Source organism: Limanda limanda, chromosome 5 (assembly GCF_963576545.1).
Source record: "Limanda limanda chromosome 5, fLimLim1.1, whole genome shotgun sequence".
Lineage (NCBI taxonomy): Eukaryota > Metazoa > Chordata > Actinopteri > Pleuronectiformes > Pleuronectidae > Limanda > Limanda limanda.
Window position 1 is genome coordinate 6984171 of NC_083640.1, and position 140598 is coordinate 7124768.

The window sequence follows — 140598 nt, forward strand, 5'->3', positions numbered from 1 at the left end:
TAGCTAGCTTCCAGAGTTACATGCGCGCGTTGTCCGATATAAAGCCAAATCCGATCGCTTATCTGGGGGTGGTTATCCGACTTCAGTCAGACACAAGAAATCTAGATTTGTGGAGTTACATGAAATGGATCTTCGATTAAAACCCGACAACGCCAGAAATCGTGTTTCAATCGGACACATGTAACCGCAGTGATTGGTGGGATTCAAAGAAGGCAATTGCAGCACGGAAGCCATCAAACATCACTGAGCTAGAGGCTTTTTCACGTGAAAAATGGGAAAGATTCCAATCGAGAGGTGTAAGAAGCTTGTCTGTACTTACCGAAAACGTTTTTAGAAGTTATAAAAGCTAGAGGATGCGCCACAAAGTACTGAAGCTGGGGGTTGAATAATACTGAACATGCACATGTGTTGAAAGAGTTACATTTTTCATTTTAACTTCAAAGTTAAGTAAACTTCTGTTGTCAAAATAACTTAAATACGCATCAGTAAATATCTTTGGTTGTTTGATGAGGTTTTTTGTCATTTATTTGTCATTATCTGTCATCCACATATAATGTCTATTAAGGTGAGGGGGTTGAATATTTCTGATGAACTGTATGCAGGCAGCATCTACACAGTAGACGGGCTTTACAAAAATGTAAAAAATTGACATACCATATAACATATAACGTATAACATATTAAAATGAAGCAGCAGTTTACAGGGTGAAGAGTGGGGGATATTAAATTAAATAATATGTGAGGTAAGTACCTATTAAGTGTGACCTGTGCTCTTGTGACCTGGCAGGCAACATCTACTTAGTACAAAAGCAGCAGTTTACCGGGTGAAGGAGTGGGGAATATTAAATTAAAAAAAATACTGAATATATATGTAGTAAGTACATAGTAAGTGGGACCTGTGATCTTGTGACCTGGCAGGCAAGGGCTTTACAAAATAAAAATAAAATAACATACCATATAACATATAACCTCTAACATATAACCTCTAACATATAACATATAACATATAACATAGCAAAATGAAGCAGCAGTTTACCAACAGTTTGAAGCGTGGGGGAATATTAAATTAAATATAATATGAATATATGTGTAGAAAGTGTATTTGTATGGGTGGTGGAGCAGAACATACATGGTAACTGTTCAGAGGGTCAGTGTTGCTGATTCAGAAGCCCTACGGCCTGGGGGAAGAAGCCGTTTTTAAGTCTGGTATCCGTGCTCGGATGCTCCGGTAACGTCTCCCAGACGGCAGTAGGGTGAGATTCCACAGCATGGTTATTTTCTGACCCTAACCACATCGTATCACCCAGTTTCATGGTGATGTTCAGGAGTTTGAGCATATTTTTGCTGACTAACAGATCTGCTGCAAATTCATTTAGAGATTTGAAATAATGAAATTCTCAGACTGGAGTTGCTTTTGAGTCTTTATAATAATAAGCTCTGCAGAGTTTATACAACAAGGTACTCAAAATTGAACAATTGGCCGCAAGTTCACAAAAGCCAGAACTTATACAAAGAGGAGTTTCATAAGACATGACATGAGAAAGAAGAAGACATGAGATCATCCTCTGTGTGTTATCTGCTGTGTCCGTCCGTCCGCGGTACCAGTTGGAAGAAAAACATCACCAAATAAGGGTTCCATCCTGTTTATCAAGGTCATAGCAGTGAGACACCTAGTCAGGGGAATTTTTCTCCACACAGACAAACACAGATTCAACGTGTGACAGACACAAAATACACTCATCATAATTCAAGAAACTTTGATGAACTGCAAATGCACTGAAGTATTGAATACACGTAGTACACAAGAATAACCATTTACAGAGACAGTCATTTAGGCCTGTGTACACATTAACAACATATTTTCTTCTTTGTAAAATAAAGAGAAAAGAAAAAGGGAAGTCATCTGATAATCTGCACCACATACTGTGTTATTATGAATCTCTGTACCACAAATATGTCAGATTTTTACATTTTGATCCACAGTCTTTCCTGACACATTGATAACATCACATTGACAACATCTCTCAACATTCAGTGATAATAACATATCCTGGATCTGTCACTTTAACCCAATACATTGCTCTCACCCCCGTCCCCCTCCTGCACCATTTGGTATAAATTGCTGACAAATGAAAAAAAAAAGAGACATGGTTGAAAACATCACTTCCTTTGCAGATGTAAATATCAATCACAGTCACATGAAGAACAGAAACGTGGGTAATTCAGCAATTGTGTTGACCATCAAAGATATTGATGGGATAATTTCCACATTCAGTTGCAGAAATGCAGCTAATGCAAATGTACACAATCTCTCTTGTGTAGCTGTAGGTGAGGAACCTGGCTGTAGTTCAATGCTTTGTGAAGTTATTGAAGTCTGCTACTCATCAGTGGTGATGGAACTTCATAAAGCATTGAACTACAACAAGGTTCATCACTTTTTTGGTCCCCTGGAACCATTTCCAGTGTTGTTTGCGCCAACTGTTGTATCACTAATTAATGAATCATTAACTGAGTAACAACTTCTTTGACAACGCTTAAGCAAATCTTATCACTCTCGTGTTGCCATGGTGTGGCTTCTCAACTTGATGATTTATCCTGTGGGCTTTGTATAAACTGGCAAGTCAGAGATCTTCCCTCAATTTTACAATAATACCTGTTTCACTATGTGTGGGTACTCAAATGTTTTGTTCGAAGGGTTTTGATAACAAATCTTTCCCCACAAGTTGTACATGGATACGACTTCTCACCTGTATGGCTTCTCATGTGGACTTTCAAGCTATTTCCCCATTTAAAACTTTTCTCACAAGTTTTGCAAGTAAAAGGTTTCTCGCCCGTGTGTATTCTCTCGTGTCTCTTCAGGTGATTTCTCTGAATAAAACTTCTCCCACAAGTTTTGCAAATAAAAGGTTTCTCGCCCGTGTGTATTCTCTTGTGAACCTGCAGATTCACTCTAGTTGTAAAACTTCTCCCACAAGTTTTGCAGTTAAAAGGCTTCTCCCCTGTGTGCGTTCTTTCGTGGGCCTGCAGGTAATATTCACGCGTAAAGCTTTTCCCACAAGTTTTGCAAGAAAAAGGTTTCTGGCCCGTGTGCGTTCTCTCGTGTCTCGTCAAATTTGTGCTAGTTGTGAAACTTTTTCCACACATTTCACAAGAATGCTTTTCCTCTCCTGTGTGCACCTTCAGATGTCCATTTAATCCTGACTTACACTTAAAGACTTTTCCACAAGTGTCACACTGAAAAACCTTTTTACTCTTGCAGATATTCGGCACAATATTTGACATGGTAGTGCTACATGCAAGGTTACTGGGACTTGTGCTTTCTTTTGCTCTTGTGATGACATGATGTTCCTTTTCTGATGCCTGCTCTGCATTTTTAACTGATTTTGAGTTTCCATGCTTGCGTTCGTTGAGATCTTGGCTCTGAGCTGAGCGGTGGGAGAGGAGCTGATTGTCACTTGTCTCTGGTTCACTGTGGTCACTTTCCTTGAGAGTAGGATTCAACAAAACGTTATCTTGATCCTCCTGCTTCAGTTCAAGCTGCTCTACTTCCAGACCGATGCAGTGCTCCTCCTCCTCTTTAATCTGTGGAGGTTCTGGCTCGTCTTGGTCCAGACTGGGATTCCTCTCAAGGTTCCAGAGCCGCTGTTCAGATGGAAACTCGTCCTCAATAATAAAATGTTGCTCTGGGAGCTCTAGAGGAGACAATAGACAGAAGTAGGTAGATGAGAGATTAATGATTGTTATGAGTGTGTGTAATTTGGTGCAGATCCAAGCAAAAACCAAGTTAATTTAAATGTGTTTTCAAAAAGGAGACAGACCGATGCAGTGCTCCTCCTGCTGCTCCTTAATCTGTGGAGGTTCTGGCTCCTCTTGGTCCAGACTGGGATTCCTCTCAAGGTTCCAGAGCTGCTGGTCAGATGGAAACTCATCCTCAATAATAAAATGTTGCTCTGGGAGCTCTAGAGAAGACAAAATACAGAAGTAGGTTAATGATAGACTGGTAGTTTTGAGTGTGTACAATTTGGTGCAGATCCAAGCAAAAACCGAGTTAGTTTAAATGTGGTTTCAAAAGGAGACAGACCGATGCAGTGCTCCTCCTGCTGCTCCTTAATCTGTGGAGGTTCTGGCTCCTCTTGGTCCAGACTGGGGTTCCTCTCCAGCAGGTCAGCAGGAAACTCTTCCTTGATACAGACATGTTGCTGTGGGAGCTCTGGAGGAGACAATGGACAGAAGTCATGATAAAAGAGCCCATGTGTTTAGACTAGTAGGGATTATAAGTGTGGTGTATAGTTCGCTAACTCAGGTGATACAGACCTATTCTCTGCAGCTTTACTACAGGTTTCAAAGTTACATCAAGCAGTCTGCGCTGACGAGCGATCTCATCCTCGTACTTTGCGACAGTCGCTTCAAAACATCCAAATATGTCTTCAGCAGCAGTGTGTAACCTCTCGTTGATAAACTGTCTTAAACTCTGGCTTGTTAACATTTCCATTTGAACGCTTTAGCCAACTAACTTCTCCGAGAACGAAGCGGAGACCGAATACGGAAGATGGCGACTTGCTTTTCTTCTGCTGACAATTGTTATAAACGCAACAAAACCACTTGTGTAGTAGAAGAGTTGATCCAAAAGCATTTAGCCGAGTAGCATCAAGTTCTGTTGGATGTTAGCATGGCAGGCTAACAACAGTACTTCTTCTTCTCCTAATGACGGTTGAAAAACAGCTTCTGGTCGCATTACTGCCACCTTCTGGCTGAAGTGTGTCTCAAAACTGATTCAGGACTAAAACATTAAATTCTCCTTGTAACTCCGGCATCTATTAAAGATATAAAAACAGTTTTGTACTAAAAAAAAGTGGAAGAATTCCTGTATCTGCACCAAAGTGTAATCAGTTATTTTCTGATCCTTACCACATCGTATCACCCAGTTTCATGGTGATGTCCAGGAGGTTGAGCATATTTTTGCTGACTAACAGATCTGCTGCAAATTCATTTAGAGATTTGAAATAATGAAATTCTCACACTGGAGTTGCTTTTGAGTCTTTATAATAATAAGCTCTGCAGAGTTTATACAACAAGCAGGTGTACTCAAAATGGAACAACTGGTCGCAAGTTCACAAAAGCCAGAACTTATACAAAGAGGAGTTTCATAAGACATGATATGAGAAAGAAGAACACATGAGATCCTCCTCTGTGTGTTATCTGCTGTGTCCGTCCGTCCGCCGTACCATTTGGGAGAAAACATCACCAAATAAGGGTTCCATCCTGTTTATCAAGGTCATAGCAGTGAGACACCTAGTCAGGGGAATTTTTCTCCACACAGACAAACACAGATTCAACGTGTGACAGATATAAAACACATCATCATAATTCAAGAAACTTTAATGAACTGCAAATGCACTAAAGTATTGAATACACTTAGTACACAAGAATAACCATTTACAGTGACAGTCATTTAGGACTGTGTACACATTAACAACATATTTTCTTCTTTGTAAAAGAAAGAAAAAAGAAACAGGGAAGTCATCTGATAATCTGCACCACATACTGTGTTATTATAAATCTCTGTACAACAAATGTCAGATTTTTACATTTTGATCCAGTCTTTCCTGACACATTGACAACATCTCTCAACATTCAGCGATAATAACATATCCTGGATCTGTCACTTTAACCCAATACATTGCTCTCACCCCCGTCCCCCTCCTGCACCATTTGGTATAAATTGCTGACAAATGAAAAAACAAAGAGACATGGGTGAAAACATCACTTCCTTTGCAGATGTAGATATCAATCACAGTCACATGAAGAACAGAAACGTGGGTACTTCAGCAAATGTGTTGACCATCAAAGATATTGTGATGTCTCCTCAATGGGATAATTCCCGCATTCAGTTGCAGAGATGCAGCTAATGCAAATGTACACAATCTCTCTTGCGTAGATGTAAGTGAGGAACCTGGCAGTAGTTCAATGCTTTGTGAAGTACAACAAGGTTCATCACTTTTTTGGTCCCCTGGAAAAATTTCCAGTGTTGTTTGCGCCAACTGTTGTATCACTAATTAATGAATCATTAACTGAGTAACAACTTCTTTGACAACGCTTGAGCAAATCTTATCACTCTCGTGTTGCCATGGTGTGGCTTCTCAACTGGAGGATTTCTCCTGTGGACTTTGTATAAACTGGCAAGTCAGAGATCTTTCCAACACTTTACAAAAATATCTGTTTCGCTATGTGTGGGTACACAAATGTTTTGTTAGAAGGGATTTGATAACAAATCTTTCCCCACAAGTTGTACATGGATACGACTTCTCACCTGTATGGCTTCTCATGTGGACTTTCAAGCTATTTCCCCATTTAAAACTTTTCTCACAAGTTTTGCAAGTAAAAGGTTTCTCGCCCGTGTGTATTCTCTCGTGTCTCTTCAGGTGATTTCTCTGAATAAAACTTCTCCCACAAGTTTTGCAAATAAAAGGTTTCTCGCCCGTGTGTATTCTCTTGTGAACCTGCAGATTCACTCTAGTTGTAAAACTTCTCCCACAAGTTTTGCAGTTAAAAGGCTTCTCCCCTGTGTGCGTTCTTTCGTGGGCCTGCAGGTAATATTCACGCGTAAAGCTTTTCCCACAAGTTTTGCAAGAAAAAGGTTTCTGGCCCGTGTGCGTTCTCTCGTGTCTCGTCAAATTTGTGCTAGTTGTGAAACTTTTTCCACACATTTCACAAGAATGCTTTTCCTCTCCTGTGTGCACCTTCAGATGTCCATTTAATCCTGACTTACACTTAAAGACTTTTCCACAAGTGTCACACTGAAAAACCTTTTTACTCTTGCAGATATTCGGCACAATATTTGACATGGTAGTGCTACATGCAAGGTTACTGGGACTTGTGCTTTCTTTTGCTCTTGTGATGACATGATGTTCCTTTTCTGATGCCTGCTCTGCATTTTTAACTGATTTTGAGTTTCCATGCTTGCGTTCGTTGAGATCTTGGCTCTGAGCTGAGCGGTGGGAGAGGAGCTGATTGTCACTTGTCTCTGGTTCACTGTGGTCACTTTCCTTGAGAGTAGGATTCAACAAAACGTTATCTTGATCCTCCTGCTTCAGTTCAAGCTGCTCTACTTCCAGACCGATGCAGTGCTCCTCCTCCTCTTTAATCTGTGGAGGTTCTGGCTCGTCTTGGTCCAGACTGGGATTCCTCTCAAGGTTCCAGAGCCGCTGTTCAGATGGAAACTCGTCCTCAATAATAAAATGTTGCTCTGGGAGCTCTAGAGGAGACAATAGACAGAAGTAGGTAGATGAGAGATTAATGATTGTTATGAGTGTGTGTAATTTGGTGCAGATCCAAGCAAAAACCAAGTTAATTTAAATGTGTTTTCAAAAAGGAGACAGACCGATGCAGTGCTCCTCCTGCTGCTCCTTAATCTGTGGAGGTTCTGGCTCCTCTTGGTCCAGACTGGGATTCCTCTCAAGGTTCCAGAGCTGCTGGTCAGATGGAAACTCATCCTCAATAATAAAATGTTGCTCTGGGAGCTCTAGAGAAGACAAAATACAGAAGTAGGTTAATGATAGACTGGTAGTTTTGAGTGTGTACAATTTGGTGCAGATCCAAGCAAAAACCGAGTTAGTTTAAATGTGGTTTCAAAAGGAGACAGACCGATGCAGTGCTCCTCCTGCTGCTCCTTAATCTGTGGAGGTTCTGGCTCCTCTTGGTCCAGACTGGGGTTCCTCTCCAGCAGGTCAGCAGGAAACTCTTCCTTGATACAGACATGTTGCTGTGGGAGCTCTGGAGGAGACAATGGACAGAAGTCATGATAAAAGAGCCCATGTGTTTAGACTAGTAGGGATTATAAGTGTGGTGTATAGTTCGCTAACTCAGGTGATACAGACCTATTCTCTGCAGCTTTACTACAGGTTTCAAAGTTACATCAAGCAGTCTGCGCTGACGAGCGATCTCATCCTCGTACTTTGCGACAGTCGCTTCAAAACATCCAAATATGTCTTCAGCAGCAGTGTGTAACCTCTCGTTGATAAACTGTCTTAAACTCTGGCTTGTTAACATTTCCATTTGAACGCTTTAGCCAACTAACTTCTCCGAGAACGAAGCGGAGACCGAATACGGAAGATGGCGACTTGCTTTTCTTCTGCTGACAATTGTTATAAACGCAACAAAACCACTTGTGTAGTAGAAGAGTTGATCCAAAAGCATTTAGCCGAGTAGCATCAAGTTCTGTTGGATGTTAGCATGGCAGGCTAACAACAGTACTTCTTCTTCTCCTAATGACGGTTGAAAAACAGCTTCTGGTCGCATTACTGCCACCTTCTGGCTGAAGTGTGTCTCAAAACTGATTCAGGACTAAAACATTAAATTCTCCTTGTAACTCCGGCATCTATTAAAGATATAAAAACAGTTTTGTACTAAAAAAAAGTGGAAGAATTCCTGTATCTGCACCAAAGTGTAATCAGTTATTTTCTGATCCTTACCACATCGTATCACCCAGTTTCATGGTGATGTCCAGGAGGTTGAGCATATTTTTGCTGACTAACAGATCTGCTGCAAATTCATTTAGAGATTTGAAATAATGAAATTCTCACACTGGAGTTGCTTTTGAGTCTTTATAATAATAAGCTCTGCAGAGTTTATACAACAAGCAGGTGTACTCAAAATGGAACAACTGGTCGCAAGTTCACAAAAGCCAGAACTTATACAAAGAGGAGTTTCATAAGACATGATATGAGAAAGAAGAACACATGAGATCCTCCTCTGTGTGTTATCTGCTGTGTCCGTCCGTCCGCCGTACCATTTGGGAGAAAACATCACCAAATAAGGGTTCCATCCTGTTTATCAAGGTCATAGCAGTGAGACACCTAGTCAGGGGAATTTTTCTCCACACAGACAAACACAGATTCAACGTGTGACAGATATAAAACACATCATCATAATTCAAGAAACTTTAATGAACTGCAAATGCACTAAAGTATTGAATACACTTAGTACACAAGAATAACCATTTACAGTGACAGTCATTTAGGACTGTGTACACATTAACAACATATTTTCTTCTTTGTAAAAGAAAGAAAAAAGAAACAGGGAAGTCATCTGATAATCTGCACCACATACTGTGTTATTATAAATCTCTGTACAACAAATGTCAGATTTTTACATTTTGATCCAGTCTTTCCTGACACATTGACAACATCTCTCAACATTCAGTGATAATAACATATCCTGGATCTGTCACTTTAACCCAATACATTGCTCTCACCCCCGTCCCCCTCCTGCACCATTTGGTATAAATTGCTGACAAATGAAAAAACAAAGAGACATGGGTGAAAACATCACTTCCTTTGCAGATGTAGATATCAATCACAGTCACATGAAGAACAGAAACGTGGGTACTTCAGCAAATGTGTTGACCATCAAAGATATTGTGATGTCTCCTCAATGGGATAATTCCCGCATTCAGTTGCAGAGATGCAGCTAATGCAAATGTACACAATCTCTCTTGCGTAGATGTAAGTGAGGAACCTGGCAGTAGTTCAATGCTTTGTGAAGTACAACAAGGTTCATCACTTTTTTGGTCCCCTGGAAAAATTTCCAGTGTTGTTTGCGCCAACTGTTGTATCACTAATTAATGAATCATTAACTGAGTAACAACTTCTTTGACAACGCTTGAGCAAATCTTATCACTCTCGTGTTGCCATGGTGTGGCTTCTCAACTGGAGGATTTCTCCTGTGGACTTTGTATAAACTGGCAAGTCAGAGATCTTTCCAACACTTTACAAAAATATCTGTTTCGCTATGTGTGGGTACACAAATGTTTTGTTAGAAGGGATTTGATAACAAATCTTTCCCCACAAGTTGTACATGGATACGACTTCTCACCTGTATGGCTTCTCATGTGGACTTTCAAGCTATTTCCCCATTTAAAACTTTTCTCACAAGTTTTGCAAGTAAAAGGTTTCTCGCCCGTGTGTATTCTCTCGTGTCTCTTCAGGTGATTTCTCTGAATAAAACTTCTCCCACAAGTTTTGCAAATAAAAGGTTTCTCGCCCGTGTGTATTCTCTTGTGAACCTGCAGATTCACTCTAGTTGTAAAACTTCTCCCACAAGTTTTGCAGTTAAAAGGCTTCTCCCCTGTGTGCGTTCTTTCGTGGGCCTGCAGGTAATATTCACGCGTAAAGCTTTTCCCACAAGTTTTGCAAGAAAAAGGTTTCTGGCCCGTGTGCGTTCTCTCGTGTCTCGTCAAATTTGTGCTAGTTGTGAAACTTTTTCCACACATTTCACAAGAATGCTTTTCCTCTCCTGTGTGCACCTTCAGATGTCCATTTAATCCTGACTTACACTTAAAGACTTTTCCACAAGTGTCACACTGAAAAACCTTTTTACTCTTGCAGATATTCGGCACAATATTTGACATGGTAGTGCTACATGCAAGGTTACTGGGACTTGTGCTTTCTTTTGCTCTTGTGATGACATGATGTCCCTTTTCTGATGCCTGCTCTGCATTTTTAACTGATTTTGAGTTTCCATGCTTGCGTTCGTTGAGATCTTGGCTCTGAGCTGAGCGGTGGGAGAGGAGCTGATTGTCACTTGTCTCTGGTTCACTGTGGTCACTTTCCTTGAGAGTAGGATTCAACAAAACGTTATCTTGATCCTCCTGCTTCAGTTCAAGCTGCTCTACTTCCAGACCGATGCAGTGCTCCTCCTCCTCTTTAATCTGTGGAGGTTCTGGCTCGTCTTGGTCCAGACTGGGATTCCTCTCAAGGTTCCAGAGCCGCTGTTCAGATGGAAACTCGTCCTCAATAATAAAATGTTGCTCTGGGAGCTCTAGAGGAGACAATAGACAGAAGTAGGTAGATGAGAGATTAATGATTGTTATGAGTGTGTGTAATTTGGTGCAGATCCAAGCAAAAACCAAGTTAATTTAAATGTGTTTTCAAAAAGGAGACAGACCGATGCAGTGCTCCTCCTGCTGCTCCTTAATCTGTGGAGGTTCTGGCTCCTCTTGGTCCAGACTGGGATTCCTCTCAAGGTTCCAGAGCTGCTGGTCAGATGGAAACTCATCCTCAATAATAAAATGTTGCTCTGGGAGCTCTAGAGAAGACAAAATACAGAAGTAGGTTAATGATAGACTGGTAGTTTTGAGTGTGTACAATTTGGTGCAGATCCAAGCAAAAACCGAGTTAGTTTAAATGTGGTTTCAAAAGGAGACAGACCGATGCAGTGCTCCTCCTGCTGCTCCTTAATCTGTGGAGGTTCTGGCTCCTCTTGGTCCAGACTGGGGTTCCTCTCCAGCAGGTCAGCAGGAAACTCTTCCTTGATACAGACATGTTGCTGTGGGAGCTCTGGAGGAGACAATGGACAGAAGTCATGATAAAAGAGCCCATGTGTTTAGACTAGTAGGGATTATAAGTGTGGTGTATAGTTCGCTAACTCAGGTGATACAGACCTATTCTCTGCAGCTTTACTACAGGTTTCAAAGTTACATCAAGCAGTCTGCGCTGACGAGCGATCTCATCCTCGTACTTTGCGACAGTCGCTTCAAAACATCCAAATATGTCTTCAGCAGCAGTGTGTAACCTCTCGTTGATAAACTGTCTTAAACTCTGGCTTGTTAACATTTCCATTTGAACGCTTTAGCCAACTAACTTCTCCGAGAACGAAGCGGAGACCGAATACGGAAGATGGCGACTTGCTTTTCTTCTGCTGACAATTGTTATAAACGCAACAAAACCACTTGTGTAGTAGAAGAGTTGATCCAAAAGCATTTAGCCGAGTAGCATCAAGTTCTGTTGGATGTTAGCATGGCAGGCTAACAACAGTACTTCTTCTTCTCCTAATGACGGTTGAAAAACAGCTTCTGGTCGCATTACTGCCACCTTCTGGCTGAAGTGTGTCTCAAAACTGATTCAGGACTAAAACATTAAATTCTCCTTGTAACTCCGGCATCTATTAAAGATATAAAAACAGTTTTGTACTAAAAAAAAGTGGAAGAATTCCTGTATCTGCACCAAAGTGTAATCAGTTATTTTCTGATCCTTACCACATCGTATCACCCAGTTTCATGGTGATGTCCAGGAGGTTGAGCATATTTTTGCTGACTAACAGATCTGCTGCAAATTCATTTAGAGATTTGAAATAATGAAATTCTCACACTGGAGTTGCTTTTGAGTCTTTATAATAATAAGCTCTGCAGAGTTTATACAACAAGCAGGTGTACTCAAAATGGAACAACTGGTCGCAAGTTCACAAAAGCCAGAACTTATACAAAGAGGAGTTTCATAAGACATGATATGAGAAAGAAGAACACATGAGATCCTCCTCTGTGTGTTATCTGCTGTGTCCGTCCGTCCGCCGTACCATTTGGGAGAAAACATCACCAAATAAGGGTTCCATCCTGTTTATCAAGGTCATAGCAGTGAGACACCTAGTCAGGGGAATTTTTCTCCACACAGACAAACACAGATTCAACGTGTGACAGATATAAAACACATCATCATAATTCAAGAAACTTTAATGAACTGCAAATGCACTAAAGTATTGAATACACTTAGTACACAAGAATAACCATTTACAGTGACAGTCATTTAGGACTGTGTACACATTAACAACATATTTTCTTCTTTGTAAAAGAAAGAAAAAAGAAACAGGGAAGTCATCTGATAATCTGCACCACATACTGTGTTATTATAAATCTCTGTACAACAAATGTCAGATTTTTACATTTTGATCCAGTCTTTCCTGACACATTGACAACATCTCTCAACATTCAGCGATAATAACATATCCTGGATCTGTCACTTTAACCCAATACATTGCTCTCACCCCCGTCCCCCTCCTGCACCATTTGGTATAAATTGCTGACAAATGAAAAAACAAAGAGACATGGGTGAAAACATCACTTCCTTTGCAGATGTAGATATCAATCACAGTCACATGAAGAACAGAAACGTGGGTACTTCAGCAAATGTGTTGACCATCAAAGATATTGTGATGTCTCCTCAATGGGATAATTCCCGCATTCAGTTGCAGAGATGCAGCTAATGCAAATGTACACAATCTCTCTTGCGTAGATGTAAGTGAGGAACCTGGCAGTAGTTCAATGCTTTGTGAAGTACAACAAGGTTCATCACTTTTTTGGTCCCCTGGAAAAATTTCCAGTGTTGTTTGCGCCAACTGTTGTATCACTAATTAATGAATCATTAACTGAGTAACAACTTCTTTGACAACGCTTGAGCAAATCTTATCACTCTCGTGTTGCCATGGTGTGGCTTCTCAACTGGAGGATTTCTCCTGTGGACTTTGTATAAACTGGCAAGTCAGAGATCTTTCCAACACTTTACAAAAATATCTGTTTCGCTATGTGTGGGTACACAAATGTTTTGTTAGAAGGGATTTGATAACAAATCTTTCCCCACAAGTTGTACATGGATACGACTCCTCACCTGTGTGGCTTCTCATGTGGACTTTCAAGCTACTTCCCCATTTAAAACTTTTCTCACAAGTTTTGCAAGAAAAAGGTTTCTCGCCCGTGTGTGTTCTCTCGTGACTCTTCAGGGTATGTTTCATGCTAAAACTTCTGCCACAAGTTTTGCAAGAAAAAGGTTTCTCGCCCGTGTGTGTTCTCTCGTGACTCTTCAGGGTATTTCTCTCGCTAAAACATCTCCCACAAGTTTTGCAAGTAAAAGGTTTCTCGCCCGTGTGTGTTCTCTCGTGACTCTTCAGGATATTTCTCTCGCTAAAACTTCTTCCACAAGTTTTGCAAGAAAAAGGTTTCTCGCCCGTGTGTGTTCTCTCGTGACTCTTCAGAGTATGTCTCATGCTAAAACTTATTCCACAAGTTTTGCAAGTAAAAGGTTTCTCGCCCGTGTGTGTTCTCTCGTGGACCTGCAGAGAAGCTCTCTGGCTAAAACTTCTCCCACAAGTTTTACAAGTAAAAGGTTTCTCGCCCGTGTGCGTTCTCTCGTGACTCTTCAGGATATTTCTCCGGCTAAAACTTCTCCCACAAGTTTTGCAAGTAAAAGGTTTCTCGCCTGTGTGCGTTCTCTCGTGGACCTGAAGGGTAATCCTCTGAATAAAACTTCTCCCACATGTTTTACAAGTAAAAGGTTTCTCGCCTGTGTGCGTTCTCTCGTGGAGCTTCAACTTTGTGCTAGTTGTGAAACTTTTTTCACACAATTTGCAAGAATGCAGTTTCTCCCCTGTGTGGATTCTCATATGTGATTTTAGTACTGACTTGTAACCAAATCTTTTTCCACAGGTTCTGCAAAGATATGGTTTCTCACCTGTGTGCACCTTCAGATGTCCATTTAATCCTGACTTACACTTAAAGACTTTTCCACAAGTGTCACACTGGAAAACCTTTTTACTCTTGCAGATATTCGGCACAATCTTTGACATGGTAGTGCTACATGCAAGGTTACTGGGACTTGTCCTCCCTTTTGCTCTTGTGATGACATGATGTCCCTTTTCTGATGCCTGCTCTGCATTTCTAACTGATTTTGAGTTTCCATGCTTGAGTCCATTGAGATATTGGCTCTGAGCTGAACTGTGGGAGAGGAGCTGGGGGTCACTTGTCTCTGGTTCACTGTGGTCACTTTCCTTGAGAGTAGGATTCAACAAAACGTTATCTGGATCCTCCTGCTTCAGTACGAGCTGCTCTACTTCCAGACCGATGCAGTGCTCCTCCTCCTCTTTAATCGGTGGAGGTTCTGGCTCCTCTTGGTCCAGAATGGGGTTCCTCTCAAGGTTCCAGAGCTGCTGGTCAGATGGAAACTCATCCTCAATAATAAAATGTTGCTCTGGGAGCTCTAGAGGAGACAAAATACATAAATAGGTTAATGACAGACTGGTAGTTTTGAGTGTGTGCAATTTGGTGCAGATCCAAGCAAAAACCGAGTTAGTTTAAATATGGTTTCAAAAGGAGACAGACCGATGCAGTGCTCCTCCTGCTGCTCCTTAATCTGTGGAGGTTCTGGCTCCTCTTGGTCTGGACTGGGGTTCCTCTCCAGCAGGTCAGCAGGAAACTCTTCCTTGATACAGACATGTCGCTGTGGGAGCTCTGGAAGAGACAATGGACAGAAGTCATGATAAAAGAGCCCATGTGTTTAGACTAGCAGGGATTATAAGTGTGGTGTATAGTTCGCTAACTCAGGTGATACAGACCTATTCTCTGCAGCTTTACTACAGGTTTCAAAGTTACATCAAGAAGTCTGCGCTGACGACCGATCTCATCCTCGTACTTTGCGACAGTCGCTTCAAAACATCCAAATATGTCTTCAGCAGCAGTGTGTAACCTCTCGTTGATAAACTGTCTTAAACTCTGGCTTGTTGACATTTCCATTCGAACGCTTTAGCCAACTAACTTCTCTGAGAACGAAGCGGAGACCGAATACGGAAGATGGCGACTTGCTTTTCATCTGCTGACAATTGTTATAAACGCAACAAAACCACGTGTATAGTAGAAGAGTTGATCCGAAAGCATTTAGCCGAGTAGCATCAAGTTCTGTTGGATGTTAGCATGGCAGGCTAACAACAGTACTTCTTCTTCTCCTAATAATGGTTGACAAACTGCTTCCGGGTGCATTACTGCCACCTTCTGGTTGGAGTGTGTCTCAAAACTGATTCAGGACTAAAACATTAAATTCTCCTTGTAACTCCGGCATATATTAGATATATAAAAACAGTTATATACTAAAAAAAGTGGAAGAATTCCTGTATCTGCACCAAAGTGTAATCAGTTATGTTCTGACCCTTACCACATCCTATCACCCAGTTTCATGGTGATGTTCAGGAGTTTGAGCATATTTTTGCTGACTAACCGATCTGCTGCAAATTCATTTAGCGATTTGAAATAATGAAATTCTCAGACTGGAGTTGCTTTTGAGTCTTTATAATAATAAGCTCTGCAGGGTTTATACAACAAGCAGGTGTACTCATAATGGAACAACTGGCCGCAAGTTCACAAAAGCCAGAACTTATACAAAGAGGAGTTTCATAAGACATGATATTAGAAAGAAGAAGACATGAGATCCTCCTCTGTGTGTTATCTGCTGTGTCCGTCCGTCAGCGGTACCAGTTGGAAGAAAAACATCACCAAATAAGGGTTCCATCCTGTTTATCAAGGTCATAGCAGTGAGACACCTAGTCAGGGGAATTTTTCTCCACACAGACTAACGCAGATTCAACGTGTGACAGACACAAAATACATCATCATAATTCAAGAAACTTTGATGAACTGCAAATGCACTGAAGTATTGAATACACGTAGTACACAAGAATAACCATTTACAGTGACAGTCATTTAGGACTGTGTACACATTAACAACATATTTTCTTCTTTGTAAAAGAAAGAGAAAAGAAACAGGGAAGTAATCTGATAATCTGCACCACATACTGTGTTATTATAAATCTCTGTACAACAAATGTCAGATTTTTACATTTTGATCCAGTCTTTCCTGAAACATTAACAACATCTCTCAACATTCAGTGATAATAACATATCCTGGATCTGTCACTTTAACCCAATACATTGCTCTCACCCCCGTCCCCTTCCTGCACCATTTGGTATAAATTGCTGACAAATGAAAAAAAAAAGAGACATGGTTGAAAACATCACTTCCTTTGCAGATGTAGATATCAATGACAGTCACATGAAGAACAGAAACGTGGGTACTTCAGCAAATGTGGTTGACCATCAAAGATATTGTGATGTCTCCTCAATGGGATATTTCCCACATTCATTTGCAGAGATGCAGCTAATGCAAATGTACACAATCTCTCTTGTGTAGATGTAAGTGATGAACCTGGCTGTAGTTCAATGCTTTGTGAAGTTATTGAAGTCTGCTACTCATCAGTGGTGATGGAACTTCATAAAGCAATGAACTACAACAAGGTGCATCACTTTTTTGGTCCTCTGGAAACATTTCCAGTGTTGTTTTCGCCAACTGTTGTACCACTAATTAATGAATCATTAACTGAGTAACAACTTCTTTGACAACGCTTAAGCAAATCTTATCCCTCTCGTGTTGCCATGGTGTGGCTTCTCAACTTGATGATTTATCCTGTGGACTTTGTATAAACTGGCAAGTCAGAGATCTTCCCTAAATTTAAAAAAATATCTGTTTCACTATGTGTGGGTACTCAAATGTTTTGTTAGAAGGGTTTTGATAACAAATCTTTCCCCACAAGTTGTACATGGATATGACTCCTCACCTGTATGGCTTCTCATGTGGAATTTCAAGCTACTTCCCCATTTAAAACTTTTCTCACAAGTTTTGCAAGTAAAAGGTTTCTCGCCCGTGTGCGTTCTCTCGTGACTCTTCAGGTGATTTCTCTCGCTAAAACTTCTTCCACAAGTTTTGCAAATAAAAGGTTTCTCCCCCGTGTGCAAACTCTCGTGTCTCTTCAGGTTATTTCTCTCGCTAAAACTTCTTCCACAAGTTTTGCAAGAAAAAGGTTTCTCGCCCGTGTGTGTTCTCTCGTGAATCTTCAGGGTATTTCTCCGGCTAAAACTTCTCCCACAAGTTTTGCAAGTAAAAGGTTTCTCGCCCGTGTGTGTTCTCTCATGTTTCTTCAGGGTATTTCTCTCGCTAAAACATCTCCCACAAGTTTTGCAAGTAAAAGGTTTCTCGCCCGTGTGTGTTCTCTCGTGACTCTTCAGGATATTTCTCTCGCTAAAACTTCTTCCACAAGTTTTGCAAATAAAAGGTTTCTCACCTGTGTGTGTTCTCTCGTGGACCTGCAGGGTACTTCTCTCGCTAAAACTTCTTCCACAAGTTTTGCAAATAAAAGGTTTCTCACCTGTGTGTGTTCTCTCGTGACTCTTCAGGGTACGTCTCTGGCTAAAACTTCTCCCACAAGTTTTGCAAGTAAAAGGTTTCTCGCCCGTGTGCGTTCTCTCGTGACTCTTCAGGATATTTCTATCGCTAAAACTTCTCCCACAAGTTTTGCAAGTAAAAGGTTTCTCGCCTGTGTGCGTTCTCTCGTGGACCTGAAGGGTAATCCTCTGAATAAAACTTCTCCCACATGTTTTACAAGTAAAAGGTTTCTCGCCTGTGTGCGTTCTCTCGTGGAGCTTCAACTTTGTGCTAGTTGTGAAACTTTTTTCACACAATTTGCAAGAATGCAGTTTCTCCCCTGTGTGGACTCTCATATGTGATTTTAGTACTGACTTGTAACCAAATCTTTTTCCACAGGTTCTGCAAAGATATGGTTTCTCACCTGTGTGTGTTCTTTCGTGGACCTGCAGATAAGCTCTCTGGCTAAAACTTCTCCCACAAGTTTTACAAGTAAAAGGTCTCTTGCCCGTGTGCGTTCTCTCGTGTCTCTTCAAATTTGTGCGAGTTGTGAAACTTTTATCACACACTTCGCAAGAATGCTGTTTCTGATCTGTGTGCACCTTCAGATGTCCATTTAATCCTGACTTACACTTAAAGACTTTTCCACAAGTGTCACACAGGAAAACCTTTTTACTCTTGCAGATATTCGGCACAATCTTTGACATGGTAGTGCTACATGCAAGGTTACTGGGACTTGTGCTTTCTTTTGCTCTTGTGATGACATGATGTCCCTTTTCTGATGCCTGCTCTGCATTTTTAACTGATTTTGAGTTTCCATGCTTGTATTCGTTGAGATCTTGGCTCTGAGCTGAGCTGTGGAAGAGGAGCTGGTGGTCACTTGGTTCTGGTTCACTGTGGTCACTTTCCATGAAAGTAGGATTAAACAAAACGTTATCTTGATCCTCCTGCTTCAGTACGAGCTGCTCTACTTCCAGACCAATGCAGTGCTCCTCCTCCTCTTTAATCTGTGGAGGTTCTGGCTCCTCTTGGTCCAGACTGGGGTTCCTCTCAAGGTTCCAGAGCTGCTGGTCAGATGGAAACTCATTCTCAATAAGAAAATGTTGCTCTGGGAGCTCTAGAAGAGACAATAGACAGAAGTAGGTTAATGATAGACTGGAAGTTTTGAGTGTGTGCAATTTGGTGCAGATCCAAGCAAAAATCCAGGTCACTTAATTTAAATGTGGTTTTAAAAAGGAGACAGACCGATGCAGTGCTCCTTCTGCTGCTCCTTAATCTGTGGAGGTTCTGGCTCCTCTTGGTCCAGACTGGGGTTCCTCTCAAGGTTCCAGAGCTGCTGGTCAGATGGAAACTCGTCCTCAATAATAAAATGTTGCTCTGGGAACTCTGTAGGAGACAATAGACAGAAGTAGGTAGATGAGAGATTAATGATTGTTATGAGTGTGTGTAATTTGGTGCAGATCCAAGCAAAAACCGAGTTAATTTAAATGTGGTTTCAAAAAGAGACAGACCGATGCAGTGCTCCTCCTGCTGCTCCTTAATCTGTGGAGGTTCTGGCTCCTCTTGGTCCAGACTGGGGTTCCTCTCCAGCAGGTCAGCAGGAAACTCTTCCTTGATACAGACATGTCGCTGTGGGAGCTCTGGAGGAGACAATGGACAGAAGTCATGATAAAAGAGCCCATGTGTTTAGACTAGCAGGGATTATAAGTGTGGTGTATAGTTCGCTAACTCAGGTGATACAGACCTATTCTCTGCAGCTTTACTACAGGTTTCAAAGTTACATCCAGCAGTCTGCGCTGACGAGCGATCTCATCCTCGTACTTTGCGACAGTCGCTTCAAAACATCCAAATATGTCTTCAGCAGCAGTGTGTAACCTCTCGTTGATAAACTGTCTTAAACTCTGGCTTGTTGACATTTCCATTCGAACGCTTTAGCCAACTAACTTCTCCGAGAACGAAGCGGAGACCGAATACGGAAGATGGCGACTTGCTTTACTTCTGCTGACAATTGTTATAAACGCGACAAAACCACGTGTGTAGTAGAAGAGTTGATCCGAAAGCATTTAGCCGAGTAGCATCAAGTTCTGTTGGATGTTAGCATGGCAGGCTAACAACAGTACTTCTTCTTCTCTTAATAATGGTTGACAAACTGCTTCCGGGTGCACTACTGCCACCTTCTGGTTGGAGTGTGTCTCAAAACTGATTCAGGACTAAAACATTAAATTCTCCTTGTAACTCCGGCATATATTAGATATATAAAAAAAGTTATGTACTAAAAAAAGTGGAAGAATTCCTGTATCTGCACCAAAGTGTAATCAGTTATGTTCTGACCCTTACCACATCCTATCACCCAGTTTCATGGTGATGTTCAAGAGTTTGAGCATATTTTTGCTGACTAACCGATCTGCTGCAAATTCATTTAGAGATTTGAAATAATGAAATTCTCACACTGGAGTTGCTTTTGAGTCTTTATAATAATAAGCTCTGCAGGGTTTATACAACAAGCAGGTGTACTCAAAATGGAACAACTGGCCGCAAGTTCACAAAAGCCAGAACTTATACAAAGAGGAGTTTCATAAGACATGATATGAGAAAGAAAAAGACATGAGATCCTCCTCTGTGTGTTATCTGCTGTGTCCGTCCGTCTGCGGTACCAGTTGGAAGAAAAACATCACCAAATAAGGGTTCCATCCTGTTTATCAAGGTCATAGCAGTGAGACACCTAGTCAGGGGAATTTTTCTCCACACAGACAAACACAGATTCAACGTGTGACAGACGTAAAATACATCATCATAATTCAAGAAACTTTAATGAACCGCAAATGCACTGAAGTATTGAATACACGTAGTACACAAGAATAACCATTTACAGTGACAGTCATTAAGGACTGTGTACACATTAACAAAATATTTTCTTCTTTGTAAAAGAAAGAGAAAAGAAAAAGGGAAGTCATCTGATAATCTGCACCACATACTGTGTTATTATAAATCTCTGTACCACAAATGTCAGATTTTTACATTTTGATCCACAGCCTTTCCTGACACATTGACAACATCTCTCAACATTCAGTAATAACATATCCTGGATCTGTCACTTTAACGCAATACATTGCTCTCACCCCCGTCCCCCTCCTGCACCATTTGGTATAAATTGCTGACAAATGAATAAACAAAGAGACATGGTTGAAAACATCACTTCCTTTGCAGATGCAGATATCAATGACAGTCACATGAAGATCAGAAACGTGGGTACTTCAGCAAATGTGGTTGACCATCAAAGATATTGTGATGTCTCCTCAATGGGATATTTCCCACATTCAGTTGCAGAGATGCAGCTAATGCAAATGTACACAATCTGTATTGTGTAGATGTAACTGATGAACCTGGCTGTAGTTCAATGCTTTGAGAAGTTATTGAAGTCTGCTACTCATCATTGGTGATGGAACTTCATAAAGCAATGAACTACAACAAGGTTCATCACTTTTTTGGTCCCATGGAAACATTTCCAGTGTCGTTTTCGCTAACTGTTGTATCACTAATTAATGAATCATTAACTGAGTAACAACTTCTTTGACAACGCTTGAACAAATCTTATACCTTTCGTGTTGCCATGGGGTGGCTTCTCAACTAGATGTAGTCTCCTGTGGAGTTTGTAAAAACTGGCAAGACAGAGATCTTTCCAACATTTTACAAAAATATCAGTTTTGCAATGTGTGGGTGATCAAATGTTTTGTTAGAAGGGATTTGATAACAAATCTTTCCTCACAAGTTGTACATGGATATGACTCCTCACCTGTATGGCTTCACATGTGGACTTTAAAGCTACATACACGTTTAAAACTCTTCCCTTAAGTTTTGCGAGTAAAAGGTTTCTCGCCCGTGTGTGTTCTCTCATGGACCTGCAGATTCATTTTAGTTGTAAAACTTCTCCCACAAGTTTTGCAAGTAAAAGGTTTCTCGCCCGTGTGCGTTCTCTCGTGTCTCTTCAAGGTAGTTCTATCGCTAAAACTTCTCCCACAAGTTTTGCAAATAAAAGGTCTCTCGCCCGTGTGTGTTCTCTCGTGACTCTTCAGGGTATTTCTCATGCTAAAACTTCTCCCACAAGCTTTGCAAGTAAAAGGTTTCTCGCCCGTGTGCGTTCTCTCGTGGACCTGCAGGTTATTTCTCTGAATAAAACTTTTCCCACAAGTTTTGCAAGAAAAAGGTTTCTCGCCCGTGTGTGTTCTCTCGTGGACCTGCAGGTGATTTCTCTGAATAAAACTTTTCCCACAAGTTTTGCAAGAAAAAGGTTTCTCGCCCGTGTGTGTTCTCTCGTGGACCTGCAGGTGATTTCTCTGAATAAAACTTTTCCCACAAGATTTGCAAGTAAAAGGTTTCTCGCCCGTGTGTGTTCTCTCGTGACTCTTCAGGGTATTTCTCCGGCTAAAACTTCTCCCACAAGTTTTGCAAGTAAAAGGTTTCTCGCCTGTGTGCGTTCTCTCGTGTTTCTTCAGGGCATTTCTCTCGCTAAAACATCTCCCACAAGTTTTGCAAATAAAAGGTTTCTCGCCTGTGTGTGTTCTCTCGTGGATCTGCAAGGAAGGTCTCTGGCTAAAACTTCTCCCACAAGTTTTACAAATAAAAGGTTTCTCGCCCGTGTGTGTTCTCTCGTGGATCTGCAAGGAAGGTCTCTGGCTAAAACTTCTCCCACAAGTTTTGCAAGTAAAAGGTTTCTCGCCCGTGTGTGTTCTCTCGTGTTTCTTCAGGGTATTTCTCCCGCTAAAACTTCTTCCACAAGTTTTGCAAGTAAAAGGTTTCTCGCCTGTGTGTGTTCTCTCGTGGACCTGCAGAGAAGCTCTATGGCTAAAACTTCTCCCACAAGTTTTACAAGTAAAAGGTCTCTTGCCCGTGTGTGTTCTCTCGTGTCTCGTCAAAATTGTGCGAGTTGTGAAACTTTTATCACACACTTCGCAACAATGCTGTTTCTGATCTGTGTGCACCTTCAGATGTCCATTTAATCCTGACTTACACTTAAAGACTTTTCCACAAGTGTCACACTGGAAAACCTTTTTACTCTTGCAGATATTCTGCACAATCTTGGACATGGTAGTGCTACATGCAAGGTTACTGGGACTTGTCCTCTCTTTTACTCTTGTGATGACATGATGTTCCTTTTCTGATGCCTGCTCTGCATTTTTAACTGATTTTGAGTTTCCATGCTTGCGTTCGTTGAGATCTTGGCTCTGAGCTGAGCTGTGGGACAGGAGCTGGTGGTCACTTGGTTCTGGTTCACTGTGGTCACTTTCCTTGAGAGTAGGATTTAACAAAACGTTAACTTGATCCTCCTGCTTCAGTACGAGCTGCTGTACTTCCAAACCGATGCAGTGCTCCTCCTCCTCTTTAACCTGTGGAGGTTCTGGCTCCTCTTGGTCCAGACTGGGGTTCCTCTCAAGGTTCCAGAGCTGCTGGTCAGATGGAAACTCGTCCTCAATAATAAAATGTTGCTCTGGGAACTCTAGAGGAGACAATAGACATAAGTAGGTAGATGAGAGATTAATGATTGTTATGAGTTTGTGTAATTTGGTGCAGATCCAAGCAAAAACCAAGTGAATTTAAATTTGGTTTCAAAAGGAGACAGACCGATGCAGTGCTCCTCCTGCTGCTCCTTAATCTGTGGAGGTTCTGGCTCCTCTTGGTCTGGACTGGGGTTCCTCTCCAGCAGGTCAGCAGGAAACTCTTCCTTGATACAGACATGTCGCTGTGGGAGCTCTGGAGGAGACAATGGACAGAAGTCATGATAAAAGAGCCCATGTGTTTAGACTAGCAGGGATTATAAGTGTGGTGTATAGTTCGCTAACTCAGGTGATACAGACCTATTCTCTGCAGCTTTACTACAGGTTTCAAAGTTACATCCAGCAGTCTGCGCTGACGACCGATCTCATCCTCGTACTTTGCGACAGTCGCTTCAAAACATCCAAATATGTCTTCAGCAGCAGTGTGTAACCTCTCGTTGATAAACTGTCTTAAACTCTGGCTTGTTGACATTTCCATTCGAACGCTTTAGCCAACTAACTTCTCCGAGAACGAAGCGGAGACCGAATACGGAAGATGGCGACTTGCTTTTCTTCTGCTGACAATTGTTATAAACGCAACAAAACCACGTGTGTAGTAGAAGAGTTGATCTGAAAGCATTTAGCCGAGTAGCATCAAGTTCTGTTGGATGTTAGCATGGCAGGCTAACAACATTACTTCCTCTTCTCCTAATGACGGTTGATAAACTGCTTCCGGGTGCATTACTGCCACCTTCTGGTTGGAGTGTGTCTCAAAACTGATTCAGGACTAAAACATTAAATTCTCCTTGTAACTCCGGCATATATTAGAGATATAAAAACAGTTATGTACTAAAAAAAGTGGAAGAATCAGTTATGTTCTGATCCTTACCACATCCTATCACCCAGTTTCATGGTGATGTTCAGGAGTTTGAGTATATTCTTGTTGACTAACAGATCTCCTGGAAATTAATTTTGAGATTTGAAATAATGAAATTCTCAGACTGGAGTTGCTTTTGAGTCTTTATAATAATAAGCTCTGCAGGGTTTATACAACAAGCAGGTGTACTCATAATGGAACAACTGGCCGCAAGTTCACAAAAGCCAGAACTTATACAAAGAGGAGTTTCATAAGACATGATATTAGAAAGAAGAAGACATGAGATCCTCCTCTGTGTGTTATCTGCTGTGTCCGTCCGTCAGCGGTACCAGTTGGAAGAAAACCATCACCAAATAAGGGTTACATCCTGTTTATCAAGGTCATAGCAGTGAGACACCTAGTCAGGGGAATTTTTCTCCACACAGACTAACACAGATTTAACGTGTGACAGACACAAAATACATCATCATAATTCAAGAAACTTTGATGAACTGCAAATGCACTGAAGTATTGAATACACGTAGTACACAAGAATAACCATTTACAGTGACAGTCATTAAGGACTGTGTACACATGAACAACATATTTTCTTCATTGTAATAGAAAGAGTAAAGAAAAAGGGAAGTCATCTGATAATCTGCACCACATACTGTGTTATTATAAATCTCTGTACAGCAAATGTCAGATTTTTACATTTTGATCCAGTCTTTCCTGACACATTAACAACATCTCTCAACATTCAGTGATAATAACATATCCTGGATCTGTCACTTTAACCCAATACATTGCTCTCACCCCCGTCCCCTTCCTGCACCATTTGGTATAAATTGCTGACAAATGAAAAAAAAAGAGACATGGTTGAAAACATCACTTCCTTTGCAGATGTAGATATCAATGACAGTCACATGAAGAACAGAAACGTGGGTACTTCAGCAAATGTGGTTGACCATCAAAGATATTGTGATGTCTCCTCAATGGGATATTTCCCACATTCAGTTTCAGAGATGCAGCTAATGCAAATGTACACAATCTCTCTTGTGTAGATGTAAGTGATGAACCTGGCTGTAGTTCAATGCTTTGTGAAGTTATTGAAGTCTGCTACTCATCAGTGGTGATGGAACTTCATAAAGCAATGAACTACAACAAGGTTCATCACTTTTTTGGTCCTCTGGAAACATTTCCAGTGTTGTTTTCGCCAACTGTTGTATCACTAATTAATGAATCATTAACTGAGTAACAACTTCTTTGACAACGCTTAAGCAAATCTTATCCCTCTCGTGTTGCCATGGTGTGGCTTCTCAACTTGATGATTTATCCTGTGGACTTTTTATAAACTGGCAAGTCAGAGATCTTCCCTAAATTTAAAAAAAATATCTGTTTCACTATGTGTGGGTACTCAAATGTTTTGTTAGAAGGGTTTTGATAACAAATCTTTCCCCACAAGTTGTACATGGATACAACTCCTCACCTGTATGGCTTCTCATGTGGAATTTCAAGCTACTTCCCCATTTAAAACTTTTCTCACAAGTTTTGCAAGTAAAAGGTTTCTCGCCAGTGTGCGTTCTCTCGTGACTCTTCAGGTGATTTCTCTCGCTAAAACTTCTTCCACAAGTTTTGCAAATAAAAGGTTTCTCCCCCGTGTGCGTTCTCTCGTGTCTCTTCAGGTTATTTCTCTCGCTAAAACTTCTTCCACAAGTTTTGCAAGAAAAAGGTTTCTCGCCCGTGTGTGTTCTCTCGTGAATCTTCAGGGTATTTCTCCGGCTAAAACTTCTCCCACAAGTTTTGCAAGTAAAAGGTTTCTCGCCCGTGTGTGTTCTCTCATGTTTCTTCAGGGTATTTCTCTCGCTAAAACATCTCCCACAAGTTTTGCAAGTAAAAGGTTTCTCGCCCGTGTGCATTCTCTCGTGACTCTTCAGGATATTTCTCTCGCTAAAACTTCTTCCACAAGTTTTGCAAATAAAAGGTTTCTCGCCTGTGTGTGTTCTCTCGTGGACCTGCAGGGTACTTCTCTGGCTAAAACTTCTCCCACAAGTTTTGCAAGTAAAAGGTTTCTCGCCCGTGTGCGTTCTCTCGTGACTCTTCAGGATATTTCTCTCGCTAAAACTTCTCCCACAAGTTTTGCAAGTAAAAGGTTTCTCGCCTGTGTGCGTTCTCTCGTGGACCTGAAGGGTAATCCTCTGAATAAAACTTCTCCCACATGTTTTACAAGTAAAAGGTTTCTCGCCTGTGTGCGTTCTCTCGTGGAGCTTCAACTTTGTGCTAGTTGTGAAACTTTTTTCACACAATTTGCAAGAATGCAGTTTCTCCCCTGTGTGGACTCTCATATGTGATTTTAGTACTGACTTGTAACCAAATCTTTTTCCACAGGTTCTGCAAAGATATGGTTTCTCACCTGTGTGTGTTCTCTCGTGGACCTGCAGAGAAACTCTCTGGCTAAAACTTCTCCCACAAGTTTTACAAGTAAAAGGTCTCTTGCCCGTGTGCGTTCTCTCGTGTCTCGTCAAATTTGTGCGAGTTGTGAAACTTTTATCACACACTTCGCAAGAATGCTGTTTCTGATCTGTGTGCACCTTCAGATGTCCATTTAATCCTGACTTCCACTTAAAGACTTTTCCACAAGTGTCACACAGGAAAACCTTTTTACTCTTGCAGATATTTGGCACAATCTTTGACATGGTAGTGCTACATGCAAGGTTACTGGGACTTGTGCTTTCTTTTGCTCTTGTGATGACATGATGTCCCTTTTCTGATGCCTGTTCTGCATTTTTAACTGATTTTGAGTTTCCATGCTTGTATTCGTTGAGATCTTGGCTCTGAGCTGAGCTGTGGAAGAGGAGCTGGTGGTCACTTGGTTCTGGTTCACTGTGGTCACTTTCCATGAAAGTAGGATTAAACAAAACGTTATCTTGATCCTCCTGCTTCAGTTCAAGCTGCTCTACTTCCAGACCAATGCAGTGTTCCTCCTCCTCTTTAATCTGTGGAGGTTCTGGCTCCTCTTGGTCCAGACTGGGGTTCCTCTCAAGGTTCCAGAGCTGCTGGTCAGATGGAAACTCATTCTCAATAAGAAAATGTTGCTCTGGGAGCTCTAGAAGAGACAATAGACAGAGGTAGGTTAATGATAGACTGGAAGTTTTGAGTGTGTGCAATTTGGTGCAGATCCAAGCAAAAATCCAGGTCACTTAATTTAAATGTTGTTTTAAAAAGGAGACAGACCGATGCAGTGCTCCTCCTGCTGCTCCTTAATCTGTGGAGGTTCTGGCTCCTCTTGGTCCAGACTGGGGTTCCTCTCAAGGTTCCAGAGCTGCTGGTCAGATGGAAACTCGTCCTCAATAATAAAATGTTGCTCTGGGAACTCTAGAGGAGACAATAGACAGAAGTAGGTAGATGAGAGATTAATGATTGTTATGAGTGTGTGTAATTTGGTGCAGATCCAAGCAAAAACCAAGTTAATTTAAATGTGGTTTCAAAAAGAGACAGACCGATGCAGTGCTCCTCCTGCTGCTCCTTAATCTGTGGAGGTTCTGGCTCCTCTTGGTCCAGACTGGGGTTCCTCTCCAGCAGGTCAGCAGGAAACTCTTCCTTGATACAGACATGTCGCTGTGGGAGCTCTGGAGGAGACAATGGACAGAAGTCATGATAAAAGAGCCCATGTGTTTAGACTAGCAGGGATTATAAGTGTGGTGTATAGTTCGCTAACTCAGGTGATACAGACCTATTCTCTGCAGCTTTACTACAGGTTTCAAAGTTACATCCAGCAGTCTGCGCTGACGAGCGATCTCATCCTCGTACTTTGCGACAGTCGCTTCAAAACATCCAAATATGTCTTCAGCAGCAGTGTGTAACCTCTCGTTGAGAAACTGTCTTAAACTCTGGCTTGTTGACATTTCCATTCGAACGCTTTAGCCAACTAACTTCTACGAGAACGAAGCGGAGACCGAAAACAGAAGATGGCGACTTACTTTACTTCTGCTGACAATTGTTATAAACGCAACAAAACCACTTGTGTAGTAGAAGAGTTGATCCGAAAGCATTTAGCCGAGTAGCATCAAGTTCTGTTGGACGTTAGCATGGCAGGCTAACAACAGTACTTCTTCTTCTGCTAATGACAGTTGAAAAACAGATTCCGGGTGCATTACTGCCACCTTCTGGATGGAGTGTCTCTCAAAACTGATTCAGGACTAAAACATTAAATTCTCCTTGTAACTCCGGCATCTATTAAAGATATACAAACAGTTATGTACTAAAAAAAGTGGAAGAATTCCTGTATCTGCACCAAAGTGTAATCAGTTATTTTCTGATCCTTACCACATCGTATCACCCAGTTTCATGGTGATGTTCAGGAGTTTGAGCATATTTTTGCTGACAAACCGATCTGCTGCAAATTCATTTAGAGATTTGAAATAATGAAATTCTCAGACTGGAGTTGCTTTTGAGTCTTTATAATAATAAGCTCTGCAAAGTTTATACAACAAGCAGGTGTACTCAAAATGGAAAAACTGGCCGCAAGTTCACAAAAGCCAGAACTTATACAAAGAGGAGTTTCATAAGACATGATATGAGAAAGAAGAAGACATGAGATCATCCTCTGTGTGTTATCTGCTGTGTCCGTCCGTCAGCGGTACCAGTTGGAAGAAAACCATCACCAAATAAGGGTTCCATCCTGTTTATCAAGGTCATAGCAGTGAGACACCTAGTCAGGGGAATTTTTCTCCACACAGACAAACACAGATTCAACGTGTGACAGATATAAAACACATCATCATAATTCAAGAAACTTTAATGAACTGCAAATGCACTGAAGTATTGAATACTTCAGTGCATTAACAACATATTTTCTTCTTTGTAAAAGAAAGAGAAAAGAAAAAGGGAAGTCATCTGATAATCTGCACCACATACTGCGTTATTATAAATCTCTGTACAGCAAATGTCAGATTTTTACATTTTGATCCAGTCTTTCCTGACACATTAACAACATCTCTCAACATTCAGTGATAATAACATATCCTGGATCTGTCACTTTAACCCAATACATTGCTCTCACCCCCGTCCCCTTCCTGCACCATTTGGTATAAATTGCTGACAAATGAAAAAAAAAGAGACATGGTTGAAAACATCACTTCCTTTGCAGATGTAGATATCAATGACAGTCACATGAAGAACAGAAACGTGGGTACTTCAGCAAATGTGGTTGACCATCAAAGATATTGTGATGTCTCCTCAATGGGATATTTCCCACATTCAGTTTCAGAGATGCAGCTAATGCAAATGTACACAATCTCTCTTGTGTAGATGTAAGTGATGAACCTGGCTGTAGTTCAATGCTTTGTGAAGTTATTGAAGTCTGCTACTCATCAGTGGTGATGGAACTTCATAAAGCAATGAACTACAACAAGGTTCATCACTTTTTTGGTCCTCTGGAAACATTTCCAGTGTTGTTTTCGCCAACTGTTGTATCACTAATTAATGAATCATTAACTGAGTAACAACTTCTTTGACAACGCTTAAGCAAATCTTATCCCTCTCGTGTTGCCATGGTGTGGCTTCTCAACTTGATGATTTATCCTGTGGACTTTTTATAAACTGGCAAGTCAGAGATCTTCCCTAAATTTAAAAAAAATATCTGTTTCACTATGTGTGGGTACTCAAATGTTTTGTTAGAAGGGTTTTGATAACAAATCTTTCCCCACAAGTTGTACATGGATACAACTCCTCACCTGTATGGCTTCTCATGTGGAATTTCAAGCTACTTCCCCATTTAAAACTTTTCTCACAAGTTTTGCAAGTAAAAGGTTTCTCGCCAGTGTGCGTTCTCTCGTGACTCTTCAGGTGATTTCTCTCGCTAAAACTTCTTCCACAAGTTTTGCAAATAAAAGGTTTCTCCCCCGTGTGCGTTCTCTCGTGTCTCTTCAGGTTATTTCTCTCGCTAAAACTTCTTCCACAAGTTTTGCAAGAAAAAGGTTTCTCGCCCGTGTGTGTTCTCTCGTGAATCTTCAGGGTATTTCTCCGGCTAAAACTTCTCCCACAAGTTTTGCAAGTAAAAGGTTTCTCGCCCGTGTGTGTTCTCTCATGTTTCTTCAGGGTATTTCTCTCGCTAAAACATCTCCCACAAGTTTTGCAAGTAAAAGGTTTCTCGCCCGTGTGCATTCTCTCGTGACTCTTCAGGATATTTCTCTCGCTAAAACTTCTTCCACAAGTTTTGCAAATAAAAGGTTTCTCGCCTGTGTGTGTTCTCTCGTGGACCTGCAGGGTACTTCTCTGGCTAAAACTTCTCCCACAAGTTTTGCAAGTAAAAGGTTTCTCGCCCGTGTGCGTTCTCTCGTGACTCTTCAGGATATTTCTCTCGCTAAAACTTCTCCCACAAGTTTTGCAAGTAAAAGGTTTCTCGCCTGTGTGCGTTCTCTCGTGGACCTGAAGGGTAATCCTCTGAATAAAACTTCTCCCACATGTTTTACAAGTAAAAGGTTTCTCGCCTGTGTGCGTTCTCTCGTGGAGCTTCAACTTTGTGCTAGTTGTGAAACTTTTTTCACACAATTTGCAAGAATGCAGTTTCTCCCCTGTGTGGACTCTCATATGTGATTTTAGTACTGACTTGTAACCAAATCTTTTTCCACAGGTTCTGCAAAGATATGGTTTCTCACCTGTGTGTGTTCTCTCGTGGACCTGCAGAGAAACTCTCTGGCTAAAACTTCTCCCACAAGTTTTACAAGTAAAAGGTCTCTTGCCCGTGTGCGTTCTCTCGTGTCTCGTCAAATTTGTGCGAGTTGTGAAACTTTTATCACACACTTCGCAAGAATGCTGTTTCTGATCTGTGTGCACCTTCAGATGTCCATTTAATCCTGACTTCCACTTAAAGACTTTTCCACAAGTGTCACACAGGAAAACCTTTTTACTCTTGCAGATATTTGGCACAATCTTTGACATGGTAGTGCTACATGCAAGGTTACTGGGACTTGTGCTTTCTTTTGCTCTTGTGATGACATGATGTCCCTTTTCTGATGCCTGTTCTGCATTTTTAACTGATTTTGAGTTTCCATGCTTGTATTCGTTGAGATCTTGGCTCTGAGCTGAGCTGTGGAAGAGGAGCTGGTGGTCACTTGGTTCTGGTTCACTGTGGTCACTTTCCATGAAAGTAGGATTAAACAAAACGTTATCTTGATCCTCCTGCTTCAGTTCAAGCTGCTCTACTTCCAGACCAATGCAGTGTTCCTCCTCCTCTTTAATCTGTGGAGGTTCTGGCTCCTCTTGGTCCAGACTGGGGTTCCTCTCAAGGTTCCAGAGCTGCTGGTCAGATGGAAACTCATTCTCAATAAGAAAATGTTGCTCTGGGAGCTCTAGAAGAGACAATAGACAGAGGTAGGTTAATGATAGACTGGAAGTTTTGAGTGTGTGCAATTTGGTGCAGATCCAAGCAAAAATCCAGGTCACTTAATTTAAATGTTGTTTTAAAAAGGAGACAGACCGATGCAGTGCTCCTCCTGCTGCTCCTTAATCTGTGGAGGTTCTGGCTCCTCTTGGTCCAGACTGGGGTTCCTCTCAAGGTTCCAGAGCTGCTGGTCAGATGGAAACTCGTCCTCAATAATAAAATGTTGCTCTGGGAACTCTAGAGGAGACAATAGACAGAAGTAGGTAGATGAGAGATTAATGATTGTTATGAGTGTGTGTAATTTGGTGCAGATCCAAGCAAAAACCAAGTTAATTTAAATGTGGTTTCAAAAAGAGACAGACCGATGCAGTGCTCCTCCTGCTGCTCCTTAATCTGTGGAGGTTCTGGCTCCTCTTGGTCCAGACTGGGGTTCCTCTCCAGCAGGTCAGCAGGAAACTCTTCCTTGATACAGACATGTCGCTGTGGGAGCTCTGGAGGAGACAATGGACAGAAGTCATGATAAAAGAGCCCATGTGTTTAGACTAGCAGGGATTATAAGTGTGGTGTATAGTTCGCTAACTCAGGTGATACAGACCTATTCTCTGCAGCTTTACTACAGGTTTCAAAGTTACATCCAGCAGTCTGCGCTGACGAGCGATCTCATCCTCGTACTTTGCGACAGTCGCTTCAAAACATCCAAATATGTCTTCAGCAGCAGTGTGTAACCTCTCGTTGAGAAACTGTCTTAAACTCTGGCTTGTTGACATTTCCATTCGAACGCTTTAGCCAACTAACTTCTACGAGAACGAAGCGGAGACCGAAAACAGAAGATGGCGACTTACTTTACTTCTGCTGACAATTGTTATAAACGCAACAAAACCACTTGTGTAGTAGAAGAGTTGATCCGAAAGCATTTAGCCGAGTAGCATCAAGTTCTGTTGGATGTTAGCATGGCAGGCTAACAACAGTACTTCTTCTTCTGCTAATGACAGTTGAAAAACAGATTCCGGGTGCATTACTGCCACCTTCTGGATGGAGTGTCTCTCAAAACTGATTCAGGACTAAAACATTAAATTCTCCTTGTAACTCCGGCATCTATTAAAGATATACAAACAGTTATGTACTAAAAAAAGTGGAAGAATTCCTGTATCTGCACCAAAGTGTAATCAGTTATTTTCTGATCCTTACCACATCGTATCACCCAGTTTCATGGTGATGTTCAGGAGTTTGAGCATATTTTTGCTGACAAACCGATCTGCTGCAAATTCATTTAGAGATTTGAAATAATGAAATTCTCAGACTGGAGTTGCTTTTGAGTCTTTATAATAATAAGCTCTGCAAAGTTTATACAACAAGCAGGTGTACTCAAAATGGAAAAACTGGCCGCAAGTTCACAAAAGCCAGAACTTATACAAAGAGGAGTTTCATAAGACATGATATGAGAAAGAAGAAGACATGAGATCATCCTCTGTGTGTTATCTGCTGTGTCCGTCCGTGGTACCATTTGGGAGAAAACATCACCAAATAAGGGTTCCATCCTGTTTATCAAGGTCATAGCAGTGAGACACCTAGTCAGGGGAATTTTTCTCCACACAGACAAACACAGATTCAACGTGTGACAGATATAAAACACATCATCATAATTCAAGAAACTTTAATGAACTGCAAATGCACTGAAGTATTGAATACACGTAGTACACAAGAATAACCATTTACAGTGAGTCATTAAGGACTGTGTACACATTAACAACATATTTTCTTCTTTGTAAAAGAAAGAGAAAAGAAAAAGGGAAGTCATCTGATAATCTGCACCACATACTGTGTTATTATAAATCTCTGTACCACAAATATGTAAGATTTGTACATTTTGATCCACAGTCTTTCTTGACACATTGACAACATCTCTCAACATTCAGTGATAATAAAATATCCTGGATCTGTCACTTTACATTGCTCTCACCCCCGTCCCCTTCCTGCACCATTTGGTATAAATTGCTGACAAATGAAAAAACAAAGAGACATGGGTGAAAACATCACTTCCTTTGCAGATGTAGATATCAATGACAGTCACATGAAGAACAGAAACGTGGGTACTTCAGCAAATGTGGTTGACCATCAAAGATATTGTGATGTCTCCTCAATGGGATAATTCCCACATTCAGTTGCAGAGATGCAGCTAATGCAAATGTACACAATCTCTCTTGCGTAGATGTAAGTGAGGAACCTGGCAGTAGTTCAATGCTTTGTGAAGTACAAGGTTCATCACTTTTTTGGTCCCCTGGAAAAATTTCCAGTGTTGTTTGCGCCAACTGTTGTATCACTAATTAATGAATCATTAACTGAGTAACAACTTCTTTGACAACGCTTGAGCAAATCTTATCACTCTCGTGTTGCCATGGTGTGGCTTCTCAACTGGAGGATTTCTCCTGTGGACTTTGTATAAACAGGCAAGTCAGAGATCTTTCCAACATTTTACAAAAATATCTGTTTCGCTATGTGTGGGTACACAAATGTTTTGTTAGAAGGGATTTGATAACAAATCTTTCCCCACAAGTTGTACATGGATACGACTCCTCACCTGTATGGCTTCTCATGTGGACTTTCAAGCTACTTCCCCATTTAAAACTTTTCTCACAAGTTTTGCAAGTAAAAGGTTTCTCGCCCGTGTGTGTTCTCTCGTGACTCTTCAGGGTATGTCTCATGCTAAAACTTCTCCCACAAGTTTTGCAAGAAAAAGGTTTCTCGCCTGTGTGTGTTCTCTCGTGACTCTTCAGGGTATTTCTCTCGCTAAAACATCTCCCACAAGTTTTGCAAGTAAAAGGTTTCTCGCCCGTGTGTGTTCTCTCGTGACTCTTCAGGGTATGTCTCATGCTAAAACTTCTTCCACAAGTTTTGCAAGAAAAAGGTTTCTCGCCCGTGTGTGTTCTCTCGTGACTCTTCAGGGTATGTCTCATGCTAAAACTTATTCCACAAGTTTTGCAAGTAAAAGGTTTCTCGCCTGTGTGCGTTCTCTCGTGACTCTTCAGGATATTTCTCTCGCTAAAACTTCTTCCACAAGTTTTGCAAATAAAAGGTTTCTCGCCTGTGTGTGTTCTCTCGTGGACCTGCAGAGAAGCTCTCCGGCTAAAACTTCTCCCACAAGTTTTGCAAGTAAAAGGTTTCTCGCCCGTGTGCGTTCTCTCGTGACTCTTCAGGTGATTTCTCTCGCTAAAACTTCTCCCACAAGTTTTGCAAGTAAAAGGTTTCTCGCCTGTGTGCGTTCTCTCGTGGACCTGAAGGGTAATCCTCTGAATAAAACTTCTCCCACATGTTTTACAAGTAAAAGGTTTCTCGCCTGTGTGCGTTCTCTCGTGGAGCTTCAACTTTGTGCTAGTTGTGAAACTTTTTTCACACAATTTGCAAGAATGCAGTTTCTCCCCTGTGTGGACTCTCATATGTGATTTTAGTACTGACTTGTAACCAAATCTTTTTCCACAGGTTCTGCAAAGATATGGTTTCTCACCTGTGTGTGTTCTCTCGTGGACCTGCAGATAAGCTCTCTGGCTAAAACTTCTCCCACAAGTTTTACAAGTAAAAGGTCTCTTGCCCGTGTGCGTTCTCTCGTGTCTCGTCAAATTTGTGCGAGTTGTGAAACTTTTATCACACACTTCGCAAGAATGCTGTTTCTGATCTGTGTGCACCTTCAGATGTCCATTTAATCCTGACTTCCACTTAAAGACTTTTCCACAAGTGTCACACAGGAAAACCTTTTTACTCTTGCAGATATTCGGCACAATCTTTGACATGGTAGTGCTACATGCAAGGTTACTGGGACTTGTGCTTTCTTTTGCTCTTGTGATGACATGATGTCCCTTTTCTGATGCCTGCTCTGCATTTTTAACTGATTTTGAGTTTCCATGCTTGTATTCGTTGAGATCTTGGCTCTGAGCTGAGCTGTGGAAGAGGAGCTGGTGGTCACTTGGTTCTGGTTCACTGTGGTCACTTTCCATGAAAGTAGGATTAAACAAAACGTTATCTTGATCCTCCTGCTTCAGTTCAAGCTGCTCTACTTCCAGACCAATGCAGTGCTCCTCCTCCTCTTTAATCTGTGGAGGTTCTGGCTCCTCTTGGTCCAGACTGGGGTTCCTCTCAAGGTTCCAGAGCTGCTGGTCAGATGGAAACTCATCCTCAATAATAAAATGTTGCTCTGGGAGCTCTAGAGGAGACAAAATACAGAAGTAGGTTAATGATAGACTGATTGTTTTGAGTGTGTGCAATTTGGTGCAGATCCAAGCAAAAATCCAGATCGAGTGAATTTAAATGTGGTTTCAAAAGGAGACAGACCGATGCAGTGCTCCTCCTGCTGCTCCTTAATCTGTGGAGGTTCTGGCTCCTCTTGGTCTGGACTGGGGTTCCTCTCCAGCAGGTCAGCAGGAAACTCTTCCTTGATACAGACATGTTGCTGTGGGAGCTCTGGAGGAGACAATGGACAGAAGTCATGATAAAAGAGCCCATGTGTTTAGACTAGCAGGGATTATAAGTGTGGTGTATAGTTCGCTAACTCAGGTGATACAGACCTATTCTCTGCAGCTTTACTACAGGTTTCAAAGTTACATCCAGCAGTCTGCGCTGACGAGCGATCTCATCCTCGTACTTTGCGACAGTCGCTTCAAAACATCCAAATATGTCTTCAGCAGCAGTGTGTAACCTCTCGTTGATAAACTGTCTTAAACTCTGGCTTGTTGACATTTCCATTCGAACGCTTTAGCCAACTAACTTCTCTGAGAACGAAGCGGAGACAGAATACGGAAGATGGCGACTTGCTTTACTTCTGCTGACAATTGTTATAAACGCAACAAAACCACGTGTGTAGTAGAAGAGTTGATCTGAAAGCATTTAGCCGAGTAGCATCAAGTTCTTTTGGATGTTAACATGGCAGGCTAACAACATTACTTCTTCTTCTCCTAATAATGGTTGGCAACCACTTCCGGTCGCATTACTGCCACCTTCTGGATTGGAGTTTGTCTCAAAACAGATTCAGGACTAAAACATTAAATTCTCCTTGTAACTCCGGCATATATTAGAGATATAAAAACAGTTATGTACTAAAAAAAGTGGAAGAATCAGTTATGTTCTGATCCTTACCACATCCTATCACCCAGTTTCATGGTGATGTTCAGGAGTTTGAGTATATTCTTGTTGACTAACAGATCTCCTGGAAATTAATTTTGAGATTTGAAATAATGAAATTCTCAGACTGGAGTTGCTTTTGAGTCTTTATAATAATAAGCTCTGCAGGGTTTATACAACAAGCAGGTGTACTCAAAATGGAACAACTGGCCGCAAGTTCACAAAAGCCAGAACTTATACAAAGAGGAGTTTCATAAGACATGATATGAGAAAGAAGAAGACATGAGATCCTCCTCTGTGTGTTATCTGCTGTGTCCGTCCGTCCGCGGTACCAGTTGGAAGAAAAACATCACCAAATAAGGGTTCCATCCTGTTTATCAAGGTCATAGCAGTGAGACACCTAGTCAGGGGAATTTTTCTCCACACAGACAAACACAGATTCAACGTGTGACAGATATAAAATACATCATCATAATTCAAGAAACTTTAATGAACTGCAAATGCACTGAAGTATTGAATACACGTAAACAAGAATAACCATTTACAGTGACAGTCATTTAGGACTGTGTACACATTAACAACATATTTTCTTCTTTGTAAAATAAAGAGAAAAGAAAAAGGGAAGTCATCTGATAATCTGCACCACATACTGTGTTATTATAAATCTCTGTACCACAAATGTGTCAGATTTTTACATTTTGATCCAGTCTTTCCTGACATATTGACAACATCTCTCAACATTCAGTGATAATAACATATCCTGGATCTGTCACTTTAACCCAATCAATGTCTCTCACCCCTGTCCCCTTCCTGCACCATTTGGTATAAATTGCTGACAAATGAATAAACAAAGAGACATGGGTGAAAACATCACTTCCTTTGCAGATGTAGATATCAATGACAGTCACATGAAGAACAGAAACGTGGGTACTTCAGCATATGTGGTTGACCATCAAAGATATTGTGATGTCTCCTCAATGGGATAATTCCCACATTCAGTTGCAGAGATGCAGCTAATGCAAATGTACACAATCTCTCTTGTGTAGCTGCAAGTGATGAACCTGGCTGTAGTTCAATGCTTTGTGAAGTTATTGAAGTCTGCTACTCATCAGTGGTGATGGAACTTCATAAAGCATTGAACTACAACAAGGTTCATCACTTTTTTGGTCCCATGGAAACATTTCCAGTGTCGTTTTCGCCAACTGTTGTATCCCTAATCAATGAATCATTAACTGAGTAACAACTTCTTTGACAACCCTTGAGCAAATCTTATCCCTCTCGTGTTGCCATGGTGTGGCTTCTCAACTGGAGGATTTCTCCTGTGGACTTTGTATAAACTGGCAAGTCAGAGATCTTCCCTCAATTTTACAAAAATATCTGTTTCACTATGTGTGGGTACTCAAATGTTTTGTTAGAAGGGTTTTGATAACAAATCTTTCCCCACAAGTTGTACATGGATACGACTCCTCACCTGTATGGCTTCTCATGTGGAATTTCAAGCTACTTCCCCATTTAAAACTTTTCTCACAAGTTTTGCAAGTAAAAGGTTTCTCGCCCGTGTGCGTTCTCTTGTGACTCTTCAGGTGATTTCTCTCGCTAAAACTTCTTCCACAAGTTTTGCAAATAAAAGGTTTCTCCCCCGTGTGCATTGTCTCGTGAATCTTCAGGGTATTTCTCCAGCTAAAACTTCTCCCACAAGTTTTGCAAGAAAAAGGTTTCTCGCCCGTGTGTGTTCTCTCGTGAATCTTCAGGGTATTTCTCCGGCTAACACTTCTCCCACAAGTTTTGCAAGTAAAAGGTTTCTCGCCCGTGTGTGTTCTCTCGTGTTTCTTCAGGGTATTTCTCTCGCTAAAACATCTCCCACAAGTTTTGCAAGTAAAAGGTTTCTCGCCCGTGTGTGTTCTCTCGTGTTTCTTCAGGGCAGTTCTCTCGTTAAAACTACTCCCACAAGTTTTGCAAGAAAAAGGTTTCTCGCCCGTGTGCGTTCTCTTGTGGATCTCCAGGTGATCTACACGCGTAAAACTTTTCCCACAAGTATTGCAAGAAAAAGGTTTCTCACCCATGTGAGTTCTCTTGTGGATCTGCAGGTCATTTAAACTCGTACAAATTTTCCCACAAGTTATGCAAGGAAAAAGTTTCTGACCCATGTGTGCTCTCTTGTGCGTCTTCAAACTTGTGCTAGTTGTGAAACTTTTTCCACACATTTCGCAAGAATGCAGTTTCTCCCCTGTGTGGAGTCTCATATGTCTATTTAATCCTGACTTACACTTAAAGACTTTTCCACAAGTGTCACACAGGAAAACCTTTTTACTCTTGCAGATATTCAGCACAATCTTTGACATGGTAGTGCTACATGCAAGGTTACTGGGACTTGTCCTCCCTTTTGCTCTTGTGATGACATGATGTCCCTTTTCTGATGCCTGCTCTGCATTTCTAACTGATTTTGAGTTTCCATGCTTGAGTCCATTGAGATCTTGGCTCTGAGCTGAGCTGTGGGAGAGGAGCTGGTGGTCACTTGGTTCTGGTTCACTGTGGTCACTTTCCTTGAGAGTAGGATTCAACAAAACGTTATATTGATCCTCCTGCTTCAGTACGAGCTGCTCTACTTCCAGACCGATGCAGTGCTCCTCCTCCTCTTTAATCTGTGGAGGTTCTTGCTCCTCTTGGTCCAGACTTGGGTTCCTCTCAAGGTTCATGAGCTGCTGATCAGGTGGAAACTCATCCTCAATAAGAAAATGTTGCTCTGGGAGCTCTAGAGGAGACAAAATACAGAAGTATGTAAATGATAGACTGATTGTTATGAGTGTGTGTAATTTGGTGCAGATCCAAGCAAAAATCCAGATCGAGAGAATTTAAATGTGGTTTCAAAAGGAGACAGACCGATGCAGTGCTCCTCCTGCTGCTCCTTAATCTGTGGAGGTTCTGGCTCCTCTTGGTCCAGACTGGGGTTCCTCTCCAGCAGGTCAGCAGGAAACTCTTCCTTGATACAGACATGTCGCTGTGGGAGCTCTGGAAGAGACAATGGACAGAAGTCATGATAAAAGAGCCCATGTGTTTAGACTAGCAGGGATTATAAGTGTGGTGTATAGTTCGCTAACTCAGGTGATACAGACCTATTCTCTGCAGCTTTAATACAGGTTTCAAAGTTACATCCAGCAGTCTGCGCTGACGACCGATCTCATCCTCGTACTTTGCGACAGTCGCTTCAAAACATCCAAATATGTCTTCAGCAGCAGTGTGTAACCTCTCATTGATAAACTGTCTTAAACTCTGGCTTGTTGACATTTCCATTCGAACGCTTTAGCCAACTAACTTCTCCGAGAACGAAGCGGAGACCGAAAACAGAAGATGGCGACTTACTTTACTTCTGCTGACAATTGTTATAAACGCGACAAAACCACGTGTGTAGTAGAAGAGTTGATCCGAAAGCATTTAGCCGAGTAGCATCAAGTTCTGTTGGATGTTAGCATGGCAGGCTAACAACAGTACTTCTTCTTCTCTTAATAATGGTTGACAAACTGCTTCCGGGTGCATTACTGCCACCTTCTGGTTGGAGTGTGTCTCAAAACTTATTCAGGACTAAAACATTAAATTCTCCTTGTAACTCCGGCATATATTAGAGATATAAACACAGTTATGTACTAAAAAAAGTGGAAGAATTCCTGTATCTGCACCAAAGTGTAATCAGTTATATTCTGACCCTTACCACATCCTATCACCCAGTTTCATGGTGATGTCCAGGAGTTTGAGCATATTTTTGCTGACTAACAGATCTGCTGGAAATTAATTTAGAGATTTGAAATAATGAAATTCTCAGACTGTAGTTGCTTTTGAGTCTTTATAATAATAAGCTCTGCAGGGTTTATATAACAAGGTACTCAAAATGGAACAACTGGCCGCAAGTTCACAAAAGCCAGAACTTATTCAAAGAGAAGTTTCATAAGACATGATATGAGAAAGAAGAAGACATGAGATCCTCCTCTGTGTGTTATCTGCTGTGTCCGTCCGTCCGCGGTACCAGTTGGAAGAAAAACATCACCAAATAATGGTTCCATCCTGTTTATCAAGGTCATAGCAGTGAGACACCTAGTCAGGGGAATTTTTCTCCACACAGACAAACACAGATTCAACGTGTGACAGACACAAAATACACTCATCATAATTCAAGAAACTTTGATGAACTGCAAATGCACTGAAGTATTGAATACACGTAGTACACAAGAATAACCATTTACAGAGACAGTCATTTAGGACTGTGTACACATTAACAACATATTTTCTTCTTCTTGTAAAACAAAGAGAAAAGAAAAAGGGAAGACATCTGATAATCTGCACCACATACTGTGTTATTATAAATCTCTGTACCACAAATATGTCAGATTTTTACATTTTGATCCAGTCTTTCTTAACATATTAACATCTCTCAACATTCAGTGATAATAACATATCCTGGATCTGTCACTTTAACCCAAGCCCCCTGCATCACACTGACTCTGCACCGCACTGACTCTACCCCACCACACCCCACCCCCTATACATAATTTATAATTCATAACTTATATACTACTGGCACTATCACCAATCTCTGCACCTTCGCACAGCACGTGCCCATAACTCTGTTACTCTGTTACTGTATATATGTATATATACTTTATTTTATTTTATTCTATTTGATTTTATTCTATTTCTTATATATTGTTGTTTTTTATATTGTTGTTTTATGTTCAAAAGTAATTCACCAATGACACCAAGGCAATTTCCTGTATGTGCAAACATACCTGGCATATAAAATAATTCTGATTCTGATTCTGATCAATGTCTCTCACCCCCGTCCCCTTCCTGCTCCATTTGGTATAAATTGCTGACAAATGAATAAACAAAGAGACATGGTTGAAAACATCACTTCCTTTGCAGATGTAGATATCAATCACAGTCACATGAAGAAAAGAAACTTGGGTACTTCAGCAAATGTGGTTGACCATCAAAGATATTGTGATGTCTCCTCAATTGGATATTTCCCACATTCAGTTGCAGAGATGCAGCTAATGCAAATGTACACAATCTCTCTTGTGTAGATGTAAGTGATGAACCTGGCTGTAGTTCAATGCTTTGTGAAGTTATTGAAGTCTGCTACTCATCAGTGGTGATGGAACTTCATAAAGCATTGAACTACAACAAGGTTCATCACTTTTTTGGTCCCCTGGAAACATTTCCAGTGTTGTTTGCGCCAACTGTTGTATCACTAATTAATGAATCATTAACTGAGTAACAACTTCTTTGACAACGCTTGAGCAAATCTTATCCCTCTCGTGTTGCCATGGTGTGGCTTCTCAACTGGAGGATTTCTCCTGTGGACTTTGTATAAACTGGCAAGACAGAGATCTTTCCAACATATTACAAAAAAATCAGTTTTGCAATGTGTGGGTGATCAAATGTTTTGTTAGAAGGGATTTGATAACAAATCTTTCCTCACAAGTTGTACATGGATATGACTCCTCACCTTTATGGCTTCTCATGTGGACTTTAAAGCTGCAGCCACGTTTAAAACTCTTCCCTTAAGGGTTAAAGAGTAAAAGGTTTCTCCCCAGTGTGTGTTCTCTCGTGGACCTGCAGGGTATTTCTCCGGCTAAAACTTTTCCCACAAGTTTTGCAAGTAAAAGGTTTTTCGCCCGTGTGCCTTCTCTCGTGTTTCTTTAGGGTATTTCTCTCGCTAAAACTTCTTCCACAAGTTTTGCAAGTAAAAGGTTTCTCGCCTGTGTGTGTTCTCTCGTGGCCCTGCAGAGAAGCTCTCTGGCAAAAACTTCTCCCACAAGTTTTACAAGTAAAAGGTTTCTCGCCCGTGTGCGTTCTCTCGTGGATCTGCAGGAGATTTCTCTGAATAAAACTTTTCCCACAAGTTTTGCAAGAAAAAGGTTTCTCGCCAGTGTGTGTTCTCTCGTGACCCTTCAGGGTATTTCTCCGGCTAAAACTTCTCCCACAAGTTTTGCAAGTAAAAGGTTTCTCGTTTTGCTGACTAACAGATCTGCTGGAAATTAATTTAGAGATTTGAAATAATGAAATTCTCAGACTGGAGTTGCTTTTGAGTCTTTATAATAATAAGCTCTGCAGAGTTTGTACAACAAGCCGGTGTGCTCAAAATGGAACAACTGGCCGCAAGTTCACAAAAGCCAGAACTTATACAAAGAGGAGTTTCATAAGACATGATATTAGAAAGAAGAAGACATGAGATCCTTCTCTGTGTGTTATCTGCTGTGTCCGTCCGTCCGGGGTACCAGTTGGAAGAATACATCACCAAATAAGGGTTCCATCCTGTTTATCAAGGTCATAGCAGCTAGACACCTAGTCAGGGGAATTTTCCTCCACACAGACAAACACAGATTCAACGTGTAACAGACACAAAATACACTCATCATAATTCAAGAAACTTTGATGAACTGCAAATGTACTGAAGTATTGAATACACGTAGTACACAAGAATAACCATTTACAGTGACAGTCATTTAGGACTGTGTACACATTAACAACATGTTTTCTTCTTCTTGTAAAAGAAAGAGAAAATAAAAAGGGAAGACATCTGATAATCTGCACCACATACTGTGTTATTATACATCTCTGTACCACAAATATGTCAGATTTTTACATTTTGATCCAGTCTTTCTTAACATATTAACATCTCTCAACATTCAGTGATAATAAAATATCCTGCATCTGTCACCTTAACCCAATCAATGTCTCTCACCCCCGTCCCCTTCCTGCACCATTTGGTATAAATTGCTGACAAAAAAAAAAAAAAGAGACATGGTTGAAAACATCACTTCCTTTGCAGATGTAGATATCAATGACAGTCACATGAAGAACAGAAACGTGGGTACTTCAGCAAATGTGGTTGACAATCAAAGATATTGTGATGTCTCCTCAATGGGATATTTCCCACATTCAGTTGCAGAAATGCAGCTAATGCAAATGTACACAATCTCTCTTGTGTAGATGTAACTGATGAACCTGGCTGTAGTTCAATGCTTTGTGAAGTTATTGAAGTCTGCTACTCATCAGTGGTGATGGAACTTCATAAAGCATTGAACTACAACAAGGTTCATCTCTTTTTTGGTCCCATGGAAACATTTCCAGTGTCGTTTTCGCCAACTGTTGTATCCCTAATTAATTAATCATTAACTGAGTAACCACTTCTTTGACAACGCTTGAGCAAATCTTATCACCCTCGTGTTGCCATGGTGTGGCTTCTCAACTTGATGATTTATCCTGTGGACTTTATATAAACTGGCAAGTCAGAGCTCTTCCCTCAATTTTACAAAAATATCTGTTTCACTATGTGTGGGTACTCAAATGTTTTGTTAGAAGGGTTTTGATAACAAATCTTTCCCCACATGTTGTACATGGATACGACTCCTCATCTGTATGGTTTCTCATGTGGACTTTCAAGCTACTTCCCCATTTAAAACTTTTCTCACAAGTTTTGCAAGTAAAAGGTTTCTCGCCCGTGTGCGTTCTCTCGTGACTTTTCAGGTGATTTCTCTCGCTAAAACTTCTTCCACAAGTTTTGCAAATAAAAGGTTTCTCGCCAGTGTGTGTTCTCTCGTGGACCTGCAGGTGATTTCTCTGAATAAAACTTTTCCAACAAGTTTTGCAAGAAAAAGGTTTCTCGCCCGTGTGTGTTCTCTCGTGGACCTGCAGGGTACTTCTCTGGCTAAAACTTCTCCCACAAGTTTTGCAAGTAAAAGGTTTCTCGCCCGTGTGCGTTCTCTCGTGTTTCTTCAGGGTAGTTCTATCGCTAAAACTTCTCCCACAAGTTTTGCAAATAAAAGGTCTCTCGCCCGTGTGTGTTCTCTCGTGGCCCTGCAGGGAATTTCTCATGCTAAAACTTCTCCCACAAGTTTTGCAAGTAAAAGGTTTCTCACCCGTGTGAGTTCTCACGTGTCTCTTCAGGGCAGTTCTCTCGTTAAAACTACTCCCACAAGTTTTGCAAGAAAAAGGTTTCTCGCCCGTGTGCGTTCTCTTGTGGATCTCCAGGTGATCTACACGCGTAAAACTTTTCCCACAAGTATTGCAAGAAAAAGGTTTCTCACCCATGTGAGTTCTCTTGTGGATCTGCAGGTCATTTAAACTCGTACAAATTTTCCCACAAGTTATGCAAGGAAAAAGTTTCTGACCCATGTGTGCTCTCTTGTGCGTCTTCAAACTTGTGCTAGTTGTGAAACTTTTTCCACACATTTCGCAAGAATGCAGTTTCTCCCCTGTGTGGAGTCTCATATGTCTATTTAATCGTGACTTCCACTTAAAGACTTTTCCACAAGTGTCACACAGGAAAACCTTTTTACTCTTGCAGATATTCGGCAAAATCTTTGACATGGTAGTGCTACATGCAAGGTTACTGGGACTTGTGCTTTCTTTTGCTCTTGTGATGACATGATGTCCCTTTTCTGATGCCTGCTCTGCATTTCTAACTGATTTTGAGTTTCCATGCTTGAGTCCGTTGAGATCTTGGCTCTGAGCTGAGCTGTGGGAGAGGAGCTGGTGGTCACTTGTCTCTGGTTCACTGTGGTCACTTTCCTTGAAAGTAGGATTCAACAAAACGTTATCTGGATCCTCCTGCTTCAGTACGAGCTGCTCTACTTCCAGACCGATGCAGTGCTCCTCCTCCTCTTTAATTGGTGGAGGTTCTGGCTCCTCTTGGTCCAGACTGGGGTTCCTCTCAAGGTTCCAGAGCTGCTGGTCAGATGGAAACTCATCCTCAATAATAAAATGTTGCTCTGGGAGCTCTAGAAGAGACAATAGACAGAAGTAGGTTAATGATAGACTGGAAGTTTTGAGTGTGTGCAATTTGGTGCAGATCCAAGCAAAAATCCAGGTCACTTAATTTAAATGTGGTTTTAAAAAGGAGACAGACCGATGCAGTGCTCCTTCTGCTGCTCCTTAATCTGTGGAGGTTCTGGCTCCTCTTGGTCCAGACTGGGGTTCCTCTCAAGGTTCCAGAGCTGCTGGTCAGATGGAAACTCGTCCTCAATAATAAAATGTTGCTCTGGGAACTCTAGAGGAGACAATAGACAGAAGTAGGTAGATGAGAGATTAATGATTGTTATGAGTGTGTGTAATTTGGTGCAGATCCAAGCAAAAACCGAGTTAATTTAAATGTGGTTTCAAAAGGAGACAGACCGATGCAGTGCTCCTCCTGCTGCTCCTTAATCTGTGGAGGTTCTGGCTCCTCTTGGTCTGGACTGGGGTTCCTCTCCAGCAGGTCAGCAGGAAACTCTTCCTTGATACAGACATGTCGCTGTGGGAGCTCTGAAGGAAACAATGGACAGAAGTCATGATAAAAGAGCCCATGTGTTTAGACTAGCAGGGATTATAAGTGTGGTGTATAGTTCGCTAACTCAGGTGATACAGACCTATTCTCTGCAGCTTTACTACAGGTTTCAAAGTTACATCCAGCAGTCTGCGCTGACGAGCGATCTCATCCTCGTACTTTGCGACAGTCGCTTCAAAACATCCAAATATGTCTTCAGCAGCAGTGTGTAACCTCTCGTTGAGAAACTGTCTTAAACTCTGGCTTGTTGACATTTCCATTTGAACGCTTTAGCCAACTAACTTCTCTGAGAACGAAGCGGAGACCGAATACGGAAGATGGCGACTTGCTTTACTTCTGCTGACAATTGTTATAAACGCAACAAAACCACGTGTGTAGTAGAAGAGTTGATCTGAAAGCATTTAGCCGAGTAGCATCAAGTTCTTTTGGATGTTAACATGGCAGGCTAACAACATTACTTCTTCTTCTCCTAATAATGGTTGAAAAACCGCTTCCGGTCGCATTACTGCCACCTTCTGGATTGGAGTTTGTCTCAAAACAGATTCAGGACTAAAACATTAAATTCTCCTTGTAACTCCGGCATATATTAGAGATATAAAAACAGTTATGTACTAAAAAAAGTGGAAGAATCAGTTATGTTCTGATCCTTACCACATCCTATCACCCAGTTTCATGGTGATGTTCAGGAGTTTGAGTATATTCTTGTTGACTAACAGATCTCCTGGAAATTAATTTTGAGATTTGAAATAATGAAATTCTCAGACTGGAGTTGCTTTTGAGTCTTTATAATAATAAGCTCTGCAGGGTTTATACAACAAGCAGGTGTACTCAAAATGGAACAACTGGCCGCAAGTTCACAAAAGCCAGAACTTATACAAAGAGGAGTTTCATAAGACATGATATGAGAAAGAAGAAGACATGAGATCCTCCTCTGTGTGTTATCTGCTGTGTCCGTCCGTCAGCGGTACCAGTTGGAAGAAAAACATCACCAAATAAGGGTTCCATCCTGTTTATCAAGGTCATAGCAGTGAGACACCTAGTCAGGGGAATTTTTCTCCACACAGACTAACACAGATTTAACGTGTGACAAACACAAAATACATCATCATAATTCAAGAAACTTTGATGAACTGCAAATGCACTGAAGTATTGAATACACATAGTACACAAGAATAACCATTTACAGTGACAGTCATTAAGGACTGTGTACACATTAACAACATATTTTCTTCTTTGTAAAAGAAAGAGAAAAGAAACAGGGAAGTAATCTGATAATCTGCACCACATACTGTGTTATTATAAATCTCTGTACAACAAATGTCAGATTTTTACATTTTGATCCAGTCTTTCCTGACACATTGACAACATCTCTCAACATTCAGTGATAATAACATATCCTGGATCTGTCACTTTAACCCAATACATTGCTCTCACCCCCGTCCCCTTCCTGCACCATTTGGTATAAATTGCTGACAAATGAAAAAACAAAGAGACATGGGTGAAAACATCACTTCCTTTGCAGATGTAGATATCAATCATAGTCTCATGAAGAACAGAAACGTGGGTACTTCAGCAAATGTGTTGACCATCAAAGATATTGTGATGTCTCCTCAATGGGATAATTCCCACATTCAGTTGCAGAGATGCAGCTAATGCAAATGTACACAATCTCTCTTGCGTAGATGTAAGTGAGGAACCTGGCAGTAGTTCAATGCTTTGTGAAGTACAACAAGGTTCATCACTTTTTTGGTCCCCTGGAAACATTTCCAGTGTTGTTTGCGCCAACTGTTGTATCACTAATTAATGAATCATTAACTGAGTAACAACTTCTTTGACAACGCTTGAGCAAATCTTATCACTCTCGTGTTGCCATGGTGTGGCTTCACAACTGGAGGATTTCTCCTGTGGACTTTGTATAAACTGGCAAGTCAGAGATCTTTCCAACATTTTACAAAAATATCTGTTTCGCTATGTGTGGGTACACAAATGTTTTGTTAGAAGGGATTTGATAACAAATCTTTCCCCACAAGTTGTACATGGATACGACTCCTCACCTGTATGGCTTCTCATGTGGACTTTCAAGCTACTTCCCCATTTAAAACTTTTCTCACAAGTTTTGCAAGTAAAAGGTTTCTCGCCCGTGTGTGTTCTCTCGTGACTCTTCAGGGTATTTCTCTCGCTAAAACATCTCCCACAAGTTTTGCAAGTAAAAGGTTTCTCGCCCGTGTGTGTTCTCTCGTGACTCTTCAGGGTATTTCTCTCGCTAAAACATCTCCCACAAGTTTTGCAAGTAAAAGGTTTCTCGCCTGTGTGCGTTCTCTCGTGTTTCTTCAGGGTATTTCTCTCGCTAAAACATCTCCCACAAGTTTTGCAAATAAAAGGTTTCTCGCCTGTGTGTGTTCTCTCGTGTTTCTTCAGGGTAGATCTATCGCTAAAACTTCTTCCACAAGTTTTGCAAGTAAAAGGTTTCTCGCCTGTGTGTGTTCTCTCGTGGCCCTGCAGGTGATTTCTCTGAATAAAACTTTTCCCACAAGTTTTGCAAGAAAAAGGTCTCTCGCCCGTGTGTGTTCTCTCGTGGCCCTGCAGGTGATTTCTCTGAATAAAACTTTTCCCACAAGTTTTGCAAGAAAAAGGTTTCTCACCCGTGTGTGTTCTCTCGTGGACCTGCAGATTCATTCTAATTGCAAAATTTCTCACGCAAGTTTTGCAAGTAAAAGGTTTCTCGCCCGTGTGCGTTCTCTCGTGTTTCTTCAGGGTATTTCTCTCGCTAAAACATCTCACACAAGTTTTCCAAATAAAAGGTTTCTCGCCTGTGTGTGTTCTCTCGTGGATCTGCAAGGAAGGTCTCTGGCTAAAACTTCTCCCACAAGTTTTGCAAGTAAAAGGTTTCTCCTTAGTGTGTGTTCTCTCGTGGACCTGCAGGTGATTTCTCTGAATAAAACTTTTCCCACAAGTTTTGCAAGTAAAAGGTTTCTCGCTAGTGTGTGTTCTCTCGTGGACCTGCAGGTGATTTCTCTGAATAAAACTTTTCCCACAAGTTTTGCAAGAAAAAGGTTTCTCGCCCGTGTGTGTTCTCTCGTGGCCCTGCAGGTGATTTCTCTGAATAAAACTTTTCCCACAAGTTTTGCAAGTAAAAGGTTTCTCGCCTGTGTGCGTTCTCTCGTGTTTCTTCAGGGAATTTCTCTCGCTAAAACATCTCCCACAAGTTTTGCAAATAAAAGGTTTCTCCCCTGTGTGTGTTCTCTCGTGGATCTGCAAGGAAGGTCTCTGGCTAAAACTTCTCCCACAAGTTTTGCAAGTAAAAGGTTTCTCGCCTGTGTGCGTTCTCTCGTGTTTCTTCAGGGAATTTCTCTCGCTAAAACATCTCCCACAAGTTTTGCAAATAAAAGGTTTCTCGCCTGTGTGTGTTCTCTCGTGGATCTGCAAGGAAGGTCTCTGGCTAAAACTTCTTCCACAAGTTTTGCAAGTAAAAGGTCTCTGTCCCGTGTGCGTTCTCTCGTGTCTCGTCAAATTTGTGCGAGTTGTGAAACTTTTATCACACACTTCGCAAGAATGCTGTTTCTGATCTGTGTGCACCTTCAGATGTCCATATAATCCTGACTTCCACTTAAAGACTTTTCCACAAGTGTCACACTGGAAAACCTTTTTACTCTTGCAGATATTCAGCACAATCTTTGACATGGTAGTGCTACATGCAAGGTTACTAGGACTTATGCTTTCTTTTGCTCTTGTGATGACATGATGTCCCTTTTCTGATGCCTGCTCTGCATTTCTAACTGATTTTGAGTTTCCATGCTTGAGTCCATTGAGATCTTGGCTCTGAGCTGAGCTGTGGGAGAGGAGCTGGTGGTCACTTGTCTCTGGTTCACTGTGGTCACTTTCCTTGAGAGTAGGATTCAACAAAACGTTATCTGGATCCTCCTGCTTCAGTACGAGCTGCTCTACTTCCAGACCGATGCAGTGCTCCTCCTCCTCTTTAATCTGTGGAGGTTCTGGCTCCTCTTGGTCCAGACTTGGGTTCCTCTCAAGGTTCATGAGCTGCTGATCAGGTGGAAACTCATCCTCAATAAGAAAATGTTGCTCTGGGAGCTCTAGAGGAGACAAAATACAGAAGTATGTAAATGATAGACTGATTGTTATGAGTGTGTGTAATTTGGTGCAGATCCAAGCAAAAATCCAGATCGAGTGAATTTAAATGTGGTTTCAAAAGGAGACAGACCGATGCAGTGCTCCTCCTGCTGCTCCTTAATCTGTGGAGGTTCTGGCTCCTCTTGGTCTGGACTGGGGTTCCTCTCAAGGTTCCAGAGCTGCTGGTCAGATGGAAACTCGTCCTCAATAATAAAATGTTGCTCTAGGAACTCTAGAGGAGACAATAGACAGAAGTAGGTAGATGAGAGATTAATGATTGTTATGAGTTTGTGTAATTTGGTGCAGATCCAAGCAAAAACCGAGTTACTTTAAATGTGGTTTCAAAAGGAGACAGACCGATGCAGTGCTCCTCCTGCTGCTCCTTAATCTGTGGAGGTTCTGGCTCCTCTTGGTCTGGACTGGGGTTCCTCTCCAGCAGGTCAGCAGGAAACTCTTCCTTGATACAGACATGTTGCTGTGGGAGCTCTGGAGGAGACAATGGACAGAAGTCATGATAAAAGAGCCCATGTGTTTAGACTAGCAGGGATTATAAGTGTGGTGTATAGTTCGCTAACTCAGGTGATACAGACCTATTCTCTGCAGCTTTACTACAGGTTTCAAAGTTACATCTAGCAGTCTGCGCTGACGACCGATCTCATCCTCGTACTTGGCGACAGTCGCTTCAAAACATCCAAATATGTCTTCAGCAGCAGTGTGTAACCTCTCGTTGATAAACTGTCTTAAACTCTGGCTTGTTGACATTTTCATTCGAACGCTTTAGCCAACTAACTTCTCTGAGAACGAAGCGGAGACCGAATACGGAAGATGGCAACTTGCTTTACTTCTGCTGACAATTGTTATAAACGAAACAAAACCACGTGTGTAGTAGAAGAGTTGATATGAAAGCATTTAGCCGAGTAGCATCAAGTTCTGTTGGATGTTAGCATGGCAGGCTAACAACATTACTTCTTCTTCTCCTAATAATGGTTGAAAAACAGCTTCCGGGTGCATTACTGCCACCTTCTGGTTGGAGTGTGTCTCAAAACTGATTCAGGACTTAAACATTAAATTCTCCTTGTAACTCCGGCATCTATTAAAGATATAAAAACAGTTATGTACTAAAAAAAGTGGAAGAATTTCTGTATCTGCACTTAAGTGTAATCAGTAATTTTCTGACCCTTACCACATCCTATCACCCAGTTTCATGGTGATTTGAGCATATTTTTGCTGACTGACAGATCTGCTTGAAATTAATTTAGAGATTTGAAATAATGAAATTCTCAGACTGGAGTTGCTTTTGAGTCTTTATAATAATAAGCTCTGCAGAGTTTATACAACAAGCAGGTGTACTCAAAATGGAACAACTGGCCGCAAGTTCACAAAAGCCAGAACTTATACAAAGAGGAGTTTCATAAGACATGATATGAGAAAGAAGAAGACATGAGATCCTCCTCTGTGTGTTATCTGCTGTGTCCGAACGTCCGCGGTACCAGTTGGAAGAAAAACATCACCAAATAAGGGTTCCATCCTGTTTATCAAGGTCATAGCAGTGAGACACCTAGTCAGGGGAATTTTTCTCCACACAGACAAACACAGATTCAACGTGTGACAGACACAAAATACACTCATCATAATTCAAGAAACTTTAATGAACTGCAAATGCACTGAAGTATTGAATACACGTAGTACACAAGAATAACCATTTACAGTGACAGTCATTAAGGACTGTGTACACATTAACAACATATTTTCTTCTTTGTAAAAGAAAGAGAAAAGAAAAAGGGAAGTCATCTGATAATCTGCACCACATACTGTGTTATTATAAATCTCTGTACCACAAATGTCAGATTTTTACATTTTGATCCAGTCTTTCCTGACACATTGACAACATCTCTCAACATTCAGTGATAATAAAATAAAATGGATCTGTCACCTTAACCCAATACATTGCTCTCACCCCGTCCCCCTCCTGCACCATTTGGTATAAATTGCTGACAAATGAATAAACAAAGAGACATGGATGAAAACATCACTTCCTTTGCAGATGTAGATATCAATCACAGTCACATGAAGAACGGAAACGTGGGTACTTCAGCAAATGTGGTTGACCATCAAAGATATTGTGATATCTCCTCAATGGGATATTTCCCACATTCAGTTGCAGAGATGCAGCTAATGCAAATGTACACAATCTCTCTTGTGTAGCTGTAGGTGATGAACCTGGCTGTAGTTCAATGCTTTGTGAAGTTATTGAAGTCTGCTACTCATCAGTGGTGATGGAACTTCATAAAGCATTGAACTACAACAAGGTTCATCACTTTTTGGACCCCTGGAAACATTTCCGGTGTCGTTTTCGCCAACTGTTGTATCACTACTTAATGAATCATTAACTGAGTAACAACTTCTTTGACAACGCTTGAGCAAATCTTATACCTTTCGTGTTGCCATGGTGTGGCTTCTCAACTGGAGGATTTCTCCTGTGGACTCTGTATAAACTGGCAAGTCAGAGATCTTTCCAACATTTTACAAAAATATCAGTTTTGCAATGTGTGGGTGATCAAATGTTTTGTTAGAAGGGATTTGATAACTAATCTTTCCCCACAAGTTGTACATGGATACGACTCCTCATCTTTATGGCTTCTCATGTGGACTTTCAAGCTACTTCCACATTTAAAACTCTTCCCTTAAGTTTTGCTAGTAAAAGGTTTCTCCCCAGTGTGCGTTCTCTCGTGTCTCTGCAGGTGATTTCTCTGAATAAAACTTTTCCCACAAGTTTTGCAAGAAAAAGGTTTCTCGCCCGTGTGTGTTCTCTCGTGACTCTTCAGGGTATTTCTCCGGCTAAAACTTCTCCCACAAGTTTTGCAAGTAAAAGGTTTCTCGCCTGTGTGCGTTCTCTCGTGTTTCTTCAGGGTATTTCTCTCGCTAAAACATCTCCCACAAGTTTTGCAAATAAAAGGTTTCTCGCCTGTGTGTGTTCTCTCGTGTTTCTTCAGGGTAGATCTATCGCTAAAACTTCTTCCACAAGTTTTGCAAGTAAAAGGTTTCTCGCCTGTGTGTGTTCTCTCGTGGACCTGCAGAGAAGCTCTCTGGCTAAAACTTCTCCCACAAGTTTTGCAAGTAAAAGGTTTCTCCTTAGTGTGTGTTCTCTCGTGGACCTGCAGGTGATTTCTCTGAATAAAACTTTTCCCACAAGTTTTGCAAGAAAAAGGTTTCTCGCCCGTGTGTGTTCTCTCGTGATTCTTCAGGGTATTTCTCTCGCTAAAACATCTCCCACAGGTTTTGCAAATAAAAGGTTTCTCGCCTGTGTGTGTTCTCTGGTGGACCTGCAGAGAAGCTCTCTGGCTAAAACTTCTCCCACAAGTTTTACAAATAAAAGGTTTCTCGCCCGTGTGTGTTCTCTCGTGGACCTGCAAGGAAGGTCTCTGTCTAAAACGTCTCCCACAAGTTTTGCAAGTAAAAGGTTTCTCGCCTGTGTGTGTTCTCTCGTGGACCTGCAGAGAAACTCTCTGGCTAAAACTTCTCCCACAAGTTTTACAAGTAAAAGGTCTCTTGCCCGTGTGCGTTCTCTCGTGTCTCGTCAAATTTGTGCGAGTTGTGAAACTTTTATCACACACTTTGCAAGAATGCTGTTTCTGATCTGTGTGCAACCTCAGATGTCCATTTAATCCTGACTTACACTTAAAGACTTTTCCACAAGTGTCACACTGGAAAACCTTTTTACTCTTGCAGATATTCGGCACAATATTTGACATGGTAGTGCTACATGCAAGGTTACTGGGACTTGTGCTTTCTTTTGCTCTTGTGATGACATGATGTCCCTTTTCTGATGCCTGCTCTGCATTTTTAACTGATTTTGAGTTTCCATGCTTGCGTTCGTTGAGATCTTGGCTGTGAGCTGAGCTGTGGAAGAGGAGCTGGTGGTCACTTGGTTCTGGTTCACTGTGGTCACTTTCCTTGAAAGTAGGATTCAACAAAACGTTATCTTGATCCTCCTGCTTCAGTTCAAGCTGCTCTACTTCCAGACCGATGCAGTGCTCCTCCTCCTCTTTAATCTTTGGAGGTTCTGGCTCCTCTTGGTCCAGACTGGGGTTCCTCTCAAGGTTCCAGAGCTGCTGGTCAGATGGAAACTCGTCCTCAATAATAAAATGTTGCTCTGGGAACTCTAGAGGAGACAATAGACAGAAGTAGGTAGATGAGAGATTAATTATTGTTATGAGTGTGTGTAATTTGGTGCAGATCTGATCCAAGCAAAAATCCTGATCGAGTGAATTTAAATGTGGTTTCAAAAGGAGACAGACCGATGCAGTGCTCCTCCTCCTGCTCCTTAATCTGTGGAGGTTCTGGCTCCTCTTGGTCTGGACTGGGGTTCCTCTCCAGCAGCTCAGCAGGAAACTCTTCCTTGATACAGACACTTCGCTGTGGGAGCTCTGGAGGAGACAATGGACAGAAGTCATGATAAAAGAGCCCATGTGTTTAGACTAGCAGGGATTATAAGTGTGGTGTATAGTTCGCTAACTCAGGTGATACAGACCTATTCTCTGCAGCTTTACTACAGGTTTCAAAGTTACATCCAGCAGTCTGCGCTGACGACCGATCTCATCCTCGTACTTTGCGACAGTCGCTTCAAAACATCCAAATATGTCTTCAGCAGCAGTGTGTAACCTCTCGTTGATAAACTGTCTTAAACTCTGGCTTGTTGACATTTCCATTCGAACGCTTTAGCCAACTAACTTCTCTGAGAACGAAGCGGAGACCGAATCCGGAAGATGGCGACTCGCTTTTCTTCTGCTGACAATTGTTATAAACGCAACAAAACCACTTGTGTAGTAGAAGAGTTGATCCGAAAGCATTTAGCCGAGTAGCATCAAGTTCTGTTGGATGTTAGCATGGCAGGCTAACAACATTACTTCTTGTTCTCCTAATAATGGTTGAAAAACAGCTTCCGGGTGCATTACTGCCACCTTCTGGCTGAAGTGTGTCTCAAAACTGATTCAGGACTAAAACATTAAATTCTCCTTGTAACTCCGGAATCTATTGGAGATATAAAAACAGTTATGTACTAAAAAAAGTGGAAGAATTCCTGTATCTGCATCAAAGTGTAATCAGTTATTTTCTGACCCTTACCACATCCTATCACCCAGTTTCATGGTGATTTGAGCATATTTTTGCTGACTAACCGATCTGCTGGAAATTCATTTAGAGATTTGAAATAATGAAATTCTCAGACTGGAGTTGATTTTGAGTCTTTATAATAATAAGCTCTGCAGAGTTTATACAACAAGCAGGTGTACTCAAAATGGAACAACTGGCCGCAAGTTCACAAAAGCCAGAACTTATACAAAGAGGAGTTTCATAAGACATGATATGAGAAAGAAGAAGACATGAGATCCTCCTCTGTGTGTTATCTGCTGTATCCGTCCGTCCGCAGTACCAGTTGGAAGAAAAACATCACCAAATAAGGGTTCCATCCTGTTTATCAAGGTCATAGCAGTGAGACACCTAGTCAGGGGAATTTTCCTCCACACAGACAAACACAGATTCAACGTGTGACAGACGTAAAATACACTCATAATAATTCAAGAAACTTTAATGAACTGCAAATGCACTGAAGTATTGAATACACGTAGTACACAAGAATAACCATTTACAGTGACAGTCATTAAGGACTGTGTACACATTAACAACATATTTTCTTCTTTGGAAAAGACAGAGAAAAGAAAAAGGGAAGTCATCTGATAATCTGCACCACATACTGTGTTATTATAAATCTCTGTACCACAAATGTCAGATTTTTACATTTTGATCCAGTCTTTCCTGACACATTGACAACATCTCTCAACATTCAGTGATAATAAAATATAATGGATCTGTCACTTTAACCCAATACATTGCTCTCACCCCCGTCCCCCTCCTGCTCCATTTGGTATAAATTGCTGACAAATGAATAAACAAAGAGACATGGTTGAAAACATCACTTCCTTTGCAGATGTAGATATCAATGACAGTCACATGAAGAACAGAAACTTGGGTACTTCAGCAAATGTGGTTGACCATCAAAGATATTGTGATGTCTCCTCAATGGGATATTTCCCACATTCAGTTGCAGAGATGCAGCTAATGCAAATGTACACAATCTCTCTTGTGTAGCTGTAGGTGATGAACCTGGCTGTAGTTCAATGCTTTGTGAAGTTATTGAAGTCTGCTACTCATCAGTGGTGATGGAACTTCATAAAGCATTGAACTACAACAAGGTTCATCACTTTTTTTGTCCCCTGGAAACATTTCCAGTGTCGTTTTCGCTAACTGTTGTATCACTAATTAATGAATCATTAACTGAGTAACAACTTCTTTGACAACGCTTGAACAAATCTTATCACCCTCGTGTTGCCATGGTGTGGCTTCTCAACTAGATGTAGTCTCGTGTGGAGTTTGTAAAAACTGGCAAGACAGAGATCTTTCCAACATTTTACAAAAATATCAGTTTTGCAATGTGTGGGTGATCAAATGTTTTGTTAGAAGGGATTTGATAACAAATCTTTCCTCACAAGTTGTACATGGATATGACTCCTCACCTTTATGGCTTCTCATGTGGACTTTAAAGCTGCAGCCACGTTTAAAACTCTTCCCTTAAGTTTTGCGAGTAAAAGGCTTCTCGCCCGTGTGTGTTCTCTCGTGGACCTGCAGATTCATTCTAGTTGTAAAATTTCTCCCGCAAGTTTTGCAAGTAAAAGGTTTCTCGCCCGTGTGCGTTCTCTCGTGTCTCTTCAAGGTATTTCTATCGCTAAAACTTCTCCCACAAGTTTTGCAAATAAAAGGTCTCTCGCCCGTGTGTGTTCTCTCGTGGCCCTGCAGGTGATTTCTCTGAATAAAACTTTTCCCACAAGTTTTGCAAGAAAAAGGTCTCTCGCCCGTGTGTGTTCTCTCGTGGCCCTGCAGGTGATTTCTCTGAATAAAACTTTTCCCACAAGTTTTGCAAGAAAAAGGTTTCTCACCCGTGTGTGTTCTCTCGTGGACCTGCAGATTCATTCTAATTGCAAAATTTCTCCCGCAAGTTTTGCAAGTAAAAGGTTTCTCGCCCGTGTGCGTTCTCTCGTGTTTCTTCAGGGTATTTCTCTCGCTAAAACATCTCCCACAAGTTTTGCAAATAAAAGGTTTCTCGCCTGTGTGTGTTCTCTCGTGGATCTGCAAGGAAGGTCTCTGGCTAAAACTTCTCCCACAAGTTTTATAAATAAAAGGTTTCTCGCCCGTGTGTGTTCTCTCGTGTTTCTTCAGGGTTTTTCTCTCGCTAAAACTTCTTCCACAAGTTTTGCAAGTAAAAGGTTTCTCGCCTGTGTGTGTTCTCTCGTGGACCTGCAGAGAAGCTCTATGGCTAAAACTTCTACCACAAGTTTTACAAGTAAAAGGTTTCTCGCCCGTGTGCGTTCTCTCGTGTCTCGTCAAATTTGTGCGAGTTGTGAAACTTTTATCACACACTTCGCAAGAATGCTGTGTCTGACCTGTGTGCACCTTCAGATGTCCATTTAATCCTGACTTACACTTAAAGACTTTTCCACAAGTGTCACACTGGAAAACCTTTTTACTCTTGCAGATATTCTGCACAATATTTGACATGGTAGTGCTACATGCAAGGTAACTGGGACTTGTCCTCCCTTTTGCTCTTGTGATGACATGATGTTCCTTTTCTGATGCCTGCTCAGCATTTTTAACTGATTTTGAGTTTCCATGCTTGCGTTCGTTGAGATCTTGGCTCTGAGCTGAGCTGTGGGACAGGAGCTGGTGGTCACTTGGTTCTGGTTCACTGTAGTCACTTTCCTTGAGAGTAGGATTTAACAAAACGTTATCTTGATCCTCCTGCTTCAGTACGAGCTGCTCTACTTCCAGACCGATGCAGGGCTCCTCCTCCCCTTTAATCTGTAGAGGTTCTTGCTCCTCTTGGTCCAGACTGGGGTTACTCTCAAGGTTCCAGAGCTGCTGGTCAGATGGAAACTCATCCTCAATAATAAAATGTTGCTCTGGGAGCTCTAGAGGAGACAAAATACAGAAGTAGGTTAATGATAGACTGGTAGTTTTGAGTGTGTGTAATTTGGTGCAGATCCAAGCAAAAACCGAGTTAATTTAAATGTGGTTTCAAAAGGAGACAGACCGATGCAGTGCTCCTCCTGCTGCTCCTTAATCTGTGGAGGTTCTGGCTCCTCTTGGTCCGGACTGGGGTTCCTCTCCAGCAGGTCAGCAGGAAACTCTTCCTTGATACAGACATGTTGCTGTGGGAGCTCTGGAGGAAACAATGGACAGAAGTCATGATAAAAGAGCCCATGTGTTTAGACTAGCAGGGATTATAAGTGTGGTGTATAGTTCGCTAACTCAGGTGATACAGACCTATTCTCTGCAGCTTTACTACAGGTTTCAAAGTTACATCTAGCAGTCTGCGCTGACGACCGATCTCATCCTCGTACTTTGCGACAGTCGCTTCAAAACATCCAAATATGTCTTCAGCAGCAGTGTGTAACCTCTCATTGATAAACTGTCTTAAACTCTGGCTTGTTGACATTTCCATTTGAACGCTTTAGCCAACTAACTTCTCCGATAACGAAGCGGAGACCGAATACGGAAGATGGCGACTTGCTTTTCTTCTGCTGACAATTGTTATAAACGCAACAAAACCACGTGTGTAGTAGAAGAGTTGATCCGAAAGCATTTAGCCGAGTAGCATCAAGTTCTGTTGGATGTTAGCATGGCAGGCTAACAACAGTACTTCTTCTTCTCCTAATGATGGTTGAAAAACAGCTTCCGTTCGCGATACTGCCACCTTCTGGATGGAGTGTGTCTCAAAACAAATTCAGGACTAAAACATTAAATTCTCCTTGTAACTCCGGCCTCTATTAGAGATATAAAAACAGTCCTGTACTCTACTGAACTCCTCTGCAGCATTTCTGTAATATTCAGTTCGGTCATGTATCATACTTGTTTCCATTCAATCCAGCAGCAACAAGTTACACACACTTATGAATGATAGTCCTCTAAATGTGTAAGATGTTTTTCTTCAAGATCACCTGACCACATCTTTTCACCCAGTTTCGTGTTGATGTCCAGGAGGTTTTGGCTGATTTCAGACAAACAGATTAAATGTGTGACTGACATAAAATACACTCATCATATTTCAAGAAACTTTAATTAACTGCAAAAACAGGCACAATTGTGTTGAACGCTGAGCTGTAATCCAAAAACAGCATCCTCACATATTTGTTGGCCTTTTCCAGGTGGGAGAGGGTGGTGTGTGTTGTCAGGGCTATAGCATCATCCGTAGACATGTTTGGGCGGTATGCAAACTGGAAGGGGTCAAGGGTGTCGGGAAGGGTAGAGCAGATGTTGGTTTTGACCAGACGCTTGAAGCACTTCATGATGGTGGAGGTCAGTGCTACAGGGCGGTAGTCATTTAAACAGGTGATGGATGGTTTCTTAGGTATGGGGATAATGGTGGCCTGCTTGAAGCAGGTGGTGACTGTTGATAGTTGTAGGGAGAGGTTGAATATGGAGGTGAATACCTCCGCTAGCTTGTCAGCGCACCCCCTGTGGACACGGCCTGGAACTCCATCGGGCCCAGATGACTTTCGAGGCTTCACTCTTTGAAGCTCTCGCCTAACGTCAGCCACGGTCAGTGTTAGAGCCATTATGCAGTATGTGTGTGTATAGTTAAATATTTTTGTTGGTTTATAATTTCGTATATTATCCTGGTTTGTAGTTTAAGTTTTGTACAGTTAAATTATTTTTTGTATATCGTGGTTTCTATATTTCAAATATATTTTGTTTTGAGCAATGTTTGCGTTTTTTGCAACAGTTAGATGAAGCCGGAGGGCGGTTCTTCATATCAGGTGGGTGGTGAGCCAGCGTGGCTGGTTAGTGACGCGCAGGAAGAGTGGTGAGTTGAGGAGTCTGTAGGAATTGACTCAAACAAGTTTTAATTTGACATATGTGAAACGTGCATGAAATGTGAGTTACATTAACGTGAAGATGACGGGAAAGTGATGGTTGATATCAGTGACAAGAGAAAAACTGACGTTGTGACCAGTTTGGAGTTAAGGCATGCCAATCTACGATAATGAATTGTTTAAACGGTGTGTCTGATCTGTGCTGGAAAGGAAAATAAAATACCTCACTTCAAGTTTAACCCGCCTCCTGGATTTGTGTAACAATGGGTTATTACTGTGGGACGGGTTCTGTTGTTTGGACACGAGTCAGCTGTAAAGAAATACTCCTCAGACAAAATCAAATGGTCGTCATATTGGAACTGAGTGGAACTGCCACTACAGTCAGGGACAGAGTGCAGTCGTCTCGGTCCTCAGCCAGTCTCGCGGATGGAAGGGTGTTGGTTGCCTCAAACCGTGAGTAGAAGGTGTTGAGGTCATCAGGTAGAGAGGTGGCGGGCTGATAATCACTGCTATTTCTCCTTTTATAGCCTGGGATGTGTCGCAGGCCACCCCAAGCTTTGGGGGTCCGAGCTGAGGTAGTTGGATTCCAGCTTGTCTTTGTAGTTGTCAGGCCGGGCGAAAGGCAGGACTCAGACGCAGAGCGGATGTGTTAGGAGAATGTTTTATTTACACCTCCACACAGTAAACTATGGTACAAAAATAAAGTCGCTCCAAAAAGGAGGAAAACACTATCTAAATGCTGCAATACAAAAAATAACAATTAAACAAAAGCGCTCCAAAAGGAGGAAAAACAAAGCTTCATTCTATAAACCTAACTAAGACTAAACACTGAAACAAAAAGGCTACAAAGAATAATCACTCTACTGAGGTAAAACTTTAAGCACGAGGCTAAGCAAAACTTAGACTATGAATCTGGTTTCTATGGCACGGGCTGGAATGACGACTAAAGACGACACACTGGCACAAGACAAAGGGAGACGCAGACTATATGAACACATGGGGGAAAAGTATGGAGGACCATACATGACATAAGTATAAATAAATAAATAAATGTAGATATAAATACAGAAATAAAAAAATTAATTAATTAATAAATAAATAAAAAAGGAAATAAATTAATTAATACAGAAATAAATACGCTACTAACAACAGAAATAAATAAATAAATGTCTTAAATATATTTGCACATTTATTTATTCCCTGATTTATATTTTTCACGTTTTCAATCACCTTATGCTAATGAGAAAGGCGGGCCTAACCGCAGTCTCATGCAGGATTGGTCACAGGAGTGTAATGATCCAGCCTTTCAATGCTGACTGGTGTCCAGTAGCTGTTTGCAGTGTTGAGCCAGTTCACATTTAAAATGAACTAGTTCAAGTTCAGAGGGTTAGTTCAGGTTATTTTTTATTGGGATGATTAAGGTGTCAGTAATCCTGACTGTGAGCGTCACGTCTCGTGTTCTCCTGAGTACAAGGAGCGAGCAGAGAGGAGGAGGAAGCAGAAACTCCTGGTCGGAAAAAAACAAGCCTGCAGCTTCTGCTCTGCCCATGAAGCAGCTGATCTCTGAGCAGATGTGACCAGAGAAACTCTGTGTTTTCACTGTTTTACAAAGTCACTGAGCGGCTGCATCGAGGTGACGAGCTCAAGTCTCAGTTTCTGTCTCTGTGCGAGTGTGTGGCGCTGAGGGGTGCGGAGCCCCGGTGCCTGTGTGTGCGTGTGTGATAGCTCAGTTGACCAATCCTGCTCGAGACTGGGGTTAGGCCCGCCTTTCTCATTAGCATAAAGTGATTGAAAACGTGAAAAATATAAATCAGGGAATAAATAAATGTGCAAATATATTTAAGACATTTATTTAGACATTTCTGTTGTTATTAACGTATTTATTTATTTCTGTATTAATTAATTAATTTCCTTTTTTATTTCTGTATTTATTTATTTATTGCTGTATTTATTTATTTATTGCTGTATTTATTTCTGTATTTATTTATTTATACTTAAGTCATGTATGGTCCTCCATAGAAAAAAGGGAACAGGTGGACACAATCAGGAATCAGGGGAGACGATCAGACCGGTGACACATGAGGAAGGGCAAGTGACCTGAAACGAGAGTTACTTTTCAAAATAAAACCGGAAATGACGTGACAAAAACACAAAACAAGACATGATCTCACCGCGGTGTGACAGTAGTCTCTTTTTCCATCTATGATGGCCCTCCCTAGGTCCCATCTGGACTTCCTCAAAGCCCTCGGGTCACCGGAGTGCAGAGGACCTTGCTCTGAGCTTAGTACGGACATTACCATTTACCCAGGGCTTTTGGTTTGGGAAAGTCCTAACACTGACCCTAGGGACGACAGCATCGATGCATTTCGAGATATATGCACAGACAGTGTCTGTGTATTCGTTAATGTCCCCATCCGCTGTGTTAGGATTTCAAATTTTTAACTATAGTCTGTGTATGACTGAACTCTTAACAATAAAGATAGGAAAAGTTTTAGCTAGATATTATGCATTCATACAAATGATTTAGCAATGTTCAATCTTGAAAGTAGCTGGAAATGTGTGTGCGTTACATTGTTGGTCAGTCTCACAGCTGTCTGATAAGTTCTGGAGGTCGGACAGAGCGACTCTGTTGACTTTATTCTGTTTCTTTGCTTTGGTTTCGGGGATCCGAATGTTTACAGTCAGGATTGTTTTGATGAAGCAGAAAACACAATAATCTTTTCTCCAATTGTAAACACCTTTTGCCGCATGGCATCTGCTGAGTCAAGGCCTTTCATGAAGTAAACAGGTTGCCGAGCAACTATCAGAGTAGTAGGAACGTCATTGGGAGTGTCTCCCTGTCTACTTCCGTATTCCAATAGCCAGGAGGATGGACTTCTGAGGAGGGAGGAACAAAGATCTATTATTATAAAATGGACAGACGCCGGATGTTCGTGGCGTTCTAATACAACTAATGTACTGGAAGCCCATTGCTTTGCTGTAACCTGTTCATTGCGTCCTAAATAAATACTTTGATTGAGCAAACCGAGTTCGGCTCTTCTTCTCTTAAAGGATAAACGAACACGCTTTAACACCTGCAACACAGAACATCTGCCAATCTGTGGTTTCACAGCACTCCAGCGTTGAACTGCCTGAAAAACCGGTTTTCCTGTTTTAGGCGCTGTCTGTAGGTTGGAATGAGCATAATAGAAGTGTGATCCGACTTCCCAAAAGCCGGTTGGGGGAGGGGTTTGTAGCTGTTCCGTATTTGCGTGTAACAATGGTCAAGAGTCTGATCACCCCGGGTGTGAAAGTTAATGTGCTGATGATATTTTGGCAGAACTTTCCTCTTATTAGCCCTATTGGAGTCACCAACAACAATAGAGACTGCCTCAGGGTGTGTATCCTCACTGTGAGGCTAAATACAAATCTTGAAGTTGGTTCAAATGTGTGTGCGTCACAGAGCTGAACAATATCACACCTGTCTTGATAAAAGGTCTGATAAGAGCTGCTGGGAACTGTGAATCTGTGACTTACCATACACTGTATTTTAACTTGTTCTCATACTTAACTCTTTATATTAAAGCATTACTCCCTTATTTATTCCATATCACACAGAGTTCAAGCAGCTGCCCCAGCTTCAGGAGGGAAGATAGAAAGGCATTGATTTAATTGGAGGATGGGAATGTTTACACAAGCAGAACATACAGCCGATAAGCAGGAACACGATATTTTTTACTGCAATGAACAACAACACCGACCCACAAGGGGTCAACTGAGTCAAGGGAACTTTATGAGTTCAGTAAAATTGGCAAGATATTCACAGATTCGGACTTCCCGGATCAATAGGTCATAAGCGAAAGGTTGTTAAAGCACAAACGCTGCATAATTCCCACTGTAGTAAGGTAGACAACGGGCTACAGGCCACTTATCGTAAATATGAGTCGTCCTCCTTGATGGACACAGAACATCGGTGTCTATGTACAGCTTGCTGTGAAACAAGTGCGCAGGGACCGTCTACAAAGTGCAACTACGAAAAGAGATATTACAAAAATATTCAATAACATCACTGTAATAGTGTATATTCTCACGAAAATCATGTCACAGGTCCAGGGAGTCCGGCTGACTATGCTACAGTACTAACTTTGGGAAAAAGTGATTTTGAATAATTTGGGGAAACAATTTTGTAAGGGAAACTTTTCCATAACATCACTGTAATAGTGTATATTCTCACGAAAATCATGTCACAGGTCCAGGGAGTCCGGCTGACTCTGCTACAGTACTAACTTTGGGAAAGAAGGATTTTGTATAATTTTGGGAAATTATTTTTAGGGAAACTATTCCATAACATCACTGTAATAGTGTATATTCTCACGAAAATCATGTCACGGGTCCAGGGAGTCCTGCTGGACCTGTGACATGATTTTGGTGAGAATATACAGTATTACAGTGAGGTTATTGAATAATATATCCCAAACCTATGCAAAATATATTTTTTTCGAAATTAAATACTGTAGCATAGTCAGCAGGACTCGCTGGACCTGTGACATGATATGGGTGAGAATATACAGTAATAGAGTGAAGTTATTGAATATTTTTGTAATGTATTTTTTCGTAGTTGCACTTTGTAGACGGTCCCTGCGCAGTCGTTTCACAGCAAGCTTTACGTAGACACCTATGTTCCTTGTCCATCACAGAGGACGACTCATATTTACGATAACTGGCCTGTAGCCCGTTGTCTACCTTACTACGGTGGGAATTATGCAGCGTTTGTTCTTTAACAACGTTTCGCTTATGACTTATTGATCCAGGAAGTCCGAATCTGTGAATATCTTGCCAACTTCACTGAACTTTGTGAAGATTTGCCCAGCAACTCTCGGAGGAGGAGCGAAACGGAGCGGCTCCTGTTCACTTCCTGATTCCAGTGGGTTGAGTGAGACTCAAACTGCGCAGAGAAGAGGAACATGTCCGCCGTGCAGCTGCTGCGGGAGTCGGTACATGAGCGGATGCTCGCTGCCGCTGAAGACTTCCTGCTGCAGGTGGAGGAAGGAGGAGGAAAGGCTCGAGTCCCGGAGCTGAGAGCGATGCTCACCGAGCGGCTCAGAGCGGCAGTGGAGCAGATCCTCGCGGGGCTGGAGGAAACCTTGGCGGAGTATGAAGACCGAGTGGAGCGGTCCGAGCTGGAGATCTGCCGCCAGAGGAGGCTGCTCGATGCCGTGATGCAGCCCGTGGTCCGGCTGCACAGAGCAGGTCAGTCCCTAGAGGAACCATAGACATATACATGACTAGATGTCTTCCGGCGGAGTATTGAACGTCATCAAAGGCGGCCATCTTGCTACGGGTAAGCTTTCTGGAAAGACCTGTTGTACCTGAGGTAGGGTCAGTGATCTGCACAAACGCTAATACTCGTATCTCGCTGAAATCTTGAGGGATTTACAAATGGTTTGGTTTCTAACAAACGTTATTAACGTGGTTAGAATTATGGATGCTTGAACGTGTTGAAATCACAGCTTTTCTCTTCGAAAAATGACTTAATCGTGCTTAGTTGTGTATCACGGCTAGGCTACATTAGTAAGTATAACATCCTCTGATGATGATGGTGATATGAACAGTCTCTCGTCTTCTGGCCTGTGTTTCTGATCAGACATCCACCGACATGTCTGTTAGACTGAAGCGCTTTACTCTCCCTCAGTAACAAAAAAGATCCATGTAATCTGTGTGAGTGTGTTGTGTGATTGAATTGTACCACTTTGCTATCAGCAGAAATCAATGCTCTTGTGCTACATGATGGCTCTATAGTGAAAGCTGTAGCGATGAGTGTGTGTATCTCTGTACGCATGTGTGTGTCTCTCTGTGAGGTAGTGTGTGGGTGTGTCAGTTGTTTAAACTAAACATGTAATAATTCAAATTATTTTATTATATTAGTAATATTCCTATTATAAAAGTATACATATATCTCATGTTGCCATTCTGTATGTTCAGTTTTAGTAGCCTATATATATATTTGACATAAATACCTTGTGCATGTGTGTATTTATTGCACCTATCTGTTTTGTTTAATGTTATTTTCATATGAAAACCCATGGTTATAATTATAATTATTCATAAGTATACATCTCTGTAAAGGGTGGGGATTTCAACATGCAGCATTTCTTGATGTATATTTGTAAAGGGAAATCTTGTACCTATTTTTAGAACATAATTCTATTTTTCAGAATAAAACAAGTATTCATAACAATCCAGTGTTGTAACTACATCTCTGACGTTTATAATAAACCAATCTGTTTAAAAATTGGTTGAAAATTGAGTAAGTTATGGTAATTTACCACTACCAACACAATGTTATGGGTGAGCGAGCTGCCCCGCAGTAAGATGGCCACCTCGGACGCAGACGAGACATCTAGTCATTATATATAAATCTGTGAGAGGAACCGCTCACAGGCTAACGTTAGCTAGCTTCAGCTCGAGTAGCAGAGTTAATACGCCACTTCCGGTCTCGTGTGCTGCACCTGGCTGCTCCACCCATAGATACAGGGCCGGCTCTGGCAATGATGGCGCCCTAGGCGGAATTTCAGAATGGCGCCCTCCCAACATACACACGCAAATTGTCATGCATCCCCAAGAACTTTTGGACTTTATACAGATGCACACACAGGCAGACACAATTGTAAGCTATAAAAAATTATAAAAATATATAATAAAAATATAAAAAGTCTGAAATCAGCTTTACTGACAGCATATCATGTCGACAAAAATAAACATTAATGATGTCCACAATCGGGGTAATTCAACCACTATATTGATATTTCTTCTCCTCCCCTACTTTGCTGTGCTTTCTGAATCGTGCACCTGATAATTTAATCCTTTTTTACTCATCTTCGACTCTTACTACAGTCTAACACGCCCCCCCCCACTCACACACGCAAGAGAGTATGTGCTTGTGTGTTTCCGTCTGCTTAGACACAACTGACAAATGTGTGGATTAAGTACATAATGGAAGATGGGGAAATTTCATCATGCGGGGAAATGAAACTCCTGGAGAATAGCGGAGAAATCGAAAGTATGGGATGTATATTTTAATCATATATATAATATATCACTTATATCGTTTAAAATATATAAATTTTCAGTGTGTTGTCCAGCCCCATTTGCTCGAGGCGAGCGGAAAAAATAGAACAGACCCCGAAACCATTGCTGCAGATCGCAAGCCGGCTTCCCGGCACTACGCTGCCGGTGCGAACAGCCCAATTATTTAATATGGACGCGGAAAGGAGGCGGACCGCTTACGTGGCGCTTCAAGGCGCTTCTATCTCCGGTGCGTCCCCGGGTTTAGAAGATGATAATGAAGGTGATGTGAATGTATTGGTTTATATTGCATGTGTCACGTCATGATAAATCAGTCTCTTGTGCCACCCTCTCGGCATTTTGCGCCCTAGGCAACCGCCTATTTCGCATATGCCAGGAGCCGCCCCTGCATAGATATGTATATAAAGGCTAGATGTCTCGGCCAACGGAGTCGAACGGCCACACATGGTGGCCATCTCGCCACAGTCGGCTCGCTCACCCATAACATTGTGTTGGTAGTGGTACATGTACTTTTTAAATAAAATAAAATAAAATAATTCTTGATGTATATTTGTAAAGGGAAATCTTGTCACATGACATAACATGACATAACCATAACTTGCTCAATTTTCAACCGATTGTTAAACGGTTTGGTTTGTTACAAAAGTCAGAGATGAAGTTATGACACTGCATACTTATAAATAATTATGTTATTTTTCTAAAAAATAGAATAATGTACTAAAATAGGTGCATTCCCCTTCAGTAATATACATCAATTATTTTATTTTATTTAAAAAGTACATGTACCACTACCAATACAATGTTATGGGTGAGCGAGCCGCCTGTGGCAAGATGGCCGCCATCTGCGGACGTTCGACTCCGTTGGCGGGCAACGCGGACGAGACATCTGTATATATATATCTATGGCTCCACCTCTCACCTGAATAATGAGGAGGATTTGATGCTGTTGTGATCAAGTGTGCAGTGTCGTTGCGTGTTCGTTTATCCTAAAAATGAGAAGAGCCGGTCTGGTCTAATTCAGGTATTTATTTAGAAGCAATGAAAAGTTATGAAAAGTTAACAGAAAAAACAGAGGCACCCAACACACTGCCTTGCACTTGAACAGGATTGGTCAATAACGAGGGGAAGTCTTCCTTGGTTCTTCCTCGATAGTGCAAAGGCGTAGTCCACCATAGATATATATAAAGGCTAGATGTCTCGTCCGCGTTGCCGGCCAACGGAGTTGAACGTCCGCACATGGCGGCCATCTTGCCACAGTCAGCTCGCTCACCCATAACATTGTGTTAGTAGTGGTGCATGTACCGTTTAAATAAAATAATTCTTGATGTATACTTGTAAAGGGAAACTTGTACCTATTATAGAACATTATTCTATTTTTAAGAATATAACATAATTATTCATAAGTATGACGTTTATAACAAACCAAACCGTTTAAAAATGGGTAGAAAATTGATCAAGTTATGGTTATTTAAAAGGTACATGTACCACTACCAACACAATGTTATGGGTGAGCGGGCTGACTATGGCAAGATGGCCGCCATGTGCGGACGTTCGACTCCGTTGGCCAAGACATCTAGCCTTTATATATATCTAAGTAGTCCACCCTCTTGTCATTGGAAAAAGGATATGACGAGCAGCAGCTCCACTCTCACTCCTCCTCTGATAGTTGCTAGGCAAACTGTTCACTTCTTGACCAGCCTGGACACAGCTGACGTATTGTGGGTCAGGGTTGTTGTTCATTGGAGTAAAGAATATTGTGTTCCTGCTCTATCAGCTGTATGTTCTGTTTGTGTAAACATTTGAAACAACTAAACCAAAACAAAGTCACTCTGTCTGTCCTCCAGAACTTCTCAGCTGCTTGAACTCTTCACAGACACATACACAGAGAAGCTAACATTTAAAATCCCAACAGCAGACAACCTGCATGTCTGAAACAGAAAGTCTGGACACATTTCTCTGAGTTTTACCCACAGGTCTTGTCTGAAAGCATCTTAACCAACTATCTAACTTCCCCTCGACCTGTTTTCCTCTGTTAGTGACCTAATTGGTTTATTTTGCCTCAAAATGAAAAACTTTTTTTTACCAGAAATTCTTTGTTGTATGCTGCTTCCTTTACGAGCTGCGTCGTAACACCAACCGTAAACGACCTCAACATCTCTACTTCCTGAATGTGATCGTTCAAAAATCACAACAGTCGACATTAAACTACACAACACAAAACTTCAGGAAACTCTGAAATGATAAACGTGTGTATTTGTTTTTCAGTGTGTATTGCAGACGTCCAGCAACTGATGGTGTATAAAGAAGAGGTTACCCCTGAGCAGCAGCAGTGGAGCCCCCTTGTGGACAAGGAGGACCCAGAGCCCCCCTACATTAAAGAGGAAAAGGAGGAACCATGGACCAATCAGGATGGACAGCAGCTTCAAGGACTGGAGGAGACTGATATCAAGTTCACATTGACTCCTGTTGCTGTGAAGAGTGAAGAAGATGAAGAGAAACTTAAATCGTCAAAGCTTCATCCGAGTGAGACGAAGGAGAACAGAGCGGACTGTGGAGGACCAGAACCAGCCAGGAACTCAGGTCCTGAAGGACGTTTACAACCAGGTCCTGAGGACAAGTCTGAAGACTCTTCTGAGACTGAACACAGTGAGGATGATTGGATGGAGACTAGGGAACCTCAGACTCAGACAGAAAAGAAATCGTTTAGTTGCTCTGAGTGTGGTAACAAATTTAACCACAGGGGCCATCTACAATCACATATGAGGACTCATACAGGAGAGAAACCCTTTAGTTGCTCTGAGTGTGATAAAAGATTCAGCAGTAAGTCTGGTTTAAGGAGACATGTGAGGAGTCATTCAGGAGAGAAACCCTTTAGTTGCCCTGAGTGTGGTAAAAGATTTAACCGAAAGTGCAATCTAAATTTACATATGAGGTGTCACACAGGAGAGAAACCGTTTAGTTGCTCTGATTGTGGTAAAACATTTAACCTAAGGGGCAATCTAAATGCACACATGAGGATTCATACAGGAGAGAAACCGTTCAGTTGCTCTGAGTGTGGTAAAAGATATAGCCATAGGGGCAATCTAGCTACACATATGAGTAGTCATACAGGAGAGAAACCGTTTAGTTGCTCTGAGTGTGGTAAAAGATTTAACTACATGGGCCGACTAAATGCACATATGAAGACTCATACAGTAGATAAACCGTTTAGTTGCTCTGAGTGTGGTAAAAGCTGTAGCCTTAGATGCAATCTAAATTTACATATGAGGAATCATACAGGAGAGCAACCGTTTTGTTGCTCTGAGTGTGGTAAAAGATTTAACCTAAGGGGCAATCTAACTGCACACATGATGAGTCATACAGGAGAGAAACCGTTTGTTTGCTCTGAGTGTGGTAAAAGATTTATCCAAAGGAGCAATCTAAATACACATATGAGGTGTCATACAGGAGAGAAACCGTTTGGTTGCTCTGAGTGTGGTAAAAGATTTAACCAAAGGAGCAATCTAAAAAGACATATGAGGAATCATACAGGAGAGAAACCCGTTTAGTTGCTCTGAGTGTGGTAAAAGCTTTCGCCATAGGGGAGGTCTAAATAAACATGAGGAATCATACAGGAGAGAAACCCGTTTAGTTGATCTGAGTGTGGTAAAAGATTTAAGATTCAGTGTCATTGTACGAGACGTGAGGATTCATAAAGGAGAGAAGTGATTCAGTTGCAACCTTTGCAACAAAATATTTATTAGGATTTATCAGCAGATATTCATAGTATACATATTCATAGTTCACTGTTTTAAATAGACTATTAACAGTTTTGTTGTCCCTCGAAAATATAACTCATTGAATAACACAAAAGATTTTAGTTTAAATATCTTGTTTCTACTGATTTCTACATAATTTATCTATTTTTCATAATGTCCTTCATGTCATTTTAAGGTTAGAGTGTGTTCCTTGCACAGTATGAATGTGTTTAACTAGTTCATATGATTAAATATGTTTGTTTTAATGGTTTCTTTGTTTGTGATATTCAATGACAGTGTGTGTTCTCCTTTATGTATTGAATGTGTTTCCAAGAATAAAAGTATAATAAAAAGATGATGTCGTTGCCCTCCTCCTCTTTGTTTTTGTGCGAACGGAGACTGCACTGGCTACAGTTGAATTTTCTCATCACGAGACAAATTAATCTGCTTCTCACAGTCAGACATGTTTGTTTATGTTTGACGTGAAGTCAGAACTGGGCAATTTCAGGTCAGAATATCTGACACGAGTCGTCTGGAACGCAGCCTTACACTCACACACACGGAGAGTGAAGCAGCGATGACGGAGGAGCCCTATGTAGAGACAGTTGTGATGTCCCTAATACAATTGAAGATAATTATTTTGATATGCTTGTATATAAAACAACATAGATCATAGGGCAGTGATTCAAAACAAACATATTTAATCGAATGAGCAATTAGCAGGCAAGGATGGACATCACGGGACGAACACGGGGGGGGGGGTGATCTAAAAATCCATTTGAAAATGCATCTTAATAAGAGAAATATGTAACTGAATGAATTGATGAATCACTCTCCCTTTTTCCTATTTGCTATTCAATCTGCTGAGTCATATAGCTTCTCCATTCAACCTCTCAATTCCGTGACACTTTGGGCCTTGTTTAATATAGTATCACATGAATTAAACAAACATACTCAACCAGTCAAATTAAAATTCCAACTGGATTTCATATCAAAACACATTTCAGCTCTTTAATTAAATTTGAAACGTTATCTTGAGAACCAATTTTGCATTTTTTGTGTGACGGCAAGTACCAACACATTGTTTTCCATCTTAAGACATAACTCTGAACCTATGAGAAAACAAAACTGAGACTCCACTTGTTCCTGGAGGATTTTCAGTGACAGAAACAAAAGGTGCATAGTGAGGAAAGTGCCATTTAACACATCTGACTATAATAATAACACTTATAACGTTAACCGTGAACTGAGGCAACAAACAGAAACATTGGAGCAGAGGTCAAAATAACAAATTATAATATCCTGCTACTCTTCGGATTCTGCCATGGAATAACACACAGTAAGGAAGATCAATGGAAACAGAGACAACCCTTTTAACATAATGTTTAGGTTTACATCAGACACACATAAGGACTTCATTTATAATTAACCTAGAGACGTGGCAACATATTAGGAGTTGGGCTTTTCATCCTGTAGCACCAGTGCTTCATCATCCAGTTAAAAATCACTTCAACGTCTCTGACATCCGAGGCACATTATCTGAGGCTCATCTCCCTCTAATCAGACACTGGTAAACATATGAATAAAAACTTCACAACACAGACTTGTGTGTTACAGCAGAAAAAAAAGGCACAATGTTAAAATGCCTTAAATATATTTCTGTATTTTGGAGGTGATAACTCAACCATAGCATCAACCAGTAGCTTCTAGGCTGGAAACGAGAACTAAATCGTACTTAAATAATTGACTTCACAGAAATTTGACTAGCTTAAGAATAACATTACAACAGGTAACAACTGCCTGTAAAACTCTGTAACTCTCCATATAACCATATACTGTACCACCATATTATTGCATAGCCAGTAGTCTACACTGCTTTACTTTGAGGAGAGGGTTTCAATGACAAACGACACTGAAACAGCTACAGTGAAAAATTGAGGGATCGGCCAAAAACTGTCGTATTAGCATTTGAGCAGGCAAGGTTTCATGGTCATAGTGGGATTCAGGCCCCGTGCACTACTGGTATTAACATGTGGTTTGTTTGATCCAATCACAAGTGGACAGCTCTGAGTGTGTGTGTTCACACCTGGCGTTAAAATGTGGCCCGAAGTGACTGAACCTGACCGACCGAGATGATGCCCCTGTCTTACGAGATAGACGGAAACCAGTGGTCCCAAACGAACTGACGAGCAGAGACACAATCGTGTTCACGCTGCAAAAAGAATGTGGACACATGTGGCCCAGACAACTCCAAATGTGGTCTGATGGGATCGGATCTATATCCGATCTGAGATCAACACCCAGTGTGGCCCGGGTGTTAGACCTGTCCACCAGTGATCGGATCTCTCAGGACAGATGTTAATACCAGTTCTGAACAGGGGCTAACGTTGTAGCTGAGATGTAACAATAAATGTGCAAATATCCTGAATGACACTGTGGTTCAGAGGCACTCAAAGTGGTTAACATGCAAAACGGACATGATGCTGTTATAACCGCTGCCACAACAACATCCTTAAAGTACTTCACACTCGTCATGCTGAATTTGTTTTAAAAAGTGCATCAACAGTCTCCAGTGGCTAGACATCCAGTTCAACACAGCTGCTTCAGTCCTCACTAGAGTCCTCTGAGTTGTCGTTGTCCACATCTTCCCATGAAGCCTTGGTGCGCTGCTCCCAGCTCCGGCCCTGGGCGATCACATTAGGGGGCATGAGCACCACGCAGGCTGCCATGCCCGAGACACGCTCCTTAAACTCTGTGTCGTTCTCCCACTCGTCTGCGTTGGTGTTGTACACGTGAACATATTTCATCCTGTTACCCCTGTCGTGAGAGCGTCCACCCAGGATGTAGATGTAACTGTCCAGCACAGCAACGCCGGGTTCTCCGTGTCCAGCGGGGAGAGGGGTCATTAAAGACCAAGAGTTGGCAGTGGGCTCAAAGCATGCAACCTGAGGAGAAAAAAGGAGGAGGGGGGCATACATTAATGAAGTGTATTCAAAACTGTAATAATAGTAATTGAATTAATGAGATCCACAGGTTTTCACAGAGATAGTGCACATTTAAGAGTTTTTGAGTTGTAAATAAAAGTATGTGACTGTTTTTGTTGAAACACATTAATGCTGGTTTTGATATCACATACCAATTTTATGGATAAATCTTGAACGTGGCTCATAACGCCACCTCTGTTATCAAACCGTCTTGGACCTTTCAGGGTCGTGTCTTATGTAAGACCACTATGCTCCTCAGACGCGGTTCAGCCCACGCTGTCTCTGGATGACCCTGGTCTCGGCCATCAGGAAACTCTATAGAGGCGAGAAGCCTCTACTTCAAACCACATTTCTGTCTCAACAGTGTGTGTGCCGCTACTGGAGTCAGACAACCAAGATAACTTAGCTTTAGCAGACTGGTATTTCTTATATGTGTGTGGGATTATATTATGTGTGTGTGGGAGGGAGAGAGCGATGTGTGAGTGTGAGAGTGTGTGTGTGTGTGTGTGTGTGTGTGTGTGTGTGTGTGTGTGAGTGCGTGCATGTGTGGGTGGAGGGGGTTGTCTTAGCCCAGACTCCCAATCTTAGCCCCGCCTTCCAACACTGCGTTCTATAGGACATTTTTGAATTTCCAGGGAGAGACAGTAAATCAAAGCTTTCACCAGAATGTAAAATAAGTTTGCACTCAACAGCTCATAAAATATCTTGAACTGCACAAATAACAAAATGTAATAATTTTAAAGATCATACGTGTGTAAAATTGAATAACGAAATATTAGAGTGCATTATTAAATCTGAAATTGTGTGAAAGACTGTGAGGCGACTGTGTGACACAGTGCCTTCAATGAGCAGCGTTAACACCACTAATCACTTGTGACATCGTACCTTCAGGACATCACGCCGATATCCACGCTCATAATTGCTTCCCCCTATGACATAAATGCGTCCGTTCACAGCTGCCATGCCGTGCCAGGCCCGCTCCACCGGCCCCTCCGCACACGGCGTCCAGTGATTTGCCTCAGGGTCAAAGCAGTATGTCTCTTTGAGGTAAGCCCCACCTCTGCGGCCACAGGTTATATAAATCTTTCCGCCTGCCACTGCTCCGGCATGCGCGTACACCTAAAGAGAAGGTTAGACTTGTGTTAAAGAGATTTGAAGAGATGGATAAAACCTGGTCGACAGCAGGACAGTCCTATCACCAGATATCAGGTGAGTGCGTAGCAGCATCATGTGGATGGTACAAGTATTACATGCTGTTATTTTTCCTCTCATACCTCTCTTTTTAGAGGTGACACAAACTCCCACTTGTTGGTGTGCGGGTCATAGCGCTCCACTAAGTCCAGTTCGTTACTGTAGTCTCGCCCTCCGATGGCGTAGATATGGTTGCCCACCACACACACGCAGTGGTCAGCGTGCTGCTGCTGGAGTGGCTGGATGGAACACCAGGTGTTGTGACGGGGGTCGTATCTGGGAAGAACGGACGAGACAAAAGAGTGAGGAAGAAATAGGACTCTAGAAATTCAATCAGTGGGCAACAAACAGATCAGATGAGTCACATTTAGCTGCAGGGATCAAAACAAAGTCTGTTTAGTAGATCCTCCGGGCTTTTGATCAGATTATATGATCTTCATCAGGAGATGGAATTTCATGGATTTATAAATGTCCTAAGTAAGTAGTTTTTCTGAGCAATTTTTACATCTGATAGTTAATATCAAATGACACAATTAAGAGCTCGAGAACAGCTACGATTGTTTTCTCAACTGTGACTTTCAAAGTCAGTTAAAAGTTTTGGACCTCAGCCATAAAAACAAAATGTAGTTCTAAAAAATTTTTCAGGGGCTGGTAAAAAAACCTGGAACTTTTATATATCCATGAAAACATCAGCTGATGAAAATCATCTGACATAATTGAAAACTTCAGAGCAGCGACAAAATGTTATTATTTTTTTGGTCAAAGAAACAGTTAAAATGAGGCATAGTTTCTACAATAAGATGGTCAATAGAATTCATGGGGGGGTTGAGTAGGCGTGTCTTGGCTCCGCCTTCCAGCACTGCGTCCTAAGAGAAACATTTCAGCCAAAACTACGAAGTTACAATTAAATGAATAATGTAAAGAACTAATTGTTGTAGATTTGAAAAGTTCACAGTATGAACAAGTCTGATCTGTGTTCATTTGAAGTAAGTGTAACCCTCATGAAATTAAGGCTACTAATCTAAGGAGTAGTAAACCCGCCCCACCAGAAGGGGGCGCATTATGCGTTTCATTCAAGGGTACTTCCCACTAAGAAGAAGCCCTTTTTCTCCTGAGATTCTTCCTAATCATCACCTGTGGAGAGAAGCTCCCGGATTTCGGTATGAAATAACATTAAAACACTCGAAATATTACCATAGTCTAAATGTAATCATACTAATAAGGTTATTTCTCAACTAGACGTCCAACTTGAGAGTGTCAACTGAAGTGATTCCATAGTTATCTGCTACTGAGAACTCCGGTGAGCACACAACTAGTCACGATTAGCATCATGCTAGCGAACTATTAGCATCATGCTAGCGAACCTGGGAAAGAACTTATACTGCTGCTAAGATGCTATTTGAAAGATTACCTCTTTAAAACCAAGTAATAATATAGTGATTATAAATGTTACAACGAACTTTAGGCAGCCTGTTATAATAGTTAACACCATGTTTAATCTTATAGATGTAAAGAGTGAATGTTAATCCTTTGCATTTGAATAGCCAATGCATATCTGAATGAAGTTCAAGTTATACTGTGAATTATTGTCATGTTTAGTTTCAAGTATAGTGACCTGATATTGTAATGATGTTATCATATAACATATTAATGAAAAAGGATTTGTAAAACAGATAAGCCCTTTGTTTAGTGATGTGAAATACTTTATTGTTTTGATTTGTATATTATTATTTAATGAAGCACATTGAAAGTGAAGTTATAATGTTATATAAGTGGTTACTGTGATGTTGTTTTATCATCTCCCTTGTAATCTGAGTGCACCCAGGTAATGGTTACACATAAAGACAAGAAGTGAGTGAGATCTCATGTTAGAAATAGAATAAGAAAACAGAAACTGATTATTCTGCACTGTGTGTAGATTGTTTTTTTATTTACACTAGAAGAACCTGAATCCGAATGATGAGATGGGGAGCTTGTCCCAGATCGTGGATGCAGTGTGGCCAACCGTGTGATCCAGATCGAACCTGATTCGTGTATCGAGAAAACATCCTACCTAGGGATGTCACGAGAACCGATACCTACGATACCTTTCGATACTAACATAACAAAACGATGCCGATGCCCAAGTTTTTGAAGTACCGTAGGCACCGTCAGCTTCGATGCCAGCAGCTGTTAGCAACTTAGCATTAGCATTAACCTCGACTTGTTTATTAAAAAGGCACAAAGAGTCGTGTATGGAAGTATTTTGCGTTTGACGCCGGGTTTACACCGGACACGGAAGCAACGCCGCCGCTCCGCGCTAATCCTTAGCGCGCCGGCACATGGTTGTTTACACCGGAAGCTGAAGCGGCGCATGGGAGTGGATGGGAGCCAGCTGTTATTTAAGGCTTGGTGCTGCGCTTACGAGTCGCTTTGGTGTCGCTTCAGCGTCCGGTGTAAACCCGGTGTGAGGCAGATGTATCATTTAATGCATAACGTGTCTCACAACAAAGCGTCACTCACATGCGACCGCAACTACCGTATAACCCTCAGTATATGCGCAGCGCAAGCACATTGAATTACCGTATATGACATTAACAACATCCAAATAATGCACTTTTTTTTTACCGTGGTATCGAAATTGGCATCGAGAATCGTGTTATTTTACTGGTATTGGCACCGACTACTGAATTTTTGGTATCGTGACACCCCTAATCCTACCACAGTCCTGCCCGTCAGGTAGACAGGTAGAACTGAGTATAGAGACATAAAGACCCGGACCAGAACGGAACTGGAATTTTCACTCACACACACTATTCAAGGACTGTACGGACAATATCCGGGGAACTGTACATATACACACCGAAAGGACTGAATTATTTACAAGATTTATCTAATATTTACTGTTGTTTCTATTTTATACTGTTTAATACTGTTTTATACTGTTTATATTGTGATTGTTCGGTGACTGTTTGTGAGACAATGAACTGGTTATTTGTTCAACTTGTTCTGTCAAGTAAGCCTACCTCTCCTTCGAACCTAGGAAGATATTTAGTACTTTTTCTAACACTAGCCTCAGACAAGTGCTACATAAGCAAGTATTCTGAAGGGATCTTACCTCCAGCAGCGGGTCTCCGCTCGAAATCCACTGGTGTTCTTGTCTCCGCCAATAAGATAAACAAAGTTGTTGATCACAGCGATGCCCTGGTTGGACATTCGCGGCGCGGATGCTGCGGCGAGAGCCCTCCACTCCCCCCAGCTCGGGTGGAACACCTGAAACAGGGGCTCGTTGTCTGTGAGGGAGCCGGAGGTGAACATGCCGCCGAAACCCAGGATACAATGGAAGGTGGAGCGCGGCTGGGTGAGAGGAGTCTGCAGGACGGGCTGCCAGATCACCCGCTCATGGTAATGCAAGGCAGCTGAAACCATGTCCTTCAGCGGACACTTGTTCAGTCTGCCGTAGAGTCTCTGCAATACTTGTTTCTCAATCAGGCAGAAACGCACAGCATCAACCATCTTGAGATTGTCCTTCAGTTCAGAGAAATAGCAAAAGAAGCAACTGTTATTAATAACTTTCCTGTTCAGTAAAGACTTTGTATGTGATGGAGATTGAAAAGAGAGTATAAAACACAGACACACCTTGGGACTGACCTGCAAGTACACCTGGTCAGTTTCCACCTGCTCGGGGCTGTAGTGGAAGTGCAGAGCCGCCTCGTACACCTCGTTTTCACTGTTCACCTGAAGCTCGTCGCTGCTCAGTGCTCTGAACACAATGTCTTTGGGGAGCTGTCTGTACACGTCGGAGCGAGACAGAGTCTGGATGTTCCTGAGGATGTAGGAGTGGACCCGGTCGTTAAGCTGCTGCAGTCCATACAGATCGGCGAGGTGATGCACCTCTAAAATGTTGCCCTCATCCAGCCAGGAGAAGAGGAAATCACAGCAGAAGCCGATGACATTCTCAAGCTACGAATCACAAAAGGACAATGGTCAGCTGACAAATAAAAAACACTTAATTTTGCAAAAAAGAGCAACAAATATCTCACCTGTACGAGTGTGGCAGCGTTCAGGACTTCCTGAACACTCTCTAGGTCCAACTCAATCTCTGAGGTGTAGATGTAGTCAAGTATTTTTTTCATGGCCATGTAGGACACTCCATGAATTGCTATCTCCTTTTGCTGCGACTCCCGAAGGCCTCTAGCAAACATTCCCCTGGTGGAGAGGAGAGTGTTATGTTGTTGTTGTTATGTACCTCTGTCAGAGCCACCATCACAGAACTGCACTAAATATACCTGTCTCCTTGCACTGTGTACCCTGTACATCACTCCGCTCCATATACACTTACTTCACATCATATGTGATATGTGTTAATATAGACCATATTGATATTATATATCATTTTATACAATAATATTGTCTTTTGCACGCTCTGTCTACATATTCTTACACTAAAAGTATATTATATTATCTATTGTATAGTCAAATACTTATATTAATACCTCTACTATATATCATCATATTATATCATACTTTTTGTATATTCTTGTATATACACATATTTATACATGTGTACATGTTATTATTATATTTACTATTATATATACTGTTGCTGCCATTATTACTATATACTGCTATTATATTGGTATAATTCCTATCATATATAAATATATATTATGTTATATTATATACTATATATACTGTACTATTTTGATACTGTCTAACAATAACATTACCATCATATCATCAGTACTATTACCATCATCTTGCCCCTGCACCTTATCTACCTATTTATCTTGTGTTTCTGTTTTTATTCTTTCTACCTCAGTATTTTTTATCTTTTATTCTATTGTATTGTATTTTATTGTATTCAAATATACCGGCTGCTATGACGACTTAATTTCCCTTCGGGGATGAATAAAGTAATCTATCTATCTATGTTGGACCGATCTGGTGGCGCAGTGACGATAAAATGCCTGTTTTAATGACATCATTTTGAAATCTGCGAAATACTAATGCTTTCTCTGCAAATGTCCTATCATTATGTCCTAGAAACTGTAATAAATACAGCAGGGAAACCCTCCAATCAAATCTATGTTGACAGAATTGAACTACGGTTTTTATTACTGGGAAACAGGCGCATTGACCAGGATAGAGTGAAAGCACACTGTGCCTTGTCTCTACCTACTTTTAGCAACATAATGGGATTTCAGGCCTACCTACTAAAAGTAGGGCTCTGGTTTAGCTGCACAATGCAAGAGAAGCATCTTTCTTCCTCCCTGCATGGTAGACTACAAGACAGTGTAAAGTACAAACTGGAATACTGACTCCTCACAGTCAATACACCTGCATCACCCCTCTATGTCACATAGTATACTGAAGGTTGTGCGTTTGTGGACCTCACACAGATTTTAGGAAGGATCAATTATGTCATCACGTAAGCAGACAAGGAAAGCACAAGGAAACGCACACAGCTGTCAATTGACAATGACTGCTGATCATATGACATTGTTGATAAGCTGCAGGGGACGATGAGCGAGAGCAGGAACTTTATTTCTGACTGGACATTACACCAAGTCTTGTGACACGGGGCGGGGGACCCCTGCACTCGCTTATTAGATTGAGTATTGTTGTGTATGTAATACAATGGACTGTAATAAGGTAAAAGTAATTGTGTCAAACTGCTTGACTTGTGATATATTTAGTTGCCTGGAGGCCTCTGGCTGTCTGACCACAGTAATTGGCTTTCATGTGAGTGCAGCTTGTTCTTCCTGTGCTGTTATAGCTGCACAATTGTCCCAAGTGAGTTTTGACTTGTGTGTACGAGTGAGGGGGGTGTGTGGAGGGTCTTGCAGATGATGTGACACCAATTAGGAGATTAAAAAGCAACTCTGCCTCCTGCTGGGGGTCATGCTTACCTAAAATAGTCGCAGGAGGCTGCCAGCAGGATGCGGTGGGCTTGGATGGGTCGACCCTCCACCAGCAGCACCACATCGAACAGGATGCCCCCCTGCCTGAGGGCCAGCAGGCCGTCCAGCAGGCTGCGGAAGTGGGCTGCACTCCTGTAGGTCTGTCGGCCCGAGGAACCAGCGGGACCCAGCTCTCCATCCTCAGCCATGGCAAGACACTGGTGTTCAGGCTTCATCGTGTGTCTCTCCCTCTCCGGAGCGGACACCATCCTCAGGTTCTCTCATGCTCTTCAGAAACACATGACACCCCCACCACCACCACCACCACCAGCGCTGCTACTGCCACAGGTAACGGGAGGATCAAAGGCAGTTAGCGGCTAAGGCTGTGGGTGGATCCGCTCCCTTCACAATGAATCGTCACGTTCACAGCTACTTCCACACCTCAGCTTAACACACAGACCTATTATAAAGACGTGAGACTGTAAAGTGACATCTATTTATCCTGCAGTCGACCTCCTGCTAGGTGCCAATACGCCGCTAAGCCGTGAGCTAACGTGAACATGGGCTGTAGCGTTAGGAGGCTAACAGCTGTTAGCCAGTTAGCTCATGTGACGCTATAAAAACAGCGAATTGCTCTTTAAACCCAGACACTAAACAACTGCACTGACTTGTCCTTGTGGTCGTCGGGAAACAAACCGTCCGACCACCCCCCAGTTTGACCCAGTGACACTGATCCCTTCAGTCACGTCACCAGCTCAGGGACCCGGTTGGTTTTTGACAGATCAAAACAAGTCTGTTTACTTTTTGAGGTCAGGCCGTGAGCTCAACGCCTATTGGTCGCCGTGCTCCTGTAGACCCGCCCCCTCTCCAAGAACGAGCCATGTATAGACTGTGTATACATGGCATCGCATATAGATGTGTTGTAAGAGTTATTAAGAGTGAATAAGAGGTTATAGGGTATAGAAGTTATAATAGGGGGTGGGAGTTATGGAAAGATACTATTTCCTACTATTCCTATTATGGTTGCAATCTTTATATAATAAACAATATAATATATAATAATATATATCAATTTTTCTTCCCATAACTATACATTCTTCAATTTATCTGTCAGTGTTTCCACTCACTAATTTATACAGAGACTAATGAACTACACATTTCACAACAATAGTTAGACACCTGAAATGGCTTCAGTAATTCAGTATTTACTGCATGAATAATGATTGAATAAACATTTTAAATTATATAAATAAACATTATAAACTACAACTTTTACCCCAGATACTTTATTACAATCGATTAACACTATTTCTGTATTTATTTGAACAAGAAAATACATATTATACATAGGACTAAGAGTTATTAAGAGTGAATAAGAGGTTATAGGGTATATAAGTTATAATAGGGGGTGGGAGTTATGGCAGAATACTATTTCCTGAATATTATGGTTGCAATCTTTATATAATAAGATTAAATTTGGCATTTTATTCTTCATTTTTGTAGTTTGATTTCATAGTTCGGCTCTAAATGTGCCTTAAATGTGGCATAACTACACAGTATGTACACAATCTCTAATCTGTAAGAGAGCAGCATCACAAAGATGCAAGTAGACGCTGGGAACGTGTAAATTTATACGTGTGATTGTAGGTTTGTATACAGTATATGTTTTTTTGTTTTTGTTTGCTTGTTCTGTTTATTTGGATGCTTTGATCTCCATTATGCTGATCGCCTTTATAAGCCGCTTTCACAGGTACACATTACCATAACTCCTATGGTTGAGGTGACTGTAATTTTTAAGGAAACAATAAAAAACCAAATTCTAAAAACTATTGTAGAACTTGGTCTTTTCTTTTCTTAATCCCTTGTTTATATTATGATCTCTCACACTGATTATTCAGTTAATCACTAAGTTATTAAGTAGGTAAATAAGTAAGCCTTAAGTCAGTGTGACTTTGTCTGTCAAACACAAGAGGATGCTGTTTCCTGATCAAATGTCTGAGGATATTTCTTAAGGATCTTTTTTTCAAATAAAGGATTAATTGAGGAATATAGGACTCAAATATATCAGCACCAGAGCTTGATAGTAATCCCCAGTGCACACACACTGTGCTTTACTTATAAATAGATGCAGGATAACATGATTTTTGCAATTTTTCTTCCCATAACTTTACATTCTTCAATTTATCTGTCAGTGTTTCCACTCACTAATTTATACAGAGACTAATGAACTACACATTACACAACAATAGTTAGACACCTGAACTAGCTTCAGTAATTCAGTATTTACTGCATGAATAATGATTGAATAAACATTTTAAATTATATAAATAAACATTATAAACTACAACTTTTACCCCAGATACTTTATTACAATCGATTAACACTATTTCTGTATTTATTTGAACAAGAAAATACATATTATACATAGGACTAAGAGTTATTAAGAGTGAATAAGAGGTTATAGGGTATATAAGTTATAATAGGGGGTGGGAGTTATGGCAGAATACTATTTCCTGAATATTATGGTTGCAATCTTTATATAATAAGATTAAATTTGGCATTTTATTCTTCATTTTTGTAGTTTGATTTCATAGTTCGGCTCTAAATGTGCCTTAAATGTGGCATAACTACACAGTATGTACACAATCTCTAATCTGTAAGAGAGCAGCATCACAAAGATGCAAGTAGACGCTGGGAATGTGTAAATCTATAGGTGTGATTGTAGGTTTGTATACAGTATATGTTTTTTTGTTTTTGTTTGCTTGTTCTGTTTATTTGGATGCTTTGATCTCCATTATGCTGATCGCCTTTATACGCCGCTTTCATAGGTAAACATTACCATAACCCCTATGGTTGAGGTGACTGTAATTTTTAAGGAAACAATAAAAAGCCAAATTCTAAAAACTATTGTAGAACTTGGTCTTTTCTTTTCTTAATCCCTTGTTTATATTATGATCTCTCACACTGATTATTCAGTTAATCACTAAATTATTAAGTAGGTAATTAAGTTAGCCTTTAGTCAGTGTGACTTTGTCTGTCAAACACAAGAGGATGCTGTTTCCTGATCAAATGTCTGTGAGGATATTTCTTAAGGAACTTTTTTTTCAAATAAAGGATTAATTGAGGAATATAGGATTCAAATATATCATCACCAGAGCTTGATAGTAATCCCCAGTGCACACACACTGCGCTTTACTTATAAATAGATGCAGGATAAGATGATTTTTGCAATTTTTCTTCCCATAACTTTACATTCTTCAATTTATCTGTAAGTGTTTCCACTCACTAATTTATACAGAGACTAATGAACTACACAAAAATAGTTAGACTCCTGAGCTGGCTTCAGTTATTCAGTATTTATTGCATGACTAATGATTGAATAAACATTTTAAATTATATAAATAAAAACTATAAACTACAACTTTTACCCCAGATACTTTATTACAATCAATGAACACTATTTCTGTATTTATTTGAACAAGAAAATACATATGATCTTTGTATTTGAGTCATACATTTACATACAAAAATTAGATCCTTCTGTGATATGATGATTAGATTGAACTTTGATATGATAAGTCTAAACTTATCATTCATTAGCCAGAAATATATGTCGCAGAGATAAGTCTAAACTTATCATAACATTTTTCATTATTGTTGTTATTTATCCTTGTCGTTATTATGTATTTTTCATGCTTTCCCCTTTACTCTCCAACATTCGGCCTCCATCTGATAGAGATACATGTTTTAGATGGATTTTATGTGATATGTTTGATAACTGTCTGAGCTGCCTGACATATTTTCTTATGCCAGGGAATAATGATACTCCTTTTTTATTAACAAACTAAAGCTTCCATATTTCTCAGGATTTATGGCCTCGTTCATCTTATGCTGAGGCCTTTTTCCCATTTGCATATATACTTTCCTGACATGAAGAGGAGAGATTTTTTCCCCACTTGAACAAACACTGCTGGAATGATCCATCACTTGATTTATTCTCTAGTCTAATATACGTCGCAGAGAAGAGCACAGGGAGGATTGAGGGGGAGAACTCCTCCGGCTTTTTGTCTTCGGTGCAGTTTTTATATATGATATGGTTTTTTATATGACTTTTTCGTTTTGCTTTCTGGCTAATGAATACAAAAATTCCGGCCAGTGATAGAGCTATAGTGTAACTTTCTACTTTAAAAAGGAAAATATTTAACAAAAAAAAAATTGTTAACGTGGTGACACACAAATTAATTACGTTTTTTTCATTATATCACCACAGTTGATTACTTTAATTTGAAAAAAATAATGAATTTGTCTGTAACCCTTTTAAGTGATTTTTTAAGTTGCTCAAACAATTTTCCCTTTTCAGTGTTGAAATTAAACACACACTCTACTAGTAAACACTGCACATACTATAAATCCATTGAAATTAATTTTCACTATATCAAGCTCAGCTACAAATAAATCACTGAAACTGTTGCTTGATGAATTGATCAGTCAATCAGAAAGAAATCAAATTTGATGAGCTGCCAATGTAATTTTTAAGCAAACATTACAGATATTACATTTTCTCATGCCATTGTAAACAGATTATCAATTGGTCATAAAAAACAAGACATTTCATTTAGGAACCTTGGCATTTCACTATATTTTCTAACCAAATTATTATTTTTTCAATTTAGAAAATCATATACAGATTATTAGTATTATTAATATTTTACCACAAAGAAATCAAATGGACAGACAGACAGACAGACCGATAGACAGATAGACAGATAGATAGATAGATAGATAGATAGATAGATAGATAGATAGATAGATAGATAGATAGATAGATAGATAGATAGATAGATAGATAGATAGATAGATAGATAGATAGATAGATAGATAGATAGATAGATAGATAGATAGATAGATAGATAGATAGATAGATAGATAGATAGATAGATAGATAGATAGATAGATAGATAGATAGATAGATTACAATTCAATGAAATAAGAAAAATAAAAACACTGACATAAATAGTGTGCATGTGGACACAAACTAAAATGTTAAAATTTGTTATCGGCTGGACAGTGCTTTGACAGCTCTCCATGGAAGGGTTTGGTGGAATATTAAAATCAAGGGATAAAGTCTCCAGTTTTCTTGAGTTGTCTCCAGTTTTATATTGACATGAAAGGATTATTATTTTTACTAACCCCAATCTCAGGCTCCTCTCTGGTCTATTTCTCTCTCTTCTCTTTGTTCTTTTTCTCTTCAAATCAGTTTATTCCTCTACACTTAATTGCAATTTTGAAGTAGCGCGCAGCAAAATTGATATTAGCTTTTTTTTTTAGCCTTGTTTCATTTCATGCTTGGCAGACTTTATGGTCCAAGATGACAGAACCGACCTTCCATTTAAAAAACAAAAAGACATATTAGACATTAAAGTTGAGAAGTTCAGTTCACAGAATTATTTTGACACTTTGGAAATTTGCATTAATAGAATGTTAGATGACAAGAGTCACTGCGGTTACATGTGTCCGATTGAAACCCGATTTCTGGCGTTGTCGGGTTTCAATCGAAGATCCATTTCATGTAACTCCACAAATCTAGATTTCTTGTGTCCGACTGAAGTCGGATAACCACCCCCAGATAAGTGTATCGGATTTGGCTGTATATCGGACAACGCGCGCATGTAACTCTGGAAGCTAGACAACAACTGGAGATGACGTCTTTGCGCATGCTTGAGATCCTGCCCCCCCATTACTCCCCCCTCCCTCCCTCCCTCCCTGGCCGTGACCCGGAAATCCGCCGTTCGCATTCGCAGTACTCCTAGAGTAAACATGCACAACATCATGTAGAGGGACGTAGCTTCACCTTGCTCTCCGTTCGTCATCTTTCTCGCATGCTGAGTTGAAGGCTGTTGTTGTTTTTCGTTGGTAGCGGAAATGGCTGTATCACCACTAGCTGTAATGAAAACAGCGCCACCTATCGTAGCGGGGTATGAAATGCTTTCGGACAAGAGTCGGATTTCTCAGTGCCATGTACCCTGAGATAGAGCAGTTAACCCCCCATGGATAGAGAAACCGGGCTTCAGCCGAAATCGGGTTTATGCCATCATGTAAACGTAGTGACTGACTCCGATCTCTTTTATAAATAAAGCAAAACCGGGAGATGGTTAAGCACAAAGAGTAGGGAAATGGGGTGGGGGGGTGGGGGGGTCCCACCGATTCACGTGCTTGAACTTTTGCAAGTCAGTCTCACCTGTCAATCATGACATTTAACCCTGTTATAGTTTTAGCATCAAATAACAAATTTAAATCAAACTTATCAGAAAAGATGTAGACTTGAACAAACATCATTGTGATAACAACTTAAAATTACATTAATGACATCAATTAATTTGCAGTGTACTTTGACTTTTAAGTTTGGTCCATGTCCCTTCCACTAACAAGGATGAGGCTGGACTTATGACCTATACTGCAGCTGGCCAGCAGGTGGCGATTAAGACACTTTGATTTCTTGTTTACCACCTGAGTATTCCAACCCCTATATTAACTCTGGATATTAACCGATCATTGAAGGAAATATCTTTCTCTATTTTTAGCTATACTATGCTGTAGCTGCTATTTCCTAACTTTATTCGTAGTGTATTTATAGTATACAGTGGATTTATCACAGCATCCTTTTGCATCTGCTTCCTGATGCAGGCAGTAAACAAGGTTGATGTGGGTGGGAATGAAGCAAAGAATTAACTTCATCTAGTTTACTAGTCATTCAATAAAGTTAAAATATGGACCAAAAAAACCAAAACAATGGGCTACAAGACACCAAAGAGCTCTACATAACTGAGGAGATCTGCAGTCGGCCTTGATTAAGCATGTGCTCCTCCCAAAACTCCCATTTTAACAGAGGAGCATCGGGGTGAGCTCCGTGTCAGAAGTGATCTGTGCAACTGATGGGGGTTGTTTGTCATCCATGACTACCTGAGGCACTGTGGCATTTGTTCTTAGCTGGGGTTATTTAAAGCCTGTAGGATTTATAAGACCGTGCTGCAGTGACAGTGTCAAGGATCACTTCAGCCTGGCTCGTGTGCGGTGCTGAAATACTGCCGGGGAGGTTGCCCTTCGCTCGATGAGTAGCTTTACACAATGTGTATGGATTTAGGGTCTGCGGTTACTATAGTGAGAAGTCGAAGGCAGAACGGAGCCACTTGATCAATACGGTTTCCGTGTGTTCAGGGTTTTATTTTAGTTGACTGGAAAAGTTGAAAAGATGGATCAGACTTCAGGTGTATTCAGATTTTATCTTGACAGTTGTCAGCTTTTTGATTACGAAAAAACTACTGATAGTAGGGCAGATAACAGCAATTTTTCACTGAAATTGTGCAAAATATGATACAAGCACCAAATTTGGCATGGTGGTTCCCAAGGGTCTACTTAGAAAATCTGCCTGACGTGCCCATAGATATCATATATAAAGGCTAGATGTCTTGTTCAACGGAGCCGGACGTCACCACATGGCGGCCATCTTGCTATGGGCCATCTCGCTCACCCATAACATTGTGTTGGTAGTGGTAAATAACCATAACTTGCTCAATTTTCAACCGATTTTTAAACGATCTGGTTTGTTTTAAACGTCAGAGATGTAGTTATGACACTGCATAAATTATTCATTTTTTATAGAAAATAACATAATTATTCATAAGTATGCAGTGTCATAACTTCATCTCTGACGTTTATAACAAACCAAACCGTTTAAAAAATCGGTTGAAAATTGAGCAAGTTATGGTTATTTACCAATACCAACACAATGTTATAGGTGACGAGCTGCCCCGTAGCAAGATGGCCGCCATGTGCGGACGTTCCTCTCTGTTGGCCGGCAACGCAGACGAGACATCTAGCCTTTATATATGATATCTATGGACGTGACTTTCAAAAATCCAAGATGGTCAAATGCGTCTTCCGGAAATGGTTTCGCTCATAGAAATGCATGTACTTGATTGATTTCAATGATCTTGGTGTCGATTATTTATGTTTTCTTGCATACTGATTCTAATTTTTCTACTTTCAAAAAACACAAGTGAATAACTTTTTGGATATTTAGATAAGTATTTTTCTGCATTTTCGCTTGCCTGATGAGCATTTTGCTATGTGCATGATGGTAATTTCTAAATGTTTACAACATTATTTATAATTAGTGCATAGGGTGTAGGGTGTAGCAGTAGAGGTAGTACCTTTGTTTCATCAGTCAGCCACATCCTCCGGATGGACTCCTGGCACTGTTCCTCACTACTACACTAATACACACCTAACTCTCATCTATGGCTCCAAGAAGTTGCAGTGCACCGCACGGCACGGCTCTGTGTTTGAGGGAGTATGCCATGCTCCAGATGCAAAGTGCATGAAGTCAACAGACCAGACCTGATTGATCCATGAAGCCATCTTTCTATAGGAGTGATTGTCGGCACTACCATGGCACACTGGTGACAATTACTGCTGTGAAACTCCGCATGGGGTTCAATGTCAGCTAAGGAGGAGTGCATCTCATACTTAGTGTCCAAAATATTGCCTAACCTACCCTAGGGACCTGTTAAGCAAACACACCTGAATTGACAGGAGGTGCCAGCGCGGGAGAGCCGAGCCAAGGATAATGAGGTTTCAAAGTTATCTGGATTGTGTACAGATCGTACGGGACTTAAATGACATTGGATGAACGATCGGGCCAGGTGTAGGGCAGAAATGCATGAACCTAGTTGTAAACCATACAGGAAAGTGCCCATGATACAGGTTGGTTAAACAATAAACCCTCGGCCCTGGTCATCAGAATGGCTTCTAACACCAAATGCTAGACTTCATCATGGCAGACTAACTGGACCAAGTTTTGCCTCTGTCAAACAGACAGAGGCATCTCCTGCCAAAACAGACTGTGACTTGCAAGAATTCTTCAGGTATGAGAACCAGTCAGCACCTGCATCTCTCAGTGACAATGGCAGGCTTCGTACGTGCCAGAAGTCACAGCTATCTGAAATTCTTCAGGCACTGGTGACATTGCCTGACAGCGATCCAGAGGGAGACACCATCATCATTGATGGGTCAGCGCTCATCAATTCCCTGCCTCCCTAACCCTTACCCAAAGTCTTTTGATGACTATGCAAAAGAAAACATCCTTCCAAAAGTGGAATCCTTTGGCGGGATGAAACTTCATGAAGCGTTGAAGCTTTCCATCCAATTGGTTCGCTCATTGGCAGAAGCATCATGGGGCTTCATTTGTTCTACTGCGCCATCAAGTGGACATTAAATGTAAATGTAACTATTATGACACCATGGAATTGGTTTGTGAAGCTTTGAATTGAATAAATGAATGATGTTTGTGATGGCAAAATATAAACGATTATTATTTATATGGTGTCTGTCTTTACGATACAATGGCGTGGTCAAAAGTGGAAACAAATTAGTGAGAGGGTTGTGATGTGAATGTGCTTGTGTTACTGGGTTTGTGACTGTGCTTATGTGTGTGGGGGGACAAAATGTAACACGTACAATAGAGATAACGGTTTATAAATTTTTATTTAACAGATGCAGGACACGGAGAGGACACATCACTACACTAGGGGGCGCAGACGCTGTGGCGGTCATAGTTTTTTTATACCAGTGGCAAGATGACGGACTCTGAGGAACCGAAAGCAGCTACTTGTACTTTTTTGTTCAAGAAATCCAAGAAAAAAAGCCAGCGACAGCGATTGAGGTGAAAATGAATCCTTTAACAAATGATTGTGATGTTGTGTGGGTTGAAAGACAGAGAGAGAGGCCATCAGTGCATTGCAAGAGTCTGCATATCTAGAGAACAAAAGCGTGCAAGAAACTCCAAAAAGAGGCAAGATGGCTGCTGGCTATTAACCTCTGAGAACAGCAACTCCGTTCAGTTTGCGATTTGTGTTATTAACAAGGGGATCATAACAAAAACTATTCTCGTCCTGTGTGCGAGCGTTTCCCATCACAATCCTGCAAGTGTCTCCCCACTGAGTCCTCCACCGTCAGAAGTCCCAGTCGTCGACCTCCAGGTGGCTGAGACCCGACTCCAGACTGGCCAGTCCAGACTGAGAGTCCTGTGGCTGGACGTTCCCAAAGCTGGTGATGGGCGTCACGGGCCGCAGCAGCTCAGGCAGCGCCTCTGAGGGCCGGAGTTTGATCTGAGCGAGAGAGAAAAACAAACAAACATTGGTTTTAATGCCAACTGGACTTCAGATCATCTATGATGTACAAAACGCATCACACGCATCTTTTGCTTAAATGGTGGAATGAGCTCCCCAGTGACATCAGGACAGCAGAAAGTCTACACATCTTTTGCCGCAAACTAAAAACATCTCTTCCGACTATACCTTGAATAAAAACAAGTTTGGCTTTCTTGAAGAAAATTGTACTTTCTTGACACTTGTTGTTCTGGGTTTGTACCCTCATTGTTGAATGCACTTACTGTAAATCGCCTTGGATAAAAGCGTCAGCTAAATTAAATGCAATGTAATGTAATGTCAGATTAGGCAATAGCAACTAAGGCAATGATTTTTCATCCCAGAGGCTAGAATGACTTAGTTTATGCAAAATTTAAGTAAGGTTTTGTAATCCTGGAAAAAAATAAAAAGAGCAGGCACAAAAGAAATGCAACCGATACATCCCACCCCTCTAATCCTCCCTCCAGTCAAAGCTACACACCCAAAACACAAGCACGCGCACTGACAACTGCTCGAAGTCGACTATAACGTGACTCACTCGCTAACTTCTGACTGTCATCTCTGCTTCACAGGTCTATGTGACCGACTGGAGACTACGGTCATGCAGAGTGAGAGCAGAGGCAGGATGCACGCAAGCAGGCAGGTCAGTTAGTGCCAGACAGGTACGTCAGCCAATCATTTCATTCTGTCCGAATGAATGTTTATTACATCCCTGCGAGAGCAACAGATATTTGCTTTTCATACAACTATTTATTGATGGCTATCGAGACATGAAAAGGCTGACTGTGCATCATCAGTCATCTGTGGGGTGACCACAGTGCAGTTGCGCCAAAGATCAGAGAGAGACGCAGCAAAAATAGGCGGGCCAACAGAGAGACCCACAAGGGTCGTAACATTGGGCTAATGCCTTTTGAAAAGGACTGTTTTATTTAGCTTCTGTCGCATGTTGTTGCTCTGTAAGCTCAGTGTAGCAATTTTTGCGATGTAGTGTAGCCTTAGCTTAAAAAACAGGGACACAACTAATGTAAGCAGCGTATGGTGGTGGCTGTCTATTCCATACTGCGTGTCGCCGATGTGCTCCCCAAGCACAAACACATCCTCTGACCCGATCCTCTTTCGTACAATGTACATGATCTCCAGCAGTTCGATGGGCTGTGATCGTCAGAAACTCGATGATGCCTGGCGAATGACCCACTCTGCTGCCCTGACGACCCTCACTGTGCCCTCTGATGGAATCACCAGGCTCCATTGTTTCTTAGAGACAGCAGGTGGTAGCTCTGGTCCTTGATTGCAGATGCAGCGTCTGTCACCAGGCTGGCACGGCAGACATCACAGGACAGCTTCTTCAGTGCCCGTTGCACAACAAATCCTGAAATTTTAGGTAGTATAATAATATCATAACTTATAATAATAATAATAAATAATAAGCATGGGGAAACTAAGGGGACATCTCTCTTTTTGGACTATCGTCAGATTGTTTTAACACAGATTTGACTATTGGCTCTATCGGTTATAGGCTAAATTCAGTCAGCCTTTACCTGAAATGTACACAAGAGCGTTGTCCACAAGACCATCGAAGCGGACGGGAAGGTAGCTGTGGTCATGTATTAGGGCAGGAATGTCAGCAAACGGGGATGGAAGATCTTCTCCTCCTGCTGCAAAGGACATATCTACAGCTGACAGGCTTGTAGAGGTATCGATGACCGCTGGTAGCGACTCTGCCTCTGCATGGTTTGACAACTCCACACCCGGCCATCAGCTTCCATAATATGCATTTGAACTGGCTGGCATTAGGGTTATTATTCCAGCCACCTTAAAAAAACACAAGATATACGAGTATAATTACACAGATATTCAATATATGCTTTAAAATGTTTTATGCTAAAAAAAAAAAGAAAGACAAATTAGAACTAGCCATCCCCGGATTGATCTTTCCACATAAATTAAGTTGAATGACATTATCAAACAATTCAGACTGTATCAGTGGTGATGAATTCTACAAACAGATAGTCAAACACACAGACATTTTTCTAAATACTCAAAATAGTTTGTGACACTTCGAGGTAATGTATATGTCTTCAGAAAACACATTTTACCAAAAATGAAAAAAACAACAACATATGGACCGACCAACTGAAAACAATACAAGCATTTGCTGAAGCTTTGTGTCACTTAAGTGTTGCGGCTGGTAAATATAAATTATGAACCCTACAGGATGCTCTGATGGAGTTAAAGAGAAGTTCCAAGTGGTCCTGGCTGAATCTGTAGGTCAAGACATATCGCTGTACTTCAATCAGCACAGGAACCATCGACAGCAACGTATCAATGTTTATGATGTAGCCCAGGACAGAGAGGAACCTTCAAAAGCAAATATTGTATTACTATGATGATTCTGCCAAAACAGGACACAAGAAAGCAGGGATGCAAACTAACAGTATAGGGTGAAAATAGTGAATGCTCCCAGAGCAGCACTTCTCAGGGCAGACACAAATCCCCATTTCAAACAATTCAGTTTAGTCTGAAGTTACATTAGTAATAATAACATCCTCTTATGATGATGATAATATGAACAGTCTCTCGTCTTCTGGCCTGTGTTTCTGATCAGACATCCACCGACATGTCTGTTAGACTGAAGCGCTTTACTCTCCCTCAGTAACAAAAAAGATCCATGTAATCTGTGTGTGTGTGTGAGAGAGAGTGTGTGTGTGTTGTGTGATTGAATTGTACCACTTTGCTATCAGCAGAAATCAATGCTCTTGTGCTACATGATGGGTCTATAGTGAAAGCTGTAGCGATGAGTGTGTGTATCGCTGTACAAATGTGTGTCTCTCTGTGAGGTAGTGTGGGTGTCACTTGTTCAAACTAAACATGTAATAATTCAAATTATTTTATTATATTACTAATATTCCTATTATAAAAGTATACATATATCTCATGTTGCCATTCTGTTTGTTCAGTTTTAGTAGCAAATATATTGATTTGACATAAATACCTTGTGCATGTGTGTATTTATTGCACCTATCTGTTTAATGTTATTTTCATATGAAAACCCATGGTTATAATTATAATTATTCATAAGTATACATCTCTGTAAAGGGTGGGGATTTCAACATGCAGCATTTCTTGATGTATATTTGTAAAGGGAAATCTTGTACCTATTTTTAGAACATAATACTATTTTTTGGAACAAAACATAATTATTCATAACAATGCAGTGTCATAACTACATCTCTGACGTTTATAACAAACCAATCCGCTTAAAAATTGAGTAAGTTATAGTTAATTAAAAAGTACATGTTCCACTACCAACACAATGTTATGGGTGGGCGAGCAACCCCTGGCAAGATGGCCAGCAACGCGGACGAGACATCTAGTCTTTATATATAAATCCATGAGAGGAACCGCTCACAGGCTAACGTTAGCTAGCATCACCTTGAGCAGCGGAGTTAATACGCCACTTCCTGTCTCTGTCCAAAACGTTTTTATCAGAAACACTTTGTTGTATGCTGCTTCCTTTACGAGCTGCGTCGTAACACCAACTGTAAACGACCTCACCATCTCTACTTCCTGAATGTGACGTACAGCAACTGATGGTGAATAAAGAAGAGGTTCCCCCTGAGCAGCAGCAGTGGAGCCCCCTCGTGGACCAGGAGGACCCAAAGCCCCCCACATTAAAGAGGAACAGGAGCAACCGTGGACCAATCAGGATGGACAGCAGCTTCAAGGACTGGAGGAGGCTGATATCAAGTTCCCATTGACTCCTGTCGCTGTGAAGAGTGAAGAAGATGAAGAGAAAATTAAATCGTTGAATCTTCATCTGATTGAGATGAAGGAGAACAGAGCGGACTGTGGAGGACCAGAACCAGCCAGGAACTCAGTTCCTGATGGACGTTTACAACCAGGTACTCAGGATCAGACTGACTCTTCTGAGACTGAACACAGTGAGGATGATTGGATGGAGACCAGGGAACCTCAGACTGGTTTAAATACAATAAATAACGAACAACCTCTAAGTGATATGGGAGGTAAGACAGAAAAAAAATTGTTTAGTTGCTCTGAGTGTGGTAAAATTTAGCGTAAAGGGCAATCTAAATTCACACATGAGGATTCACACAGGAGAGAAACCGTTTAGTTGATCTGAGTGTGGTGAAAGATTTAAGATTCAGTCCCATTGTACGAGACGTGAGGATTCATAAAGGAGAGAAGTGATTCAGTTGCAACCTTTGCAGCAAAAGATTTGTTAGGATTTATCAGCAGATATTCATATTTTACATATTCATAGTTCACTGTTTTAAATAGACTATTAACAGTTTTTATATGCCTACAAAAAATATAACTCATTGAATAACACAAAAGATTTTAGTTTAAATATCTTGTTTCTACTGATTTCTACATAATATATCTATTTTTCATAATGTCCTTCATGTCATTTTAAGGTTAAAGTGTGTTCCTTGAACAGTATGAATGTGTGTAACTAGTTCATATGATTAAATATGTTTGTTTTAAAACAATGGTTTCTTTGTTCTCGACATTCAATGACAGTGTGTGTTCTCCTTTATGTATTGAATGTGTTTCCAAGAATAAAAGTATAATACAAAGATGATGTCGTCGCCCTCCTCCTCTTTGTTTCTGTGCGAACGGAGACTGCACTGGCTACAGTTAAATTGTCTCATCACGAGAAAAAATTAATCTGCTTCTCACAGTCAGACATGTTTGTTTAAGTTTGACGTGAAGTCAGAACTGGACAATTTCAGGTCAGAATATCTGACACGAGTCGCCTGGAACGCAGCCTTACACTCACACACACGGAGAGTGAAGCAGCGATGACGGAGGAGCCCTCGTTGACATGAATGACGGTAAATGTCAAACAGCAGGATTGTTAAATTCAGAGACAGCTGTGATGTCCCCAATAAAATTTAAGATAATTATTTTGATATGCTCGTATATAAAACAACATAGATCATAGGGCAGTGATTCAAAACAAACATATTTAATCGAATGAGCAATTAGCAGGCAAGGATGGACATCACGTGACGGACGCAGGAAGTGAAGCGCAAAACGCACGCCACTCTTCAAAATACATGTGCTCGGGCCTGTTCAGTGCTGCTTTGCAGTCCTATAGATTATTATTTTAATGCTTAATTGTTTTTTTTTCATCTCAATTTGAAGTTGATCTGATGTAAGCCCTGGTACAAGAACCTGAAAGTAAAAATGTGGAATATGGCCAAAATGGCCACTAAATGCAAAATGGCGGGCTTCCAGTTGTGTTTTTCATAATGCCCCTTGAGTCTTTTTAGTTTTTCTGGTCATGATAGATTGGTCGATGTGAACGCATTCCAGGGGTCTCGTTGTATTTGATTTTTTTTTTTCACAAAAGTTTGAAATAAGTATTTACTTGGTGCCTAGTGTCTAATGGGTTTTGTTAGGCACAGCTTCAAGAAGAGTAAAGCTCAGCACAGTGTTCTTGTTCCAGTGCCTTTGTTGATGAAACAATTTGTTCCCTTAATTTGTAGTTGCAAACTCTAGGAGAATGATAATAATGATGAAATATCATATATTCAAGACATCTATAAAAAGAAACTAAGCAGTGGGGTGTCGGTTTAACTGAGGATTATGTATCAGTGGTCACATCAGGTTTGATTGTCTTATTTATTTCAATATTTTTTAGAGTGATCTAAAAATCCATTTGAAGATGCATCTTAATAGGATAAATAAGTAACTGAATGAATTAATGAATCACTCTCCATTTTTCCTATTTGCTGTTCAATCTGCTGAGTCATTTATCTCTCCATTCAACTTCTCAATTCCGTGACACTTTGGGCCTTGTTGAATATAGTATCACACGAATTAAATCAACCAGTCCAATTAAAATCCAACTGGATTTCATATCAAAACACATTTGGCTCTTTAATTAAATTTGAAACGTTATCTTGAGTCTCAATTTTGCATTTCTTGTGTGACGGCAAGTACCAACACATTGTTTTCCTTCTTAAGACATAACTCTGAACCTATGAGAAAACAAAACTGAGACTCCACTTGTTCCTGGAGGATTTTCAGTGACAGAAACAAAAAGGTGCATAGTGAGGAAAGTGTCATTTAACACATCTGACTATAATAATAACACTAATAATGTTAACCGTGAACTGAGGTTAACACATAAGGACTTCATTTATCATTAACCTAGAGACGTGGCAACATATTAGGAGTTGGGCTTTTCATCCTGTAGCACCAGTGCTTCATCATCCAGTTAAAAATCACTTCAACGTCTCTGACATCCGAGGCACATTATCTGAGGCTCATCTCCCTCTAATCAGACACTGGTAAACATATACAGTAAATACAAACTTCACAACACAGACTTGTGTGTTACAGCAGAAAAAAAAGGCACAATTTTAAAATGCCTTTAATATTATTTCTGTATTTTGGAGGTGATGATAACTCAACCATAGCATCAACCAGTAGCTTCTAGGCCGAAAACGAGAAAAATCGTACTTAAATAATTGACTTCACAGAAATTTGACTAGCTTAAGAATAACATTACAACAGGTAACAACTGCCTGTAAAACTCTGTAACTCTCTCCATATACTGTACCACCATATTATTGCATAGCCAGTAGTCTACACTGCTTTACTTTGAGGATAGGGTTTCAATGACAAATGACAATGAAACAGCTACAGTGAAAAATTGAGGGATTGCATTAGCATTTGAGCAGGCAAGGTTTCATGGTCATAGTGGACTCCGTCTGGCCTGCTACAGGTTCCAAATAAATCGAATTTATATTGAACCTCTCAGTGACCATACATTGGTTTGTATGTGGCCACGATATAAACATTGACAACCACATCATAACTTCTGTTTTGTTTATCAAATGGATAAAATCTTGTTCCACTATAGAGCAGATTCCCCGAGCCCCTCCTAACTTCACTCTCTCAGATGGACCAATGCCCGGGCGACACACTGGGTGCGTGAGCAGCGCGGAAACGTCTTGGTTTTTATTTTGGCGCCCATGTTAGGCGTGAGTTGTGCTGCCCTTGAAGACAGGTCAGGGTTTTGTCTATTTCGCCATATGCTGCGTGTGGTTCACAGCAAAATAGACAGTGAAAATAATCTTTCACCACATGTTTAAAGTCCATATCTTCAAATTTGCTAAATAAATAAATACTCTTCCTTCACTTCCTGTACCAGTTTTAAATAAACCTCACGTAGCAGCTCTGCAGCCAACAAGAGCTGTATGCAACAAGGGACGCGGGCCCTAAGATCAACACCCAGTGTGACCCGGGTGTTAGACCTGTCCACCAGTGATCGGATCTCTCAGGACAGATGTTAATACCAGTTCTGAACCGGGGCTAACGTTGTAGCTGAGATGTAACAATAAATGTGCAAAGATCCTGAATGACACTGTGGTTCAGAGGCACTCAAAGTGGTCAACATGCAAAACGGACATGATGCTGTTATAACCGCTGCCACAACAACATCCTTAAAAGTACTTCACACTCGACATGCTGAATTTGTTTTAAAAAGTGCATCAACAGTCTCCAGTGGCCAGACATTCAGTTCAACACAGCTGCTTCAGTCCTCACTAGAGTCCTCTGAGTTGGTTCTATAGGAAATTTTTGAATTTCCAGGGAGACAGTAAATCAAAGCTAAGTTTGAACTCAACAGCTCATAAAATATCTTGAACTCTGCACAAATAACAAAATGTAATAATTTTAAAGATCATATCTGTGTAAAACTGAATAACGAAATACTGGAGTGCATTATTAAATCTGAAATTGTGTGAAAGACTGTGAGGCGACTGTGTGACACAGTGCCTTCGCTGAGCAGCGTCATCACCACTAATCACTTGTGACATCGTACCTTCAGGACATCACGCCGATATCCACGCTCATCATTGCTTCCCCCTATGACATAAACGCGTCCGTTCACAGCTGCCATGCCGTGCCAGGCCCGCTCCACCGGCCCCTCCGCACACGGCGTCCAGTGATTTGCCTCAGGGTCAAAGCAGTATGTCTCTTTGAGGTAAGCCCCCCCTCTGCGGCCACAGGTTATATAAATCTTTCCGCCTGCCACTGCTCCGGCCTGCGCGTACACCTAAAGAGAAGGTTAGACTTGTATTAAAGAGATTTGAAGAAATGGATAAAACCTGGTCGACAGCAGGACAGTCCTATCACCAGATATCAGGTGAGTGTGTAGCAGCATCATGTGGATGGTACAAGTATTACATGCTGTTATTTTTCCTCTCATACCTCTCTTTTTAGAGGTGACACAAACTCCCACTTGTTGGTGTGCGGGTCATAGTGCTCCACTAAGTCCAGTTCGTTACTGTAGTCTCGCCCTCCGATGGCGTAGATATGGTTTCCCACCACACACGCGCAGTGGTCAGCGTGCTGCTGCTGGAGAGGCTGGATGGAACACCAGGTGTTGTGACGGGGGTCGTATCTGGGAAGAACGGACGAGACAAAAGAGTGAGGAAGAAATAGGACTCTAGAAATTCAATCAGTGGGCAACAAATCTGTGCGCAAAGTAGATATCGAATAAAATGAACGATGAAAAAGAAAAGTCTATTGGAAGAAAACAGATCAGATAAGTCACATTTAGCTGCAGGGATCAAAACGAGGTCTGTTTAGTAGATCCTCCGGGCTTTTGATCAGATTATATGATGTTCATCAGGAGATGGAATTTCATGGATTTGTAAATATCCAGCATTTTTACATCTGATAGTTAATATCAAATGACACAATTAAGAGCTTGAGAACCGCTACGATTGTTTTCTCAAATGTGACTTACAAAGTCAGTTAAAAAGTTTTGGACCTCAGCCATAAAAACGAAATTTAGATCTAAACATATTTTCAGGGCCTGGTAAAAAACTGGAACTTTTACAAATATCATTTTTAAACAGTTAAAATGAGGCATAGTTTCTACAATAAGATGGTCAATAGAATTCATGGGGGGGTTGAGTAGGCATGTCTTGGCTCTGCCTTCCAGCACTGCCTCCTAAGAGAAACATTTCAGCTATTACAAAGTTACAATTAAATGAATAATGTAAAGAACTAATTTTTGCAGACTTGAAAAGTTCACAGTATGAACAAGTCTGATCTGTGTTCATCTGAAGTAAGCAAGTATTCTGAAGGGATCTCACCTCCAGCAGCGGCTCTCCGCTCGAAATCCACTGATGTTCTTGTCTCCACCAATAAGATAAACAAAGTGTTAAGGTTTAGATGACAGAGATGGACCCAATTGCAGAGATTTTAAAATAAAAAGGTATTTTAATTAAAGAAGCTCTTTAACTAACAAACAAACATGAAAACTAAAGGGGAAAAAACAACAAGGCTGACACGTGGATTCAAAGGTGAAGAGGCTCCTTTTAACAAAACAAAATTAACACTAATGCGTAACCATACACATCCGACTCAGAACGGATGAGAATGGTTACGATTCTCAAACCACACCTGGTACAGATTGAGCTCTTTTTGTAGGACTGTCCATAGGCTGTCACAGGCTGTTGTTGAGCCACTGAATCCCAGACTGCCTCGGTCAATCCAAGTCCCTCCTCTGGCCATTGGGTGTTCTTCAAAAAAAACCACAACAAGGCTGACACTTAGATTCAAAGGTAAAGAGGCTCCTTTTAACAAAACAAAACATTAACACTAACATTTAACAAACAAAACCCAATGAAGCTTACGCAGGGATTCAAAGCTCAGGAGATCAGGACAGCACCATGGAAGACAGGAGGGTAGAAGAACAAACGATCCGACAGAGGACAAAGGGAAAAACAGAGGCTTGAATACACAGGGAAAGCAGGGGCAATTGAACACAGGTGTAACACATGAGGGCAGGGCTGACAATCAAAGACAGGAAGTGAAGACGGAAACAACACACAAGGAACAGAGACTACAAAATAAGACAGGAAACAAAAACAGAGTGTGCAGACATGAAAACAACTAGAACACACACAACAGATTTACTAAAACAGAAAACACGAGGAAAAGAGCAACAAATATCTCACCTGTACGAGTGTGGCAGCGTTCAGGACTTCCTGAACACTCTCCAGGTCCAACTCAATCTCTGAGGTGTAGATGTAGTCAAGTATTTTTTTCATGGCCATGTAGGACACTCCATGAATTGCTATCTCCTTTTGCTGCGACTCCCGAAGGCCTCTAGCAAACATTCCCCTGGTGGAGAGGAGAGTGTTATGTTGTTGTTGTTATGTTATGGTTATGTTGGATCAATCTGGTGGCGCAGTGACGATAAAATGCCTGTTCTAATGACCTCATTTTAAAATCTGCGAAAAACCTTTTTCTTTCTCTGCAAATTTCCTATCATTATGAAAACCTCCTTTTTCTCCATACAAAAGTCATCAGTGATACAGGACTACACTCCATATTTTTCTTCCAGTATATAAAACACAGTAAACACACCCTTATCAATTACATAAAAACTACACACAATAGTAACAAATTGTTGGGCAAACAGTTATTAAATCAGGAAGGAAACCCACATACCTGCAGAAACCAACATAGGTTCACTGTGAAAACCTCCTTTTTCTCCATACAAAAGTCTACAAAATAGATACATTTACATCAAAGGCTGCCGAAATCCGCGCGTCAAAAACAAAATGGCGGCCGCATTACGTAAATTACATCTCTGGAGGCTTCATATTACAACATTAGCAAAACATATAAACACTCAAAACAACATTACTTACGTACTTATATATACAACATGAAATGTACACCGGCCATTTATAAAGGAGAACTATAAAACAGCGCGGAGCTTTTCCCCAGGTGACTTACCATCAGTGATGCAGGACTACAAGAGGAAGGAAGAGCCGACAGGAAGTAACAAACTTTCGGGGAGCACAAAAAGTGGTACACAGCAACATCACTTCCGCAGGTAGCGTTAACAAAATAAAATTAAGATTAAGATACATTTATTTGTCCCAAACACATGCACAGACATGCACAAGCATACTCATGCAAGGAGGGAAATTTAACCTCTGCTTTTAACCCATCTGATGCAGGACACACAGAGCAGTGGGCAGCCATGTACGGCGCCCGGGGAGCAGATGTTGGGGGAGTAAGGTGCCTTGCTCAGGGGCACTAGACAGGGTAGGGAGAATCCTCTTGGATTTTTGGACAGATCAATCCAGGTTCGTCTTTTTGTTGTTTCTCCTTGGAGTCAAACCAGAGACCTTTTCTGCCCATAGTCCAAGTTTCTGTCACTAGTCCACCGCCTCTCACAAAATAATAACATAATAAAATTCACAAATACAAATTATAAATAAAAAAAATACAGTACATAAATACAGTACATTCTTAACTCTGTTACACTGACTCCTCACAGTCAATACACCTGCATCACCACTCTATGTCACATAGTATACTGAAGGTGTTGTGTGTTTGTGGACCTCACACAGATTTCAGGAAGGATCAATTATGTCATCACGTAAGCAGACAAGGAAAGTACAAGGAAACGCAAACAACAACAGAGTCAATTGACAATGACTGCTGATCATATGACATTGTTGATAAGCTGCAGTGGATGATGAGCGAGAGCAGGAACTTTTCTAACTGGACTTTACACCAAGTCTTGTGACAGGGGGCGGTTGACACCTGCACTCACTTATTATATTGAATATTTTTGTGTATGTAGATGTTGGACTGTAATAAAGCAAAAGTAATTGTGTCAAACTGCTTGACTTGTGATATATTTAGTTGCTGGGAACGTGTTGTGTAAATCTATACGTGTGATTGTAGGTTCCTGTACAGTATATATATGTTTTTTTTGTTTTTGTTTGCTTGTTCTGTTTATTTGGATGCTTCGATCTCCATTATGCTGATCGCCTTTATAAGCCGCTTTCATAGGTTCACATTACCATAACTCCTATGGTTGAGGTGACTGTAATTTTTAAGGAAACAATAAAAAGCCAAATTCTAAAAACTATTGTAGAGCTGGTTCTTTTCTTCTCTTAATCCCTTGTTTATATTATGATCTCTCACACTGATTATTCAGTTAATCACTAAGTTATTAAGTAGGTAAATAAGTAAGCCTTTAGTCAGTGTGACTTTGTCTGTCAAACACAAGAGGATGCTGTTTCCTGCAAATGTCTGTGAGGATATATATATATATATATATTTAATACTTTATCTACAATTTTCAGATACATAACAAAGTGTTGACAAAACATAATACAAATTCACAAACAAAAACAAAATATAGGGTAAAAACACACACCAAAAACAAACAACAAAATAAAAACAAGCTGCCAGACAGATTACTCAATTACATATTTGGTCTTTCGGGAATGTTCTCACAATAGCCCTATCTCAAAGATAGGGCCAAGTAACATGAATAAGTGAACAGAATAATATACTACATCAACTAATGTAGCCAGGTAGGTCGAGTTAAAGATATATTGCACTGCGCCAAAGCACGTCCCCATGTTCTCTCAAACCTTTTCTGTGTGTTGCCTTGTGAGGATATTTCTTAAGGATCTTTTTTTCAAATATAGGATTAATTGAGGAATATAGGATTCAAATACATCAGCACCAGAGCTTGATTGTAATCCCCAGTACACACACTCTGTGCTTTACTTATAAATAGATGCAGGATGAGATGATTTTTGCAATTTGTCTTCCCATAACTTTACATTCTTCCATTTATCTGTCAGTGTTTCCACTCACTAATTTATACAGAGACTAATGAACTACACAACAATAGTTAGACGCCTTGGCCTTGGCGCTGGCTTCAGTAATTCAGTATTTACTGCATGAATAATGATCGAATAAACATTTTAAATTATAGAAATAAACATTATAAACTACAACTTTTACCCCAGATACTTTATTACAATCGATGAACACTATTTCTGTATTTATTTGAACAAGAAAATACATATGATCTTTGTATTCGAGTCATAAGTTTACATACAAAAATTAGATCCTTCTGTGATATGATGATTAGATTGAACTTTGTTATGATAAGTCTAAACTTATAATAACAGTTTTCATTATTGTTGTTATTAATCCTTGTCGTTATTATGTATTTTTCATGCTTTCCTCTTTACTCTCTAACATTCGGCCTCCATCTGATAGAGTTCCATGTTTTAGATGGATTTTATGTGATATGTTTGATAACTGTCTGAGCTGCCAGACATATTTTCTTATGCCAGGGAATCATGATACTCCTTTTTCATTATCAAACTAAAGCTTCCATATTTCTCAGGATGTATGGTCTCGTTCATCTTATGCTGAGGCCTTTTTTGCATTTGCATATATAATTTCCTGACATGAAGAGGAGAGATTTTTTCCCCACTTGCACAAACACTGCTGGAATGATCCATCACTTGATTTATTCTCTAGTCTAATATACGTCGCAGAGAAGAGCACAGGGAGGATCGAGGGGGAGAACTCCTCCGGCTTTTTGTCTTGGGTGCAGTTTTTATATATGATATGTTTTTTTTTTTAAAACAAGGTCATGACTTTTTCGTTTTGCTTTCTGGCTAATGAATACAAAAATTCCAGTCAGTGATGGAGCTATAGTGCAACTTTCTACTCTGAAAAGGAAAATATTTAACAAAAAAAAATTGTTAATGTGGTGACACACAAATTAATTACTTTTTTTTTCATTATATCAACACAGTTGATTACTTTAATTTGAAAAAAATAATGAATTTGTGTGTAACCATTTGAAGTGATTTTTTAAGTTATTCAAACAATTTTCCCTTTTCAGTGTTGAAATTAAACACACACTCTACTGGTAAACACTGCACATACTATAAATCCATTAAAATTAATTTTCACTATATCAAGCTCAGCTACAAATAAATTACTGAAACTGTTGCTTGATGAATTGATCAGTCAATCGGAAAAAAATCAAATTTGATGAGCTGCCAATGTTATTTTTCAAGCAAACATTACAGATATTACATTTTCTCATGCCATTCTAAACAGATTATCAATTGGTCATACAAAACAAGACATTTGATTTAGGAACCTTTGACATTTCACTATATTTTCTAACCAAATTATTAATTTTTCATATACAGATTATTAGTATTATTAGTATTTTTCTGTCAGGAATATCATGACAGTGTTACAGTGGTAACAGCCATAACTCATTTATATTACCCATCTCTCACAGACAATAAAGGTGCTCATGGTTCATAATTCAGAAAGTTAAATCTCGATTACTGACTTGGACAGTTAGATTCTTAAATTTTACTTTAATTACTCTGCTAATGTACTTTTATTTCCTAACAACAGTGAATATTAAAGAGCCATTTGCAGCTCACTCTTTAAATCACACATCACTTGTTAATGAAGGTGCAATAATCACAGGTACAATAACCTGTGTGGTTGATGGGACTGTGTTAGTGTCCTTGTTGTGTCGTCCGTTAGTGTGAAAGACTGAAAGTGTGATTTTTCTGCTGAACCTCCCTGGAGACCACAGAGAGCTTGGTTTTGCTATTAGTCAGGCTGGAGCATTCCAGTACATTAGCATCAAACTGTCTCCTCTCATCAGGTGAAAGGCTCTCCAGCAGCAAAGGGGAACAAATGACAAAAAACAGCGAAAACTAAGTGGGCTGCATTTACAGAATTAACTGTCAGTCTGGGATACATGCAGAGGGGATTAAAAAGCAATGTTGGCTGCAACAGTCACCAAGACACAAAAAAGCCAACGACCTTGAGCTTTAAAGAGCTTGCCTGCTATACAAATGCTGCAAGTGTAAGACCCTTAACCTTCATTCAGATAATTACTGAAGGAGACCATCTAATGCTGCCATTACTGGCGAGCCAATGATGAGGAGTGTATTAGTAGTGTGTGTATGGCTGTGGGTACAATGGGCTCTGACAAGGAATAATGCAGTGCATCCTGTTGCTGGAAAATATAGTGATCGTACCAGCCAGGCTTCACAGCACGGGCCCCGTGTCCAAGATCTGATAAGAGAAGAAATTGACAGAACAGAGGACAATACAACTGATTAGTTTGGGACAGCAGAGCTCCAGTGGTGCCATTCATTCTTCTCGTACCCTAGGTGGTTTCCATGCCAACTGCCATTGGAGATTTCGCTGCAAAGAATATGGTAAAAAAAAAGCAACATGAAAGAACAACAGTATACTTGGCTGTGCTTGACATATAGGAGCTGAGAATTGAACAGCCTTCCCAGCCTCTCCCTGCTCTGTGATTCATAAGTTGAATGGATGTTAGAAAAGTGACTGAGGTGCAGCCCTGACAGGTGCAATTTTGCTGTGGCTGCTCGATGATTGTGTAGCGAGCAATCAATTTTTCCTCTGCACCAAAACCCTCCAACACAATGACCAGCGCTGCTGTTGACGGAGCCTGCCAACCATCTGAAGATGGCTGCCACTCGTTATTCGCAAGTGAAAGCATTGGAGGGTTATTTTCACGGCCACAGGATTTGGAAAGAATTAGTATATTTTGTTGTGATTCTGAATGTTTTTGTGAGAAGGTGGAATGGCACTCCACCGGATGATCGTTTGAAAAAATGTGATATTTAGTCAATATTTAAATATACTAAACATAAAAATGACATGTCAATGTTTTGACATTTATTATTTGATGACAATGGCAACTCGCAAGACAGCCAAAGTGGTGTCCTTTTCGACTCCCTCTCTTTCTTCTCAGAGGTCAGAATCCTCTTGGAAAAGAGGCTGGGAGATTTCCTCCTGCTCACTGGGGACTTTAAAAACAACAAACCAGTCTTGCTTAAACGTTTAGACCTCCCAACAGTATGTGCCTCTCCACAAGATAGAAAGGATTATCAGTTACATGAAGTAAAAAGCTGTTCCGACGTGCTTATTCGTCATTGTTCGTTCTGATAGATAGATGGATAGAAATATACATAGATAGAAAGATAGATAGATAGATAGATAGATAGATAGATAGATAGATAGATAGATAGATAGATAGATAGATAGATAGATAGATAGATAGATAGATAGATAGATAGATAGATAGATAGATAGATAGATAGATAGATAGATAGATAGATAGATAGATAGATAGATAGATAGATAGATAGATAGATAGATAGATAGATAGATAGATAGATAGATAGATAGATAGATAGATAGATAGATAGATAGATAGATAGATAGATAGATAGATAGATAGATAGATAGATAGATAGATAGATAGATAGATAGATAGATAGATAGATAGATAGATAGATAGATAGATAGATAGATAGATAGATAGATAGATAGATAGATAGATAGATAGATAGATAGATAGATAGATAGATAGATAGATAGATAGATAGATAGATAGATAGATAGATAGATAGATAGATAGATAGATAGATAGATAGATAGATAGATAGATAGATAGATAGATAGATAGATAGATAGATAGATAGATAGATAGATAGATAGACAGATATAGGTAGATAGATAGATAGATCATATGTTATGTGTAGATAGATGACAGACAGACAGACAGACAGACAGACAGACAGACAGACAGACAGACAGACAGACAGACAGACAGACAGACAGACAGACAGACAGACAGACAGACAGACAGACAGACAGACAGACAGACAGACAGACAGACAGACAGACAGACAGACAGACAGACAGACAGACAGACAGACAGACAGACAGACAGACAGACAGACAGACAGACAGACAGACAGACAGACAGACAGACAGACAGACAGACAGACAGACAGACAGACAGACAGACAGATAGATAGATAGATAGATAGAAAGATATAAAATTAAAAAATCTAAACAATTCAATGACATAAGAGAAATAAAAACACTGACATAAATAGTGTGCATGTGGACACAAACTAAAATGTTAAGAGTTGTAACAGGTTTGACACGACTTTATACCTTCTCTCTTAAGAGACAAAGGTTGGCTCATCATGTCTTTTTTTCACATGGCACAGAGATGGTAGGAAACCGACATTTCCCAATGGAAAGTATTATAGAGACAGCAAGCAGAGACTTGATAGCTCGAAGAGCTCGGCTGGACAGTGCTTTGACAGCTGCTCTCCAAGGAAGGGTTTGGTGGAATATTAAAAGCAAGGGATAAAGACTCCAGTTTCCTTGAGTTGTCTCCAGTTTTATATTGACATGAAAGGATTATTTTACTTTAAGTTCGACTCTGTGCTTGATCAGTGCACATTTTCTGTGAGATTGCAGAAACCCAGCCACCTACAGAAGCCCTGGAAACCTTGGGCCGTGCAATGAGGCCAAGCAGAATGGGGCTGATGGTGGATCAAATTTTAATTGGGATAAAGCTGCGGTGGCCAAGAACCTTGATGGATGGTTGGTCATATCTGGACTAATTTATTGACCAGGGCTTCTGGGGATCGATAGAAACTTGCTGTCCTCCTTCTGTCACATTATTCTGCCAATGAATTCAGTTTCAGGCGTAGCTATCGGGATGCACGCTATTTTGGTATGTGACATCCACCGTCCGATTGGCTGTGACAATGTTAGTGAAAGATCTGAATCGAATGCTTACGCCTAGGAACTCTGAGGGAAAAGTGAGGCAGTAAGAATGTTTTCTGTGCTGCACACAGATGCGACTGCAGCCGAGCAAAATGTGGCTTAAGAGAGCAGTAAGGACGTGAACATTTATACCAATTAAAGGAGGCGGGTCAGCAGATCTAATGCACACTGGATTGATTCTACCTTTTGGTCCACTAATGCAGTTGTGTTTCTAATAAACCCCAATCTCAGGCTCCTCTCTGGTCTATTTCTCTCTCTTCTCTTTGCTCTTTTTCTCCTCAAATCAGTTTATTCCTCTACACTTAATGCAATTTTGAAGTAGCGCGCAACAAAATTGATATTAGCTTTTTTTAGCCTTGTTTCATTTCATGCTTGGCAGACTTTATGGTCCAAGATGACAGAACCGACCTTCCATTTAAAAAAACAAAAAGACATATTAGACATTAAAGTGGAGAAATTCAGTTCACAGAAATATTTTGACACTTTGGAAATTTGCATTAATAGAATGTTAGATGAGAAGACTGACTCTGATCTCTTTTATAAATAAAGCTAAAGCCTGGAGATGGTTAGATTCACATGCTTGACCTTTTGCAAGTCAGTCTCACCTGTCAATCATGACATTTCACCCCATTATAGTTTTAGCATCAAATAACTAATTTAAATCAAACTTATCAGAAAAGATGTAAACTTGAACAAACATCAATGTAATAACAACTTAAAAAAAATTACATTATCGACATCAATTAATTTGAAGAGTACTTTGACATTTAAGTTTGGTCCATGTCCCTTCCACTAACAAGGATGAGGCTGGACTTATGACCTATACTGCAGCTGGCCAGCAGGTGGCGATTAAGACACTTTGATTTACCTTTTGGAGAGTAGTCATGTTGCATCTTTAAACACTGTGGGCTACTATAGTTATGGAGCACCATTTGCACAAATTTTTGTTTACCACCTGAGGATACCAACACCTTTATTAACTCTGAATATTAACTGATCAATGAAGGAAATATCTGGCTCCATCTTTAGCTATACTATGCTGTAGCTGCTATTTCCTAACTTTATTCGTAGTGTATTTATAGTATACAGTGGATTTATCACAGCATCCTTTTGCATCTGCTTCCTGATGCAGGCAGTAAACAAGGTTGATGTGAGTGGTGGGAATGAACCAAAGAATTAACTTCATCTAGTTTACTAGTCATTCAATAAAGTAAAAATATGGACAAAAAAAAACAAAACGATGGGCTGCAAGACACCAAAGAGCTCTACATAACTGAGGAGATCTGCAGTCGGCCTTGATTAAGCATGTGCTGCTCCCAAAACTCCCATTTTAACAGAGGAGCATCGGGGTGAGCTCCGTGTCAGAAGTGATCTGTGCAACTGATGGGGGTTGTTTGTCATCCATGACTACCTGAGGCACTGTGGCATTTGTTCTTAGCTGGGGTTATTTAAAGCCTGTAGGATTTATAAGACCGTGCTGCAGTGACAGTGTCAAGGATCACTTCAGCCTGGCTCGTGTGCGGTGCTGAAATACTGCCGGGGAGGTTGCCCTTCGCTCGATGAGTTGCTTTGAGAACACAATGTGTATGGATTTAGGGTCTGCGGTTACTATAGTGAGGAGTGGAAGGCAGAACGGAGCCACTTGATCAATACGGTTTCCGTGTGTTCAGGGTTTGATTGTTGCCTGGAAAAGTTGAAAAGATGGATCAGACTTCAGGTGTATTCAGATTTTATCTTGACAGCTGTCAGCTTTTTGATTACGAAAAAACTACTGAGGGGATTTTACTTGGTGGACGGATGAGGTACAGTGTGTGTCAGGAGAGAACTCGTTTAGTTTCGTTCAGAACCGGATCAGGGGGCAGATCAAGGATTTCTTTTCTTTAATATTGAAAGATAAAGTGGAGACGTGTGCCCTTTTGAATACTATTCTTGTTTCTTCGTCCCAGTCTTTGAAAAAAGACCATTACATGTCATCATACCATTATTGTAACAGAATATCATTAATGAGGAATCCATAAATCTTGCACACAGTATATTTCCGTGTACATTCCCATGTTTTAAAGATGGTTATTGTCACCTAGGCTCAGAATGCACAACCTCCTCCGGCACAAGAGCTGAGACTGGCGAACAATGTGTGCAGATTTTGATTGATTAGTGCAACGCTTGTGTTTTTTCTGCCCTATATGATCTGCACATATATGAATACATGTATGCAGTGGCAAGGAATTACATCCATGTGACATTATGGTTCGTGTTGGTAGCAGTAAATCTTTAACAACCACACTAAAAATGAGCAGGGAATAGGACACCGACACCTCTTTTACACTAACATGTGAATTATATAGACAACTGGGGTGCCATGTATTATAATTTCCAGCACTGTCACCATCAAAACATGCAGTATATCATCATGATCTATAATTAATGTATCTATTTTATTCATAGCTTCCACCCATTTCCCCCACTACTCACTGTTAGTAACTCAGAAAATAATATTTTTCTGTCCTATTTGCATTCATTATTATTATTATTATTATTATTATTATACATGATTCTTCTGGGACTTGGACTCATATTAAAAGAAAAGGTTTTACTGTAAGACATATCTTATCCTTCATAGCATAACCATCACCCAGGAACTCCTATAGTCAAGAAGAGTAGGCAAACACAACTACAGAGCAAGAGCAAGAAGTTTTTAGAGCAATTTAGATGTTGAAATATTATTAATCCATCCTTTTACTTAGTTAACATTATTAATTTGTATTTTCATTTTGTCTTCTGACAGGTTCAGACAATTCACTTCAGAACACATTCCTTTTATGGACGATAAACCCTCAAATCAGGTTCACTGATGCTTTTGCCATAATTTCCCTCACCATTATTGTTGGATGTTAACAAAGTTTATTTTTTCAAAGTTAGGACCCCTTTTCATCACAGAAATGTTCTAATTTCCTGAGAATTGCTATGTTTTTATCTGTGACATGGATCTTTATATAACTAATAACAGGGGTGCACAAAAGAAAGTTATCCTGTTATCATAAGATACTATATTATGGTACATATACATATCATACTGCAGTGGTTACCTTGTGTATTGTACATATTTCTTTCTTTCTTTCTTTCTTTCTTTCTGTCTTTCTTTCTTTCTTTCTTTCTTTCTTTCTTTCTTTCTTTCCTCCATGTCTTGTTATGTTCTGGTTGGGTGCTTTTAAAATCTATTTTGAAGCCCCACTGTTGAACATAAAAAATACACAAACAATTGCTCCCCAAGCATGGATATGGGGAGCTACAGCAGGAAAACAGTTCATTATTAATGGGCCATGAGTACTTTATGGATTTACACAGGCAGTGACACATAAAATTATTAACAATTTTCCCACAAGAACCAGCTGTGCTATATATTAATGAGTCTGTCTCTGAATCCAAATATGGCCTTATATGTGAATCCAGTTGCGTTATGCATTTTAGAAAGAGACACGGGGCAGCAGTCTAAACAGTGGATAGAGTGTGTTGAAAAAAAGAAGTCATCAAAGAGAAATAAAATATTTCATGTGACAGCGAGATAATGTTTCCGAAATGTTTGGAACATGTTATCTGTTCTTGTTCTACCTTATCACCTGTGATGGAACAAAACAAATCTGCTGTCTGCTCGTTTAAACACGTGTGCTGTGACTGAAAACCGTTTTCCTTTTTCCATTAGGTGGAGGTTTTCTTCCTCTCCAGATTGCACAAGCTTCTCTGGCCACACGTCACTGTGCCGAAAAATACAATTTCATGTCGCAATAGTGCTACGCAGTTGTCCAGACGTTTTAGACTAACTCAAAGAAGTGTTCCCCTATCCCCTTCCGTCAACTGCAAGAAAAATCCAGTTGTGACGGACAGAAGTGGAGATTGCACAAGAGAAGTACAACAGCCATATCACGTTTCAATAAATTGACTGGTTCCAGATTAGTGGCTAAAAACAAAATCAAGTCCTGCAGCACAGTTCCTCCCAACTTCTTCAGCTTTGCCGCTCTTCTCTGAAAAGACATGTGCATATAAATCATTTGTCTTGAGTGACATGCGCCCCGAGTCCCAGTGTCAGGTAGACACCCACAGAGCTGTTATTGATGGTGGCAAATCATTCCACCGTTCTGCCTCTCTCAGACAAACGGCTCTTACTGCTCCCTCGAAACGGCCTCCACTCGAAACAGGAGTGTGTGGGGACGGTGTGAAGAAGCAGTTAACAATCTGTTGCACAAGCGAGAGAAGGTGCAAAGGATGGGTTTAAAATAGTTCCAGGGTGTTAACTGCAGAGGGATCTGGATGGAGGGTTTAATCGTGATGATATTGTGCCTTATTCTGCAGAAGTAGAGAAAGTGGAACCTGCAGTGCAGTACATTATTGAATCTGACATGTAAGACAAAGTTCATCAGTAGCGTGTGGTCTTGCATGACAACCCTGACATTTCATTGAGTATCCATCAAGATCTATAGTTTCATGCTGGCAGAGAAAAATGATTTAGGTTATATAATTTATAGATGAAACGTGTTTTTGTTGGGCAAATAAAGCTATTACAGTGGAATAGGAGCACATGACCGTGCTGTGTAATCGACATTATGTGTGTGTGTGTGTGTGTGTGTGTGTGTGTGTGTGTGTGTGTGTGTGTGTGTGTGTGTGTGTTTACGGCAACAATCACACTATTCATTCAAGAGCCTCACAGTCTGTCCACAGATCCTGACAGGATGTGAAAACTTCACTGTGCCCTGTCCACAGTGTCCACCTCCACAGGGCACTCTACTGTGGAGAGGAAAACACATGTGTAATGTATATCCACAGGCTTCCTACTGAGTGTGCACAATTTACACGAAGTCCTAGAGAAATGTTGAGCATTGCACTTCAATAACACAGAATCACATCAGGTTTATCTTACAGTGCACCTGCTTCATATTTGGGAGAGGCGGTGGACTAGTGGCAGAAACTTGGACTTGGACTATACTGGCAGAAAAAGGTCTCTGGTTCGATGCTGGAGTTTCAACAAAAGCTTACCTGGATAGAATAACAACATAAAGACGAACCTGGATCTGTCCAAAAGATCAAAAGACTATTCTCCCTATACCCTGTCTAGTGCCCCTGAGCAAGGCACCTTACTCCCCCAACATCTGCTGCCCACTGCTCTGCTCTGTGTGTCTGTCCAAAAGATCACACCAGATGGGATAAATGCAGAGGACTAATTTCCCCATTGCATGAGTGTGTCTGTGCATGTTTGTGCATGTGTGTGGGATAAATAAAGTGTATCTTCTTCTTCTTCTTCATTACGCGTATAGCCTCGCTCCCTGCATGTGTGTGACGTCTCTCACCCATTTCTCTCCTTAACGTGGGTGAAAGCAGAACCAAGTGTGCAAAATTTTCAAATCTCTCAAGTCCCCCCCCCCAACCCCCCCCCCCATCGGCCCCCCTTGTGTGCGCGCAGAGAATATCTTATGTAACGTGTTCGCCAGCACATCGCATCCCCGCCTGTGCGCAGCGCTGTGTGGAGTGAGGTCGCTTTAAGAGCTGCTATCAGGGATCCTGACAGGACTCCTCCTGTCCTCCTGTCCTCCTGTCCTGCTGTCCTGCTGTCCTCCTGTCCTCCTGTCTCTCCTGTCCTCGACCCAAAACTCTGCCTGTCTCCCTGGATGCGAAGCAGAGCGCCAGGTCCCGGAGGAGAGAAGACCTCGGTAAGACCCGCCGAGAAATCACACGGCTGATTTCAATGTGCCTTTTGGTGTTGGAACTCTTTCTGTGCAGGGTGAACTGAGAGTGAGATGTTTATTGGGATTTTTTTATTAGCATTCTTACTGATGGAAGATCTGATTGCTTTGATATTTCAGTCTGTTTTAAGATCGATCGTGTAGTGTGCGTTGGGTGAGTTTGAATCTCCTCATTACGCACACTGGTGTTGTGAATCCCCCCCCGAGGTGTCAGTCTGTCTGTGAGCTGCAATGAGGAGATGAGAATCCTTCTCACTTTGCTGATCTCCATCTGACGCGCTCCAAGTGGAAAGCAGCTCTGGTTCAGTGCAGGGACACCCAGCAGGTCTTCAGGGTGGGAATTAGTGAAGGGTCGTCACTGCCCCCCGGGACAGGACAGCAGTGATTTCTCTCTCTCTCTCTCTCACACACGCACACACACACACACACACACACACACAGTCTACTTCACCTGTCCAGAGCTGAGAGTCCACCTGAGCGCACACAGAGAACCTCTCCACGCTTTCCATCCATATGGGTTTTTCATTCTGATGGTGCCCGATGTTTAACTGTTTTATTTTGCTTGAGCAATTCCGGACTGGTGGCTGTTTATGAGTGGGATTAATGTGCAGGTGACTGAACACATGCAGCGGAGATCTTGGGTACAATTTACATACATCTCTATTTTGAGACAAATCTACATGCGCCTTGATTGTCTATCAAAAAATAACGTTTTATTTCCAGAGCCCATATTCGCAAATCACAATTTCGCTCATAGGGCTTATTTGTATTTATAGGTTAATTACTTCATGAGTAATCCGCAGCTTGTACATTATAATAAGTCTTGTGTTAAACATTAATTTTGTCCTTTGTTATATTCTTTGTTCCTTCATATGAACTTCCCTCAACACAAAGCATGCGCCACTTTGAGTTTACAATTTATACCAGAGTAATAATCAGCATCCAGGCTATGATTTGCAGACCAGACATCCAGACATTCACTTGTAGTCAGGCTGACACCCGGGAGGTGATTCATTATCCTGAACAACCACAGAGGAATTCAAGTGGCATCAGCTCCAGCATGTACAAAGTGTGTACTTTGGTTATTAAAATGATATCTTTGGTTGTAATTAGTGCAGACGAAACAGCACATTATAATGACATTAATGCTCATAAGTGAACCAGCCACCAGCAGCTGATGTCCTGCCTGTCAGCATCTGTCATGGTTAATCTTTAGATATCATTCAGTTGTGTAGCTGTGTTGCAAAACTCATTTCTACCAGATTAGCCGTGGACAAACCATCTTGGTTCATCTGATTTCACTGCTGCGTATTCACACGCACACACACACACACACACACACACACACACACACACACACACACACACACACACACACACACACACACACACACACACACACACACACACACACACACACACACAACACATACAAATAAATATATATTCATATATGTGAGGGTATGATCACTTACAGACACTGATCAGATTTGCCTTGATGTAATAATAACCTTCTTTCCAGTACATTAATCTGTTAGAAACTGTAGGGACAACACGTGCTTCAGTCTTAATGAGAGGTGGCAGTTCCTTTGTGGAAAGAATTAATTCCTTCCTTCAAAAGAGAAGAAAACATTGAGAGGGAACAACAACATCTCTGAAAGACAAAGCCATTATCACCATTATTGTGATGGAAATTTCAATCAGCAAGTCATTATGGTGATTCCCATACATTCTGTGCTGTTTCTTGATGATACGCCATCAGTTCATCATTTATTCTTAGAGCCTGTACTCCAGGAGATAGAAAATCAGCCTTCTGTCAACAGCCTCATGATACTGACCTTAATTGTCTGTGTAATAGTGAAACCACTGCTGACAAGTACAAAGGTGAAATTGGGCCAGTGAATACACATAAGACACAGACACATAAACACAACACACATAAAATCCTCTTCTGCAGCCAGAGAATAACTCTCAGCCTCACATCCTCATTCAAAAGAAGCTACAGTCTAATGATGAAATGAGTGAGGGTCAATTTCTAAATGAGCTCCATTTCCATTTGACTGATAACCCATCACAAGGGTTTATAATATTAAAAAGAAACTTTTCCTGGCTATAAAATTGTTAAAGGTTACTAATTTTCTGTTCTTCATTTCGCAGGCGGAAAATGAAGACGGCTGTTAAGAAAGCTGAAAAAAAAAGCCTAATATAATTTACGAAGCAATTATTGCAGGGTTGACAAAACAAATTAGTTGAATTTGTTTCCAGTGTTTGAAGTGAGGAAGGCGAAGCACCATGGAGCTGCAGCACAGCACCAATCACAACCAGGCCTTGTTGTGGAAAGAGATACCGTGGGATTTCGGCGAGGAATGTTCACTCTCAGTGAGCGGCACCACGTTCCTCATTGTAGCTTACAGCACGGTGTTGGCAGTAGGTCTCATCGGGAACTCCTGCCTGGTGTTTGTCATCAGTCGATACAAGGAGATGCGCAACGTGACCAACATCTTCATCGTCAACCTGTCTTGCTCTGACATCCTCATGTGCATTTTCTGCCTGCCGGTCACCATTACCTACACCCTGATGGATCACTGGATCCTGGGAGACACTCTCTGCAAGCTCACGCCCTTCATCCAGTGCATATCAGTCACTGTCTCCATCTTCTCTCTCGTCCTTATCGCCATGGAGCGCTACCAGCTCATCGTCCACCCGACTGGATGGAAGCCTGTGGTGGGCCAGTCCTACCTGGCCGTGGCTGTCACCTGGATTGTGGCCTGCCTTATCTCCGTGCCTTTCCTCTCATACAGCGTGCTTGCCCGGCCTTTACAGAACCTGAGTGTCCCCTTCCTAGTCGGTGATCACTCCGTTTGTATGGAGCAGTGGCCGACAGTCGAAGAACGCAGAGCTTACACCACCTCCCTGCTCATTTTCCAGTACTTCCTCCCGCTCGTCCTCATCATGGTCTGCTACCTGCACGTCTACCTGCGCCTGAGGAGGAGGAAGGACATGGTGGAGCGCGGCAGGAACACCACTCAAAGGAAAAACAAGGGCTCCACAAGGATCAATGCCATGTTGATCTCCATAGTGGTGGCCTTCACCATCTCCTGGCTCCCTCTCAACATCTTCAACACCGTGTTCGACTGGAACCACGAGGCCATCCCGTCCTGTAGCCACGACGTCATCTTCTCGTTCTGCCACCTCACAGCCATGGCCTCCACCTGCATCAACCCCATCATCTACGGTTTCCTCAACAGCAATTTCCAGAAACACCTCAAATCCACTCTGTTGCACTGTCGCTGCTGGGTGGTGGCAGAGCGGTACGAGACCGTCCCGCTCTCCACTGTCAGCACAGAGGTCACCAAGGGGTCTATCTTGAGCAATGGATCCATCAGCATCAATTCCTAATTACAAGCCTTTTCAGTAAAAGACAAAGAAACTACTGTGGCCTCTCCAGCCCTCATTGTGTCATCCTTTGGAGCTTCGCTTGCTTCGTTGCGTGCAAAAGCGAGGTTGACATTTACAAAGTTATAAACCTCACAATAGCAGTCCAGAGGGAGTGGACTGAATACACTTTATCAACATGGCACAATGCCCACAAATCAGTCAGAGGAAGTAGATATCAAAATGAAGGTACAAAGGTTGGACAAGTTTATGTATTGTTGAGCGACTGCAGACAATTTACATGAGCAGCTGTAGTCTGTATAGTTGTAAACATGAACAGTGGAGCCACTGGAAGGTTAAAAAGACAAAATGTTTGGGGTTGTGTTTCTGTTTTATGTTAATAGTATTAATGGAAATATCAAGGGGTTGTGAACTGTGTTTTGTTAGAGATCATCGACACAGTAGCAGAACAGAAGGGGAAGACATTAGCGTGCTAAATGTGGCTCCGGGCGTTCATTTAGCCCGATTTACTCGCATCACTTTAATGCATTTCTTATTACCTGAAATCCCAGCAAACTGTGTAATAATCTTTCTCTAACAACCTTGGCAAGAGCATCTCTCTGCTGTCTGCCAAGGTCTGTGTTCTGCCGTACTACGTGTGTAGGATGATTTGTTCTATACAACAACCTTATATACGAAGGGCCGTAAAACAGAATAAATGGCAGTGAGGGACCTTGTCTTCTGCTGTATATAATGTTACTAAGTACTTGTATGGCCTGTAAAAGATGTGACAATTTATAGTTAATCGATGTGGTTGGCAATAAAGAGCACCGTGTAGCATAGCAAATATCTCCTAGGGGACCTGTTATCGGTCACTTCTCTTTGTGGTGCTGAACTGAATTAAAACATTCCTTATTATTTGTAATGATAATGTCTTTGTTGTAATATTCAGTTTTGATTAATCCTAATTTTGACTATTTGTTCTTTAATTTGTTGTATTGCATTTTTTTTCTTTTCTTCAGGTCCATCTGGCTTTCTCAGTGTGTGTTAAGCCTAAATTGATTTTTGTTATCACCTACATGTCAGTTCCACCACATCCTTCTACAACAAACAGATTGGTCCCAAGTATCCAATTAAAGACGCAATGTTACACAGAAGAGTTGTCCACAGTAGGAAACACTGTGGAATATCACAGCCCATGAGATTAAACAGCCTCGATGCTGATACACACTTGCATGACATGGCATTGTTTAGTATGGAATGTACATTAAAAAAAACACCACTAAAGTTTTTTTTGTATGTGTCTGAGGTCAAATTCAGTGTGCTGCCTGTTTGTGCATTATTCAGGGGGAAGTCTGAGATAACGACACATTTTAGATGTGTTCGTGTTGAATAAATCAGTGTTGTGTTTGTTGGCTTAAATGCAAGGGAAGGGAAGGGGGGGGGGTGGAACCTTGTGAGAGATCAATTGGGCCTGTGATAAATATTCATGCTGAGGGAACTTATGTTAACAGTTTCACTTTTATTTGTCTGAAATAAGAGGCATGCCACCGATTCGGAAGGGAGACGAGGTAAGGAATCAGCTTCCTGAGGGCCTTTGAGTTTTAATGGTGTCGTAAGAGGTCAAGTGTAGGATGTCGCAATTTTAGACTCTGACAACGTCTCAGATAATCCTCCAGACGGTTTTCCCAGAGGCAGCAGAGCTCTCAGAGGTCCTTGTCAGTATAATGGACCTGTTTGTGCAGCTGTCAATCCCCTCACCTCTCCATCCGTCCTCTCACCTGTCTCTCCTTTTAAAAACACCACTGAATGAAGTCAGAGTGTTTATTTTGTAAGGAATAATGAACTCGAGATGCCAAGAGGTGCACAGGGACTCCGTTGACACTTGACAATGAGTGGAACTCAAATGATGCCGTTGTATGATGTTTCTCCAAGTAGCTGTGAAGGGGCTGTGGGCACATTAATGTTCTTTATAATGAAGCTCAGCTGGAGACAAACACATAATGACTCTGTGGGGCTGGACTCTCCTCGCCACTGGAGCAGTTTCGGAAGAAAATGAACATCTTGGCTCTCGGCATTTAAATTCAGAGAGATTCTCATACAAGCAATCTCCGCAGATCACAGGAACACCATGAGCTGCATAGTTTGCCAAAGATTTCCTCAAGCTGTTGTTCGGAGCTCTTAAATTCTCCTCAGTTACATATTTTTGCCTGCCTTACAATTGCGAGAGTCGGGCACAATGCATCCCGCTTGCCTTGTTCCAATATTAATAACAGCTTTCTTACATCTGCTGCTTCGTGGAAGAAAGTCTTTCCACCCTTTTGTGTGAATCTATCTCCCTGACCAATTCTTGTAAAGAACAGGAAGCTGCAGTATTCACCACATGTAGGCTCTATAGTATATGTGAATCTGCAAGGTCCATACTGAGCCTGATGACATAATATGAGGTGACATAATAGAGATATGTTTCAAAATGATTTTTCAGAAGAAAAAAACTTGTATGCGGTGATGTCAGATTTGAAGTAATTTGCCTTGTACACCTATGACCCATTGTGACAGGGATCTAATGCCGCTGCTTTGGCATATGAAAAGGTCAAAGGTAAAGTCTGACTCTGGAATCCTAATCATAATAATACACACAGGGCTAAACCAGACAGGACACACAGAATCACCTCATGCAAAGGGGTCAAACACATGGATCAGCACAGTCCATAATTTCCCTGATGTCTTATCTTTCTATTCGATTGGTCTAATAGTTCCAGTGCTTCCTGCCGTCGGATCTATCAGGCAGCTGTTCAGCCAGTATTTCCTGGTTTTACCTCTTTATTGGTTTGGATATCACGACAGCCTGATAACATAACAGCTCATTTAATGAGTCACACACACGCAAAATCTTTCAGAACAAATTCATGACAAATAAGTCCCACATCTCAAATATAAATATATGAGAATATAGAAATATCAGTTTGTTTACTAGATTAGATAGATAGATAGATAGATAGATAGATAGATAGATAGATAGATAGATAGATAGATAGATAGATAGATAGATAGATAGATAGATAGATAGATAGATAGATAGATAGATAGATAGATAGATAGATAGATAGATAGATAGATAGATAGATAGATAGATAGATAGATAGATAGATAGATAGATAGATAGATAGATAGATAGAGCCTGAAAATTCACACCCCGGCCTTTGTGTCTGACCTCCCATTTTTTTGGATCAGAGGAAAGAGGTAGATCACGGTCGGCCTCAGTTGCCTGGTTACAGCCTCCTTAGGGGTTTCAGTGGGTTTCCCTCAAAATGACACTGAGCACCAAGCTGATAAACGCACCTTATGAACTACAGAGAAACAGAGATTGCTGGGGACATTGCTGGGGACAATTGATAATACATTGGTTTATTAGGGTGGTGTAATGGTCCCTATTACCTTTGTACAGGTATTTAATTTTGGAGCTTGTGAGTATGTGTAAGTATTTAAAGTGCATAATAATAATTTTGATATCATGGCACAGAGTCTAGCAGTTTCTGCCTGTTTCCTGTCTGTGTGCTGAGGTAGGCTAACCAACTTTCCTTTTCAGTAGGTTCATATATATATATAAGTAGCCGACAAGAGAGTATCAAAATCAAATGTTTAACATAATGAGAAATAAACGTACTCACTTTCTTGCTGACACATTTTTTTATTTGGAAAAAAGGAAAAAGCACAAGGCGTTACAGATAGCATCAACAGTAGCTCTGTTCAGTTTAAGTGCCCCAGCAGAAGATGACTGTTCGACAATGACTTAATCTCAAAGATGCTTTGTGTCAATTTAGGTATAGTTCTTATAACAAGTGTTCATTTTTCTGATAAGTTCTGTTTTTAATTTGTTATTCAATGCTATTAAAACTTCAAGATTGACATCTGAGACTGGATCTTGGTGCCACAGCTTGCTACCACAGACTCTAGCTCCAAATGTGAAAGATGGCAGCGTTACTATCTGGGATCTTTTGGGCTTCATTTCTGGATCGTCGGAGGAGGTGGAGATGCATCATCGAATGCCCCAATACTCTGAAAAAAAAAATATCGTTTCCTTTAATGACCCAATTCATCATTCCTATGGTGATTCCTATTTAAAATAAAAAGTAAATGATGTGTCGTTCTGGGAGCAATGGGTCTGATATAAAGTCTCTGATTAAAAGAGGTGGGTCGATGGGCACCCAGAGTTATTGTTCATGACAGAGTTGATCTTGAGTAAATATTTTATGTCCTGCTGTATCACCTTTTATGTAATTATTCCTGACCATATCACTTCCAATAAAGCTTTGACACTTGACCCATATGGTGTCGTGTGTATGTTCAATGAAAGTAGAAGTGATCTCACTAACAAGATGAAACCCACGGAAGTGATTTTCTCCCTCGTGTGTGTTTGCTGAACAACAGCCGAGTGACACTTTGAAAAACACACTTTCCATTGAAGATAAGAGCGGCGGCCACCCCATATGGTGCTCAGCAGGATATTACAGGCTGTTGTATCACTGTCACATCTCCTCGATGAATACACTTCAGCTTGTTTTGTACTTTGTTTAAATTCCATCTTCTATTGGCAAACATATTGCTCATCCATCCATGATTAATCTCTTTTATAATCCTGAGGAGATTGTGGAGTGGGCGTGAATCAAGCCAAGCAAACAGTGAGCGAAAATAAATTGGCCCCAGGCTCATGTCCTCATAGTGAACAAACACAATAAAGTACAGTAAATTACAATAAAACACAGTGTTGGCAGGATTTGATGCAGGTTTTACAAAAACAGTGCAGATAAAATCTTAGCAACAGTCTGATGGAATATTATATAAAAGAATTATTATCACAAGATTATTTTGTGTTTCTGGAAAAGCATTATGTTATTATTTCATGTTGTTTTCTAGTGCCCTCTGGTGTCTGTCTGTGCCCTGAGCTCCTCATAGGAAGGTGCAGGTCGGTTTTTAAAGTTCTGCTTTGCTAAAATAAATACAATTAAACGTAATAGGTTTTTCAAAATAAAGGTTTATGTGCTCTTATTATTTTCTGTGAAGAAAACGAATGTTTCACTACATCTCTCTCTCTCTCTCTCTCTCTCTGTCTCTCTCTCTCTCTCTCTCTCTCTCTCTCTCTCTCTCTCTCTCTCTCTCAGAACTTTTCTCAAAGTAACCTTCACATTCATCCCTGTGCTGGAATAAATAAATATGTCATGACATAGTGTATGATGTGGAAATCATAATGATTTCTCATGTTGTCACATTCAGGTTTGACTCTTCAAATGCAACAGGGTTCTTTATAACGTAAGCCGGTTCCAGAACCACAAGGAGACACGATTTAAAACACTGAAAGTCTTTGCACATCATAAATCCAAGGCTGGAGTGGGCTCTAGTTGGTTTTATATTCCCGAAACAAAGAGAAACCGAGGAGAGATAACTACTCTCTATCACTGCAGTGTTTAGTTTGAGGTTTGAGATCTGAGATAAGCAAAGAGGAAACAGACAGATGTGACTAATCCGTGGGAAAAATCAAGTGAACACTCCCACGTCAGCATCTGATCTGGTGATAATGTCTAAATCTGCAAACAAACTGCATTTGTTGATGCTTTTACAGTGGAATGATCCGATACAGCTGTATTTAAGTCTGAAACCATTTACTGCTTCAAAGACAAATGAGATATTAACATATATCCTTTGACAGGCTCAGGAAACATTGTGCAACACTATTCTTCCTTGCTTTCTTTTACAGTTCCAGTGCAACAACCAGGGGGCAATACTGTTTTCCTAATATGTACAGAAGGTGGCACACTATTCCTCATCTTAGTTGAAGATTAATCTTTTCTTAAGATAATGTTTCATGGCATCATATCTTGTGAGTTTTGTAATTACTAAATCTGCATGTTTAAAAATGTAACCATCAGATTTTCCTTGTAAATGGGTCAGAGGTCAGGCAAGATCTGAATAATCCTTTGTTTTGCTGTTGATTACAAGAGTTGGATCTGTATGTCAACTGAAGAAGGCTTTAAGCATTTTCATTTTTTTGAAATGTTGTTAGGAAATACCCAAGAGGGGATTCATTATTCTGAAGTCTAAACACCTGTGAAGCCTGTGAACCACAGAGGAATTCAAGTGGCATTATCTCCAGCATGTACAAGTGCTTTCTTTGGTTGTAATTGTTATAATGACATTACTGCTCATAACTGACACAGCCACAAGCAGCTGATGTCCTGCCTGTCAGCATCTGTCATTGTTAAACTTTAGATTTCATTCTGTAGTGAAGCTGTGTTACAAAACTCATTTCCAGCAATGGAGCCATAGGCTAAACATCTTGGTTCATCTGATTTCACTGCTGCATCACATATTAGTGTGTGTGTGCGTGTTCAGACGGGCCTTGATGTAATAATAATCCTTTTCCAGGGTGTTAATCTGTTAGAAACTGTAGGGACAACATGTGATTCAGTCTAAATGAGAGGTGGGAGTTCCTTTGTGGACACAAACAGAATTAATTCCTGCCGTCAAAAGAGAATAAAACATTGAGAGGGAACAACGTCTCGGAAAGACAAAATCCATTATCATCATCATTGTGATGGAAATTTCAATCAGCATGTCATTATAGTGATTCCCACACAGTCTGTGCTGTTCTCTTGATGATATGCCATCAATGCATCATTTATTCTTTGAGCCTGTACTCCAGGAGATAGAAAATCTGCGTTTTGTCAACAGCCTCATGATACTGTCATTAATTGTGTGATTAATAGTTAAACCACTGCTGACAAGTTCAAAGGTGAAATTGGACCAGTGAATACACATCAGTACCGAAAAGACACATGCGGAACCAGAGGAGTGAATATAAAATCTTCTCCTGCAGCCAAAGAGTCACTGTCAGCCACCCATGCTGACTTATAATGAGCAACAGTCGAATGATAAAATGGGCGAGGGTCAATTTCTACGCGGGCAGCATTTCAGTTTGACTGATGAGCCAACACCTTCAATATTCCAAGACGTTGTAACGTCAAAGAAGTGTAAGGACTGGAGATTTCACCAGCTCAGATAATTTTCATTTTGCTCATCCATCCACTAGTAATCTTTATTAATCCAGAGTACAATGTGGGCGCCGATCAAGCAAAGCAAACAGAGAGCGATTACAATACAATAAATTGGCTTCAGACTCATGTCCTCATGGTGAACAAACACGATAAGGTCGGCTACAGTCAATTACAACTAATTACAGTGTTGATGGATTTGATCCAGGTTTACAAAAAAGTTTCGTTAAAAAAATCTGGATTTTTTGGCAGATTATTTTATGAACCAGAAAAACTAGAATACCAGAGTTATGTGGGAGCAGGATGAAGTTTGGTGCTGGTTTATAGTTCCCTCTGGTGTCTGTGCACTGAGCTCCTGATCAGTCAGTGTGTGAAGTTCAAATCTCGCTTTTTATTTGCTTTATAATATGTTTTCTGTTTTTTTCTTAATTTTCCCGTAAAGGTCACAACATTGTTCTTGAAGTCTAAACAACTAAACCCAGGTTGTTGTTCAATGGTTGTATAGTTATAGGCAGAGACAAATGTTTATTTTATTATGATTGTTTTAATTGAATTTAAAAGGCACAGGTCATGTTTTCCTTTTTTTTGTGGAAGAAGCTGGAGCACAACCATGTAAACTGTACACAGACATGAAAAGTAAACAAGATATCAGTGCCTTTGTTCTTTAGGGACTGCGACAGTGCTAAGCACAGAGCAACTTTGCCGGCCATTAATGTGAGGGTAAAGAGGGAGAGGGTGGACATGTAAAGGAAAGTAGATGAAGAGAGGATGAGCAAAGGAGGAAGATGGAGAAAAAAGCTGAGAAAGCAGAGGTAAAGGAAAGGAAAGATAAAGGAGGAAGGCTATAAGAAAAGGAATTACATTGAAGGTGGATAGTGAGTAACAAAATATTGAAAGCAAAGGATGGAGTAAGGGGTTGGATGAGAGAGAGAGAGAGAATGAGATTAAATGATGGAGGGAGGGTGAAGAACAAGAGGGGTGATGAGGAATATGACAAGAACATGTAGAGGAAGGTCAGAAGGAAGGAAGAGGAAGTGGTGAAAGTGAAAGGGGAGATGAGGGACAATGGGAAGCAAGTAAATTGGAGTGATAGTCGCATAAATTCAAGAAATTTGGAGATGTAAATTACAGACAGAGCCAATAGAGGTTAATGAGAAAGATAAAGGAGAGATTGAAGCACAAAGGAAATAAAAGAGAGCCCGACAGCTGAGGATGATAGACATAAAGAAGAAGAAAGAAAAGGTTAGAGAGATGTGGGCAAACTTAAATCCTCCATGAGTGAAGGATATAAAGAGAGGAGAGGTAGCGAAAAGGAAGAAGTAGAGGGCAACAGAAGAGAAGGAAGGAGGGGAGAGAAAAGATAAGAAAGGGAGGGTGGTGTGAATGGCTGAGAGATAAAACATGGAGAAGTAAATAACAATAATTGAATTTCAATTGTAATTACTGATTTAATAATACAGTAATCATCATTTCTTATATGTTCTTCGTCCGTTCCCCCTGTCAGTGATGCTGCCCTGAAAGAGAGAAACAGATTCAATCTGTGAGAACATTTTAAACTTTAGTAAATAGTCTTGGCTTCAGAAGATTATTAGAGCCAGGCATATGGAAAAAAAATGTATGAATTCCAATTTATGAAACTACTGACGTAATGAGTGTCTCTACAGATGCCAAGTGTAGATAAATTGGTAAAATTGTTTTCAATCAGAATTTGCTGTTTTTCTTTGAGTGCATTTATAAATAGTGTGGTCATCAATGTTAGGACTGTGAAGAGACTCAATCTGTCTGTTCATGAGGAGAAACCGCATCAATTTAAGAGATGGAACACTGGCAGCTCGCTGCAGCACTCACTCATTCAACTTCATTCTCAACTTCTCAACTTCTCAACGTTTCAAGTTCATTTCTAACATTTTGACTTTACCCTCAACATTTTGACTTCAATTTTGTTTTCAACTTTATTTTGGACTTTTGGACTTATTCTCAACATTTTGAGCTAATTCTTGTAATTTTTGACTTTATTCTTGACCTTTCAACTTAATATTCATAATTTTGGCCTAATTCTCGACATTTCAACCTAATTATTGGTGTTTTGGCTTAATTCACAATATACAAAAAACAAATCTTCCTCTTCTGTATTTTTTCTTATGACTGAGCCTTATACACTTCCACTTGGCAGTGCTGATGGATGCATGCAAAACCAAACACAATGAGAAATGAGTAAAACTTACAAGGAATCCTTTAATTCTGTAAATTCCAGCAAAAGGGGATTCCTCTGCACCACCCAGAACGCTGCAAGCTGAGTCCACACGAGGGAACTCCTCAACTACCTGTTCAGGAAAAAAACCATTTCAAAGAATGTATTAAAAATGAAAGAGAAAGGTCGAGTGAGACTGATAAACGCTCACATTGCCCAGAGTTTGAGAAAGACTGTCCAGTTCCCTCTTCCCTCCTGGGCTCAGTCCGTATGACCAGTGCTGACAGCAGAGCTCAGGCACCAACGTCCCCAAGAGGAGCAGCCACACTGACAAGGTTTTCACAGCCATCCTGAGGAGAAGAAGTGGTTACACGCATGTCATGTCATATGCATTTTTCCCTTACATGTACCCATCGTCTCTGATTCACTTACTTTCTGTGCATTAAGCAGGCAGCGTCTCGGATTCGGTGGTCTTCAGTCCTTTGTGAGTACTCCTGCACAGTTGCCCAAGGTTTATATGTGGCTGTGATGCCTCCACTTATCACAGCCCAGCACTTCACTACAGGGGGTGTCACTAACTGGGATTAGACGTTTACTGGCGACCTGCAGAGCTGTTTAAAAGCTTGTTTTTGGCCCTTCAGTAAAAAAAAGTAACATGGGACGTTTAACCACAAACCATTTTGAGATAGTTCCAGTCATTTTGTGTTAAACAGTCAGAAAACTCATTCATTCCCCACTGAGTCACAATAAATTAAGAGCCTTTCTTCATTGTAGTTTATTTATAACAGTCATTTATGGAAATAAAATTCCAAGGTTGAGTGCAATAATCGTACAGAGACCTACATCATTCCCTCTTTCAAACACAAACTAACCTCTGCCCCATGTTGCATTCAGCCAGATGTATTAAAAATAAATAGCCATTGCTCTTCAATTGATTCTCACACTCAAGGTGAAATACACAGTTTGATTGCCTTCATCGTTAATTCTCACAGACTGGGTACCTACAACTGCACTGAGTGAATAGTATTGCATTGGAGCAGCTTTGAGCCACGGACAGAGATTAGTAGTAACAGCTCTTTACACATGCAAACAGACACTGTCCAGTAAGAACTGCAGAGACATCCTCCACAACAGCTCCCAACACCTGCCCCCTCTCATGATAGTATTTAACATTTATTTTTCTGGGAAGATTCGGAAGCACTGGATTTGATTCAAAGAAGATAACAAGCACCAAGCGTTTTTGGCGAAAAGGAATAACACGTTATAAGTTAACATACATTTGTGCAAATAGGTTCAAAGCATGATTAAGTGATATACATCAATATATATATGGAGCATGTTTCCAGGTAAACCCACTCTGACAACATGAACACAGACAAAATGGCTTTCTTTTAAAGCCCAGGTTTTCTCATAATTGGAAGAATAACATCAACAGACCACCAAGCAGTGCCACAGTTAAATGCATGCAACTGTGGTTCACTCGCACACTGGATTAAAAAAAGAGGTAGATTCACAGAGCGCAAAACATGGAAAAACCTTCTTTTTTTTCTCGAGAACACAATATTTAAGAGTAGGAAAGGAGACACCTCACAGCTGTAAATGATGTATTGCATACCCAAACTGTAAATCTAGCCTGCAGCATAGTTTCAGTATCACTTTTAGCCTTTGATTAGACTGTGCTGTTGTATGGCTTTGGCTTGCATTGCTTATTCATAATATGTTGAATTCAGCTAAATGAAGTTACACAGTTATTGGTAAATGACACCTTCAATTTATGCTACAGCAGCTTTCAGTGAAGCTCTGACCTTCACTGCTCTGACTTTGACTACCATCAAGTCATATGAAGTCAAGATAAATCATGTAAAATATTAAATGAGTATAGTCATCGGATTGCATCCAGACACATCTACACATAAAAAGAAACCTGTGTTTGTTTTGGTGATATACAGCTTTACATTTAAAAACATACATTTACAACCCTGGATAGTTTCTAGTGCAAGATATTTAAAGCTAACATAACATTGGTGGAATGACCAGGGATGTGCATACGAGTACCTGTGCTGCAGACAGGTAAAGAGAGATGGGCTGTTGGGGAAGTATGGGGGAGGAGGACTGGAGGAGAAGAGCATTAACAGAAGCCAGCTGTGGCCCACAATGGACCTGTGGGCGCCTGCCGAGTTATCTGACACTCTGTGACATGTGCAGAGGGGTCAGCATCTCTTCGAAAATGGCTCCTTTCACATTGGACCCCCTCAGGTTGGCTTCTTGTAGATCGCAGCCAGACAGGTCGCAATTCTGCAAATTAAAAAAGGCATCGTGTTCAACGCAGTAAGAAAAGAGAAGAACACCATTAGTGTCATATAGCATCTGGTTGATACACATTCAAAAGAACTAACTGTAAAACACCAATACATCTAGTTTTTAATCATACAATCATTAATTTCATCCTTGGGTTCAGCCTTGAATTACTGTGACATTACTGCTGCTGAGTTATCAGACATTAAAAATGTTTTGGCAAAATAACTTGGATGTAACGAAAATAAATAGTGTATTAAAATGATCTATGAAACCATTTATTCAGTTCTGCACCATTTTCTCCCTGATGGCTCTGAAATGTGGCTGTAAAAAAGACTGACTGCCAGCTGAGTGTACATAAGTGTTTTTTAGAGTTAATCCTTTCTGAGAGCTTTAATTCACCTCGAGATCAGTCCCGGCTAGAGTGGCTCCCCGGAGGTTACAGTTCTTCAGCTTTGCATTTTTCAGAGTGGCCACACGCAGGTTGACGCCGGTCATTTGGCTTCCTTCCATGTCAACTCCTTTCAGATTGGCACCTGGTCAAAAGGACACATGGTTAAAACGATGACTATAAATGTGCGACCAGGTCGTCTTTGATTAAGAACTGAAGCAGATTACCTTCCAGGTTGGCCTTCAGTCCAGAGGGTTCTTCAAAATTACATCCTTTGAGAGAAGCCCCCTCAGCATTGGTACAGAGCATCTTCACCCCTTGTAAGTTCGCACCCTGCAGGAGAGAAACCAAACATCAACAGGAGTCAGGCTTTTCATTTTATATGCAGATATTAAGTCACGTCAACCATCAATCATTTGGTCTTAGTGAACAAAAATGACACGTGTGCATTTTTGCATATAGAAAGAATCTGAAGAGTGGATGTGTACAAAGGATACCATGATGATGTGGCAGTCCACTTCTCATAATAACAAATCCTTAACATACCGCACCTGTATCTCTCTCGATAAAAGTGGGTGCTACACTGATAATAAGAAAGTTGTATTTCTACAAAAACATGACCCAGACAGTGGGGTCGGTGAGTAAGTTTAGAAATTGGTAAAGCTGGATAGATAGATAGATAGATAGATAGATAGATTACTTTATTCATCCCTGAAGGGAAATTAAGTCATCATAGCAGCCGGTATATTTGAATACAATAAAATACAATAGAATAAAACAAAAAATATTGAGGTAGAAAGAATAAAAACAGAAACACAAGATAAATAGGTAGATAAGGTGCAGTGGCAAGATGATGGTAATAGTACTGATGATATGATGGTAATGTTATTGTTAGACAGTATATAAAAATAGTACAGTATATATAGTATATAATATAACGTAATATATATTTATATATGATAGTTATTATACCAATATAATAGCAGTATATAGTAATAATGGCAGCAACAGTATATATAATAATAATAGTAAATAAATATAATAATAATAATAATAATAACATTTACACGTGTATAAATATGTGTATATAGACTTATAAAGGACTGAACACCAACTATCCAAGTATGTACCATTGGAAAAACATGTTTAGCAAGTGAATGGCCCTTCTTCCACACAACTGAGGCACCAGAAGTGCAAACCAAAAGTTTTTCACCAGCAGGAGGACCAACAACCAAAATTAACACAAAAAGATACACACGAGTTGGAATTAGGAAACGTTGGCTTCCCCACTGTTGAAACATTTTTGAGTGCCTCCTGCACTTTGTATGGCCTGATACTGTGTGTGCACATGAATCATTCAGTGCAGAGTCTGCAGACAAGAAGAGAGTTTTCAGACTCACGTCCAGGTTGGCTCCGGAGAGATCGGCCCGCTCCAGATTGGAACAGCACAGGTTGGCGTGAGTCAGATTGCAGCGGCTCAGATTGGCCATTTTAAAATTGATGTAGCGCAGATCAAGTCGGGACAGATCGGCACCACTGAAATTAAGTCCCTGAAAACATTAAGAGGAAGAGAATTAAATATGAATAGGATATGGGGAAATGGATCGGTAAATGAAAACACTTAAATGAAGCTGTACCTGACAGCGGAGCTCCGACTTGGTGGGCGTGGCCAGAAGAAAACGAACCAACTCTTTACGGGAAATGGGAGAGTGGTCCTCAGGTGGCTGGGAGTTCTGTTGTGGAAATGAGCAGAGTCAGAGTTCATTTTACGAAAGCATCACATTTCTACATGTAAGATATTTTGCATTCCATTCTTCCTGATACCTTGATTGCTGCTTCCAGCTGTTCAGCCAACTGCTCAATCCCAAAGAACCGCGCCTCCTCAAGGACACCTGCAAGACACACGCCGCACAATTTAAGAAAAGAGTTGCTGTGGGAATTATATCAGATTATTAAGACCTTGGTCACAGTTATTCCGGTAGACTCCATCACAAGCTTACCTCTTATATTTATGCCTTCATTGATAATGAGCTGACCGTGTCTCAGGTAGTTGAGAATAGGCTCAAAGTATTCCGGGCTGCGGTCGATAAGGTACGCCCCATGCTCGTCCTGCTTGTTCCCCCACACATCTGGAGCAAACACAGAGGTTGATGAACCACTTTCAGTAAGGATGGTTTGACCTTTAGTGATTTTCAGTCTGAGATATAGGGTTTGGGTTGCCATAATTTACCTTTCTCTCCGAACATATGAGCAAGCATACTCTCCGGCTCTTTGCTGACCAAGGTGCTCCTGAAACACAAAACACACACAGTCCCGTTACAAAGAGAACGTAAACGCACCCTGTGGTTCTGACTGGCCCAGTCTGTTGGGTTGTGTTCATCGCAGGTGAACCCAGCACACAGTAGTGGTGGGGGAAAAAATCGATTCTGTTCAGAATCGCGATATTTTTTTTTAATACTTTATTTACAATTATATATGTAACAGCCCCTGGCTGGCAAAGCATGACGAGGAGAGTTTCAGAGTTTAAAAAATACCTAGTGTGTATGCGGAAAGGATGTTCTTCACTGCAGGAGATATAGTAACGGCCCAGAGGAGCACTTTAACATATGAGCATGTTGACCAACTCCTTTTTCTGAACAAAAATGCCAATATTCCCAAATGAATTTAACATTTTGGATCATGACCTTGCAGCCAACTGGACTGGACTCTAGCAGTACACATTTTTTTGTTTTTCTCAATTTGATTGAAGCTCTAGGTTACTCTTATTTATATGATTATTCTCAGGTATATGTTACTCTATTATGTCTGCTTTATGTTACTGTATTGTATTTAAATAATTGTGCTGGGAGCTCAGTGTTCATGTGAGAGGTCTCCTATTCAGAAAATAATTACAAAGGTCCTGTGTCCTGAATGTTCAAGGACAAAGTTTTTGCACTACCCTTTCTTAGTTTTTGCACTTCAGTTAATGTGTAGAAGACCATGTTGTTCACAGAATTAAATGTGACATTTGAAGTGAGTTGAGCAGTCTTATTTTCCTCATTTTTTGTAATGCCTTTGAATAATATGGGGGACATGAATCGCAATGTATTGCAGAATCGAATCGCAATACTTTAAGTATCGCAATATATCGCAGAATCGCAATACTATTGAATCGTGGCCCAAATATCGCAATACTATTGAATCGTCACATTTTTGCCAATTCCCACCCCTAGCACACAGACCTGGTGGTGGTGAAGAGGCGCCCGCCGATGTTGAGGGTCAGCCAGTCGGAGTGGGCTCCATGCAGATCTGCTCTGACCTTGGCTTCATCTTGAGGACCTGAGACACAAGAGAGAGAAGGAGGAAGAGTTGTTGAGACCACCCGAACACTTTCACCCAGCGGTGGATGGGGACTCCTGCAGCAGACATGGCAGCTCTCACCGATGAATGGATCTCCCTCTGACACGTACAGCACATCGTCGTCTCTGTCAGAAACACAGAAACACAGAGAGGTGATGAGGTGAGGCGTCCATTGGGTTTGAGCAACACGTTTATCATCATCACTGAGGGAGCTTACCTGATGAGGGCTATGTCGTCTATCAGACCACCTTTACCATTGTATAAACTACAGGCTTTGATCCCTAACTTATTGCTGGCTACAGAGAGTAAGTCAGACAAGGTCCCGTACACTGCTACAACCTAAAACAAAGGGGAGAGGTTTAAACAGAATTAGTGGGTTGTTAGGAATTTAAGCCTGAAGCTAAACGGGTCACTCCTGCCTGGTACCAGATGCATGGAGCAGTTAGCAGCGAGCTAACCGCTACGTGTCTCTAACATGTGAGTTGACGTGTGTTAGCTACGGTGTGAGGTGAGTTTGTTAGCTAACTAAATCAAACACAAATATCAAACACAAATACTCTTGAGTGGAAAAGCCACAGTCATTCTGCGGCCCGGGCTCAGGAACTCAACGCACTCACACTCCCTTTCTACCCACCTTGCCATTCTTAGACGTCCCGTTGATAAACAACGTGACTCTTCTCATTCTTTACGCTTTGGTTTTTAATAAAAATAATAATTTCTTCTTCTGGAGACTGGATCTGATGTTTAGCATCAGACAACAACACGAGACTACAGCTGCCTTCAGTGGCCAGCAGGGAACATCGGAAACGTGGCTTCTTTGCCTTGTAAAGGCGGATGAGTGGTGGATATATATCAGATGGATAGCCATACCTGCGCTTAGTAGTGTTCTAAAGTTACAACATTGTATTTATTACTAGTTTATTATAAAAATGTATCTCCTGTTGGTGTAAATAAGAAAAATATAAACCAAATGGGGCTGTGCCAGTCATTTATAACAAAACGATTTGTAAGTATATCTGATTGTAAATACATGCACTTATCAGTCGTATAAGGGGAGTAGTGCATCTTTCATCATTATTATCCCGCCACAGAACAAAAGTTATGTCTCGTCGCTTCTTATTTGAACAAAACTAATACACACCGAAAAACCCGTGAGCACCTGAAAGCATCATCCCGAATGGAGCTCTGTGATTGGTCCGAGTGTTCATACGCAATCACGCTGTCATTGTGCTTAGACTAAAGTGGAGCAAACAACATTTAGCCTTTATTTATGTTTAATAAAACATAGTGAAATTATTTTTCTGAATTATTAAATTAAAATATGTTTTAATTCGTTTGCATATTTACTGTATACTCAGCTTTACTTCTGGGCTGGTGTGTGTGCGAAGCTGACATGTAGGTGGCGGTGTGGCACTACGAAGTTGTTCCCAAAGACAAGAAGAAGAAACACGGAAGTGTCAAACAGTATGATGGTCTATGGGCAATCCGAACATCATATTTGATAAATCCTCTTGCATGACGTTAATTCAAACATGTGACTCACAAACTAACAGTGTTCATCTCCAGGTCGGAACCAGTCTGTGACAGTTTGGATCAACATGGCGTCTGACAAACAACACTGCTCCTGCTGCTCCCATCCTGTCTCCTCTCCCAGTGTTTACCAGACTCTGGATGAAATGGATTTTGAACGAGGTTAGTACTACTATACATAAAATGAAATAGCTCCGTTATTCCCCAATAATATCGTATTTCTTCATTAAGTAACTTGGCCTAACAGGTATTGTCCTTCCCGTTTTGCATCATTTATAGTATATTATATTACCTATTGTATAGTCAAATACTTATATTCATACCTCTACTATATATCATATATTATATCATACTCTCTGTATATTCTTTGTATACATAAGTCCATATACACATTTTTATACATGTGTACATGTTATAATTACTATTATTATATCACTATTACTATTATTATTATTATATACTGTTGCTGCCATTATTACTATATACTGCTTTTATATTGGTATAATTACTATCATATATAAATATATATTATGTTATATTATATACTATATATACTGTACTATTCTTATATACTGTCTAACAATAACATTACCATCATATCATCAGTACTATTAACATCATCTTGCCACTGCACCTTAACTACCTATTTATCTTGTGTTTCTGTTTTTTATTCTTTCTATCTCAATATTTTTTTATTTTATTCTATTGTATTGTATTTTGTTGTATTCAAATATACAGGCTGCTATGACAACTTAATTTCCCTTCGGGGATGAATAAAGTAATCTATCTATCTATCTATCTATCTATCTATCTATCTATCTATCTATCTATCTATCTATCTATCTATCTATCTATCTATCTATCTATCATTTAGTCAAGTACAGTGTTGTGTGCTGTGTGTTTCTCCTTGCAGGCATCTGGTCTGCTGCCATGGCCAGTGACCTGGAGAGGGTTAAGCAGTTGGTTCAGAAGGGCACAGACATCAACGTGAGGGACTCGTCTGGATACACAGCTCTGGTATAGTTTGCTTGGAACATATAAGCGCTGTTTCGCCTGTGGTTCTCTTGTCTATAAATTGATGCCTCTCTTTTTTTGTGTTTTGTCTCAGCACTATGCAAGTCGCAGTGGCCATCTTGCCGTGTGCAAGTTCCTTCTAGATAATGGTGCATGTGCGTCTCCGCAGACACCAGGAGGTGCCACCCCGCTGCATCGGTCAGCGTACTGCGGCCACTTGGATGTGGTCAGACTCCTTCTGCACCACCGGGCAAATCCTACGCTCTGTGATGACGACGGTGCATCCCCTTTACACAAGGTACAGAATTCGCAGCAGTACCATAAGAACCATCTTTCTAGAGAGAGAGCGAGAGAGTTGATGACCATGTAACTATTGTTTGCATTTGTTGTTTTGTGAAATGCTTGAGCAGGCTTCAGAACAGGGCCATGAAGAGGTGTGTCGGCTGCTTGTTGAGAACTGTCCAGCACTTTGCAGCCAGAAGAACAAGAGGCTCCAGCTGTCCCACCAGCTGGCACAGCAGGGAGATCTGCAGGAGCTCTTAAAACCACCTTGTTGACCGCGAACACACACACTGCATAAGGGGCACGCTGTGTTTCTAATATCAGACAAATGAAATGAACTTGAATTTACCAAGTGAGGTCCACATGACTCAGGATCACGTTGACCTGGATTCACCATATTGGACTGTTTCTATTTCTCAACTGAACATCAGCGAAAAAAACACTGAGTGAATCAGGGTGTACAAAACATAACATTTTCTATATTTATACCACAGACCTCACCCTGTTTTTAATTAATGGTTTACTGCTTGTGTATAGTACACAAACCCAAAGCTGCCTGTAAAACCTGTCAAATACACCAGTTTCCACCGTCTGCTACTTATGCTGGATTCTTGTTGAGTACTAGTTAAATATAATGTATAGCGAAGAGTAAGATCTGAAGCCTGCCTTCATGCTGAGGGAACACTAATATTATTTAATATACAGATTTGACTTAGTGTTCCTCAGCTGTTTGTGTTATTGAAGACTGAGAGTTCTTATTATTTGTATCTGCTTCACTAAAGAACCCCTGTCAGATAAGCCAGAGCTGTGCAGCGCATCTTTCTCCATTGGTGAAAAAATGATTATTAAATATTAAATCTATTTAACTAAACAATGACAGCGGCCATTTCCAAATTGTTCTTATCACTGAGAGCCTTTGTGCTACAATTAGCGAATTGAGTAATTTAGTTCTTCACGATCAGCAGCTTCTACCCTCACTGCAGTATTTATGATTTTAAATGTCATGTTTGACACAGCAGTTTACAGTAAAACCGGAGGCAGTATCTATCTCAGTTAGGATTGTTGTTTGTTTATTGTGAAAGATCCAATGTGTAGGATTTATGAGGGGTCGAATAGCATAATAGGACTGTAGTCATCGTTACATGGCCATTCATATATAATCACCTGCAACCAAGAACAAAGTTTTCTTTACCTTAGAATTTGCCATTCAGGAGGAGTGGGTCCTCCTCCAAAGAGTCTATCTGTTCTACACAAGCACTTTCTATTAAAACTGGAGGCAGCATCTTCCTGTATAAATTGTATTTGTCAAACTTCCAAAAACGAATTTACAAACACTAGCCACGACATTAAACAGATAACTGATTTTAATATTGTGGCTGACTCAATATATGCCTTGTGACTTGATCCTCACTGCCCTTTTTTTTAAATCTCTGACTGCAGGGGGCGCTGTTGTCTTACAAACATCATGTGTTTTTCGTTCAGTGCACCATATGAATTCACTGCCAGCTTTTACACAGTGACCTCATTGGCTCCTCTTAGTGCGTTGCTGGAAAACTAAACAGAGAAACTGTGAGAAAGAGAGAAAAGCATCAGTGTCTCCATTATTTACTTTGTATTAATGAAGTGGAAAAAAATAAATCAAACTCTAAAACCTAAACTGCTGACATCCCAGTAATACAGATGGATTTTACAGACTGAAGTTGACTTGGTCTTTAGGAACATTCATGTTCAGCCCTCATCTTTCCTTAGTGATCTGTTCCGAGAAGCGTGTCTCTAATTACTTTTACTGTACTAGTTTCATGTCTTTCTAAATATATTAGCAAAGACTTGAGTTCTCCTGCTTCTAGTGTGAAACATTAACATTTTCCTACACTGAGATCAGAAGCTGATGGTCGATGTTTTTTTTTTTTTGTATTTATAGTGAGTTAACGACCTGAAACCTGAAACTGTTTACAAACGTGGAACCTCTGGCTGCTGGTTTGCCACCTTGTGTTTTTAAAGAAAACTTCTGTGCATGAATTGTCTTCTCTTACGTTATTAAAGACAGAACATATTATTACCCAGTATTTATGAGCAAAGGGAACAAAGGATGGAAGCCTGGGGTGCATAAAGGATGTTGATTTTCCATATCTACTGAAGCAGATGGAATTACTTTCATCTACTGTCTCATATACTTACTTATTCAAAGCATGTTCAATAAGTAACACATGCACAAACAAGAGGAAGACACAGATGCACAGAGAGCGAGCACTGCACTTCTCCTGTGCTCCGGCAGTCCGCACAAACAAGAAGCAACGACAGAAAACCTCTCACTGCAGTCTGTAGGAACTTTCATTGGGTCCGCCGGTGGGTGGTGTTTCCAAACTACCTTCAAACCACATCCAGCGCCGTGACTGGAGGGGTGCCAGGCCACATCTGGAGCTCATTGCAGCTGACGCCACACAGCACAAAGAGATGGGGTGTCGGGGGTTAGTAGATGGGATGGGGAGAGGGGGTGTTTTAGCTCGGAGAACTAAGCCAAGAGAGCTGTTTACGCTCACTGACAAGTTCCCTCTGCCACACAGCGGAGGAGCTGGTGCCAGGATAACCCGACATGAGGGCCACATGTCAGTAATGGCAGTGTTTGTTTTTTTTCAGTGGAGACTGGTTAGAAAATTACACTGTTTGTCATCTAAATGTCTCTACAAACAAAAGTACATTATGCCATTTGATTTGAAACAGTAATTTTAATAGTCGACGCAGACTGTCACACCCACAGCCCCCTCTGACTGTTCCTCTGCCAGCTTCTATGTAACATAATCAAAGGTGATGTCTTAGATTTGCTAGCAGTGAGCGTGGTAATGAAAACCCTCTGTGTCACTCGGTAAAATCAGAGGAATGTTCGAGGGCCTCATTCTTTTTTGATATTTTCTTCATGAGCTGCTTTGAATTTGAGAGCTTGCTTTGCCCCTTTATGTGGAAACAATCAGAAACCGGCCTTTGCTGGGCGAAAATGAGCAGCTGTTTCTGGGGGAGAAAGAAAAAAGGATTTTCCAGCCATTTTTAGAAAGTTGTTTTCAAGCAACTGTGCTATTTACCTTAAGTTGTATGTAATGTAACGAGTGACATCCAGACGGACAAAGTGTGATTTTTGAGAGCCCTCTCACGTAATGTGACGACTATAGGAGGACTGCATGAGACCACGAATTTGGATTACAGCCCTGTTTAGTCAGATTTATTTGGAAAGCAATGAAACTTCCTGGCCCTGGAACCCACTTCCACCATAATGAGCCCAAGTTAAACCAGGACTGGATGTTATTTTCCTCTGAAATAGAAGGTGGTCTGTGTGCCATGTTTGCGTTGAGGGCTTTTAGTCACTGCTTAGGACTTTATTTTCAACAGCACTTCAGCCCAAGAGCTGATGATAAGAACAGCTTGTTTGCTGTTTTTCTCCATTTTGAGAATATGGTTTAATTTGTAAGATTTGTTTTCTTTTGTGCCAACACATTTTTTTTTGCTCAACATTATATTCCATTGTGCCAAATGTCAATTTTCACCATGTAGTTGATATCTGGGTGCTTGTTTTTGTGGATAAAAGGGTCATCTGGTCCTTATCTTCCTTGTGTCCAAAGCCTAATGCCATTCTCCAGCCTCCCAGCTGCTCTGGTACAGCCAGAGCCGTCTGAGTTATACAAAAGTAATCAGGTAAATGGCTGGCAGATGGGCACACATTAAAAAGTGCAGTACCAGACTCCAGCATAGAGCACCGCCCCGCGTCGTCTCATCTGCTTTGAGGGAAGCAGGAGTGTCGGTGCTGGGTGAGGTGGCGTGTGTAATCAAATCTACAGGAGCTGCTCTTCAGAGATGCTCCATAATCCAATTTGGGTCCACTTCCACTTCAAAGCAGCATGTTGTCTGCTGGTTGAAGAGATGTCGCAGATCTTATGCTCCCACTTTCCATGTCAGTGGGTGATGAGAGACATGAGTCCTCATGGCTGCAGCTCAGCTCCTCCGGGCAATCAGCCCTCTGGCTGTGGGCAGTGTGAGGCCTATCAGGTGATCCAGCCAAACACAAAAGGGACCATGTGATACAATTTTACTTTCCAGCTGTAATCTACTTGATTCTTTATGTTTTGACCCCAAAGGCGTTTTTTCACTCAAATTATTCATGATTATGAAAGCAGTGTATATTTGAGTTCCCTTAGCCACGCTTGGATTAAAACTCACATCTGGACAACTTCAAAATGTCGCTACCTGTGACCATAATCAGGAAAAAGGTTTCTACAGGAAATAGCTTTCAGTAAACATTTAGCGTTTGAGAGAGTGTGTGTGTGAGTAATTTTGAGTATATTCAAGGGGTTGAAAGTTTATTATCCCAGATGTGTTGTTGTTTTTTAGACCCTGTGGTGAATGGACGTTTCTTTTTATTGATTATGGAGATGTAATCTTCTCAAAAGCATGGCCAGCAAAACAACCCATAAGCTGTACCATATGAGTCAGAGGACAATTAGTGACGCTTGTGAGATCTTATATCTAGATCCCATCAAACCAGAATGTTGTTATAAACCAGCTTATTATGCATCGTCTGCAAAAACTACAAAGGAACTTTACAGACCTACCATATTTCCCTTGTATTCCTTTGAGCTTTTCCAACATATTGTTTCACGTGTACATTTCATCCACCCCATTGAGTTTTAATTTGCATGTCTATTTTCCTGCCTGTCTGTCTTTTGATGTTCTTACTCCGCAACCGCTCATCCAATCGACTTCAGACTTGGTGGGTGTGTTGCTGGGGACCCAAGGAAGTGCATTAACCATTAAAGTGT

At 40.8% G+C, this 140598-nt stretch overlaps 15 protein-coding genes, 1 long non-coding RNA gene and 1 pseudogene across 26 annotated transcripts; 3 read left to right on the top strand and 14 right to left on the bottom strand.

The window, feature by feature from the left end:
• Positions 1-3228: 3228 nt before the first annotated feature.
• On the bottom strand, positions 3229-3981 carry LOC133002523 (uncharacterized). Its single transcript, XR_009678260.1, has 2 exons — positions 3818-3981; positions 3229-3691 (listed from the first exon to the last, which is right to left on the bottom strand). It is a non-coding gene; the product is annotated as an uncharacterized LOC133002523 (long non-coding RNA).
• Positions 3982-5025: 1044 nt separating this feature from the next.
• Positions 5026-8517, bottom strand: LOC133001468 (zinc finger and SCAN domain-containing protein 31-like). The gene is made up of 3 exons (XM_061071040.1): positions 8471-8517; positions 7381-7559; positions 5026-7254 (listed from the first exon to the last, which is right to left on the bottom strand). Exons 1-3 carry the CDS (start codon positions 8515-8517, stop codon positions 6224-6226), a joined length of 1257 nt encoding a protein of 418 aa, XP_060927023.1. The 3' UTR covers positions 5026-6223.
• A 71-nt stretch (positions 8518-8588) lies between these two features.
• Positions 8589-12080, bottom strand: LOC133001469 (gastrula zinc finger protein XlCGF57.1-like). The gene is made up of 3 exons (XM_061071041.1): positions 12034-12080; positions 10944-11122; positions 8589-10817 (listed from the first exon to the last, which is right to left on the bottom strand). The coding sequence occupies exons 1-3, from the start codon at positions 12078-12080 to the stop codon at positions 9787-9789; spliced, it is 1257 nt and encodes a 418-aa protein (XP_060927024.1). The 3' UTR covers positions 8589-9786.
• Positions 12081-15875: 3795 nt separating this feature from the next.
• LOC133002518 (oocyte zinc finger protein XlCOF6-like) lies at positions 15876-23276 on the bottom strand. Of its 2 annotated transcripts, none has more exons than XM_061072363.1 (2): positions 21654-23276; positions 15876-18368 (listed from the first exon to the last, which is right to left on the bottom strand). In XM_061072363.1, the coding sequence occupies exons 1-2, from the start codon at positions 22870-22872 to the stop codon at positions 17119-17121; spliced, it is 2469 nt and encodes an 822-aa protein (XP_060928346.1). In that variant the 5' UTR covers positions 22873-23276; the 3' UTR covers positions 15876-17118. The 2 variants fall into 2 exon arrangements, with proteins under 2 accessions (XP_060928346.1, XP_060928344.1); XM_061072361.1 differs by lacking the exon at positions 21654-23276 and adding an exon at positions 19034-19161 and having other exon boundaries at positions 15876-18905.
• Positions 23277-24335: 1059 nt separating this feature from the next.
• Positions 24336-28248, bottom strand: LOC133001470 (oocyte zinc finger protein XlCOF6-like). Its single transcript, XM_061071042.1, has 3 exons — positions 27909-28248; positions 27788-27804; positions 24336-27279 (listed from the first exon to the last, which is right to left on the bottom strand). Exons 1-3 carry the CDS (start codon positions 28084-28086, stop codon positions 25579-25581), a joined length of 1896 nt encoding a protein of 631 aa, XP_060927025.1. The 5' UTR covers positions 28087-28248; the 3' UTR covers positions 24336-25578.
• A 4950-nt stretch (positions 28249-33198) lies between these two features.
• LOC133002520 (gastrula zinc finger protein XlCGF26.1-like) lies at positions 33199-35738 on the bottom strand. The gene has a single exon (XM_061072365.1). The coding sequence runs from the start codon at positions 35546-35548 to the stop codon at positions 34052-34054; it is 1497 nt and encodes a 498-aa protein (XP_060928348.1). The 5' UTR covers positions 35549-35738; the 3' UTR covers positions 33199-34051.
• A 1063-nt stretch (positions 35739-36801) lies between these two features.
• Positions 36802-39597, bottom strand: LOC133002521 (oocyte zinc finger protein XlCOF22-like). The gene is made up of 2 exons (XM_061072366.1): positions 39549-39597; positions 36802-39420 (listed from the first exon to the last, which is right to left on the bottom strand). The coding sequence occupies exon 2, from the start codon at positions 39362-39364 to the stop codon at positions 38054-38056; it is 1311 nt and encodes a 436-aa protein (XP_060928349.1). The 5' UTR covers positions 39365-39420; positions 39549-39597; the 3' UTR covers positions 36802-38053.
• Positions 39598-42073: 2476 nt separating this feature from the next.
• Positions 42074-45702, bottom strand: LOC133001471 (oocyte zinc finger protein XlCOF6-like; annotated as a pseudogene).
• Positions 45703-46759: 1057 nt separating this feature from the next.
• LOC133002516 (oocyte zinc finger protein XlCOF6-like) lies at positions 46760-50018 on the bottom strand. 8 transcript variants are annotated; one of them, XM_061072360.1, is made up of 2 exons: positions 48991-50018; positions 46760-48654 (listed from the first exon to the last, which is right to left on the bottom strand). In XM_061072360.1, the coding sequence occupies exons 1-2, from the start codon at positions 49669-49671 to the stop codon at positions 47959-47961; spliced, it is 1377 nt and encodes a 458-aa protein (XP_060928343.1). In that variant the 5' UTR covers positions 49672-50018; the 3' UTR covers positions 46760-47958. The 8 variants fall into 8 exon arrangements, with proteins under 8 accessions (XP_060928343.1, XP_060928342.1, XP_060928341.1 ...); XM_061072359.1 differs by having other exon boundaries at positions 46760-48738; XM_061072358.1 differs by having other exon boundaries at positions 48907-50018.
• Positions 50019-51633: 1615 nt separating this feature from the next.
• On the bottom strand, positions 51634-55014 carry LOC133002515 (gastrula zinc finger protein XlCGF26.1-like). The gene is made up of 3 exons (XM_061072352.1): positions 54650-55014; positions 54417-54545; positions 51634-54280 (listed from the first exon to the last, which is right to left on the bottom strand). The coding sequence occupies exons 1-3, from the start codon at positions 54825-54827 to the stop codon at positions 52803-52805; spliced, it is 1785 nt and encodes a 594-aa protein (XP_060928335.1). The 5' UTR covers positions 54828-55014; the 3' UTR covers positions 51634-52802.
• A 675-nt stretch (positions 55015-55689) lies between these two features.
• Positions 55690-58386, bottom strand: LOC133002522 (gastrula zinc finger protein XlCGF7.1-like). Its single transcript, XM_061072367.1, has 2 exons — positions 58262-58386; positions 55690-58139 (listed from the first exon to the last, which is right to left on the bottom strand). Exon 2 carries the CDS (start codon positions 57727-57729, stop codon positions 56746-56748), a length of 984 nt encoding a protein of 327 aa, XP_060928350.1. The 5' UTR covers positions 57730-58139; positions 58262-58386; the 3' UTR covers positions 55690-56745.
• Positions 58387-64922: 6536 nt separating this feature from the next.
• On the top strand, positions 64923-70725 carry LOC133002519 (zinc finger protein OZF-like). The gene is made up of 2 exons (XM_061072364.1): positions 64923-65273; positions 69375-70725. Exons 1-2 carry the CDS (start codon positions 64988-64990, stop codon positions 70655-70657), a joined length of 1569 nt encoding a protein of 522 aa, XP_060928347.1. The 5' UTR covers positions 64923-64987; the 3' UTR covers positions 70658-70725.
• Positions 70726-70822: 97 nt separating this feature from the next.
• klhl22 (kelch-like family member 22) lies at positions 70823-81663 on the bottom strand. Of its 2 annotated transcripts, none has more exons than XM_061072351.1 (7): positions 80913-81663; positions 79044-79209; positions 78652-78963; positions 78119-78528; positions 75105-75297; positions 74716-74949; positions 70823-73791 (listed from the first exon to the last, which is right to left on the bottom strand). In XM_061072351.1, exons 1-7 carry the CDS (start codon positions 81170-81172, stop codon positions 73450-73452), a joined length of 1917 nt encoding a protein of 638 aa, XP_060928334.1. In that variant the 5' UTR covers positions 81173-81663; the 3' UTR covers positions 70823-73449. The 2 variants fall into 2 exon arrangements, with proteins under 2 accessions (XP_060928334.1, XP_060928333.1); XM_061072350.1 differs by having other exon boundaries at positions 78640-78963.
• A 34950-nt stretch (positions 81664-116613) lies between these two features.
• Positions 116614-117726, top strand: npy8br (neuropeptide Y receptor Y8b). The gene has a single exon (XM_061072118.1). It carries the CDS (start codon positions 116620-116622, stop codon positions 117724-117726), a length of 1107 nt encoding a protein of 368 aa, XP_060928101.1. The 5' UTR covers positions 116614-116619.
• An 8491-nt stretch (positions 117727-126217) lies between these two features.
• LOC133002236 (progonadoliberin-1) lies at positions 126218-127385 on the bottom strand. Its single transcript, XM_061072001.1, has 4 exons — positions 127375-127385; positions 127154-127292; positions 126977-127075; positions 126218-126265 (listed from the first exon to the last, which is right to left on the bottom strand). Exons 1-4 carry the CDS (start codon positions 127383-127385, stop codon positions 126218-126220), a joined length of 297 nt encoding a protein of 98 aa, XP_060927984.1.
• Positions 127386-127702: 317 nt separating this feature from the next.
• kctd9a (potassium channel tetramerization domain containing 9a) lies at positions 127703-133730 on the bottom strand. 2 transcript variants are annotated; one of them, XM_061071277.1, is made up of 12 exons: positions 133602-133730; positions 133185-133306; positions 133049-133092; positions 132850-132946; positions 131859-131917; positions 131629-131757; positions 131453-131520; positions 131266-131361; positions 131029-131178; positions 129856-129961; positions 129640-129773; positions 127703-129237 (listed from the first exon to the last, which is right to left on the bottom strand). In XM_061071277.1, the coding sequence occupies exons 1-12, from the start codon at positions 133647-133649 to the stop codon at positions 129121-129123; spliced, it is 1170 nt and encodes a 389-aa protein (XP_060927260.1). In that variant the 5' UTR covers positions 133650-133730; the 3' UTR covers positions 127703-129120. The 2 variants fall into 2 exon arrangements, with proteins under 2 accessions (XP_060927260.1, XP_060927259.1); XM_061071276.1 differs by having other exon boundaries at positions 132850-133092.
• A 680-nt stretch (positions 133731-134410) lies between these two features.
• Positions 134411-136445, top strand: ankrd39 (ankyrin repeat domain 39). The gene is made up of 5 exons (XM_061071633.1): positions 134411-134431; positions 134534-134659; positions 135411-135514; positions 135606-135809; positions 135922-136445. The coding sequence occupies exons 2-5, from the start codon at positions 134566-134568 to the stop codon at positions 136066-136068; spliced, it is 549 nt and encodes a 182-aa protein (XP_060927616.1). The 5' UTR covers positions 134411-134431; positions 134534-134565; the 3' UTR covers positions 136069-136445.
• The last annotated feature ends 4153 nt before the right edge of the window (positions 136446-140598 follow it).

Bases quoted from the DNA above. Each gene is read 5' to 3' on its own strand.
- LOC133001468 (XM_061071040.1), bottom strand. From the start codon at position 8,517: ATGCTCAACCTCCTGGACATCACCATGAAACTGGGTGATACGATGTG. The intron at 7,560-8,470 runs GTAAGGATCAGA...CAAAACTACCAG, and splicing joins AAACTGGGTGATACGATGTG to TCTATCATTAACCTACTTCT. The intron at 7,255-7,380 runs GTCTGTCTCCTT...TGTCTCCTCTAG, and splicing joins GCAGGAGGAGCACTGCATCG to AGCTCCCAGAGCAACATTTT.
- LOC133001469 (XM_061071041.1), bottom strand. From the start codon at position 12,080: ATGCTCAACCTCCTGGACATCACCATGAAACTGGGTGATACGATGTG. The intron at 11,123-12,033 runs GTAAGGATCAGA...CAAAACTACCAG, and splicing joins AAACTGGGTGATACGATGTG to TCTATCATTAACCTACTTCT. The intron at 10,818-10,943 runs GTCTGTCTCCTT...TGTCTCCTCTAG, and splicing joins GCAGGAGGAGCACTGCATCG to AGCTCCCAGAGCAACATTTT.
- LOC133002518 (XM_061072363.1), bottom strand. From the start codon at position 22,872: ATGTCCAAGATTGTGCAGAATATCTGCAAGAGTAAAAAGGTTTTCCAG. The intron at 18,369-21,653 runs TTACTCGCAAAA...ATCAGAAACAGC, and splicing joins ACACACGGGCGAGAAACCTT to ATTCTTGCGAAGTGTGTGAT.
- LOC133001470 (XM_061071042.1), bottom strand. From the start codon at position 28,086: ATGGAAATGTCAACAAGCCAGAGTTTAAGACAGTTTCTCAACGAGAGG.
- LOC133002520 (XM_061072365.1), bottom strand. From the start codon at position 35,548: ATGGAAAGTGACCACAGTGAACCAGAACCAAGTGACCACCAGCTCCTC.
- LOC133002521 (XM_061072366.1), bottom strand. From the start codon at position 39,364: ATGAACCTTGAGAGGAACCCAAGTCTGGACCAAGAGGAGCAAGAACCT.
- LOC133002516 (XM_061072353.1), bottom strand. From the start codon at position 49,671: ATGTCAAAGATTGTGCTGAATATCTGCAAGAGTAAAAAGGTTTTCCAG. The intron at 48,752-48,826 runs GCAGATCCACGA...TTTTAGCGAGAG, and splicing joins TTTAGCCAGAGACCTTCCTT to AAATACCCTGAAGAAACACG.
- LOC133002515 (XM_061072352.1), bottom strand. From the start codon at position 54,827: ATGGAAATGTCAACAAGCCAGAGTTTAAGACAGTTTATCAACGAGAGG. The intron at 54,546-54,649 runs GTCTGTATCACC...TGTCTCCTCCAG, and splicing joins AGTAAAGCTGCAGAGAATAG to AGCTCCCACAGCGAAGTGTC. The intron at 54,281-54,416 runs GTCTGTCTCCTT...TGTCTCCTCTAG, and splicing joins GGAGGAGGAGCACTGCATCG to AGTTCCCAGAGCAACATTTT.
- LOC133002522 (XM_061072367.1), bottom strand. From the start codon at position 57,729: ATGTCAAATATTGTGCAGAATATCTGCAAGAGTAAAAAGGTTTTCCAG.
- LOC133002519 (XM_061072364.1), top strand. From the start codon at position 64,988: ATGTCCGCCGTGCAGCTGCTGCGGGAGTCGGTACATGAGCGGATGCTC. The intron at 65,274-69,374 runs GTCAGTCCCTAG...TTTGTTTTTCAG, and splicing joins GGTCCGGCTGCACAGAGCAG to TGTGTATTGCAGACGTCCAG.
- klhl22 (XM_061072350.1), bottom strand. From the start codon at position 81,172: ATGGTGTCCGCTCCGGAGAGGGAGAGACACACGATGAAGCCTGAACAC. The intron at 79,210-80,912 runs GTAAGCATGACC...CCTCTCCACCAG, and splicing joins GCCTCCTGCGACTATTTTAG to GGGAATGTTTGCTAGAGGCC. The intron at 75,298-78,118 runs GTAAGATCCCTT...CGTTCTTCCCAG, and splicing joins GCGGAGACCCGCTGCTGGAG to ATACGACCCCCGTCACAACA.
- npy8br (XM_061072118.1), top strand. From the start codon at position 116,620: ATGGAGCTGCAGCACAGCACCAATCACAACCAGGCCTTGTTGTGGAAA.
- LOC133002236 (XM_061072001.1), bottom strand. The intron at 127,076-127,153 runs GTGAGCGTTTAT...TTTCCTGAACAG, and splicing joins TTTCTCAAACTCTGGGCAAT to GTAGTTGAGGAGTTCCCTCG. The intron at 126,266-126,976 runs GTAAGTTTTACT...TCTCTCTTTCAG, and splicing joins ACAGAATTAAAGGATTCCTT to GGCAGCATCACTGACAGGGG.
- kctd9a (XM_061071276.1), bottom strand. From the start codon at position 133,649: ATGAGAAGAGTCACGTTGTTTATCAACGGGACGTCTAAGAATGGCAAG. The intron at 133,307-133,601 runs GTGGGTAGAAAG...CCTTTGTTTTAG, and splicing joins GGACGTCTAAGAATGGCAAG to GTTGTAGCAGTGTACGGGAC. The intron at 131,918-132,849 runs GTCTGTGTGCTA...TTTGTGTTTCAG, and splicing joins CGCCTCTTCACCACCACCAG to GAGCACCTTGGTCAGCAAAG.
- ankrd39 (XM_061071633.1), top strand. From the start codon at position 134,566: ATGGCGTCTGACAAACAACACTGCTCCTGCTGCTCCCATCCTGTCTCC. The intron at 134,660-135,410 runs GTTAGTACTACT...TTCTCCTTGCAG, and splicing joins TGAAATGGATTTTGAACGAG to GCATCTGGTCTGCTGCCATG. The intron at 135,515-135,605 runs GTATAGTTTGCT...GTTTTGTCTCAG, and splicing joins CGTCTGGATACACAGCTCTG to CACTATGCAAGTCGCAGTGG.